This window comes from Triplophysa dalaica, chromosome 20 (genome assembly GCF_015846415.1).
Source record: "Triplophysa dalaica isolate WHDGS20190420 chromosome 20, ASM1584641v1, whole genome shotgun sequence".
In the NCBI taxonomy this organism is placed as follows: domain Eukaryota; kingdom Metazoa; phylum Chordata; class Actinopteri; order Cypriniformes; family Nemacheilidae; genus Triplophysa; species Triplophysa dalaica.
The window spans coordinates 9265745-9409923 of record NC_079561.1 but is presented as its reverse complement, the minus strand read 5'-3'; the positions used below and the strand labels follow the sequence as shown (position 1 = coordinate 9409923).

Here is a 144179-nt window from a genome sequence, read left to right as displayed (position 1 = left end):
CTGTCAGAAAAGATAGGTCAAAAAATTAACCCAAGCTGTCACTGGGGTGCGGTACCCTGTTATAAAGTACACCTTAAGAATGCATATTAGTACATATTGGTATAAAATGTCTACATCTCTCTGCCTAAATGATACAAGTACCTTTTTAAATGGAACCACCCCAGTATGGTCAAAAACTCTTCATGAAGATACGCACACTATGGGTAAAAAAAGGAACAAATATTCAAGTTTTAGATAAAAAGCATGCTTTACTGAAGAACAAAGGCAACCAAATGTTTCGGTCACACATGACCTTTTTCAATACCAGTCAAACCACTTAGATTATTTTGGGTTAACGCACCTATGAGGACTTTTACAAAGGCGAGGTGAGTCTTGACTTTTTACCACCTCAGTACCAGTATAGGTACATTTTATTGACCATTTTTATGGACCATAGGGGGTAAGCAGGGTTGCCAAGGCTGCGTTTTTCCCACGGAATTTGACTACTTTTAAATTGTTGCTGCTGGTTGTTTGTGTTCTAGTGGTTAAAGATGGATAGATTTCGTTCATCATTCGTAACTTATTGTAAGACTCGCATGTTTAGAGTTTTAGTCTTTTGTTGGGGTCATTAGTCAAGTTTGGGTGATCTGGCAACCCTGGGTTTTAAAGTGACAGTTTTCAGCACTGTTCGTAACAGATTTTTCGTTATTTTAACCAAAATTTGCTATATGTAACTTCAAAAGTATTGCAAAGCATACCACAGGTTTTCCACCTCAACCCATGGCGAGAAAAATCAATGAAGAAAAAGTGTGTTCTTCAGTCTTAAAAACCACCAAGCTTTTTTTCCGCGGAGTTAAATATGCTAACTGTGTATTTAGTGAGTGAACCTCTTTGACCCGTTTTAATTAGAACTTGTCTGTAGCGCAGTACATTTGATCATTTTAATATTACCTCTGAGAAGCTTTGACTGAGGAAGAGTGATCGTCTTAACACATTTCCTCCGGGGGGAATATACAAGGTCTCTTATTTTTTCCCGCTTCACTTTACACAGTTACACTGTGTTCATGTGAAGTAGCTGACTACAACTTTAGCGATCGCAGCTGCACGTGGGAGATACGTGGACATAAAGAAAGGAATTGTCAATAAATGCAATTATGAATCTACTGCAATCCAGATAATCGGATTTGAATGCCTCGCTCTCATCCTCATGCGTCGACCCCTCTGTCTTTCATACTAACCACTTTCTCTCCCTCAGACTGCTCATATGTCGTCTTCATTATTACTCAAACTCTTCTCCGCACCTCTCTCTTATTGTCAAACACATACACACTCAAACTAAGAACTGTCAGGAGTGTAACTGTAGCTCTGTCACCCTGTGCTTGTCCTCTCCGTATGGCAACTATTTTCTGCCTGGCCTTCAACAGTTGAGCCTGTCACATTTCATTGCCGCCACTATGCTGATCCTCTCTAGCAGAGTACACACACATCTCACCTACCCTATATGCCGTCTTGCTGGTCAACCTGCCATTGCAGCAGTGTTGTTTTGAACTAGGTATGGTTTATATTTCTACACAACTAATTTCACCCTTATTATAACATTTATTGTATTATTATAATATTTAAATGAGTAACATGGAATCAGTAACGTAAGTCCACAGCTTTTTGGCTTTACACAAGAGACCGCCGTTTGAACATTTTGTTCCAGGTCAAGTGTACTCATCTGTTCTAAGGCCACTTGCTCAGATGTGATATGGATGAGAAACGTTAGTTGACACTGAAAGAATCGCCAGAGGCTGATTATATAAGTACTATGATGACCTTTGACTCCATGACCTTAAGGGAGGTAAAAGAGTTTAATACACAGCAGTGAAAGCATAGGCCGTGATGTCTGGAGTGACGGTGTAAATCTGCCCATCCATAATGCTCCTCTTAATGACTGACTGAAGATTAAACTAAAAGTATGATAAAATATAAGGCTTAGGGAGAGGGAAGGTCAGTTTGAAGATATGCATGACATAGTTTGAACACTTGGGTCAATGATTCCTCTAAACAACCAGCAAACTTCACTTAAAGGGACAGTTTACTCAAAAATGAACATTTGTCTTCATTTACTCACCCTTGGTTTATATTAACATTTATTCATTTGGCAGACGCTTTTATCCAAAGCGACTTACAAGTAGGAGAGCATCTAAACATCTTGTCAACAAGCTAAACAGTATAGTTTTCAAAGGTTTAGTACTGTAGAGTTGTTCCAAATCTGTATAAATGTCTTTTTTTGATGAACACAGAGAAAGATATTTGGAAGAATGCTTATAACCAAACAGTTCTTGGCTACCATTGACTACCTTAATGGGAAAAACCACAATGTTAGTCAGAAGTGTCCCAGAACTAATTTCTTTCCCACATTCTTCAAAATATCTTCTTTTGTGTTTAACAAAACAAAGCAATTTACAAAGCAATTTTTCCCACTATGGTAGTCAATGGTGGCCAAAAACTGTTTGGTTACGAGCAGGCCTTAATTTGTGCTGGAACAAGCCGGAACCCTATCCAGCACCTCCGAAATCCGATACGGCATTTCATTTGGCAGATCCCGCTCCTCCAGCTTTAATGGAAAATGTTCGTTCTGACCTGTTGTATGCATATATTTCATTAAAAAGCATGTATAATCATTTTAAGTCAATATCTATTTTATTTTAATAATGAACAGGCTGTGAAGTTTGATATTCTGGAATAGTGTGTGTGCTCGTAAGACCTTAAATAAAAAACACGCACAGGATGCACTCTGTCATCTTTCCTTTAATGTTGTGGAGCCCTGCGCCTCACAAACTGAATCAAACTCGGCAGGATATTTTCACCGTTTTAACGGATGATTAAATGCTTAATGTGCCTAAACGTTATACACGACAGCCTCCACCTGCACCGGCAGGTGTAATTTAAGTTTAACGTTAAACTTTTGAATTCTACACAAATGTTGAGGGCTGTGTTTTATTTGTTTAGATGCACAAATAGTCACAACATCACCATTAGGACAAAAAACTGTTTCCATCACCTTAATGCGCATTTGAACTAAAGCATGCAACCGCAAGATAAAATCCCGTAAAATTTGTTTGATAATTCTGAGATTATCTTCGCATTTCCATTTAAGATTTTTTATGCGCATCTTCAAAACATCAGTATAGTTCAATAGAAAACTCCTCACAGATTGCACATTCTGTTACTCCTCCCCACCCCACTAACTTGCCGGATCCCCCACTCCCCCTTGTTCTGGGACCTCGGAATTGACCAATTAGGCACTGGTTACAAGCATTCTTCCAAATATCTTTCTCTCTGTTATTTATAACTAAGAAATTTATACTGATTTGAAACAACTCGAGGATGAAAAAATGATGATTTTTCATTTTTGGGTGAATTTAGCAAATATTTCATTCAGTTAATCAGAGCATAAACTACATTTTTACATCTAACTACATATTTTAAAGTTGTTTTTAGTGAATTTAGAATTTCATAAAGGACACTTTTTAAAAGGCTTTAGACAAAGCTAGTTCTGCTAGTTCTGAAGCGACTGTATTTAGTGTAATGCTTTTATTCCACGCCGTTAAACACATTCCTCTTTCAGTCCAAGACATTTATACTCTACAATATTACATACTTAATTACACTTAATCCCCTTTACTTCAGTGAGAAAGGAAAACGATTCCAATTCATTGCTCAGGATTAGACGTGTCTGAGAGGTGATCAGTGTGCATGTGTGCGAGTACTGGATGAGTACTGTCTTTGGATTTTATGCCTATTATTCCATCATTAAATGACTTTTATTTATATCTGAAATAATGGTGATGTTTCTGATCTCCGCTCTCTGAATGTCAGAGTTTGAAACGGAGAATAATCTAATGTTTATGAAGGGTTTTATAGTACCAACAATTTCAGCATATTGTCATTCCACTTTTAGTACAGGATTTTATACAAGGTCAGACCTTAACATGCCTTTTCGATCTTATTGTATGGGATTTTTTTATTGTTAAGGTGTTTGAGTGCTGTTGTGTGCTTAAAATCTTTTATCCCGCTCAATGTTTCACAGATGACAGGTCTAAAGTCTATAGAACTAGAATCTGTTACCAAAAATCTCAAATTATTCAATTGCTTTTGTTGGTTTAAAAGTACAGCTTCGAGCTGCCAGAGTTCTGGCTTGTGGTTCTTTCCCTCCATGTCATTTTCTATCCTCTCTGCACTGTAGACGGTTTCATCGGATGTTTGCCAATAATACAACAATTTCTTTTATATTTAGTTTATATACATTTTATTTTGTAGCAATATTCTATTGTATATTTATTGTATTAAATCAAATCTAAACTACTCAACAGTTATAGAGTTTTTTTGCAGAAGTCTATCGGAAGTTACGTTTGGGTCACATAAATTTTGTTTATGTTGTCATAGCTGAAACCGTTTGTTCCATAAAAACAAAAATATTTAAAATATATTTTTAATGAACAACATAAGTATAAAAGAATTAATACATTTAATTATATAGTTATTCAAAAGATAATTTCAATAAAACTAAAACTAATATCCATGTTTCAGAAACAGTGGAACAACAGTGAAGTGCATGTGGCTCAGGGGATTATATACAGTAGTTCTTAATAATCCAGTATGCACAGAGGTGGACAAATATCGTTACTTTTATTTTATTTTACTTCCAGAAATTGACAGGCATTAGTGCATGAATATTATTTAGTTTATCAGTATATGGCTTTATAACTTTTATTTTTTCATTGGCAGTCCCCTAAGTGACCAGTTTTTTCTTCTGCCATTGAGTCCATAATAATCCAACATTCCACCTTTTTTTAACATATATTCTAGCGATATGAAGAAAGGTTATTATCAGACGAATACTGAATTAGACGAAATGTATTAACTTGCATTCCTTAATATCTCTTTAAGAGTTTTAATCGTAAATATCTTGAGGATAGAAAATGGTTATCCTGTGCATTATGGCAGACACTATTAAACAACATTATGTTAAAAAGGATTTTTGTATACATTTCTGTAAGAATGACTGGATGTTGTATAATATGAAAGTTTTAGAGTGTCTTGATTGTGGAGGACAACAGAGCAGGGAAGGTGTTTTATAGATGGGGAGGGGGAGTCAACTCCATATCAGCCACTCTACATATCTGTCATCTCCATAATGGGATCAGGACTACTGGGCCCTTTTCTCTGGCCAGATAGAGAACATAAGATGAGGAGAATATCAATATCAGCAGAAAAAAATACTTTTTAAATGGAAGAGCCTCCAAATGTTTGAATGAGTGTATTGGATGACTTTGAAAGTCATATAAATGTATTGAAGGTATAAAAGATGAACTTTATGGAACAATATATACTCGTGCTTACTATCATCCATGTTTGTTTGCATTTTTTTATTTCGCCAAATAGGGATCTCACAATCTTATTTTTTTTCACACAGTACTGGAACATAAAGCTGTCCTTGCTACCCATTGTGAGAATGTGCTGAATATTTATGTCTCTTAATTACACAATATGGAAGGTAAAGCTGCAATATATTGTGAATGTAGTCACGGATAAGGGCATTGTTAGGTACATGCAGAAGAATACAGACTAGATTTTGTATGATATAAATATAATAAAATCCTTAAGAATGCTACTAAAAAACATAAAAAGATTCACAAAAATAACAAATGAATATCAATCAATCACCACACATCAATATGGTTAAACAGAAGTTTTTGTACATAGGTTAAAGTTTTTAGACTAATCCACATCCAGGAGAGAAGGAATATATGTGGATATAACTGTTTAATAACTAACTGAGTTTAACAAACAACTTACCAAATTAAAGACTTGATTCCATTTTTATTTACATTATTTGGACTTATATTACATCAATGTCCTTCCGAAACCCTGTATGCTGTTTTCAGGAAATGGAAAAAACAAGAAAAGGATTATCATTAAAAAGCAATTATTGCTGTTTAAATTGACAAGCGCTTTTTAATACTTTTTTATTAGTTAGATATTTGCAAAACACAGTGACAAACATAAAGGGTGAGTAATAATTATGATAAAAATCAGGACATATGGAGAAATACAAGGTTTCAGAAGGACAGCAGCCATTGTTAATATTTACATTCCGTGGAAAAAAATTGAGAGACCATTTCAAAATTATTTTAAGTTTTTCTGCATGTACTGTGTATAGTTATGTGTTTTGGTAAATTAATGTATTTTTTTTATTATTCTGTGAACTACTAACAGTATTTCTACTAAATGTCAAGTAATTATTTTTTTCTATTTGCATTTATTTGCAGAAAATGATAATTGGAGAAACTGGTCAGAATAAAAAAGATGCTCTGAATTTTTTCAGACCTTAAATGCTGTTTGAGTTTATATATACTTTTAAGAAATACAACAGTAATATTTCTACATATATTTAGGAAAATTTAAAGAAATATATATGTGATAACCTTGTGTCTTGTCATTCTGTCAGTCTTTCACATTACTGTTGGATTGACAAATATGTTACTCTTTTTCCTGCTATTATCAAAGTAAAAGATTACACGGACAAATAAAGAAAAATTGTTAAAACTTAAACTTGAAATTTATGCTGGGGCACAGCAGATTTATACTGGGGCACGTGCCCAAAAAGGGTCTAAAGACGCCCCTGAGTCCAGCCCATAGTTGCCTCTGTCTCACTAGTAATAGCATCAGCCTTTTTTCTCTCTCCCTCTCTTCATCCACTGCACCTCCTCATCTCCGTCCACAGAAACTCATCTTCTTATCACTACAAAAACGTATAAAAAAATGTTGAGAATCCTCTATCTGAAAGCACCTATTCCTTCTCTTGTGCTCAGCGTCTTTCTATCGCTCTGCCCTTGCTACCACCTCTTTCTATCTTTTCTTGCACTGCGCTGACTTCCCATTTTATCGTTTACCGCATATTTGGAGAGAGAAAGTGTCCTCTCTCTCTGTCGGAGAGCTGCGGTTTGATCTATCCTTTTGCCCTTTGCCCAAGCACTTGAATACTGTGATTTTTTTTTCTAAATCTCTCTCTTTCTCTCTTGATCTTTTTAAGGGATCTCCTTGACTTTTATGTGCAAGTGGGACCCTCTGAGCTTAGTCAGCAACGTGTCCCTCCTTCTCTCTCTCTTTCTCTCGCTCTGTTCCAAAACCTTGCGAGTTGTCTTAAGAGGCAGCATTTAAAGACAATGTAGGCACAGTTCCGACAAGAAGCTTGTTCAAAAGCTTAAAACTTATTTTGGTGCCTCTACAACTACTGCGTTTTGTCCTATTTTCAAAGTCTGTTTTGTGGAAAGCAAAATCCCAGAATTCACTGTGAATCCAAGATGGTGGACGATGTGGAATTTAGATAAACTATTTTCTTAAATAATTTATACTGTGCGATAATTTAGCATATATGATAAATGCCTGCATGCAACATCCTGTGTTGAGACATTAGATGAACATACTAGCACTCACGTGCATAAACTAAGTCACAATTAACTTAAATATAAACACAATATTTTTTTTTGGCTTCAGGAACTGTGTTAAATTACTGCAGGATCGTTTCCATTGATCTGTGATTAAATCTTCCTTCGACCTAAATGTTACCACGGGATTCTCACTTTGATACCTCACAGCAATGGGAACTTAGATGTGTGTTGATGTGGGAATGTTTCAACATTCTTTCGTAATTAAAATTATTTTCTGCGGTAAACATAAAAAAGTTCTTGTCTTTTTCATAAAATTAAATACAACACAGGATGACCTCTTACTGTAACTTTATAAATGAAAAAAAAAAAAAAAATAGCTACCATCTCATCTAGATTGACATTGCAGAGAAAATATTCCACTTCATTGAAAATGAATGAGGCCCTCCTTCATTTCAAAATCCATTTGGATATGATTCCCTGCATAACTCCATTGATTTTTTTAAATCTTTTAATACGGTAGGTTATTGTGCTCATGAAGCAGAGGAGCAGTGTTGCTCTTGTTTTGATTATTTCTGTAATGTGCATCGACAGCGAGAGTACATCGAGTTTGTGTGGATATCCTGCCCCACCTGCACGCTCTCCGTCCCTCCGCCCGTACGACACGGAGCGTGACGCTCCATTAAGGAAAGTGACAGGATGTCCCACTGTGTCACTTCTCATTTTCTCCATCCCTTTTATTCTCTCCATCATTTTCGAGCCCCTCCCTTAAGTTGCTCTCTTTCTAGCTCTCTTACTGTATATGCCAAAAACAACACTTTTAGGGTAACAAATGGACTCCAGATGCATTTGCCGCAGTTGAGGAGATGATGAACGATATGTTGACACTATCGAGGTATTACGACCTTGATGTTTTGTCCAAAATTAATACAAGTAATTGGCAAACTCTGCATATTGGTTATAATTCAAAGAGGGTGGAATCGGGGTGTTTGGGGGTTGATTGATATTTAGGTTGTCCTTGGTGATCTCATGCACCATTTCTAGAGACAAGGTGGTCTAATTTACCAGGAAAGATCTATTCATTAGTATTCCAAATCTCAGTGCTCAAGTTACTCGCAAGCTGCTCAGCAGACAAATGAAGTGAAAGGGTATGAGACTTTGATGATGGGCCCTTGAGAATACACACAGTCAAGCCCTTTACTAGAGATGCGGTATATTATGTTGCATTTATAGAATGATTCAAGTGACAAAATTCCAAGTTACTCTGAAAAAGTAATGAAATACTAGTTGCTAATTACATATTCAATAGTAATTAGATTACTGTACAAATGACTCTCTCCAAAAAGTATTTAATTACTCATTACTAATTACTTTCTATATTGATTCAATGATAGAAATGAAATGGCTTATTTAATTCATTCAAATAAATAACAACATAAATTAGTCTTATCAACTGCCCAAAGTATTCAAATATAAGAAGGATATACATTAAAGCATACATTTTAAAGTTAGACTTATAATTTTGATGTAATTTCCACTATTGAATATATTACACAGTATTCAGTTCAATTACTTCAGAAGTAACTTTAATTAAATTACAGAAAAAAATCCAGTAATCCCTTACTTTTATCATGGAACGGCCAACAGGAGAACAGACGAAAGAAGGATTTAACTCAAATGCAACAACATGGACATCAAGACCTGCATGTAAATGCAACTTTAGACTAGCAGAAACTATAATTATGATCTAAGGTCAAATGTATTAATAGAGTCAAAATACAAGGGTGTTTTCTGCCATGTTAAAGTAGTTATGGCATCTTAGAGCATCTAACATCGCTAACCATGACCCTCTAGATACAACACAATGAAGTGACAGCCATTGTGTGTCAGAACAAAAGCCATCTCTTATAATTTTTTAATGTTTTATAAGTAAATGAAATTTTGCTGCCATTATTCTAGTCGTTTCATAATTGTTATGGTCTACTGTGTGTCTGTGTGTGTGCTTGTGTAAATCTTCAATCAGCTGTTACTGTCTATTTAAAATGCACCTGCCAGACCCTTACACGCACACATTTTTGCATTCAGTGCTATTAAAATGTCAAAGCTTTTGCTGCTGAAATGAGAGCTCCTTGTCCCAAGGCATTTTAATTTTCTTTGATAAGTGGTTTTATTCCTATCTTCCACAGTCTAGATGGACACGAAATGCTCTTCAATCATTGTAACATGCCTGGTGTATTACAGTCAAATCTAAAACTATCTATAAAGGTAAGTACACTATAACGCATGTCAAGATGATAACAATTAGCTCAGCCATAAAGACTGGTTATATGATTGTTCATGACCAGCAGCGGCTCCACTAAGTTAAAATGCAAATCAAAGCTCCCTATAGGATCCCTTACGAGATACCAAGAGAAGTAACATTTGATATTCCTCTTTCTTTATGTGTCATGGATGAAGTGTTTTTGTGTAATTATTCACGTCTCCTTTGCTGTCAGTCTTATTTAGCTTTAGTTTAATTAAATTTGTCTATCATTTCAATGCACATGTTGCATACCCCAAGTGGGCAGAACATGTAATATTGTTTCTCACCAGAAGTCAAGAGAGATTCTTTTAAAGACTTTTCAAATAAGTAACATATACCTTTGTATTAATTTAATATATTTACTGACAAATACAACTGAAACCTCATTATTTCCCATTATATTTGTGTTTTTTAAGCCATCAAAATATTGCATATAATATGCAGATTTTTTCCGCTGTTTTTTAGTGGACAGACAAAAAAGTGTGCACCATCGACACAGACATAGAGTGATAACTAACCAGTTTAACAAACTTTTCAAAGCTTATTTTGCTATGTGTGGATACGTGTTGTGTACAACAATTAGAAGTAAAAAAAAAACACTGCCAGTGCATTTAAAAAATCTTGTAGACCAAGATTTTCTCTTCCACACTGAGGGAGAGAAACTTCTAGCAATTCAATGTTTTAATATTACATTATGAATGAACAAACGAACAGACATTTCCCATGTAATATACATGCATGCATAAATGCACATACACTTCGAGCAAATGGATGTGTGTGTTTGTGCGTCTAGCAATGGCTGTCCCCTCTTCTCTTTCCTTTTCTGGGCTGGTTACACAGGGGGCATCTATTAAAGGAAAGGCCCTGTCAGTCTATGATTTAGCTCTCTCTCCACACACTGCCACAGACCTACAGGATATGGGCCAGGGGGGGCAGCTGAGTTTACTAAACTTTCTTAGATGACTGAAATAGGCCCGCTGTGTGTGTGTGCGTGTGTGAGCGTGTGTGTGTGCATGTGTATGGCTGTGTGTATACAGTACCTACAGAAAGACATTTACGCATGTGTATATAAGTGTTCCCTTTTTCCTCTCAGAATAGTCCATTGCAGCGTCTGGGCTACTTGTGTTTGTCTCCGTCCCACAAGTAAAAGTCCCACAAGTATTCGTTTTTCCTTAGTGAATAGATTACCTATAAACCTTTTAAGACATATGCTCTGAGAGATGGTATAAGGTGCAGTGAGCGATTATGGAGAAATGTTGTTGATATCGACATCCAAACAAACACATCTCTACCTGAAAGAAATGTAGAGATACCTTCATTGTTCCACAGTCATCAACATAAAGAATGCTTGCTTACATTCTATCCTACCTTGTCATGATGAATGGGCAGTATGATTAGAGAGTATTATGGTGTTTTGTGGATCGTTTTTTTCTCATGTTTACACTGCATATCTCTACAAATCACTTAATCCACACTGAAGTTATGGAAAGTGAGTCAGAATGATTTCAACTTCATTTATTCATTTACATCAAGATTGTGCGCAAGATTCCCGGTGACTTGCAATACACAAGAAATCCACCAATCAGAGAACTGACTGTTATCATAAAAACTAGAATATACAATATAATACAATATTTATAAATAATTTACCTCATTTTCCCTTTATTTATTTAAATGCATTATATCAGTATCATAGGCACACATGGCAGTCATAAAAGTCATTACAATTAATGTCTTATTTTAATTGGTTAAGCCTGCAAGCCAAAGTTAAAAATCTATTATTAGTGATTATTACACAGCGTGCTGGAATACTTGATTCTGATTGGTCAATCGTGACATTCCAAGGTAAGCTTTTCCTAATAACAGCTCAAAACTAACAAAACATGGTCACCTGGATGTTGTTTTGAAAGGCACCGAAAGCACAAATGATGCGATCCAATGCGTCATAAGTAATGCACGAAAACTGAAAACAGCTTCACAGTTTTTATCACTTCTCCACTAAGCTAAGTCAGACTCATTTGCCTTGTAGTCTGCCTTTTAAAGCATTTCACAGCGCTCAGGAAAGGTGTTGAACGCACAGGACACTAGAGTCTCGAGACGCACTTTACATAAGAGACATTGTCATGTCAACTTGCTACTGTAAACAAGAGCATGTTTACATTTAAAGTGCAATGGGAAAAACGTTTTGTCGGTGAGTTGCCTTATGCAGTCTCTCTCACACGCATGTCCTGTCTCATTATTTCTCACTAATAACTTTAATGAAGCAGCCCAGGGCTAATTTAAAAGATATGACAACCCAACCTGTTCCCCTTGTCTCACCCTGGTCCCAAGGAACCATTTCCCCTAGGACCTCCCCGTCAAGGCCCCCGGACTCCACTCTTTCCTCCCTCTCGAGCACCCCCCGAACTAAGACTGTTTCACCTAGCCCCAACCCCTTTGGACTTCCTCCCTTGAACCCTTTAGTTCCACCACCCCCCCCTCCCTTGTTTGTTATTTTTATTGTCCTACCCCAAACCTTATTATTCTTATTGCCTGTTTGCCAGTGTTAATGCTCACCATGTTTTTGTCTGTTGTCCAATCGATCTTGTCTCTTTAGTGTTTTTTATCTAGGGATGTCACGAGGCGTCCTTTAAAGGGGGGTACTGTCATGATCCTGCCTCTTCATGTCTTGATTTTCTAGTCTTGTGGCAGAGTCATGACAGTCCCACGTGTTCTGTGTGGAAATGCATGGTCATTATTTGTTTATGATGGCCATGCTTAGTCCTGCCTCGTCTCTTGGCCCCGCCCCCTCGTTTCCTCATTTATCATCCCGCCAGTGTTTGATTCCCCACACCTGCCTAGTGTAATTATCCCTGGTTAGTTCCTCGTGTGCCCTCGTGTTTGCTGTCCTGTGCTGTTGCATTTTGCTGTTTACTACACCATGTTATGTTTCCTAGATTTTGCCTACTGCCTTGGCTTGTTCTTGTGTTATTATCCTGTTGCTCTGTTTCGCCCCCTCGTGGGAAGTCTTCGTTTTGAAGTTCTTTATCATGTTATCGTTTGCCATCTTGTGGGTTTTTATGTTTTGTTAGTAAAGAGTTTTTTTGTACCACTGCCTGCACTTGGGTTCTCTCTCCTTGACTTTGTGACACAACCGTGACAGATGCAGACAGCTAACAGAAATAATTTATTAAAACAGGATGGAAACAAGTCTGAACAGAAAAATCCCTTGAGAGGGGAAAAAAAACCCAGAACATAACATGATAAAACACCTTACTTTTAACTAAAGAACCTTTAGGGCTAGCAAGACGTGGTCGGGGATAACAAAACGGTCCAGCACAAGACAGAAAACACACAGGGATTAAATTGGGAAGAAACTAAGGTAAGGTAACGAGGTCAACAGTTGACGGGCATAAACTAATGATGGGATATTGAATAAGGAAACAAGTTGTCGGAGCTAAGGCGGAGGACGGGAGAGCACATGGCACGGTCAAAGGCTATGTGCTTCCAAAAGAAAACACAAGAAATGGGGCCGTCATGGTCCCGTCGGCCAGAACAAGAGAAAAAACTGCTAGGAAGGCTGGAACATGACATTGTGTGTGTGCATTTTTATATATAAATATACATGCCATGCACATATATAATCAAACATTTATTTTTATGCAGAAAATTTACATCACGCAATATTACACCATATACATTATTAAATAGAATTTTCTAGTGAAAATAATGTAAAAGAATGACCTCTACATTCCCTCTGATAAACGTTTTTTTAATCCTATAAATCGAATTATAGCTTCTAACAAATTTGCCATTTACATGCAGTTTATTCAGTGTAATGAAGTCTCTCCGATGTTGACAATTATTGAAAAATAAAGTTTAAAATGCCTCTGAGCTAAGATGTCTGAGCTAGATCATCTTTGAAACGGGTTTTCTTATGGCTCATGGCTCGGTTTATGGCTTGGAACTCCTTACAAGTGTATTTTTAAAATCATAAATGGGTGTGAGTAAAAATATATAAAAAAAGCAATAGGACCTCTGAAAAGCGGAAGGTCCCACTGCACTGTGCGCTCTGTTGGTCTATTACTGTGAAGAGGGAGGACTTTCAAAGCAAAAGAGAAACGAATGAGATAACGGGTGAGGGAGAAAGGATGATAAAATCATTGCAGAGGTGGCAGGTTACAGGCGGGCTGTGATCGAGGGGGATGATTGCTGTTAAATTGACTCTTCCTCTACTGTGGGTTGTGGCTGCATTGTAGGAATGCAGCGGGGCTGTTTGAGTGTCCCTCCTGATCTCCCGAGGGCCCTCCTTCACCACTGCAGGTCACTCGAGCATGAAAGGGACAGCTTGACTGATACCGGACCTTCAGAGACTCTCCCGCACGCCGGAATGTTAATGCTTCCGACTCCATTGACTGCATAAGACGTTCTTCAAGCAGCATACAGATTATGCAATTCCTATTTAAAAATGAATTTCTGTGAGAAGTTTTTAGTAGGGAGAGCATGCTTAGGTTTGGCACAAAATAAAATGTACTTTTTGTTTATTTAGATCCCAACCCTTCACACCCTTTCTTCTAATACTAAAAGTACACTTTAATACCTTACTCTTACCTACTATCATAACATATTACCCCAAAATATGTTCTAAATCATCTTTATTTGATGCACATCGCTGCATCCAGCCTTTGAAGCACCACCACAATGAAGATCTCTCACAATTCCAGCAGCAGTCCTGAGCATAGAGGACTTAAACCCCACCCAAATACTGGCACACAGTACTGCACCACAGCACACTCTCTGAATTTACCTCATTTCTTTTGTTAGTGCTATTATCGCTATTGTTATTGTATAAATAATTTGTCTTAAACTAATAAGCTGAAGTATTACAATTTTGAATTGATTTATTCTATACGGTCATTACTTTAAATTGTGCAGCTTGAAGATTTTGTGAATAAATCCAATTACAATCAAACCAAGTATTCAGACACCTTCAACATTTCTTACATCACAGTTTATTCGCGATAGTTTAGAAAATGGTACTTAAATATGACAAGAACTCAAGAGTTAAACTGTGTCAGAACAAATTATCTTGATAATATAAGATAACTTTGATAGAAAGGTATAATGGATTAAGTTGAATAGCTGCCAGATGTTAAAAGTACACAACTAGATAATACCAGTTTAGAGGAAATTATTACATTTTCTTCAATTGCATTGGCAATTAAAGAAAAAACCTTTACTTAAAGTCCACTGTATGAAATTCATAAAATGAGTTTAATTTATTTAGCTATCCTCACTTACATAAATCAACTACAGTGTCCTGCATTCACTGTTGTCTGAATAATGTTTGGTTTGACTGTACATCGAGGAAAGGACAAGAGCCATATGTGGGAGTAAAATAAGAAGCACTTGGAGGAGCTTTTCTGGCTTTGGCCAGTAAGCAACCACCAAGAAACCATCCAGAACAACCTAGCAATGCCATAGCAACCACTCAGAACATCTTAGCAACTGCACTGTAATGTAATAAAAACACTGAGCACCTTAGCAACTGCATAGCAAAGCCCTGGCAACCACCCAAGTGAAATGGTGTGTTAGTTTCTACATTTTAGAAACGGACAGAATATTTTGGTTAGGAATTTAGTTACTGATATGCAGTAAAGAGTGGGCGGAGTCATGAAAGAATTGAGCGACAGAGAAAGATAAGGACAGTAAAGTGTTTCAGTGCAGTCTGTGCAAGTCTCTTTGAAGGTTTTTATCAGGGAGTAGAGCTTGTAAATAACAGCTGAGAAAACAAACAGTGATGTTTCTCAGTCAGGAACTGACATAAAGGTCTCTGCGAGGAGAGATCTGATGCGCTTTCCATTGAGTTTACAGTCAAAGAGCAACTCCTGCATTGCAGTAAACAGACAGTGGAGAAGATACACACAACAGTGATAATACCCGCCCACCTACACACACACATTATGCTGTGCAGTATTCATACACTGAACTCTCTTGATTTTAGAATGAAACATTATGAAAAAAGGATACATTTGTAGTTTACTGTAATTACATTTTGTAGTTTACAATTTCATTTACAAAATGTATACGATTTTTATTACGTAGAATGCTGTTATATTATTTTAATAATTTGCCGTATTTTACTGTGCAATCATATTGTCCTTTTTGTGCGTAAAACCCACACTTTCTGTTAAGATATGATTTTCTTATAACATAACTGCCATATTTTACATTTGGTAAAGTGATGTGTGTGTGTTTGTGTAAGCACAGTGTGTATTTATCGTATGAGGGGGTTCCCCTTTAAAATGCATTTACTGCAGTAGTTAAAATATCAGGGGCTGTGCTGGCGTGGGGCTATTACTCATGTTCAAGGAGGCAGGGTTGGAAGTTTAGGGGAGCTGTCAGTAACTTCAACTGTCCTGAAATCGCTTCATTAATCCGGACGATTTTCATTCATCTCTTCAGTAGCAGTGCTCCTGGCTGAGGACGGGCCCTGGAATCCGCTACTGCACCAAAACGGTCCAGTGAGCAGACGCTGAATGAATACAACTATGCCAGAAGCTGTTTGCTAAAGAAAACATTATTAATGGTAAGAAACATTGAGGAATAGTCCAAACTATTGACTGATCGGAACCAACAGAAAATAAATATTGTAGTGATAAAGAGATCATATCTGGCATTGGAGTTGAAACAAAGCAGAATTCAGTCATCTTACCTTTTTCTGACTTTATAATTAGCTGGTTGTCCCTGAGGATTTGCCCCGTTGCATATTCACTAAGCCAGGTCTCACATATCCCACAATCCTCAGCTCCTTTGGCTCTCCTCTGGAGCTGTCTTTAGCTTTCTTTCTAGGGGTTGGCAAGCAGCTTTCCTTTCTTTGCCATTGTGATGCCGCAGTAAAGTGCCAGCTGTTTCTCTTTGTCGTCCTGTTACGCTGTGTTCTTTCTTCGCCTCTGTCCTCCAGATGCCGGTGATGAACTGCTACAACTGCCACCCTCCCACAATCTCTCTCTCTTTAAACCAATTCCTGTGGGTTTTCGTAAGGATTTCACTGCTACAGTCAGGGTTTCGGCATCAGAGACTTTTAGAAATAATACTTCATGCCCTTGACATCATACGATTATCTGACTGCTAATTGAATGAGGGGTCACTGTACGAGCTTGAACGCCCCCTGAGATTCAGTAGGTTTTTGGTGCATTTGAATCTACCGCCCAGGATTTAATGTGACAAAATCACTAATGATTTATAGAAAAAGAGTGAAACAAAAGTCCACAGGGACTTTCAGCTTGCAGGTAATTTAACTATTTGGACCATTCGGAGCACCGCAAAATTAGGGCAGCGATACATCATCAGACTCTATGAGAAGGTCAACAGATTTACAGAGATCAACCAAACATTAAAATGATGTCATTTTTTGTTTATCCTTTATTTAAAACGTCTTTCTTTCGTGCAACACAAACAATATTTTTGAGAAATGTTGTTTTGTGTCTATACAGTGGAAGTCAATGGGATCTGTTGTTTGGTTGCCAATATTCATCAAAATATTGTGTTTTGTGTTCTGCAGAAGAAAGTCACAATGGTCTGAAATGACATGAGAGTGAGTAAATGATAAAAGAAGTTTCATTTTTGGGTGAACTATCCCCTTAACACTCATTCCTATTCTTTTCTACATTGAACCTCTTACTTATTTGCTTTTTCACCATTCAAAACGGGTAAAATATGATCTTAACATTCCATCTGAAAAGGTTTTCTAAACAGACGTGTGGATGTGAGGGATGGATTTGAGGTGCCATCAAACAGTCCATTGTTGCCTTTTTAGTTATTTTGACCATCCCATCCTCCCACCAGTGTTTGTTCCTAGAGCATCAGATAGGAGATGTGCTAAAGAAAATGAGTTTGATGTAACTTACTGTTGAGCAGCGCCTCTGCTGATGTGAGTGTGTGTGTGTGTGTGTAACAGCGTCCCACTGGGAAGAATCAAAATGTCATGTTATCTTCATTTCCTGTTCAAGCAGGATGCAGAATACTAATAGATGCTTTTAATGTTGTCCACGAGGAGAGCCGTGACTCTATGCTGTAGACTCTGAATAATGAGGAGGAAACTCTGTTTAATAATGCACACAGAAGCAAACTCTATTAGCTGATAGTTTTATTTGTGTGGATACCCTGAGCATATGTTGCATATTTTTGCATAGTTTGTGTTGAACCATTACATCCGGTATATTCAAGACCATGTGGTTTGTTAAGTATTTGTATTCATGATTTCTGTGAAAAAATAAAAAAATCCAAGTTATATTATGTGAGGTAAAGATAAACATATTGTTACATATCTAAATAAATGTATCTTGTTTTATACATGTTTAGATATTTTCTATTGGAAAACGCATAATTTTTAATTGCCTTTTGAAATTGCTTTTATTTCCTCCTCATTTTTTGTTTCTTCTCATTCTCTCTCTCGCACGTTTGCAGTAAGTAAGTTGTGAAATTACATTTTTAAAATAGTTGGTTGGGGCAGAGTCTCAAGTCATTAAAGCCTCTTTCTTGTCTTTTATTCTCGCTGGGTTCATCTATATTGATACCATGCATGCCAAGTAAGTACGAAGAAGGGACGGCAAAAACATTTCCTACGCTTAGAAATGTCATATGGTCCAAATTTATGAGTCTGGCATATCAGCTCCTTTTTAAAGTTCACACGCTGCTGTTTTATACAGGGCTTTTACGCATATTCTTGAGAGCTTTAAAGCTGCTCTCTGCCACTCTGGAACTTAAAAAAATTCAATAGGGTTTGATGTAGCAGATATATAATGCATTACCTGATTGTTGCACTGAGCTGTGCGGTGATAACCCTTTTGACTGCAGCTGCCCTTCATTACAGTTCAGTGCATGAAAGGGATCGCTCGGCAGTGTTGTTTTATGTGAAATAGCTGAATCAGTTTGTTGGACATGAAAAGGTGACTGTTTACAATCTTTTTGAAAAATACCTGTTATATTTACAACCTCAGGCCCGTACCATTAGGTTTCATTTAAAGGTCCAGCGAGTAAAATCTAGCGGCAAGGTTGCGAAATTACATCCAACTGCTCACTCCATCCCTCCCGTTCAAAACACTGCGACAACACACCCGTGGTGTATGTAGACAGAAATCACTCATTCTTAGGTAATAAAAACATAACGCTTCATTGTGGAAGCTCTTTATACACCTTTGAAGACATAGTTATGAATATTATATTCAGGGGTGCACATACGTTTTTGCATCTGGTTCTCAAGAGAGCACCTGGAGATTCGGTTTGGTGCTCACATTGCACATAGTGAGACAAATTATACTGTATTTACCTATTAAAAATCAAAGTAAAAATGTATTACTTTTGAATGAACAATAAACAAAATATTAAAGTGGGATAATATTTATATTACTTTAAAGTACACTTAAAATACAATGATAATGTATTTCTTCTTGTTTTTCTTTCTACATGGTAAATAATAATTTTCAACACCACACATTTTAAAAACCTAAATCGCATTTTTAATTTTGGACGCACATGCACACCACTTTTGTGCGTCCCTGATTATATAGCGTTTCTGTCAGATCCTCCAAAACATTACACACTGGACCTTTAAAGCAATTTTCTGTGTTAACTGGATGCTCTATAGACAGCATATGTGGCAAAATGTAACAACAGAAAAGAGTGCTGTGTCACATTTTTTTGAAAGTTTTAACCATTGTGCCACCTTTTAAAAGGGTTAATTTGGATATTACTACTCAAATATTGAAAAATATTATTAGTGTTCAGGGAAATTGAAAAATAAAGATTTTAAATGAAAGATACATTTGCAAGCTCCACACCTGCAGTGTGTATAGTAAACTTTTGACCTACAAACAGAGGGAAAAATGTTTCTATATGAAATAATGTGTAAAATTACCCTTTTCTAGCATATTAGACTTGTTTTTGTATTTAATCATTTATGTTTTAGTTTTGTCAATGCTTTTTCGTGACTGTAAATGTTTGACTTTGTCATTTTACAACACTGAAGGTAAAGGCAATAAGAAATAGGCCTAGTGCCAAAACGTTAATACAGTTTGTTAATAAGAGTTTGTCTTTTTTCATTATTCAAGAAAACATCTGCCGTTTATATTTTTATTGTTTGATTTGCAATAAAGAACAAAACATTCATAATTCAACTAACGTAGACTGAAAGAAAAGGCAGTTAATGTATTTACAGCATTTTTTCCAATAAAAAACATAACTCCAAATAATGTTTTCTATCCATTATTCAACAGTTTTATGTGCCAACTTCTGGGCAACAAAATTGACCACCATTCAAAGAAAGACAATCGGAGAAACTTACAAGTTAAAAGAGAATGCAGCAAGATGTAAGATATTACACATTACAATGGAAATATTCGCTTGAACCAAGGCTTAAGAGTTATGACAAATTTTTTTTTTGTTAATTTAATTAAAATTTTGTTCTATTAAGCCAATCATTTCCTGCACTTGAGACGTTGTCGGTGTTATACATGTTCATTCTCTATTGCAAGCCCAACACAACCTTTGAAGTCAACAAAAAAATGAGTTTTCAATCTATATATTTTGCTAACCGCACAATTGTACTGTTGTATTAACACTTTTTTACAACTCCTGTCCTGAACAGACCCTCTGGTTGAGGACCATTTCTTTTTTATCACCTTAGTAACACATTAAATTAGAGAGGTTTTTATATTAAATGGAGTTTGGCAGTTTCCAATGAAACAGTAATGATGAGATTGACAATCAGTCAACTCAACTGCGTGCTACTCAACCCCTGATTTGTTACTCTTTTTTTTACTTCTATTATATCAGCTAATTTTCCCCGTTCTCTTTCTCCCTCTCTCGTTCTCTTTCCCTAATTTATGTTTAAGCACCTAAAAACTTCCACATTTTTTAAGAGCATGCTATCTGTAATTTGGCCTCCGTCCAATTTGTCTTTTTGGTGGTCTCATATTGATTTAAGTTCCAGCGTAACCGTGCGTTAATCAGAGGAGATCGCTGACACCCCAGTGTGTTCCCCTGCCAAATCTTTTCCTTTCCAAATGCTTGCTTTCATTTTTTTATCTCCCTCTCTTTTTTATACGCCCGGGGAGAGCGCTGAGGCTCGTAATGAATGTCAGACCTACAGCGTTAATAAATTAGCCATGCGTGTATTTCTGCTTATTAATGGCTGCAGTGGCAAACCCAAGCCACTTTAATGCGTTTCGCTTAGTGTTGCTTATGAGTGCGTTTCATAAAACATGGCAGACTCGTACATGCTTGTTCCTGTTCGAGATTTATCACCCCCGCCCCTTTTTTTTTAAACAGACACACACTCTTTTCCAAGATGCCTCAGTGAAAAACCCTAGAGAAGACCATATACTCTATAAGTTTTTATGTGATTTGATATGCAGAACACAAAAGAAGATATTTGGAAGAACGTTGGTAACCGAATAACAGCGGTACCCAGTGACTTCTATTCTACAGACACAAAACCAATGCAAATCAATGGGTACCCCATTATAGTTTTATTCATATTTTAAATTAGCTTACATTTTTTGAGTTTTAGTTTTTATGTTAATTTTAGTTAGTTTTGGCTTTTTTGGTGTATGCTTTTGTCATTTTTTCAATTATTTATTATAATTATATATTATTTATTTTATTTTATATGTTGCTATATAAGATTAATTTATTTAAGTTTTTGTTTATTAGTATAATTTTAGTGCTTTAAACGTATTTAAGTTTATTTTTAAGGCAACATGTCATGAACAGCAAGACAGAACCCAGGCTTAGACGGGATGGAGTAACAGAAAAATACTTTATTAATAAAAACAAAAACAAAAAACCCACGATGGGGAAAACTTCCGACTGGGGGGAATGGAGGCAAAACAAGTCCAAAACGTAAAAAAAATAGTCTAAAACTCTAGCTGGAACCCCGGCTGGACAAGGCTGGGATGCCGTCCCCCAGGACTCCCTCCGCTCTCTCTTGCCCTGGAAACTGGTAGGAGTGGCAGGATCAGCGGAGCTTGAGGTGGGAGGGGCTAAGTCCCCCAGGGTGACGTAGCCAGGACCCAATCCTCCGGGATGGTGGCCAGTGGGGGGATACCAAGGCTGGGACGGCTGGCCAGGGATTGTCCCGTTGATCACGTACCTGACCATATCGTCAAACCCCAGGGGACTCAGCAGCCGGGTCTCTGCCGGCTTGAGGGGTTCGGTGAGTCAGCCGTTAAAAATCACCTTGAGTTCCGCCTCACCGAACTCTGTTTCCCTTGCTGCAGCCGCGAAGTCCCGGACGAAGTCCCGGATTCCGCGATCCTCCTGACGGAACCCAAAGAGAAGGTGGGCCTGGCGCGACGGCCGGGTTCTCTATATTGCTGGGTTCTCTATATTGGTCGGTTCGTTCTGTCATGAACAGCAAGACAGACCCAGGGGCAGACGGGATAGAGTAACACAAAAATACTTTATTAATAACAAACAAAAACTTTTCTACACAAGAACAAACACTTCCCCCTGGGGAAAGGAGGCAAAACAAGAAAGTCCAAAACGATAAATAATAAGTCCAAAACGATAAATAACAAGGCCAAAAATGCCTTTTGTCTTGCGAGACAAGACATAAACATTGACGGAGGACCACAGGGGACCGAAAACACATGCACAAGATACAATTAATGAACCGACATTGGACAAAGGGAACCGGGGCTAGATAAAGGGGACACTAACAAGTGATAATTACAAAGGGACGTCGACGGGCAGGTGACGAGAATGAAACACTGATGGGATGCTAACGGAGGAACAAGGGGGCGGGTCCAAGGCACGCGACACCGGAGAGAATGTATGGCATGGCAAAACAAAACAATCCCATGCTCCTCTCCACATAAAACACGTGGGTCTATCATGATCCTTCCACAAGACTCAAAAATCATGACAAGAAGAGGCAGGATCATTTAGTTTAAGATCAATGTTTTATTTGATTTCGATGAAAACAAATCTTTTCAGTAAACTAAAACTGACTAGAGGGTAAGTACATAAAATGACAGTATGTACAATTTTGGGTGAACTATCTCTTTAACAAAATAATCGTTTTACCCTCCATTGCGGGACTACTCCTATTTTTGGCTCCTCTATGATAAATTGCTTGTACTTTCCCTCATTTGTAAGTCACTGTGGATAAAGGCATCCGCTAAATGATTAAATATAAATGTAAATGTAAATTGAAATAGATATCTGGGGAAGCCGGCGTATACATGTTTGTGTGTGCCTTCATTAGTTTAATGCCTTATTAATGTTAGTGTTCGTAATTAGTTACCCATGGGCAAAGTCCTAGGTAATATTTTATTTACAAATGAAGTCGCGGTTTGGTGCATTACCCCAGTTATCCATATGCTGAAAATCCCTTATGATACCAGCCCTGCCTTACAGACACATAAGAAGCACTTTATGTAGGAGCAAAATGTGATGTCCGGGTCAGTTGAATGCCTTTGTAAGGACAGACGTGACATCTGTATAGATTTTTCTATACATTTTTTTATCGTATTTTGTCTTTGGTTCATCCTTAGGTCATCTCTCTTACGTGGATGTCTTAAAGCTACACCAAAGGTTAAAGAGAAGAAATGAAAAAATGGGGAAAGGAAGAGGCAAGGGCAGCAGATCAAATAAGCCGTTGTTGATTCTCTGTGACCTGCGCCCTACCATTTGTGTAAAGCCGATTCTTGCAGCTGCCAATGGCCACCCTCTCTTCTCCTTCTCTTCCTGAAGCCCATAGTCTAGCCCCGCCTCCTTTTCTCACCCCTGAAGGTCAGTGACTGAATCGTTGCTTATGTTCTGCTGACTCTGCCAAACTCTGACCAAAGAGGGAGAGCACTTGAATTGGGTGCAGGGGGGGTTTAGGTGCCAGAAAAAAAACGGAGAAGCCCAGCGACCCAGCTGCCCACTGACGTATATATAACAAACACAAAATGACAGGTGTCACCCAATTTCCTCCCCTTCCATCACTCCTTTTCCTTCTTTGTGCCACACGCCTGGATGCCGTTTTATAGTTTATTGTTCCATGTCACATTTCAAGGTCGCTCTTAACACGGCCAAACTAGGCTCATGAGGAATGTAGCTTGGCATGTCTGCCAGTGAGACTGACCGCTATTGGCAGCGCTGTCTTAACAGGGAACCTTACAGCTGGGGAAGAATCTAAATCCAGCCTGCGGCCTGGTGAGGCCTCTGTGGTCTACATACGACATAGCAATGACCTGATGCAGTGTTACTAATAAAGACAGAAATATTAACCAGGTAGAGACCAGACAGACTTTATAATGAAAGTTCTGCTATTTACAACTCAGCATTTTTTGTCATTTTTATTTATACAGCTAAGAGACCATTCCAAATTTTTTTAGCAGCAATGTGAAAGACTGACAAGACACATTAAGTCACAAAAATCGAAAATGAAAAATATGTTCATATGTTTTATATTACTGTTGTATTGCTTAAAAGTGAATAATAAGGTGTTATCTTTGCAGTATTTGAGGCCCTTAAGAATTAAAGAGCATCTTTTTGATTATTTTGACCTGGTTTTCAAGTTTTCCTTTTATGCAAATAAATGTTAATAGAAACAATATTTAATTTCAATTATTGTGAGTACTTCACAGAATTAAACAAGCACGATCGTTTAACCAAAACACATACCTATAAATAGTAAATTCAGAAAAACTGCAAATCATTTTGAAATGATCTCATATTTATTTCCGTGGCAGTATGTGCAACGTGAGAGCGGAGGATCAACATGCAGTCAGATTTTTATAAACAAAAACACAAAGTACGAAATAATAAAAGAAACTATAAAGGAACTAATATAATCCAAAGGGCACTGAGTAAAGATACTGAACAGGACCAAACATATATTCAACGACTGACACAGACAAAGGAAACACTGGAAACAATTTAAATACACTGGCAATTAATAAGGTTGGAACAAGATAACTAGACACACCTGGGGAAAACAATTAGCAAGAACCAAAGAATAAAAAACTGCACCGGAATTAAGAAAGCAAACAACCAAAACTACAAACTAAAAGTCCAAAAGACAAGGGAACACAGACTAAATCTAACAGTATGTTAGAAAAGGTCAAAGTAAGAAAGAAAAAAGACTCCAAGTCGTATTTCCTGCATGTGTGCTGTAGTTTAAAAATGTATATGATTTATTTGTCATTCTTTATGGTACATCTGAATCTCATTCACTTCCATTAATTAAGCTTATGAGACCATTGAGGTGGTTGTTGTTATGATTCCCATTATCATTCATCAATGTCAGATGAACATGTCTTGCTGATAAATGTTATAGGAAGGGGTTAAATTGTAGATTACATGACCATCAAATCTTTGGCGGACAACTGAAAGGATTTCATTAAGTAAGTGTTACTTTTGATCTGGATTTTATCCAGCTTGATTTTATGAGAATTACTGCTGTATTTCACAAAGTGTCTATTAGAATGCATACAAAGTAAATCATACAAAAACATACCTTAATAGAATAAAAATTACAACGAAGCCCTACACCAACCCTAGCTGTCAGATTGTACCAAAATTTACTAAAGAGATGATAGAATTTAGTCAACTCCTAAAGTAGTTATGAATTGCCATGAGACTTTGTTTTAGCATTATATGTAGATTTGGATTTTTATGAATGCTTGTATGGTAAGTATAATGCTTATATAAATATAATTTATCATTTGTTTTGGTGCTTTACACGCCGTTTGACTGATTCAGTGTAAAGGAACTAGATTTTAATAACAAAAGTTAAGTGCTTTGGAATCACTCTTGTGGCGTCAAACACCAATCAATCCGTACTGTTATATGCACGGTCTGGAACGGTATGTTTCCACATGAGCCTTGTTCGACACGGTACGATAACAAACGGTTCCCACCTCTAAATTATCAAATAGAATGGTTCTAATAGTATGTATACAGAGACGTATTGTCTTGCATTACCAAGGCAGCGCTTGACGCATGTGTTTACATTCTAAAGATTTCCTTTATCAGCACTGCGGTGGAAAATGAAACCATTTACGATCGGCACGAAGTGGAACGAATAGGCAACGAGAATGATTCGGCGCAATGGTGGAAAATCGCTTCATGTTTAAGGCTTGCACTGTAGAAAAATCTCATTTTCCAATGCATCTACATTTTTCAGTTGGCACAGTTAAATGTTTGTAAATTTAATGAACAGTCTGTGATAATTAATAATTGTGACCGTTTTTGTCAACTGACACCAGTGAGTATCATAAACGAGAAAGAGAATTTCATACGGTCATTAGCAAGAATAATGAAAGTGTGAATTAAGAAACAAATTGGGTGACAGATTTCACAAAAATATATAATGTGCTGCATTTCCTTAAAGATTACTTAGTTTTATATACAACCCATGGCATTTCCTTGTATTCCATAATAAAAATTATAATATTACCAGCAATGATAATTACATTTTTGTAACAAAGACTTCAATGATTCGACTTTTTTTAAATATATTTTTATGTCAAGGCAAAAATGACAGAGACCGTATAGACTGTAGTCAGAGTGGAAAGGATCCATCAACACATCCCATCAAACTAGACGACAGGTTAATACACATAACCTGAACAGAAGCTATCATGGATTTCTATGATGTTGCACAGGAATATGTGGAGGGGGAGACACTTTCATTTCCTCTCTCTTTTTCTCATTAGCTTGCAGTTTAGCTTTATTTATGTCTCCTTGTTTCAATTTAAAAGACATGTGGGTGTGCATTTAGTGTGTATCAGTGAGGAATTTAGAAACAACAGCGTCCTTTAAAACAATAGCTCATCCAGATATGAAAATGCTCCCTCATGTCATTCCAAACATGTTCGATTTTTTTGTAGAACACAAAAGATATTTTCAAGAACACTGGTTGCAAAATAACCCTCCTTTGACTTCCATATGAATGCAAAACCACAGAGACATTTCTCAAAATGTCATATTTTGTCTCATATACAGATAAAAAAACATAAAGGTGAATAAATTGTGACAGAATTTTTACTTTTGGGTGAACTATCTATCACTTTATAAGAGTGAGCTAAATCTGACGAACACTTTATATTGGGGATGTCCTCATAGAGATGCTATAGCAAACATTTTAGTTGCCAAAGATCCTTTTCGTTAGAGCTCTGTCTTTTTTCAATCTTATTTCCCTGCTCTTCTCTATTAATAAATGCCCTTAGTCTTATTGTTTCTGCAAACAGAAGGGACACATTTCAACATTGGAATTCCTAATAGATCTGAGAATCCATATGTTTACTGCGCTGTGATGCCAGTACTCTGTGTGCTGCCTGTACTCATTTAGCACAAACAAACAAGAATGTTGCGTCGGGTTCTCCTTTTAGTCTCTTATCTTCCTTTCTCCTAACTGCTGTCCCCCTCCCATCGGCTAAAATTTGCGTGTGAGTCTGCGGTCTTACCTGCAAGTCCTGTTTGACTTTTCCAGGTCACTCAGTCCCTGAAGATAACATGTGCTCTCCCCTTCTGCTCTCTCTCCTGTCCCTGCGTACTTTACATTTTCTGTCCACTGTTTTACACGGTTGCATAAACATTTTATCCCATGTTCGCCATATATTGTGCTGATAAAATGTATTATCCCTCAACCATAAGCATTGTGCTTAATGCTTTCATGTCTAGTTGTTGGACATGTTGATAAAATGCAACTGATCAAAGACAACAACCTCTTATGTTTTACAATTTTCTGACTGATTTGAAAGTAATTTCTTCCACACAGTTGAACTGTTCAGAGCGTACACACCTCAGAGACCCTGTAACCTTCACCTGCAGTCGCCGCGGAACCAAGGCATCGCGCGTGATGTAGGAGGACCCATAGCCCAGGGTTTATTTAGGGGACATTCTAAATTTATGCCTGTTTGATGGAGCATGTCAGGCCCTCTCTGCATGCAAAGCGGAGAGATTATAGGAGCAGCGCGGGAGGGACTGGAGGGCAACCCAAATGTCAGGGGCAGCCCAATCGAATGCTAAAGCAGCCTGTAAGATGAACTCATTGGAGCGTGAGTTATTGACTTTTTGTACAGCGCTTTGTTTTACAGACAAATGTCAAGCGATTGTTTTAGTTCGGCATGTGTTTTAGCTGTTTCAGCTGCGTTACTGAACAGTCTTGTAATCTTATTTAGATTTAGAAATTTTGGTTTGCAGACAAAATAAACCCAGTATAATTAAGTCAGCGGGTTTGTTTTGTGCGGCCACATTTGCGTTTGGCCCTCCAGGTATTGATGGAGCCTTTAGAAATCCGCCGAGAGTAGCAATAGGGTGTTCGATGTATAATCATTCAGGTGGCTATTGAACAGGTCAGGGGTCAAAGCGTCAAACCTGATCCTCTGCCCAAAGGGACCATCTAATGAATGACTTTACACAGCGCTCCCTCAAATTCCCCTAAGTAAACAGAGAATAAGCTTTATTTATCCCAGCGAGCCTTTAATAAATTATTTCCCAACTGTTTCTGCCTCGGAAAGAATCAATCGTCGATCAGAGAATGGACAAACTCTCTTGAATGTGTATCTCTTTTGATATTTACTGTTATTGAATTAGCACAGTAAATTTGGTTATAGAGAACACCAATATTTAATTGCTTGTCTACTAAACCTAATTAGGTTTCTTGTTGATATGTATTGATTGTAATTGTTTAATGTTGCACGCGGCGGGTTTATTTATGCTGTAAATCCGCAGGACATTAACCTACAGAAATGATAAGCCTTCCCCAATATCGTTGGACAGACAGAAACACACATTCTGATCGAGACAGCGGGTTGCGTCGGGCAAATACCATTTATACGCCCACCGACCAACATGGATCCACCACTTCTCGCTCTCTCTCCCGAAGCTCTTCAGCCTTGAGCTTAAGCAATCAATGCAGTAATTAAGAAAGGAGGAGAGGTATATGTGTGTGTGTTAAAGATAGAGATTGAGAGAGAGAGATAAAGAACGGGAAGGCCTCCACTTGGCTTGAGTCAGCACTCTATTTCTCATTCCTCCACAGCGTCACCCTCTTTCCTGCTGGACTCTCTGTACCTCGTCCCTCTTTCTTATATTTTGGTTACTTTTTCCATTTCATCCATTCCTTCGAATACACTTCTCCGAGTTAATTACACGTCTTTTGAATCTCCCCTCTTTTTCTCACTTTATGCGGTTGTAATTGAATGCACGGTGGCATTTGCATTCACTGAAAGGGTTTTCAAGTGCAGAATTTTCTACAGTTAAAGTCATCTGTTTGAAATGTGTTCAATTGTGTGGAAAGCCAATAGACATGTAAGACATCATGACTAATAATTACAATGGATTGTATCTGGGTGAATCCGCACCGCCGTATCCCCTTTAAAAGAGGTTTGAGGGGATGCTGGTCTCCCTCTGCTGGCCACAAATTGACATTGAAAGTTTAACATTTTGCATAATTGGAAGACACTCATTAGATGTCAGAGATCTTGAGGTCTGCCAGAGGTATATCTGGTGATATCCTATATCTATGAAAAGATGCACACGGAAAATAAGATGAATTACTTAGTATGGTAGGCATTTATAAAAAATTCATATCCTGTAAAGTGCATAGATCTTCAGTTTGCATGTTAGGTTGTGTCCTTGTGCGTGCATCTAAGTGTGTCAGTGTGCATGTGGATCTCATTTACCAGCACTGTGCACTGGATTAAGGGTTTTATATTAAATAGAAACGATATATACATCACAGGAGGGTGTATCTTGCTGTATCTTGCTGCATTGGGAGTGAAACGTCTGCATTAAAGACTTTTTACAACAGTATGGAGAACACTGCAGTGAAACTCCTTTAGACTGGAGCTCCGCAATACACCACACCACATGATGATGTCACTCAGGCATTTGTGAATGCTGCTAACCTGCTTACATGGACAAAATGCCCTTGCATTGGTCACAATCAAATGAAATGTGCATTTATTTATTTTTAATCTAAAGAAATTTTATCAAAAAGTTTAGAAATTTTACATATAGAAATGTAATACAAATGAATATTTTGAATATTACAATTTAAGTAATCATGTTTTCTTTTTATCATTACAAGTTTATTGGTTCCTTATGTAATCCGTTGTACATCTCTTTGATTATCACGATTACGTAGCACAAAATCTCTCTGAAAATTTTCACTATATAAACATACTTTATTAAAAGTTTCAAATTGGAAGAGAAAAAATGTGAAAGTGAATAATAATTACAAAAAGCTGTCGTATATCATTCAGTTATCGATATCAAACCTACACCAAGTTTATGATGCACATCCCATGGCATAAAAGTATTTATTTGTACTTCTATCAGGTTTTTTCATCAGGTTTTTCGTCTTGCGTCGTTGTTATAGGTTTCTCGTCTTTTATTATGTGCATTGTCACGGCATCCAAACTCACAAGGAAAAATCATCATCTTAGTGTTATAGCAAACGACACTCACGTCCCACCGCATTGATCTTGTAATACAAACCATTCCCCCCAGAGCGTCCACTATAGAGCTATAGGCATTTTGTCCATCTGGTCAATTTAAACCAGTGCTAAACAGCTTCCACCATGTTGTATGTAAGGCTTGTTATTTCTCTTGTTCATATTTTATATTGATTATATGGCACTATTTATATTACACATTTCTACTTTTTGCTTTATAGACCCATTCGCAAAATGTAAACAACACTAGTCCAGGAGCACAATTTTTACATTTGTTTCTGCAGTTAAAATTTTCTGCAAATAAATGCAAGAAATACAAGACATTTAAAAAATATATATTGTTAGTAGTTATAACAAATTTAAACAAAAATTATCGTTATATTGTAAACACATTTAAAAAGAGAAATTTTGGAATCAGAAAAAAATAATTTGAAATGGTCTCTTTATTTTTTACCGCGGCTGTATGTAAAATAAAAAAAACATCTGACTAACTAAAAAATGTTGTGTTTAAAGGACAGTATTGTTGTTCTGTCGATTTTTTTTCCTGACACTGTTAAAAAGGTTTGAGTGAAGTCAGTCTAGATATTGTCTCACCTTTAATTCTATTGCTTGTTTTAATGCAAATTATGTCGATTGGACACTGTATTTGAACAACAATAGAATAAAAAAGAATAAAAAGGAATATTTATCTAACAGTATCTTTTGCGGGCTTTATATTCACTTCTGGGATGGTTTCTTGCTAAATATGATTTGACATTGTCTGTATATAAAACAGTAAAGTCTATGCACTTCTAAAGCACGTTTTGAAAATGCCAGTAAAAAAAAACTAAGACACTTGAGATTCACAATTGAATCTAATAGCTTAAAAACTGGATAGAAAGTGTTATCTTCTCTCTTTGTGATATCAGTTGAAGCTTTGACTGAATGGAAACGTAAAGCTGCACTGACCTATACCAGGTTAAACTGAGCTCTCACAGCATTAGAGACCTGAGACCTCAGCAGTCGAGGTGTGTCTTGCTGAAGCAGGGCTACTTACAGCAGAGAAAGACCAGAAGAGGACTGAAAATAGAAATGAGACCACAGCAGAGATGTGAAATCAAGAGCAAAGGAAGCCAGAGAGGCTGTGTATAGAGAGCATGGGGCATAAAGTAAAGTGACTACACAAATGTTTTTTTAGGTGAACCTGGTGAAAGGTTTAAGGGTTTCATTGACAGTGACTTTGATATCAACTCCCTGTTTTTATATGAGCTGAATTGACCACTAATGGACATTAAGAGGACTTCATAGGTATTCAATAAGAATGACATCAGTCCCTGGTCTCAAGTGCCGAGCATGCTGTTTTTTTTGGCTGGCATTGACCATGGTTTGACTGAAGGACAACAGGCGCTGTGTTTGGAATGCTAAGGGTGCTGATAGCAGCTTATGATCTCATCACTGTGATATACACATTCAAGTCTATACCCGCATCATTATTCGCTTTTAAAATCGTTGCAACCAGCACAACAGTAGCATCACACAAGTTTTAAAGGCATAGTTGACCCCAAAAAATTGTCCCCTTTGACTTTCCATAGTAGGAATAAAAATCAAAATAAAAAAGTCAAGTCAAGAGGACCATTTTTGGGGGAACTATACCAAAGATGAAGTCATTTGCTGAGTTAAAAGACTTTATTTTGATCCAGCTGAATTTAACGAGACTTTAGGATCTATTAATAAGGTATTTTCAAGTTGATTTAGGAGGCTTTCACACTTGAATGGGACACGGATCACGTGAAAATCACTCATGTGAAAGCTATCAAGTTGACTCTGGTGCGCACTGATGTACCGAACCCGAGACTACCTAAAGGAGGTGGTCTGATGCCCCGTTCAGACCGCCAGCGACAAAGCGAGACAATGTCATTCATTTCAATGGAGAACCGGTGACACAGTTACCATTTGTGACAGGAAGTGGCCGTGTGTAGCAACGGGACAAAGTTGATTTGCTCAACTTTATGTAAACGATGAGTAACTTTCGGGAGCCTATAGTCGCCAACAGTTGCTGGTGGTTTGAATGCAGTTTGAGTCCGTTTGCACTTGAACTGTGGCATGGTTCGAGTGAATGTGAAAGCAACACTTACCGAGTGTACACTTGTTAAGGAAGTAAAGAAAAAAGATAAAATGTGTTTTAGCTGATTATGATGTATTTACTTCAATAAAACATATGTAAGAGATAATTGATACAGCAGCAAATGCCATGATGCAGTTTTGAAAAAGAAATATAGACCATTCATGTTTAAAAGTTTATAAATAATTGATTTGCACTTATTAATAAGTCTTGGGTTAGAAACTGACATTACTTACTCATCCTCAGAATATTCCAAACCTGTATAAATGTTTTTTTTTTCTGTTGAACACATATCAAACCAGATCTCATCCCCCATTTACTGCCATAGTCGGGAAAATAAATAGTATGGGAGTCAATGGGGGATAAGGGATGAGGGTACGTAAATGATGATTTAATTTTTTTTGGGGTGAACTGTCCCTTTAAGGATTCCTCTTTGTTTTACAGAACAACAGCTGTTATAGTAAACCTTGTAGGACATGGTCACTGTTCAAAATAAACGTGTCCACTGTATCATGACATATTGTATTGTAAGATTGTAGGCAATAAACATTGTGGGCTGACATAATTCACAAGGAGTAGCTGATGTGGACTGGGCTGCTGGGGATGTTGCTGCTGCAGTTGCTTTCTTTACTTGTCAAATTAAAAATGTAATTATTTTCTAACCCTCTTCTGAATTTATTCATTTTTTTAAATAATAATGATGATAAGAAAAACAACATTGATAACTATAATTCCTGATTAACCAGTGCTTTGATTACTGCATTGAATCCACTCCGTAAATACTGTACTAATAATACATCCAAATTATTAACACCCTCAACGCCCTTGAAACTTTTCTTCCCCCCAAACAGCAAAGATCGATTGAAGAAGTGAACATGCACCTTTGCTTATATTGCTGTGTGTAGATGTCAGTGTGTCAGTTCAGGGCAGACTATACACACGAAAGGAGTGCATGCCCTCTTCTCTGCATTCTTGTAAATACTACTAATGCTTATAATAATACAAATAATAAGTAAACAAGCACACCGCTCTGCTGAAAGCAACAGCCTCAAACTGTATGTATCCTGGAAAATGCACTAAACTACTGAAGTCGTCTCAACGTGAGGGGTCGATCCAGATTAGGTAGTCCGGTGAAAGATCATCACGTGGATCATATTTTGTAGGGTTAAATTATTAATAATAATTAAACCTACATAAACCAAAGGTTGTCTGGAATACAGAGTGACATCCGAACGCACAGCTTTCTATCCGCCTGAGATAGAAAGAGAGGGCCTGTGACTGCAGGGAAACTAAACTGCAGAGCAGCATTTTTTTACCCTTGGATTGCCCTAATTATACAGTGCATTGATTTTACAATGCATCCATGGATTGATTAGCAATGCCTCTGTCTCTCAGTACACCCCTCCACCTCCTACAGGAAGTACTGTGCATGCTGGTACTTTCTGATCTCGTGCAATCTCTCCCAGGGGTGAGAACGCTGTGCCTGCTTTCTGACTGACCTCTCTTGTTTCGTTGCCTCTTTTCTCCCTCGTTCCCTCTCGGCTGACGGTCTCAAGGTTTGTCCTATCGGTGGCGGCGAATAGGATAGAGAGCGTAAGGAGAAGAGAGGGGGATAATGAAAAGGAGAACAAAATTGCTCTCTATCAGACTCCTATTCTTTATGAAGTGGAGGGTGGGGAGGCGAACAGGAGCGGAGAGATCAATTGCTCAGGGTGGGGAAACAGGAAAGGCGAACGAGATGAAGAATGCATTTAAAAATCAATTACACAGTAAATATGACACAAGTCAGCCATGACGGCCTCAGGGGAGGATGGGAAAATAAGGTTCTTGCCTGTACTCTGGTAAATTCATTCTCAATGAATAAATTATTCTTTTGATGTGGAGGGCATTAAAAAGAGTATACACAGGGTGCCTGTGTTAACACAATGTTATTCCCTGATGACAGCGGGTTATTAATTTCTTCTATATGTTTTTGCTTACAATCCTCTTTTAAAAGGCTTAAATGCAAGGTAGTACCTGAGAGAGCCTTGCGCGCGCGCCCACACTCACGCATATCCTGACCACGCGCTCTAAAATGAAATTGTTTCTTTTTCCCACCACAATTCAGGTGGTCTTTTCAAGAAGAAAAGTTATAGTTTAAACTCCTCAACTAATTTTTAAAGACTAATGCGCTGTCACATTTGCGTTACGCCGCACTGACAAAACGAGCCAATCATAAAAATGAATGAATGACTCTGCATTCCTCGATATCTTTTTAAAAAGCCATTAAACCGCAAACAGCTTTGGGCTATGCTGTATTTTAAGCATTTATTTAGAGAGGAGCGGCACACAAGGTAATGAAGGGCATCGATCCCGGTTGCTTTATTAACGGGACAGACCTCCGAAGCTCTAATAGGACCAAAGCCGCTTATTCTGTGGAGGTTTAATTAGCCTCGCGCAGAAAATGTGCTTACGGCGCGCGCTGCCACTCTGCCGTCACCTCGCGCCCCGCTCACGGGCTCATTTCACGGGCCGCTGGGACCGAGATGAACACAGCGAGCCCCTTCTTCATTCGGCGTTCATTAAAGAGACGCTTAGTTTGTTCCTGTGTGTGGGCTGTAGCGCGTCCTTCTGTCCATCTGTTCGTCCGCGCACTGACACTGGATGCTGATTCTTCGTTATTGATAACAACTGTCGCGAGAATTGGCTTGCATTTAATTGAGTGGCCAAAGGCGATGTCCAACGTTGACGAATTCATTTATAGGGGGAGACCGGGTGCGGTAGTAAAATGTTTTTCCTTTTTCTTTCATAACTCACACTTGAAATAAACTAGTCATCCTTTGATAAATAAAGAAATACAGGTGCTATGGTTAATAAAACAAATGTATATTTTCAGTAATATGGACAAGACTATAATATTAAACGAAATGCAAGAAATCAGAGCGTTAGAATGCCCCCTTGGTGGGGGCGATTGTAACAGTGTTTGGGGGCAATTGAAATATAAGTCAAATTAACCCAATGTATTTCAAATAAAAGCCTACCTCAAAGTACTCACTTTACTGCTGCAGTATTTAATAACATCAATAAAGATTTTCTTGTATTTTGATAGAGAAAGTTCTGCCATGAAACTCTAGATGGCGCAGTCCTAGTCTAACCCAATCTGACACAATAACTTTAACACAAGGCACAGTTAATTGGTTCCTTCTGCATCGGCAGCCAATAAGCTTGCTGCTCAATGTCTAAATCTTGGTTGGGGATTGTGCAGCGCAATTCTGAAACCCTCCTCCTTCCCCAGCTCCACCTGTGCTACAAGGTGATCATGTGTGCGGGGGTTATTCATATATGTGCAGAAGCAGCATTCCTTACATGCAAAAAGCAGCATGTTGTGGATGTATTGGTGGTAGCAAATGTCTGTACTTGCTCCGCCGCAGTACCGTAGCAGATATATTCTGCCCAAGACCAAATACATTTATATGTCATGTACACAATGCTAAGCCATCCGAGATAATATTGCTACAAGAGAGGATTAACAAATATTTGTTAAATTGTAATCAATGTAGCCTATGTTTCCTGTCAGCTTTTTTCTTAAATCATTTACTAAAAAGACACTTTTTTATGCTGTTTGACAAATAATTTTGTTTAATAAATACGCTTAAAATGTAATGTTTTGTGAGTGTTTTGTCCATTTTGTACCATACACCACATAGTTTAATAGTTTAGATTCACCTAGGGATATAGGGCTGCGTGCAGTTAATCGAATATAAGGCGTAATCGTCCATGTTGGCCTCCAACTAAATCGATTATCTGTTTTAAATCCAGAACCGCGGTTTTGCTGTGCTATTTCGTTACATTACATCGTTAGATGAATTTACGGTTTAATGTTTATAACAGAGTTTTAAAGTGTTTTCGGAGCTCTACATTGTTTTGATAGTATATATTTTAATAGATTAATAATGTTAAATATTTATGATTACAATATTGGCGTGGATAAGCGTAAATAATTATTTTGTCATTGTCGTGCAGCCCTAAGAGGCCATTAAAATCATCACTCTATGTTATAAATTGGGTTTATTGCACATTTTTGTTTTATGAAAAAGAAGACAATAGCAATCATTACTAACGTTTTAACGGATTTATGGTTGTAATGAAAATAGCACTGGTTCAATGGAAACTATTTTCACTGTGGATCTCTAATGATGATGTGTTGGATGTTAACAAGTCGATAGGAACCAACAAAACACTAATAAATCCTATATTGAAATCAAACCCAAACACTTTAAATAAAGTTGTTGTTGTTAGGGATGGTTCACCCAAGAACGAAAATTCTGTCATTATTTACTCATCATCATGTTATTTCAAACCTATATGACTGTCTTCTGAAGGAACCAAATTACGTTATTTTAAAGAATGTTTTGGTAACTGAACAACGGTGATACCCATCGATTTGCACTTGTATAGTGTCCGTACAATAGAAGTCAATGGGAACCATCTTTTTTTCACTGACATGTCTCCTAAGTGTTGAGGACTAGTGCTGCTTTGAGCCTACATTCAGTATGAGTAAAATATTCAAGTACTTTTCAAATCAGAAGTCGTTTTGAAATTTGTGACTTGCAACTTGTAATGGAGTTATTTTCACTGCAAGGTATCTGTTCTTTTACTGAAGTATGGTTATCAGGTACTCTTTACACCATTTTTGGGTGAAATAGTGTATATCCCTCACGCTTTTGGTCCAGTTAGCTGCTGTTAGATCATGTCAATATCCTTTAAGGTAATGGAATTATTTGACAGTTAACTAAGCATCCTTATTTAAAAACACAATTTTCTACTTTTATATTACACATGAACATGTAGCTACACTCCCGTGGTACTCCAAACACTGTTCTCTTCATTACTCAGAGCAAAAAGGGTCCTTCTCACGTATTGATTATTTGATGACTTCTTCCAGGAAATGGCCCGTCTTCTGCTTTTGACTTTAAGTGATTTCTGAAGCAGCTGATTGGATTGTGTCATTAATCAAGAAGAATTTAAGTAACAGGTATATTTAATGTGAGGTTAATGCGTGTAGGAGTGAGTGATTCATGTTCTGTCTCAGTCAGGCCAGTTGTCACATTCATTTCTTCTCGTGTCCATCAATCAACGATGGAACAGGAGTCATCAGATTCCTGTTGTGAATATTCTTCTCTGAGTGAGGTTATGTACAGCTGACCCCTTGCTGACCTAAGACATCAGGTCTGCAGCAGTACCGTTTTCGATCTGAGACTGCTGCGTGTGTTTCTCTTCCACACTTTCTCAAAGAAAACCATTGTTTATTACCATGGAAACAACAGAAACTCCTACTTAAAATAGTTTGTACTCCAAGACTGGCATGTTTCTACAGTCCAAGTGTAGAGATTCAGTTCTTACTAAGTTAGAAGATGTGTGTCTGTGTGTGAGAAGGACAGTTTGTATTTGTGTGAGGTGTCTCTGCAGCCTCGGATGTGCTTACTAAGGTGCTGTCCCAAAATAGATAGACAGAGAGAACTCCCTCAACACACACACACCACTGATCAAGACCATCAGGATCTCTGACAAACTGCAAACATCTACACTCGTCCAGCTTGGACATATAGCTGACTTATAATCCGCATTTCAAATATGCATTTTAAAATGTCACCATGGCAACAGGGATATGTTATGGAATGTGTGTTATTGTATTGTTTGTTTAGCAAAACCGTATGCTCAGTCCCAATAGGAATCTCAACTTCAAGATAAAAAAATCAATTTTTAACTTAGTATTTTAGTTTTGACTTTCAATTACCGAAAACCTGAGACTATAATTAAAAATATGTACTGTATTTGTCCTGTGAAAGTTATGTTGCACAGTCACATACGCCAGAAGACATTAAAGGGTTATCGGGTCTACATAACTTTACTTTACTTTCTGGAGTACCATGACTGCTTGCAGCTGTTTCTGATAGTGTCCGGTTCACTGGTTTGTCCTGGGTAGTGCCTGCTGTTCTTGAGAGGAGACCTGCAATGCACTTTGAAGGCACTGCAACTCTGCATTTGTGTGTGTGTGTGTGTGTAGTTGGCTTAAAGGTATGTGTAGTAGGACGATGGAAATCAATTAAACTCTTATACATCTTTTCCACCCTCCCTGTTTGATGAGGTTTCTGAGGTCCATTATGTGTTGGTGGTGATTTGCCCGCTCTACGTTATCTGGTGAAGTGCTGGCTAATATGATTACAGAGCATTTGCTAAGCACCCTGTTCGCCTGTCTCAGCTCTTCACATGCACAACCATTTAATCAGTCTCCTGTGACCAGAGAGATAGAGAGAGAGAGAGAGAGAAAGAAAGAGAGAAAGAAAGAAAGGATAGATGGTGACACTAAAGGCTTATGACTTTCTCACATCTTAGCACTTGCTTTGCTTTTGCTTTTTTCTGCCAATAGACCAAGGAGGAGAGAGCAATGATGAAATTAAAATAACTTTCTTTTACTCTCATTGTTGACAGATGGTCCATCTAAACTAAACCTTTTGCAGCCACATCACCAATGTTAAAATTATAAAATGAATGATAAGGAAATTATAATGAATAGTTATAAAAATATAATTTTGCTTTAGATATTTTTAATTGAAGCTGCTTAATTGAATCGTTTTTTAAATCTTATTTAGTTTCTGTTTTAAATCTAAGCTGTTACCGTCAACCTTATCACACCTACAGTTCGAATTTCTTGCTTAAGCAAAAAAATACACATTCATTGTTGTCTACAATGACAGCTATTCAGTGTAGTGTAATGTGATTATGTCATTCCTGTAGTGCAGAGTGAACGGAGTGTGGTGCGGAGCCCTAGACTGCATCATCATTTTTGCGGTTAATACTGTGAAAGCGCGTCACCTGCTGGTAAGGAAAGAACATTATCTGCTTCATAACGTTAAAATGACGAGACAACTAGACCACTAAATACCTATTGCTATTTCAAATATAGATATTCAAATAAACTATTCAACCAAACCATTTTTTTAATAATGTCACATTAATATGTTGTTTTTGATCAGTTGCTAGTTACAAAATAGCCCAATAGGCACTCTTGCTAAAAGTAGTCAATATTTACGATTTTATTATTAAACATTTTAAGAAGTAAATTGAATGGGAAAAGTAAACTTGTGGTTAAGCGACTGTTTGAAGAAGGATGAAGAAGTGATGCGCTGCGTCGTTAAGCGCACGTGACCGAAGAATAACCTGAGCAAGGACACGGAGAGACCATAAATGAAACACATAATGTATATTTACATACTCACATTGTTTTAATGAATCCGTAAATTGATAATGTAATTAGGCTAAATAAGATTATTTTTATTCATAAAATATGACATTGTCCGCCTTAAAGTAATAGCTCTAAATATTTAAAAAGAAAAACATTTTAAACTTTGTGGGCCTATGACATTAAATGGTAATTCTTAGTAATCGTAAAAGAATTGTTACTAATTAGTTAATAGGCCTATACTGTATATAATCGATCATGCACTTATTAACATCCTAGACACACCAGTGACAAAGTATATATTTAATACAAATATTACATCTAATCTATGTATATTTTCAAATTATAATAAATATTTTAAATAATGTTTATAGTGTAAATTCAGATAAAACGTTTTGGGAGCAGTCTCTTGAATGGCAAAGGTGTGCATGGACCAAATCTCAGAAAATATACATATCACTTGAGCATAAACTTCCAAGAACATGTATTATGTGTGTGTGTGTGTGAGGACATAGATTTATAGGTTTAGGATTAGGGTTAAGAGATAGAATATATCATAAGCCTGATATAAGTCTATGTAATGTCCCTGCTAGTATAGCAATACAAACATTTGTGTGTGTGTGTGTGTGTGTGTGGACTTGGTTTTATATATGTTAGTGGGGACCTAAACCTGAATGCACACCAACTCATGGGGACCCGTGTCACTGTTGGGAACCAAAATTTAGGTCCCCATGGGCATAAAAGCTTATAAATTATTTAGAACGATACCTTTTGAAAATCGAAAAATACAAAACGTTGTCAGTGTGTGCCATATAAAGAATGTAAATCCTCAGCAGAATACTGCAGTATAGTCACAATAAATGGGTTGTGACGCTTGCATAACTCCTCCTGCTTCTCATTGGATTGATTTACAGTAACAAATCAAGTAAACTCCTCCTCTGCCTCACTCATACCCTCTGTGAGAAGACAATAAGAACACACAAGTTACATGGGGTTCTTTATAGTGTGAAACGTAACTAGCAATTATACATAAACCTCTTTATTTCAGTCAAACATGACCTCTCGTTTTCTCTGTCTCTCTCTTTCTCTTTCTAAGGGGGCATGGATGGGAAAGTAAACAGACGTGGGGAAATTTAAAGCAGCGGTGGGGAAGGACATCATTCAACCTCCATTCAATGCAAATTCACTTCTCTCTCTATATCAATGAGTTACTATTGTCACTTTAATTAAGCAGAAGGACTAGCAAAGCCTGAGAACTGTGAACTTTAACATTTTGTCTTCTGTAGTGAGATGTTTACACACAGTTTATTTTCTTAATGAAAGGTTACCTCTTGGACCCTTTCATATAATTAAGACGATAGATAATATATCCTTTGACCTTAAAGGGATTTCACCCAAAAATGAAAATTTAACTCACCTCATTGTTCCAAACCTGTATACATTTCATTGTTCTGCTCAATACAAAGGAAGATATTTGGAAGAATGTCAGTAACCAAACAGATGTCATCCCCCATTGACTCCCATAGTATTTATTTTTCCCTACTATGGCAGTATAAATGGGGCTTGGCTTAATTGAAATTAATAAAAAATAAAAAATCTCTTCATTTCATCGTTTATTGAAATTACTCTACATTTGTATTGACACAAGCACATGTTTTATACCCGATCTACATAATAAAATTCCTGATCTTATTTTATGTTGTTTATATATTTACATATCTTTCTGTCTTTTTTAAGTCTTGTTTTCTTACTGTATGCACCAGCCTACCAAGGCAAATTCCTTGTGAGAACTCATTGTACTTTGCAATAAACGATTCTGACAAAGAAATGTCCACCAATACCAGAGCAAAACAAAATAAAATAAGGACAATGTATATTTGACAGGTAAGGTAAAAGAACAGGCATAAATCATTTTTGTAGGTTTTAATGTAATCTGACTATATACTTTATATCAAGGTGGCTATTTTTTTAATTCTATGAATAGCATATTATAACTTCAGCAAGGTTAACAACTGATGGATATATAAACTTGTGAGAATTGCAATGTCAGTATGAGTTGAAGTGTATTGACAGCACTCACTCAGGGGGGGCAGTAGAGAGTACAGATGATGCTAAACCTGTTGGGATTGGAACAGATCTGGGCATTTCATTTCTGATTAGAATGTGACTCTAAATTTTAGGTAGTGCTTAGAGCTGTCCAGTATAGATATTTAATGCAATGATTGTTTGTTATGTGGATTGGTCACTATGTACTCTCTGCTTGCATTCTTCTATAACTGATCTGGTAAAGATCCTGTTTGCATAGTTTCATATAGAAGTGCTGATATCATACAGACTTCCTCTATGTGATCTGTCTGTCTGTTTTCTTCCTTACAATAATGAACACATATTGTGCATCGCTCTCTTTCAATTTCTGTCCTACAGATGTACACAGAAATGTGAATACATTAATGTGGAAAAAACCTGGAAACGGTTTATAGCAGCAACATATAAAAACATCAAAGGCCATTTAATGATCATGTACAACTCCTAAAATGTCATTTTATCAAAGTTATAAATTATGTTTAAATATCTGAGCAGTATTGTCTGAGCTTTTAAAGGGGTTTCACCAGTAGGGTGTCTACAGGTCACACAAGTTCATGGAATTTCTTTTATCAAGTAAAATGTTTGTGCGTTATTAAAATAAAATTGTGAATACGGATTATAACCCCAAAATCATTGTACCATTCTCCAGAAAATCACTCAAGTAATGCTAACTATTTTTATTGCATTCGATTTCAGTTCTGTATGGACCTTGCTAGCGCACATGACCATTGCTAATCTGAGACTACTTCTTTGGATACATATAACGTGACCTCAAATCATCTCACAGGTACACTCTTTTAAATAAAGCGAAGAACCTTTTAAGCACCTTTATTTTTAAGAGTGTAGTGTTGTCCTGGCATCTGTAAAAACTAGATTCATCCATCAGGCTGCCAGATGGTGAACCGAACATGTTCATTGGTATGGACGATTCTGCCAGTTTTGTCATAAGAGAGTATGCATCTTTTAGCAAAAAACGCTTGAACCGGTAGATTTTCTGTGTATTGTTATACATTAAGTTGTTGGCCTTTCGACAGCTGGTCTTGTAGGCCATTGTGTGTGCTGATGGTTAGGTTAAATGGTGTGTATAAGTTGTTTTTTATGGTACCACAGGGGGAGATATTTCACACCCTATTTAACCGTTCATTACAGCCGGTCACTTTACTAGAGAAAAAGCTTCATCTTTGGACAATTATGCAGTCAAGTAATAATGACAAAGAGCTTTTATACTGCAGAGCATAAAAATGAACAAAGTAGGTTCTTTAACTGATTACTGGGTAAATGAGCTTATCAGTTATAGACTGCTCAACTTAATACATTTCTGCCCCATTATGAGACACATCTTATGTGCAACAACCTTGCAAGAATGTTTGTTTACAGCTCCCTCTCTGTGGTGTGTTTTACTAGTTTAGCTCTTCGGTTCTAGAGAGGGACACTTCTGACCTCAAAGTCAAACGCTATTATTAGTGACCTCATTGTTAAAAGTCCTCTTACCTCATTGCTGAAGTACACTCCATCTTTCTTTCTGTGTGCTGGGTCTGTTTTCCTTCTTGTCATTGAGTTGCGTAAGATAACTCGAGTTATCTAGTGTACGCTCAGAGAACGGAAACCTCAAAAGGTTCTCACAGCGTTTAAGCAATGTTTAACACTTTCTCTGTTGCTGAATGTCTCATCTAACATGTCGTTTTGCTGTCACAGTTTTACTCACAAATAATTTTGGTAAGGGACATTTTTTTTAATCACAACGCTAAGATTTTTACACTCGTTTATAAAAACGTCCCAAACAGACATTATTGAAAACATGGACAAATGTGTTTATAGGAGTTGAATATATATATATAATATAAAAAGTATTTTTTTTTAATATTTACATTAACTGCATTTGCCAGATGCTCATATTTATAGGTTTGCAGAACTTACAGAAAGTTCCTTTTTTTGGCTGAAAATCCTATTAATCGTTTATATTTAAATGAATAGGCTTGTAAAACTTATATAATGTACGTGATAAATCATTATATATACACATTGTCTTATTTGCTTTTATGCAATGTGCTATAGGCCTATAGACCGTTTCATCGGATGCGCACGCCTGGAGTTGACTTCCGGTCTGTGTTTGGCTTGTGTCTAACAGTAAAACCATTTACATGTTATTTATTAATATTATTATTTTATTGTATATTGGTCTTATAAAATAAACAATTTTTGAATTTTCTTGTATGTTTATTTTATTAAATAAACAATTTGTTGATGGGTCCTGCAGTTATGTCGCCTTTAAAGAAACTGTATGGGACATTGATTGACATCTAGATGCTGAGCTTGGTATCCCAGAGAGACAAGTTTAGCGTAAGGGTTTCTTTCGGTTTCTTTTGCCTGTTATCAAAATTAATCTACAGATACTATCAATGGTGAATGTGTACCGGAATTTACGGGCATACGAAGTAATGTTTGTTTATGTGTTGCTTTGAAACCGTCTATGATAACCTCCAATAAAGGGACTACCTAGAGTATGTTTTATACTGTAGGTATTGTTTGTATTCCTTAGTCATAAACAACAGCTTTGTTTTGTACAGTAAGGAATGGTTGATCAATTATGCCTTGTTATGTAGACTTTAGGAGCTCAGTTGTATTGAAGAGAGACCAGATATTTCATACTTCTTCATAAGTATATCTATTCAGTTCAATGTCTAACACACATCAGGTGTTTCAGAAAGAATGAATGAGTCAATGAAAGAAGGAGCGTTTGTGTTCCTCCAGACAAGCAGACCAGGTGAAACAAGAAGTAATGTTAAATTCCTGTCGATTGAATGCTTGACTCTTTTGTCTCGATACTGCAAATACTATCTATTTAAAGTCACGCACAGATACTTACAAGTGACATTCTTTGGATGGGAAATGCCTGCTCAGCTCACCTATATCCCAGTGACCCTCGTGGTACCTGAGCTCTGACTCACCCAATCACAAGCTCCATACCTGTCTCACCCAGTGCTGACCTTGTTTCTGAATGGCCCGACAAACAGCACATTCACGACACTTCTTCTTCCCTCACACCCAGAGGAGTGGCCTCAGTCATTGTGGCTGTCAGTTACACACATTTCTAATTGTTTAGAAAGGGAGAGGAACTTCCTCTACACATAGACCACTCTGCAATTCTTAATCCTATTGAGCCGCTGAAACAATCTGCCTTGATGTTGTGCCAATACGCTATTGCAAAAACTGCCCATTAACACATGTTCGCTTGATCTGAAATTAAAAAAACTGTATGGCATTTGTTGATGAACCTTTCTCCCTTATTGGAGTAAGTATTAAAAATCTCAGTTCGTGCAGCATTTTCTCTTGTCTTGTGTTGTTGCATTTGTTTTTGGAGTTGATGACTGTCTATCCATCATGGCTGTATGGCTTTAAAATTTGTTTCCTGGTCTCTAAGGTGTACAGATTTTACATTAACTTGTGGTAACTTTGACCCGTGGAGTCTACAGATAGTGACAGGTACTGTCCCCAACACCTTCCGTAATCGTTTGCTAAATATATTGAGGGTCCAAAAGTCCACATTGGAAATCAGTGTGTTTTTATTTCATTTAAACCTGAACAGAAATATTTAGCAATTTAAAACTTTTGAACAAAAAGGTGATTCAGCGCTGTTTTTTTAATTGTTCTGGGTAATTATTAATTGTAAACAAATTTGTTACTTTCTGATCTCACTGAAACACAAAATGCCCTTTGGAAGACAATGTGAATGAGATTTTTTAGAAAACAAATGCTTAGAAATGATCATATCTCTGCTGTCTCTTGAAACCTCATCTCCATATTTTGTGATTTTAATTTTGATATTAATATTTGTCACTTAATCACATTAATCACTTGGTTTTGCAAATATCTAACAAATAAAAAGTATTAAAAAGTGCTTGTCAACTATGACAATACAGTATTAATCATTCTAAAAGTGTTTTTTTTCCTGGAAAAAATGGACATCCAAGGATTGGAAGGAAAGCGACGATATGTATGATTTTGAATTAAACACTTTACCGCCATGTGTCATTTAATGCATAAAAATGTAATTTCACAAAACTCTAGTGATCCTCAATTAACTCCAATCTGATCCTGCTTTTAGACAGACTCATTGAATTTTCAATAGCTGTGAAAGGTGTTGTTTTCAACACATTAATAGCAGTGCATAAAATACCCTGTCTCTGTGTGATTATATACACATTGTGTTGCCTTCTACTGCTTGCGTATTGGGTATTTTAATGAGGATCAGCTCTTCAATCCACATGTACAACATACAAATGTTGGGCAGCATTGTGATATAAAGTTCCTAACAGCCAAACTGGTTTATACCATGTTTGTATATGTATTTATCTCTGTGTATATGAAGACTTTGTTTCCAAAATGAGAAAACTCCTTTTTTTTGCATTCCAATTCATATCAATCAAAACTGCTGTTAGTTTGTTTTGATTTAAGCCATAAATATAAAAAATACAGTCAACTAACGCAATAAAACACAATTAAAACATGAGAACATAATGAAAAACATGATTTTTTTTAGTTATCTCATAACTCTTCATATGTTTCTCTGGAAGTCTGTGAGTCTACTCATATAGCATGATCTGAATTAGTTTGAGTATGTGCACACACTGAAGTCCCTAGCTCTGCGTAGGCCAGTTAGAATCTCATGCTGTGCCCCAGCACTGCAGTAGAGATAGGGAGTGAGGGTGTGAACTGAGACGCACAGATAGGGCCATAGCAGACAGGCAGACAGGAGCCAGCCTCTCTGCTCTCACAGATTAGCCTGACTCCAGCTACATTCCCCAGTTCGCCTGCATCGTACCAAACCGCACACCAGCAACGCCAATACATCAGCCATACACACTCACAGGCCCTGGCTGCTTATATTCTATAGCATTAAAACACAGCAATGTTAAGAAAGAAAGCCCAGTAACAAATATAAAAATGACAGAAAACATTTATATATCAGTTCCCAAACCAGAACATTTAAGTTCATTATTTCAACTGTTTGGTCTAATTCTATGTCACACAATATCTTTGATTTTTGTCAAGGTAAAACACATTAACCCAGCATAGGCAAACAATCTTAGAGACACACAAGCGTCAAATTAAAATCTGTGGGATCTTCCAATCTCAAATAAAACTAAAACATAGCCCTCACAATCTTTGTGGCACAACCACGCTGTCACAACACAAGCCATAACAGTCCCACACTGTTTCATAAACTTTGATTAATGGCTGTATTGCATTAATGTGATATGCATTATTATCTAAAAACCACAATAAAGATGAATTTACATCATTTTGATCAAGGCCAGTATTTCATATAATCCACATATTGCTTGATAAAAGAAACAACACCAAAACATGGAGAACTTTATTTACGTCACACATCAGATAAAAGGAATTGTTTAGCACACATGTAATGGTTAAAGTTAAAAATCAGATTAAGAATTAAAGTAATACCAAATATTTAATTTAATGTTATCAACTACTAGCAAATATAAAAACAAGCAAGTTTATTTTTAAAACAATACGCCACATATAAAATTGTATGATAGGAGAGTGACGTAAGGCTTTAAAACTTTTTTATTGAAAGATGATGTAATCCTTTATCTGTAATTTAAAAGAAGAAAATAATTTAGAACAACCAGAAGCACACATTATATAAATTCCTAACATAAATAAATTCCTATGCAAACATACGATTTAAAGTGCCATATATGCAGAAAATACTTCAAGGCATTCTTGAGTTATCTCTCACACTGTTTAGACGCATAAATTCCGTTTGCCTCGAAATGATGTTCTCTGTATACCAAAAAAGTTTTGGGTTATTAATCTACGAAAATACATTTGCTGAAATTTGCATTATTCATGTAAATGTTTTTTTTTTAAACCGAGAACACCTGGTTGTATCCTTACAAAAATGCACAATTCATAATGAATGGAAAATAAATAACATAACATGATCTAACCATAAACTACTGCTATCATCAAAATTAAAATTATAGAAAATGTCCAAGATAAATCACTAAATGAACATTGTTTAAATGGGATCCTTTGCTAATTTTTTTATCGTAAGTGCTAACTTCAAACCAATGGTAACATCTATAATTTTATATATTTACATAACCAGAGACTGACCGGGGGAAGCGCGCTCTGGCATGATGGACAGGTAATGAGGCTCGCGCGAAGAGGCCCTCACTAGACACCTCATTCATAAGCGCGCGGTATCAGTCGTCCCCTCCTGAGAGACAAGCATTAAATCGAGCCTTAAACCCCAGAGTTTGGTAGCCGCTAAAACGCTGAGGTTAGGACAAGGCACTCACAATAAACCTGTTACAAATCATGAATAGCTCAACATGATATTAATAATGCTTAAAGCATATTTATGACGATGCTTATAGACACATGGTTCAATGGTCCCTTTTATGGATACCTTTATTATTACACACATCTCACTTTAGGATTAACAGTAAATATTTGTATTATATAAGTTTGGAATAGGCCTAAGTGTACAGGTTTCGATAATTATATAGGGATATAATTACAAAATAATTATTAAAATGTAAAAAATATGTAAAATTGCAAATGAAATGTAACAAAATTAAAAGTACAATAAATCAGATAAAGGTTAATCTGAACATTTGTTAATGTTATTTACCAAAATAACAAGTCTTTAAGACAGATCAAAATGACGCAATAAAGGTAAAACTGGGCTTGGTGTCGTGAAAGATATAAAATGCAAAATCAATTAGGCTAGTATAGCCATTCGGCTGTTAATAAAAGTAATTAGTCTGTGGTCGATTCATAACTTGAGTTCCTCCTCCTTCTGAAGTTGAACTGAAATCACCATAAGCTCCAACGTTTGACGTTGTTCTGAGAATTTCTGACAGTTCGACTTAACTTTATTGCAGTATATTAACAAAATATTATTGACTTTATTTTTGTAAAAATGCATTCGTTATATATAGGCCTATACATTTTGTCTATGTGTAGTTTTCATCACTTTTAAATTGGGCTGGTCATCTGTTTAATTTAATTACAGGCAAATTAATACCATTCATTCTGAGTAATATAATAAAAACATGAATTAATTAGTTACTTCGATGGCGGGGGCACCGAATCAAAATATACTTATTTTATAAAACAAGTATCTGTTTGCAATTGCCTATTAAGCCCCCCCACGTACCACTCCTACCACCAATAAAACAAACAAACAAACAACACCTGAAACAGTCGACATTGCCTGTGGTCGTTCATGCAGAACAGAATTTACAGTTCTCTGCGTCATTAAGTCGTTGCATTGCATGTCTGACACTGTGGTTCTGTGCGGCATAGTGATGTTTTTCTTTCAGAATCCCGTTGAGTGTAAAGTAAATTCCATTCAGAAGCATAAATCTACCTCTTATTTAATTCCCTTGTATTTTCTAATAATACATGCTGTAAAGTGGGTTGGATTTAGCCACACATTTATGTTTGACCATTTTATTTAGTATCCACATGCCAGACGTTGAAGCAAAGAAAGACTTTGATTAAAAGAAACGTCTGAGAATGTCTTACAGGTTCTGCAGTGATCAAACAGTATTTGCTTTGCTCGATTCAGACAGGGTGTGCGTTCAATTGTCCTTTCCACGCGCTTGTGGCGCGAGAAATGAGTTCACAGGTCTCAACATCACTTATTAATCTCATTATCGGCGGCCTGTCGAGGAGACGGATTGGCGACCACCTTTCTGAAAAATAAGAGAATCGGACTGAAAATAAATTTGAGCTAGAACTATTTACCCTTAATGATCAGAAGGGTAAAAAGTATATTTAAGATCCTTGCGTCGTGTAGAGAAATATTTCGTTAAAGTTCTCATTTAATCCCATGATTAGGCAAAATGAAAATTCATATGATGCTACCTATTCCCCTACAATTAATTTTTGCCATTATTACGTTTTTTTATTTATTGCGTCCTAACGATAATCGATTTATTTACATGTTTATAAAGTTAACATAAATTTTGATCCGAAAAAAGGGAGGGGTGATAACTCAAACAATACCGCTAAGATAACAATATTTCCAACTGAGTATAATGAGTGTGATTATTGTTGTATCATCATACTAAGCTGTCGCTCGTATCTCTTATCTCTCGTCAGCTTTTATAGAGAACACATCCAGATTTATCGGGCCATAAAATTTTGCTTTACATTCTAGCACAGACCCGAGAATATTTTACTGCAACATTTATATTTTTCAAGAAAGTACAATCCCAAATAAAGCCACTACTGCTGAACACATCCAATGTAGACGGTATAGATGGAATAGACGGACATATATGACGTTGGCTTCTGACGTTAATGCACTGGTTTTATATACGGGGATCCTTACGTTTTACAGCTACTTAAACATGTACAGGCTTTCTCAATTGTCTATATACATTTCTCCTAAATATTTGCCCTGGTCACAGAGATTTTCCAAATCGTTAAAGTGTCTCTTAAAAGTTACCTTTTATTGACCAAAAACAATCATTTAAAATACAGCGCACTCAGCAAATATAGATCTTACAGGTTGAAGCACACCCCCTCCTCCGCAACACACACACACACACACGACGTAGCTTATCCCTCTCATTCTTCTCCTCCTCCATGGGTCCTACCTTTGGAGCGCGTCACGTGGTCCTGCTCTTACAAATAACTCGCACTAAAGTAGAGAACAAATCAGAGAACAGTTATATTAGGCATTATCTGGCGCAGCAGCTATCTTCTGATACAGACAAGGCACGGTGACAAGTCGCAACGCAGAGAGGACAACTGCAACTTTTTGCGTTTTACACAGAAGTGTGGAAGTTTGAATACTAGCAGATTGAGTTCGTTGGGATAAAATCAGGAAGAAAGAAGAGAGGGACCATCAGCAGCGATATTCAAACAGCTCGCTTGGAAAAGAGGGTTCCAGACTTTATCGCTTACCGTCCTTATCTGGTGAGATAATACAACGAGAGCTCTTGGATGAAAATGTATAAGCCCCTTGCTTACAGCTATCAACGTTTTTATGTGATCTGTGTTTTCGATGATAAAATATTGATGTTACGGAGATTACAGTGCGGCTATCTGTTGTGTTGCTTGATTTGATCGTCACAGCTATGATTTAATAGTTATGGTTGAAAGATATCTCAGACTGCTGCTGATAATAATTTATATCTCCAGGCAAAGATACGAAACGTCATTAATGTCATTTTAGTCTTTTCACTTACAATCCGAAGATCTTGGCAGTTTTAGCAATTTGTCTGAAAATGACTGTGGCTACTCTTTGCGCTTTAAATTACAAAAATGTGCGTTTAAAAAGCCTCGACTGTTATTTCGAGTATTCTTTCTATTGTTTTTTATTCAAACTACGTCAGTTAAATCAATTGTATGAAATAACTGTATTTAGAGCTATGGATTTTTGCTGAAATAGCATCGAAAGTACTGATTTTATTATGATATAGTATGATATAAACCTAACAGTTAATAAATATATTTGTCTGTCTGTTTATTAATCAGATTTATTTTTTCGTCTGTCATCAGGAGTGCGTTACCTTTTTTTGCGGCCGCTGCTCAAGAATACTTTGGATTGGAAATTTTGGACGTTATCGAGACTTTTGCTCCAAGCAGCTCAAACACTGGGTTTTTTGTTATTAGGTTATTTTTTTATTTTTTTTAGATCTAAGAGGAAAGCGTAGTCGTTGGATACAGCATGTATTCGAGTCTGGCTTTATCTTCCAACCCGTCCCCCTACGCACACGACTCCGGGAACTACATCCATCCGTCCGCCAGCTCACCTGTTTATGTGCCCACCACCCGCGTACCTGGCATGCTGCAGACCTTGCCCTACCTACAGACGTGTGAGTCCACCCATCAATCCCACGGGCTTGCCAATCACCATGCCTGGCCACAGACTGGCACGGAAAACGGCACTTTTAACCCCGGTAGCCCTCACCCTCCTCCCGGTTTCTCCTATTCGCACAGCCCGCCGGTGAGCAGCAGCACGGGTAGAGATGCATCGTACCAGAATCCGTTAGTACTGAGTAATGGTGGTCGGGTAGATCAGTATGGAAGTGCCCTGGTGCGTTCTGTGGGTGGCTCCTACTCCAGCCCGTACGCGGCCTACATGAGCCCAGAGATGGCATCCTCATGGACGCCAGGGCCATTCGATGGCGGCATGATCGGTCTTCAGGGACGGCATGGAACTCTAACTGGAAGGAGGTCTAGTTTAGGTAAGCATTGATGAACCTGTTTATCTCACATTTTAGGATACTAATAAAATAAATAAATACAATTTTAATTTATGATTATTTATAGAATTAATTATTAATGCGGACGTTCTTTGGTGGCACATAAGTGTGCGGTTCGGTAACCCTGATAGCAAATATCATATATTTAATGTCGAATAATTGTTCAAAATACTTATATAGTTTAAAAATAGTTTTTTTTAATTAAATACATTATCTTTGCTATCTGAGGAAATACAAACATTGGAAAATTGTATTAAATTGATAAATATTTGTATATTCAATATGTAGCACATATATCAAATTATTTATTTTGTAAAGACAAAAACCTTTAGTTTGAATTTGAGTTGATTCATATAGACTGTAAGTTATGTAATGTTTAAAGTTTAAAGTACTATATTTCATTTGAGTCGTTAGTTTGGCAATAGTTTAAAATTCATCTTTCAAGTCAACAGGCAAAAATGGTTGGAATGGAGGGGGTTTCGTTTGATGCTGTGATCTCACAATTTATAGCAGGGGTGTGAGGGTTATTAAATGGTGCCTTGGTGTTTATGTAAGACACGTATCGTTGTTAAAAGGCACCAGTCAGTTTGTGCGAGTCTATACACGCTTCAGCAACTTAGCAAAACGTAACAAAACAAAAACAGCTGATCTTATTCTACTAATACACATCCTTTAATGGGGAATGCTCTTAATTCACTTTAATTTAAATGTTAATTGAATTCCCAACTATTGTCTGTGCACATGTGGATTGATGAAAGGGTTCTAGGCACACCCCATAATTGTGAGAACTGTCACCTTGATCAAACTTTTCTAAACAGACCATTACTGTCTGATACACATTTAGTGCCTCTTTGAGGGGCTTTAGTTTTTACTATACCAGTCGTCAGATCTCGTTCAAGAAAATGTGGACCTTTCTACTTTTGTTTGTTCAGGCATCTATAAAGTACTTTGATATTGCGCATCTGCGAATTTTTATGTCATAATAAACCCGCATTTGCAGTGCATGCATCAGAGAAACACGACCATTTGAGTCTTAATAAACGGGCAACATCATGATCAAATTAATAACACTCACGGCGTATTTTAAGTGAATTGTTGGAGGCCGTCGCATGTCAGAATCGTGATTAATTGATGACCCCTGGATCTTTAACACTGATAAGAGACCCATTGACATTCCGCGCGCCTAAGGCCCTCGTGCTTCGCCAGTCGCCCTATAGACACCCCAGTGACCCTGAATATGCTCGCATCAATTCATTCTTCAATCTGTCTAGAGTTGTGTCACATTCCGTACCGATGATGCCCGGTGAAATCAAGGCCTTAGTCTTTATGCATTAAACTATAATATGATCAAAACTTGCAAACGCGTTTACCTGTTATAATTTTTGATTCAGTTAGAGGGTCAGAAAAACATTTGAGTTATTCTTGAGTTGCTAAATTGATTTTCTTCAGGTTCAAGCTGAACTGAAAATCCTGAAAAGCCTAACCCTAACCTTAAAATATTAAATGACACGGCTCGCTCTTAATTTGTACCTTACGTTCATTCTTGCAGGCGTTGGTTTCATTGTAAGGAGCATTTTTTGTTTTATTTTATTTGATGCATTGTGCTGTCATAAATCACCTTGAACCCCAGGAAAATGAAATGAAAGTAATATATTTGTCTGTGCTTTCAGACATGCTGGAGGATCTGCCGTGTGAAGGGCGGGAGTGTGTTAACTGCGGCTCTATCTCAACCCCGCTGTGGAGGAGAGACGGTACGGGCCATTACCTGTGCAATGCGTGCGGCCTATATCACAAGATTAACGGGATCAATCGACCTCTCATCAAACCCCAGAAACGTCTGGTAATTGCCCTTTTGTTAATCAATTGAAATTATTTTTAAATGCTTTAGGTGATGGCTTTCAAGTGGCTTTTCAAACAGTGAAACCTGCAGTTGATCTTTATTATTTTCTACCTGACTTGACCATTAAAATGTGTCTAATAGGTGCAAAATCTTGTGGATTTCACTCGGTCATGTTAAATAACATCTTTGGCTCATTTTCAGTGATTTTTAGAGTAAATCATAATAATAATGTTTAATCTAACAAGTACTTGTTAGGATAATTACTTGAACACTGTTTGTTTTGTTGAAAAAAAGCTTAAAAGCTCACTTTTAATGCTCAAGTTTGATTCAAGTTAGAAAAGATCACAAGAAAATGAGAAAGCTCAAGTGAGCTTTATCGTCATTCTGATGACACTTTTTAAAAGACACAAAAAGAAAAAATATAACCAGCTGAATCCGTAAATTTGCATAGGCCTTAATAATTTATATATACATAGCCCAAAACATATTATTTATCTGCTGCAAACTCAATTAGGGATTTTTAATACATTAATCAGTTTTCAATCAAATTCTTTTATATTTTATAATATTTATACTTTGTTCTTGTAAGAGGTAGGTATGATCTCAGGGCTAATACTGAAGGTCATTGCAAGGCAGAAACTGCATAAAGCCTTCACTGCTGTCTTGTTTCCCAGGCATTAGTTATCTCTGTCACACATAGTCTCTCTCTTTTTCTCTCTCACATACACAAACTCTTGCTCTCTCGCTCTTCTCTACCTCTCTGTTTTCATTTGTGTCTTGGTTGACCTTGTCCTTGGGTTCGTCTGTTTTTAGCGCAAGCAGATCAAAACTCAAAACAACGCCAAACTGTGAGTTTGGGCTGAGAAGTTTCACTCTTACTCTAGTAGATTATTTATGACGCCTTTGTTGTAAAATCCCTCTCTAAATTCATAAAACAATGACTGGGTTGCAGAGGCCTACCTTTTTCCGTAGTCATAGTTCATTCACTCAAGCCTAAAATAATATACAGTTTATTATGTTTTTAAGCGTGTCACATTTATTCAAATAAGTAAAACATTTCCATACACAAATAAATATCAAAAGAGACAAAAATATCACCACCGTAGTGGACCTCCATTCCCAACACGCACCCTCATCATGGAAAAACCTTCCCATCGTTTTAGCATAGACCTCCTTTCCATCTTATCTTCCCAGGCTCTTTTCTAGCAGGTCAGGGGCTGCAATCCCCACCTTTCCTCACGTTTAGTATATTGAATGTCTCCGTTTCTCTCATTCCCTCTCTCATAACCGTGCCTTTGGCTCCATTTACACCCGTACAGTCAACAGTTTTGTCACTCAGATTAATGATTATGACAGCGTTAAGAGTGCCAGATGAATCACCTCTCCATATTTCTCTCTCTTTTTGTTTGTCTATGCAGCAGAGCACGTCTCGGCGAGCAGGTCTGTGTTGCACCAACTGTCATACCAGTACCACCACGTTGTGGAGGAGAAACGCAGAGGGCGAGCCTGTCTGCAATGCCTGCGGCCTGTACATGAAACTGCACGGGGTGAGTGCGTGATTCGGTGCATATCTCATCCTGAGGATTTTTGTGTGTATGTGTAAATGTGTATAAATGTGCTAGTTTGCATAATCACAGGTCATATCTATGTTTTATCAGAATTTATTCTGTATATTCAAAAAACAAAGATCGGCACATTGTAGGCATTACTTGTTATTACTTATTTTACAAATGATATGCCCTTATCTTACTTCAATCAGCATCATTCATTTTTTATCACAAATAAATTGTTAATCAAATTGAATATCTAACTTCTCTAAAACAACTGCCCCAAGTGTAACTTTGCTGTCTGCTTTGTCTTGGATTTAGGTAGCAAGGCCATTAGCAATGAAGAAAGAAAGCATTCAAACAAGGAAACGCAAACCAAAGATGCCCAAGACAAAGGCATCCTCAGGTAAGAGTGGAGAAAAGAATTTTAAAACCGATCTTAAAAAAAATATTTCTGTAAGAAAGTGGAGATGAGTGATTTTATGAAAGTGTGGGAGTGGGCGAGTCAGAGAATGTGTGGAGAGAAATATGGGGTGAGTGAGAGAGGAAAGAGGAGGGGAGGGGAGTGAAAGAGAACAGTGACATCATTTTCTCTTCTTTCAGTAGACTCGAGGCACCAACAAAAATATGAACAAATGTCTCACACTATTATTTATTTGCAATGAGTGTATTCAATTTTAGCAGTCAATCCCAATTTGTCAACTAATATTCTCATTGTCTTTAGGGTCGATAGTGTCTGGTGCTAGATCTCCCCCTTCCTTGCCTGTGTCAGAGAACGCCTCTACAATAAAAAGTGAACCCAACATCGCAGCTTCTCCATATGCTGGTCAAACAGTTGTCTCAATCACACAGGTATACACTTCTGAACCCGCGATATGATTGGTGGACGAGCTTATCAACCAATCAGCGCCTTCCTGGTGCTTAGAAGAACGGCTCACCCTATCCTAAAAGCGTAATTATTAGCGAATAAATCATAGTTCAAAATTGGAAAATAGTGTGTCATTAGTAAACAAAGCAATCTTCATGTTGTCTAAGTGTTTTTTCTTTTATATAGCTAAAAAGATTTTTTAGATGGCTTAAATCTGGCCTTTGACTTAATAAAATGTAGCACGTATTAATACTGTAAACATTACAACATGAAATGCAATGCATTTGGTGATATTCTTGATTTAGGGATGATAATAACAAATGTCTCTGGTTTTTATATTTTAAGGCATCAACACAGCTAGACAGCGCCAGCGCAGGGCACGTGGACATCAAATACGAGGACTACACGTACACACCTACATCAATCACCCCACAGAACTCCTGGTGCACTCTGTCTCAAGCATGATGTGATCTGAGACATGAGACCTCCACTGTGCGTGGGAGAAAAGACTTTTAACAAGATCTACCTAATTGAACTCAACTCTACATATAGACGGACAGAGCTTAGGAATGCAAGAGATCGACTGTATTTGTGCTACTTCGCCCCGTTCTTTTATCAAGGCATATGTGACATCACGGCCAGTTCATGTTGTTTCGCCGAAACACGGTGGCCGAGAAGCAAAGACCCAGCAAGCAGATTTCAAGTTCTATAAGCGCCGTTTGGAAGGACAAAAAAACATGTTTTTATGGCTTTTGAACATGTTTCATGGCTTAGATGTTAATGATTCACTTTTAAGATACATTATTTATGCTAAGATAAGAATGGTTGAGGCACAAGTGTCTCCCATAATCTTCCTTATCCTTCAGGGAATTTTTGTCTTTATGGTCATTATGACTTTGGATCACATACTTTCCCTGGATGAGGTTTTAAAAGTTTCCTTGTTGTCTTTGCTGATTCCAGACAATGTTAATGCTGTTTTCTATTCATGCAATGATCTGAAGTGCAATGACCCCTCACTTTTCAGCAATTTTTGAAAAGGGATACGTTTATTTTAATTGTTGAAAATTTTGTGTTTTGTTTTGTCAGAATATGTTAACCTAAATTTATTTGCTGTATTTTGTTGATATATATTGGAATTATATCTTTGTTTTATTGCATATAAAATTGCCTAAAAATTGTATTGTCTCCGAACTTGTTTGTGGATATACAATTTACTATAACATTTGTATTAAAAAACTAAAAATTGTACGTATTAGACAGTAATATTTAAAGAAATGTCACACATTGATAAACAAAAAACAAAACAAAAAAACAAAAGACAGATTTCTTTTAGACAAAACAAAAATATATTTTGTATTATTTCCAAACATATCTTACATCTATCATAATTTGCTATGCAGGTCACACATTTTCTCTTATAATTGGATGGGCTGGTTTGCATTCTGCATTTTCTGATTATTTGCATCCACAAATAGCTCAGAAGTCACTACATTTGAATCATTAAAAAAATATATGTATTTTCTTCATGTGCTCTGACAATATTTTGTGTGATTGTTCTTCACACAATTTAAACAAAAAGCTTAAATCTTTCTGCCCAACTTCTTTATTTTTAAAAAACATTTGTAATGCCCTGACTTTACAATGCGAGACCATTTAGGCCATATGAAGTTTTTATGAATGCTTTGATGTTTATGGCATTATGTAATTGTTTTTTGTAACCTGTATCTTCGAAGGTGTAGCTGAGTGTTGAATGAATGACTCTCGGTGTCTGTGCGTACCTCTCTCCGAACGCTGTTGGCGATCAAAGGTTACACTCCAGCTTGGCTTTATGGTGCTGAGGTTTTGGGTTGGGCTTGCACATGTTGGCTCTGGGCGGGCGCGTCAGCAGGCAGCCCACCCGCTTTACAGCCCCATGGCGACAGAGAGGCACCGCCATCCACCTTTATTGCTATTGGCCAAATTAGCTTGTTATCTGTTGTGTCATAGTTTTTGTCGCCCAGGTGATGGATGCCTGTTCAAGAAACATGAAGTTCATAACCTCAGCCTCACAGGTAATGCTTTACCAGCAGTATTTCATTCACTTTGGCTGTAATGTACAATCATGTTTTATATCGTGAAACAATATTAAAAGTAAAGAAAATGATTATTTTTAAAATGATGCTTTTACACAGTGCATCTCTTCCTCAGGGTATCTATTTAAAAGCGACACAATTATTATTATAGTGTTTTTGTTATTATGTTGCCTAGTTTAATTTTTTTGTAATCCTGTCACTCATGATGAATATTTTTACCCCTTTCCCTATTTTCCGTTTGAGTTTTAAGACAAAAATGCATTTTTCCCAAGGTCATCACCCTCCTTCATTCACGCAAAACAGGATATTGCAGTGCAAAAGTTCTGACCATGATGGAGTAATGATGGAGCTTGCAATTTATCTTTCTGAGAGACAGCTGAAGGGTTGTTGTTGTGTGACTTTGCAGACATGTGTGTTAGTAAGTTTTACCTTGCATTTGTAGCTGTAACCACTTAAGATATACTGCTGAAACAGCCAGAACCCCAGCTGAGGAATTCTAGGATTCACAGGGAGGAGAAAGACCAAACACGGTAGATAAACTCAGGCTTTATCACAAACTCCTTATTACAACCGCTCAGCCAAACCCAGTCCTACCAGAATGAGAATCCACGTGTACGCACACACACCCAGAACTACTGTATGCAAGATAATATTCATTTTGCTACTATGTTACTGTTACATGATTACAATTACAACTGTAGATTATTTCAAGGGATGCAAGAACATATTTCAGGACTTTAAGTGTCGCATACAAACAAAGACTAAGGATGCCTTTCTTGAACACGAAGCAGTGCATTCATTTTTTATTTACTTTGTGCGTGTGAGTTTGGTGTGTGCGCGTTTTCAGGCCAGATCATGTCGGGGATTTCCTCAGAAGTAATCAGATAATGAAATGCTGCCAGTGCTTGTACGCTGTAGTAAACTGTGGTGTGTTCTTATATAACCCCACTATTAGGCCCCGGCTAGAGAGCAAGCCAAGCGTGGGGGAGTCTGACAGACTACAGCTGGAGAAAAGAACTGACAATACTGCAACAAGAATAATGAGTCTTGCTTTAAGGAATATGCAGGTAAATGTCCTCATTCAAATATGCTCAAGTTGAGAAACGTTATGCAGGATCATAGAAACGAATGAGATAATTAAAGCAACCTTATTCTCCTTTCTTACTTTTTGGCTGTGTCAACATCTCTGCCAGTCTGCAGTTCTTAGAGAACACAAGGCCACTGGCTTTCAGAACACACTATCAGTGAAATGACCTCCGAGTTGCCCTATGTAAGCAACTGCATTTGTGAAGTGTTAAATCTTTCCAAGTCTCAAAGAGGCACAGACATAATAATGCATATATGCACAGCCTCTGTTTAGCCAAGATAACACGCTACAATTAAAAGTCTCTTGCACTTGTGAGTTACTTCGATACAAATCCGAATAGGACAATGCTGATTTGTGTGACATATTTAATGATGAGAAATTTATTGACCTTTGTAAAAAGGACTTAAAATATTCAATCTCTCTCTCTATCTCTCTCTCTTCGCAGTACTACACCGGCTGACTGTCTTATTGACCCCCTGCTACTAAAAAAACAGCCCCACATTCTCTTAAGACGCACTCTTACTGGCACTAGTGTGTTTGTGTTAGTAGCTCTTGGGGGTTCACCACAGGTCTCCTATTATATTGTAATTAAGTACTCTGTTCTTGAATATGACCCCCACCTTTCACATTCTGAGGTTAGAACGAAGAGAGTAACTGCGACAAATGGTGCAATTTAGAAAGGTCAACTGAATCTATTCTTCACGAGGCAACATCGTTTTTAATGGCATGTTAATTTGATGTTTAACGATTTATGATTTAGTATTTATCATCCCAAATTTTAGATTCCTTTTAATAAAGTAATATTTACGTTTTTACTTGATATAATAATAAAGTGCTGTCTAGTCAATTTCAATCGTCAGTTTTGGTGTGCTTTATTTTATGCAGTTGTAATGTAGAAGAATAGCGACATAGATCTGTATGTTGGGAAAAAAATATGCAATTTCAATTTTAGTAGTGCAAAAAAATTAAAATAAAGCAACATAAAAGTGCATTGCAATTTCTGAAGAAGCAATTTTTCAATTTTCCAATGAATAATCATCAAGACAAAGAAACTAAAGACAAAGAATCACACTAAATGTCCAGTCCCTTTGTATGTGTCCTAAATTATGGTGATTTAAAGCATGTGTGTTCTTCTCCCCTTGTGCACTCGCAAAAACAAAAACAAAGAGCGTGAACCTGCCTATCCAAAGGTCAAGGTGCGCACGGGCCAAAGGTTGTGTTACAGCAAAAGCCCCATAAAACAAAGTGCATCTCTGCACATAATTATCACTGAATGGCACACGCAAAAGACAAATCCAGTGCAAATGCAAGCAAACAGACTTACATGTACTGCAACACACACACACGTACATTGTAGGGCAGGTGTTCTGTGCCGGTGTTTGCAGACACACCTGTACAACACTCTGCTTCATTAGACACATATATCACAAACCCACTGTGTGTTACACTAACACAGTCAACAGTGAGTTACACATTAACATGTTTAAAATCATAAAACCACAGTATTTATGAGTTATTATGAGTTACAATGAGTTCAGAAATTAATTGTTTTGAGTTAAGAAAATGTGATGTTGCATGCAACATGATGATGCATTTCTTTTAAACATAAACTAAACTCCCCCCGCAAATTGTATGGTGAAGGACACATCTGTGTTCATTTTTCCATTCATATCCCCTTGTTCTGCAATGCTCTGACCATTTAGCACTTATGTCCACAAGCACGAGTAAATGTTTCACTAACTTCGACGACCTCGTCTTGAATCGAAGACAATTGTGCATGTGCGTTTGTGTGTGCGTTTTTCCTGCCGGGACCCGCATGGGTAGCCTATAATTAGAGGTAGCCATTACTATACTTAGCTGAATTATTCATTCTTTAAGTTCTCTAAAAAAGAAACGGCAACAAATAATCAGACCGACGGAGAACATGTCAAAATAAGACATTTATTTTGACATAAGAAAGAAAATAGCATTGTAAACGACGAAACGGAGACGTTTGAGAGCGATGGCTTCCGTGGCCGGGAGCGAGATTGTTTCCTTGCTTTGGAAAAAGAGCCGGAAAGGAAAATAAAGAGTTTAAGGGTAGGTGTGCGGGAAAAAGGGGAAAATCTCGATCTATGTCTAGAATCAATGCAGGCCCCTCCATCTCTCTGAATGTAATTTACGACCACGCTGAATAAAAGCCGCGTTAAACAACTTCGCAGCGCGTGCGAATATCGGCAGCAGCTCGTTTTGAGCAGGTATCACCTATCTGTCTCACGTAAGTCCTATTTATTGTGTACTTGCACGGAATGCTGGCGTTGTAGATAACATAAATAAATAAATATAGTAAATAACATAGTAGAGCGCTTGGGAGATATGTTATTATAGTGTAATAACAATGGCTTTTTGCCATATTGATTACCGTTAATGTTTAATATTATGGTTAGTGGGGAAGTAACGCATAGTATTTCTAGGTATGGTTTTACCTCAAATAAAAAAAATAGCCACTATATTATAGTAAAAGCATGGGTAATAAATTCTTTAATATATTTAATGTAATGGACATCTTTTTTATATATATCTTTTTTTGAGTTTTTTACAGATCTTCATATGCATCACCTCCACTTCAACTTTGAACCCTAAAAAAAGGTATTGGCTGAGCTTCTGCACCACACGCCAAAAGAGACGTGTCTCCTACAGCAAGACAGTAAGAGAAACATAAAAAAATGCACATTTATGAACATCTTCAGAGCTGCAGAATTGTGTGTGTTTGTGAGCCTTGTGTACGCATACGTTATGTGTGTGTGTGTGTGGTTGTCTATTCATCTGTCATCAGGGAGGCTTGGTGAGGAGACTCGGTGGAGCCCAGAACTCAGGGGTCAAGTCCAGGTTTTCCCAGCCCCCAGCAAGCCGCCCGCTCTCCTCCGCTCTGGTGAGATGGACAGAATCAGGGAGAGGCGCGAAGGGATGGGGAGGAGAGGACATGAGCCCGGGGTGATAGATTGACGCTGAGGACGAGGAACAGTGGGAACGGATATTATGGACGAAAAACAGTTTACTTTTTCATCTAGCAGCCAATGTGTTTGGCTTCTACACGGGTTAGTTGAATGATTATGTTTTTGCAAGTCTTGATTTACCATGTCACCGCTTAAGTAAAAGTCTGTGAATTTGAAGTGTATCTTCACGTTTCCACTCGCCAATCATTTGGATTTTTATGTGTTTAGTAAATTAATTGATGTAAGTTGAGACCCTATGCCACCCTGTGACCTTATAGTATGACCCTATTGTCCCCCATGCCACTCTATCTGTCTCTCTCCCTCTCTTTCTTTCTGTCTCTCACTCTGGGTGAAGTGTGGAGTGATGGAACCAGGGCGGCTCTTTCTCTCACCCTCACGTCTCCAGAGCACCCTGCGGTTCAGCGACACCGCTGAGCTGTGTGTTATTCTTTATGTCGACCTCCTGCGAGGAGCGGCAGTCAGCACAGCTAGTTACATACACAGCACCTTCGGCCTGTCAATCAATTCATGTCAGATAATCACAAGCCCTTTGGTTTCAAACGCATGCTCACACACACTTCTATATATTCCTAGAATGAATAGGAATGTAACTTTATTTAAAAAAAAATAAGCTCACCTTTCAAGCATTACATTTCACAAAACAAGTTTAGTTTGGTTTTAAATGTTGCCTTAAAAACAGCTGATTTCATTGTATATTCACCCCGGGTATGCACTTATATGAATAAACTACAGCTATTGCATTCCAGTCTTTATTTTTAGCAGCAATAATACATGTGTAGATAACAGTTATTAGGGCAATCAATGACTAAGGAGACACACTTAAAAATAAGGGTGCTTCACACACTGTAAACATTTTTAAGCCAGCACAACAAAAAAATCTTAGTCCTAAGAACCAGCAAGAACTAAAACAGTAATCTTTAAATGAAAAACAAATAAGTAACACCGAATTGAACATGCTGCAGTGCAGTGCATCTTGGGAACTTTTAAACTCTTGCTTTATTGTTTGTGCATTGTACATTGGCGTAACTCAATTTACATTTACAGAGGTCTTTTTGAGTGAACTTGCAAATCATTTTTCACATAAGTCATATTTTTATGTTAATGAGGAAAATGTTTGGTTACAATGAATTAACCTATTAAAAGAAGTTCTATAAATATTTTCATGGACTTTTGCTCAACCAACACAACAAAATTAGTTGTTTGAACTTTTTTTGAGTTGGGTTTTTACAGTGCATTAATTCCCTAGAAGAACTATTTTTGTCTCAATGGTTCCATATAAAACCTTTAACGTCTGAAGAGTGCTTTGTTATAATTTGAAGAACCTTTTTCGCCACAAAGGAGGAGATGATTCTTTAAAGGGGTAGTTCACTTTCAAAATGAAAATTCTGCTCACCGTCTTTGCATTTCAAAGATGTATGACGTTCTTCCTACCGGAGAACACAAATGAAGATATTTTGAAGAATGCCGTTTACAGCCCCCCATTCACTTGCATTGGTTACAATATAAGTAAATGGGGGGCTGTGCTGTGTTGTAAAAATGTTACAAACATTTTTCAAAATATCTTCTTTTGTGTTCTGCGGAAGAAAGAAAGTCATACAGGTTTGAAATGACAAGCGGGCATGTAAATGATGACAGAATTTTAATTTTGAAGGTAAACTACTAGGCTTTGACTGAATGGTTCTTTGTGGAACCAAAAATGGTTATTCTACGGCGTCGCTGTGAATTACCTTTTAACCACCTTTATTTTTATTTATTTATTTTTGTTCTTTAAAGAACCATCTCTTGCTATCCTTGTTATAATCGGAAGAACCTTTTTCGCCACAAAGAACCTTTTGTGAACCTTTATGGAACCATTTAGACGAAAAAGGTTCTTCTATGGCATCGTGAAACATTTATTTTTAAGAGTGGACTGCGTGCTTTAGGGATGCTGTGTTTCAGAACAAAACACACTGGTTCCCTCCAGCAACAAAAAAACTTTAATCTAAAAAATTTGCTTGTACGTTTGTGTGACTCTGACATCAAAACCACCACCAACCAGCTTTCGACGGCTCTTTAAAACTTTATTAAACACATGTTCCCTGATAAGTCACTACTGCATGGATGAATCTCGATCCATGCTCTTTTGAGGCTTGTACCCATGGTGCATTATCTTTGAGATTTTGTTTTGATTGATGATGTCCTTGACAACGTCTGTTAGTAGCTTGTTAGTGACACGTAAATGCTTTTAAAAATCAGAAGTGGGGCATCATTGGTATGTTTTATGTCATAGAATAATACTTAAAACTATATAGAGCTTTTCTTAACCACAAACTTCAGACATTTGACCAAAAACCATTACAAAGAAACCCACTGACTTTAAAACTACAAAAATCTATTATCCCTTCTGCACTCTATCCCCAATATTTGGGTAATTGTGAAATATATGGAAGTTTTGTTTCTGCCAAGGCTGATTTTTGCTTGGTAACATTCCATTACAAACTTCTTCGTGAGTGGAATGAACTTTGACCCTGCCCCGGTCAGCTGAACTCTAGCCCACTCATTAATTTATAGACTCTGTGCCATCTGATTGGTGGTGCACTGATGATGTCAGCCCCGAAACAGCAGCACTAAATTATAATCATAGCCGTCGTAAAGACAAGGGCCTGCTGCACATGTGGAATTCTTTTCTCTCTCTCTCTCTCTCTCTCTCTCTCTCTCTCTCTCTCTCTCTCTCTTGCCTTCTCCTTCATTATCTCCCCCCTCTCCCCACTCCATCGTCTCCTTGCAGGATTTCCTCATTTTCCTGTCTGTCTATCTATTCCTTTTTCTTTTGGTCTGTCTGTGTCTCATGTTCCTACGTTCAGTTAATCTCTCATCTCATTGTGTTGTTCTCTCTCTCTTTTTCTCTTTGCTTCTGAACATGCACTTTGGATAACCCTGGTTGAAGACCCTTCGCTGCACTTTGCAGATAGATGCAGTCTATTTGTTTTACTGTAAGAATATGGAAGACGTAGAGAGCCAGAGAGGAAGAGAGAAAGACATACGTTCTGGTGGGTGAAATCCAAAAGAAGCGGTCTGAGAGTGTGTGTGCGTGTGTGATTGTCTGCCGACTGCATTTTCAAGAGAGCCTTCTAGATTTATAGAAGTGGCTCAAGACCTTGAAATATTTTTAATCATGATTTGTTTGATTATGTGGGGGAGTCAAGAGAACTGGAAGTACTTTAATACAACATTCTCTCTTTCTGTCTCACACTATGCCCCCCTCCTTACCCCTAACACACAGACACCAAATCACTCTCTTTCCTACATATTCAAGCTCCAGCAGTTCTCTGAATTCTCTGAATCATCATTTTCTCTGAGTTAATCACAGACATTGATTACTGTGGTCTTTAAAGGGACAGTGCGTTATTCGGTTACCGCCATTCTTCAAAATATCTACTTTTGTGATCTGCAGAAGAAAAGAAAGTCAAACATGTTTGAAGGGAAAAGAGGATGAGTAAATGGCTGGAAAATTTACATCATTTCTGGGTGAACTATCTCTTTAAATCCTCCTGGGATGTTTGTAGTTACAAGCTAAGATAATTGTAATCACAATTTGATGTACTTGCATAAAATAAACGGCAATATTTCTTGCTCCTCTTTACTCATTCTTTTTGCAAGCCATTTTCTATCAACAGCACATTAAATGTGCTTTGAATGGAAATCATATTAAATTACATTTTGCTTTGTTCAATTGGCACACCTCTGTCAGGGGTCGTGACTCCGTTTGACACACCGCAAGGAGAAAAATATTTCACTGCCTAAAAAATGGTCTCCCTCACTCTCTCACTGTAAGGGGTTTGATAAGCGCCTCTCTGATGGCCTCCTGGCCTGATGATGTGGACACAGAGACAAAGGCCGGCAGCAGCATTCTTCTGAAACAGGAGTTTAACACACGCTCAGATAACAGAGAGGTATTTACAGCACACTTCACTGTTACCTTCTCCTCTCCGTTACCTCAGAGCACATAAACGAATGCTGCATAGCGCAACACAAGAGCACTTTCAAAGACTATTGTGTGGAAAATATTTCAGATGCTAGTATAGATTGGATGAGGCGGTACCATCTGCCCTTTACTGTTCTTGAGTAAGAAGAGGAGATGAGATGAAAGGAGACGAAATGAGAGAGGATGAGAGTTGGGAAAGTTGGGTTTAGACAGCGTGAGGCTGGTGAGCTGGAGTTATTGCTGTAATGTGATTTGAATGTGTGGAGATTAGGCTGCAGTCAGTTTGACTGTGTGTATCAGTGACAGGCCTGTCCATCTGAAGTCCCGCTGGGATTCCTCTAGCTGTGTCTCATTGTGCTGGGTCCTGTAAGACAAAGGGTTAAGTAAATGTTTGGGGAAGATAAGGCACTCACACTGACAGCATGCAGACTTCACTGACCGGGCTCCACTACGGCCAAATTACGCATTCACACACTCCTCCTCCTCCTCACTGTTAAATCTTTCTCAGTTTTCTCTCTTCTGCTTCCGTCTGTTTCAGGTTGAATTAGACTTTTGTGGGTCGCTTTGTGTGTCTCTGTGATGTGAATGCAGGCAATGTGTTTAGACGAACATGTTCAGAATTTTACTTGTTTGATTTTGCGAATTTGATCCAAATGAATTACCTCATAATCATGTGTGATTCTCTTCTGTCATATATTTATTTTTATAGTGGATGAAGTATAGAAAAGAAAGATTATTGATAAATTATGTTTGTCATTTATTGCAAAATAAAAACTGAATGGTTATGAACCATTTTTCAAACAAAATTTCTTCAATTCATTATCAATTTTTCTAAGTTCTAAATATCACCTTTTATTCTGTGAATATTTGCGTGACATCTGTTTAGAAATGTCTTAATGTTGTTTTTTTATCAAACTTTTTGTCCTGTTATTTTACAAGGCATTTCCGTACATTATTCTGGTTATATTAAAACTTTACATTACATTACATTTACAGTTATGCATTTGGCAGACGCTTTTATCCAAAGCGACTTACATTGCATTAACCTATACATTTATACTTAGGTATGTGTACTTTAAAAGAGATTAAAGGGAAAGTTCATCATAAAAAAACTTTTATTATTCAATCTCATGTCCTTGGGAATTTTTCCTCTGTGGAACACAAAAGAAGATATTTTTAGAAAGGTTTGTGTTTTTTTGTGTCCATACAGTGTTACCATGTTGTGCTGTTAGCAACATTCATAAAATATTTAACGTTCTGTAGAACAAGAAAGTCATACCGGTTCGCAATGACATGAGGGCAAGTAATTGATGAAATTCTAATTTTGGGGTGAACTATATCTTTAAAGCCCAAATATTACTATACAATGGGTAACTTCGGCTTTTAAGGTTCTTGACCTCCAACGCAGGAATTACTAATTTATAGTGAACAATTTGTTATGCTTCTTTGTGTGTGTACCTGTTAAACCCTACAGTATGGGGACAACATTTGTTGCTTATAAATCACACAGAATTAACTTTTTTGACAATCTAAAAGAGCAGAAAGTTGTGTGTGATAGTAAGGTTTAGGGGTGGGATATTGGTAGGGAATATGATATACAGTTTGTACAGTATAAATACCATTGCGTCTACGGAATGTCCCCAGAAAACATGGAAACCCAACATGTGTGTGTGTGTGTGACAGGGACTATGTATTACGTGCAGCAGTATTATGCTGTCAGGTATTATAAAAACATAAGTAGTACAGAGCAGTGGGAGGAAAACAGTGGAGACTTGCTTAGCATGATTCCAGCTGCTATCTCCAGCGACAAGACGAAAAGTCTGGCCAGGAAAACTGGCTCGCACACACCCGCTCCTATTTTCTTTAATGTGCTCTGCTCAGTTTTTCCTACTCGCAAAACAAGCAATGTCCCATGACTGATAAGAGAGAGGAGAGACTGTGTACCTGTACTTGTGTGAACGTACCGTCTGTGTTCCTTCTTTTTTTGGAGGGTGTGTAGCGTTAGTCACTTGAGCAATGACATTGGTCCTTTATGTATAATGCTTCTGGGCGCGTTACATGTAGCAAGGTTTAGTGGGTGAAACTGCATGTAAAACTGTATTGGCATCCGGTCAAATAGTAATGAAACACTTTGTCATGTTGGAAAGCATTGTCGATGTCATATTATGCCAGGTTGTGAAATAAAGGTGGGTCTACATTTTCATTTACGCATTTGGCAGACGCTTTAATCCTAAGTGACTTACATTGCATTGTCCTATACATTTATACATAGGTTTGTTTAATCCCCTGGTGTTGAACCTAAAACCTTGCGTTGTTAACGCAATGCTCTTACCACTGAGCTAAAGGAAAACTGTATGTCTACAAATAAGTATATTGATTTTTGGCATGTTTACATATGATGGCGACAAAATGTGAAATAAGATAAAATCTAAAATAAAATAAAAAACTAGTACTAAATAAAATAAAATACTAAAATTATCCTACAATAGTATACAGATCACACATAAATCGCATTTTCCTGTCCTCTTTTGATTGAATAATAATGGGCAATAGCCATAAATGTGAATATTTGCTTTTATGCAATTATTGGAAGATATATTGATGCATCTCTAAAAAAAATTATATAAAATTTGGAAAAAATGAAGAGATCATTTTAAAGACCATTTTCAGTTATCTGAATTTACTATTTATACAGAGAATCATCTCTGTTTAGATAAAATTATCTTTTTCTTTCATTCTGTGAACTAACAATATTTCTCCCAAATTTCATATTAAAATATTGTTTCTTTTTGGATTTATTTGCATAAAATGAACACTGCAGTTCGAAACCGGTCAAAGTAACAGAAAGACGCTCTGTATTTTTCAGACCTCAAATACTGCAATGAAAACAAGTTTATATTTACTTTGAATCTTGAATCTTTTAAGCAATACAACATTTGTAAATATAGGGATTTTTTTACTTGATAACCTGGATTTTTAATACAGTTTTCAAGTGTCTTGTCATGCTGTCAGTCTTTCACATTGCTGTTGGATGACTTGATGTCACTCCTGAGGTTTGATTTTGCTGAAAATTAACAGACACTGGACTGGAATAACCCCCACCTGAATAAATTAACATTTGGAATAGTTTCTTAATTTTTCCGCAGTTGTATGGTGCCATTGTAATGCTGTGATTTTTCCAAAATGCACCATGGTAATACCATGTTTAATACTGTACATGAACATGGCAACCTTTCAGAAACAGTGTATTATACAATCACCAGACGCATCTCAAAATGCTTTTGCAAGTGGTCATCCCATCACAGGCTCACTAAACCAGTTTCAAAACTAAAAATCGGCCCTGAAAACACATAAACCACCCTCTTTCCGTTTACCCCTTACTTTCACACATATTAAAATTATGGCTCACTCTTTACACAAATATGAGCACATAAATTATACCACAGATGTCAAACTACACAAAGATGAGTTGCCATTGATGTGTCATTGCCATACACAAACAGTGAGCGCTCACTGTACACGGTTAGACGTTTTGTTTTTCTCCAGAATTGCCCTCTGGAATAAACACAGAGGTTAGGTTATGGTGCAAAGATGTCAGTTAGTTTATGTAGAGTTCCTTCATGTACGGTCAACCGTGATTCAGCCAACAGCTAATAAGTACGACAAAAATCCAGTCACATTGTTAAATTGTCGTCGACTGTGGCTCGGATAACCATAAACAGTCTGTGATTTGTGCGAACAGTAATGACAGATACTTTTTAGCATGTATATCAAATGATGCATCACCTGCTGTCTCAGTTACAAAGTGGCAAAAATGGGAGAAAAGAGTAAAGTTTGTTTGAAAGTTTTCTTGGATCAATATGAATCATAACACATCTGGGGGGTTATGGGGGTTAAAGTGGGCATCGTCTCTCAGCCAGTGAAGATTTAGTTGGACATCTGTTTGAATCAGGGGAATGGATTCATGAACCTGGAAATGAGCTGGTGCTCTTTGGATAATCTACACCTTCGGGAGGACTGGGAATCTACAAACACTCTCCCATCCTTCCCTCACTCCCTCTTTCTCTCTCCATCACACACGCACTTACACAAACACATTCAGATTTTCTTTATATTTCTTTTTCCATTCTCTGTACCCACTGCCCCCCCTTGCCCATTACCATGACCCTTGTGTCTTCTCTCTTACTTTCTCTCCATTCTTTCCCTCTGTCTCTCGCCCTCCCTCCTGCTGGTTTTATCAGTGGTCCTGCTCAGTGTCCTACTGTCATGTCTTGATGTGATTTATGTCATGGGCTGTGAAGTTTACTTATCTCCTCCCCCTACACACACACAAACATAAGATCTGGCTCCCTCTTTCCAGGGCTCAGCCAGCCTGGCTCCTCAGCTGACCAGCACCCGGATCGGGCCAAAGTTAGCGGGCTGGATGGGGTGTGTGTATTCGTATTTGTGTCAGCAATGAGTGTAAGGTTTTGAAATGTGTTTCGATTGATGCCATCCTTGTAAAGACGCTTTTACAACGATAAAAACTGATACTGATAGTTTTAAGTATCTTATCCTGTCTTGCACCGTCCTGTCCCGTTGCATCCCTATCTCATCCTGCCCTGTCGTATCCTCTTTTCCAAATTTCCTTCTCATCTGTTCATTCCAGGCCACGAGTCAGATTTTTCACCCCCGGCTTTCTGTTTACAGTGACCAGAATCATCCGGCACCATACTATTTGTCATTCCCTCCATCTAGTGACTTATAGCGACTCCGGCTCCATTTATATGTCACCATTCCGTCCGTAATTTTGAAATACCTTCATCCATGTGTCTACTACGTATGCGTGTGATATTTGTGAGGTGCATATGTGATTTGTGTATGTGCGTGTGCGCATTGGAGAGGTCGTCCACATCTCTCGTCTGCATGGCTCTTAGCGCGGAGCCTTTGATGTGCTTTTAGAATGGCCGTACAGCTCTCTGCTTTACCTCTCGCTTGACAATTGTTTATTAGTTTTGAAACGGCTTTAGTGGACATCAGGCTCTCTGGGATGGCGAGTTTTAGAAGAGGACAACTCAACAATTCACCACGACTCCTCCTCTGGTGCAGGAACCTGGACGGAGGCTCGTGGAGACCATTGGAGGGCCAAGGGAGACTCTGGGACGGATGAGGTAGGGGTTTTATAGTGCTGGGTTAGGCATCATTCAGAATTTAAAACAGGATTCCTTTTGCTTTATGAATTTGAATTTGAATTGGCAATTCCACAGGATGCTGAAGTGATTAGGAATGACATGAAGTGAAATTTAATCAATTGAAATCGGAAGGAATAGAAGATATGCAATATCAAAATAAAATAATTTATTTAGTTAAATTTATTTATTAAAATCATATTATTTTTTATAAATAATTAAAATGATAAAATAACAAACGTTGAATGTATAAATAATTATTCTTAATTAAATGTAAATTATTTTATTCTTTTATAAAAAAAAATATTTTAAATTTTATTTTAAAAATAAAATTTAAATGAAACAGTTTTTTATAATTAAAATTCTCCAACTTCAGCAATTAGAATAAAATTTTGCTTTCTAATTTTGGATTCTTTTTTTGTATAAAATAAACAAACACATTAAGTGGTATTTTATTAAAATCAACTAAAGTTTCTGAAAATACCATATGTTTTTTTGATATGCTTTCTTGAATTAAATTTCGCATCCTGTTTACCACCTCATTTATAATTGAAAAGCACACATCTCAGGGGGAGTGAGTGAACATTTGAGATGGTCACAGAAGTGAGTGTACGAGAGGACAGAGAAAAGAGAGAGGACCACCCCTGTGCTTAAGAGCTCATTGTGTGTGAGATTTATAGCAATGGTTACTGGTTGTGAGAGGTCTTTGAGAGTCCTGTGGAAGTGCTGAGAGAGCTCTGTATAAACGCCTCAAGAGCATTATTTAAGGGTCGTAAATGAATAGGGACGGCGCGACAAAGTGTAGTGAGAGGATTGGTTAACTTGTTATGAGTATAGTGTGCAAAGCATAGACCAAGTCATATTTATTTTACATGAATCAAAATGAGTCTCTTTGGGATCGATGTTATCGTAATGCCTAATTTTTACAACATACAGTATAATGATTGCATGATCTTCATGCTATCTGAGGCTGAACCATGAGTGGTTCAGCCTTGCAATCCATGATTGGACAGGTACATCAAAAGCCCCTTTAAATTTGTGTTTGAAAATTATAATTTTATGATCGTTGTTCTTAACATATGAGATGCTTATTTTTGTCCACTTGTCATGTGATTTTTGTCATGTGGTTCTGTAAAGTTGTTTTAAAAGCACAAGTAGTTTTGTAGTTTCATGTCACGTCATTTTTAGTGGTAAGTAAAAGTAGTTTTTTTATTTAATTATTTATTGTGTGTCTCTGTGTGTGTGTGTGTGTGTGTGTGTGTGTACTGGTTTAGCTATATTTGTGAGGGCCAAATGTCCTCAGTACCACAGTGAACTACTTGTGAGCCCACTTGTCGTTTTACTGGTCCTCGCTAAATAAAAAGGCTCATAATTCGGCCAAATGCCATTTTTCTTTCAATCTAATGTCTTGCACATGTTTGTGTGATTATTAGGTTTAGTAATAGGGGATGGAGTATATCATAAGCCTGATATAAAATCAATGGAAGTCTATGTAATGTCCCCACTAGCATAGCAATACAAACATTTGTGTGTGTGTGTTTGTGAGAGAGATGGAGAGAGAGAGAGAGAGAGAGAGAGAGTGAAAGAGAGAGGGAGAGCCTTCTGTGCGTGCATGTGTGTGTGCACCTGTTTGTGACAAAGGAGTATAACTGTAAGAAAATGTCAATTTTTATTTATTTTCGTTTGTTACCCCAATGCAAATTTCCTGAGACCAACATATTCCAAGTTTTCTCCATGAATTTCTTTATATGTAAAAAAATACAACATTGTTCAATATTGACTATATATAATCATTACATTTTTTCTGGTTAAATCTGTCCGAATACAAGAAAAAACAATCATTATTTTGGTTGAAAGTGCTGTTTTCCAGCTTCCATAGAGAATTAATTCTATTTATATGTCTGTAACATGATACACCAATTATTTCTTTCTGGTTTTCCAATCTTATTGGCTGAGAGCCATGCCATATTCCACCAGTATCATCACAGAAACTACTTTAACGTTTGCATCACACCACCACTGAACTAAGTTGAACTGATTAAACTAAAGAATAACCTTTATACAGTCTATACAGCACATTTTGGCATGTTTACATTAAAAAACAATGGAAAGTGCCACAATGCAATGAAAAATAATGCATTCTCAGTGAGTTGCCTTTAACTGTCTCTGACAGTCCTGCCTCATTATTTCTCATTAATAACTTCACTGAATCAGCACTGCTAATTAAAAAGACGTGACAGTTTGGAATTAGTAACGTAGGTTTGTTCAACTGTTATGGTGGGCTCGAATTTCGTTGTGGAACAAAGTAGTTCCCCATTTCCATTAAAAACAGGAGGGTTTCAAAGACACTCTGGTGTTGTTTCTGATAAATCAACACACTTGTGCTGTCGTAATGTTATATAAATGCAATATTGCTCGCACTTCTACTCGAGCGATATTGCATTAATAATACTGAATAAGCACTTTACGTAGTTGACCATGTTATTGCTATATTTTATTAAAGCTCAGGTTTCCTTGTTTCCAGTGAAGCGCACAAGACCCAACAAGGAACAACATCAATCATCAGCTTTCTGTCTATGAAAAAAATCACATTTTGTTAAGACATTTTGTGTGTTTTAAGCATTTGAATGGCATTCTGTGAACTGATGTAAGGGATCAGTCTGTCTCAAGATAAACAGTGTTCTATATTGGTTTTAGATTAATAATCCAGATACACCAATTCTCCAGAGCCAGTTTTCACTTAATTTTTCACATCTTGGTCCCAAGAGTCCAAGAGTTACTGAGAGTTCAATTCATTCGTCTTCTCTCAAATAAAGAGAGACTCCTTACAAACAAGTCTAATCTGCTCTTCTCATAACTATCACTTTTCCCTCACTGCTTGCGACGTGATACAGTCTCTCTGTCAACCCGTGTCTTATCGCTGTATATAAAAGCTAGGAAAACACTGTGATGTTTGGTTTCTAATAGGTCTGTGCGGTGTAATTGGCTAATTGCTTTATTTTTCTCTCAAGGGTTCTGTGTTTTGTCATACAGGCAGGAGACCATAAACACACATGAGCATCTCTCTCACTGTCAAGGCATCCTGGGCTGTGATTGGCTGAGGGCTGCACTGGCACCGGCGTCTATTGGCTGGGCTGAGGATGAATGGCTGTGCTGACAGCCAATGGGGCCAAACGAGGGTGAGCTGAGTGAGATATGGACGTCCACATTCTTGAGCACTAATCAAATCTTATGAGCTTTCACTGATGCTTGTGTGTTATGTTTGTTGATTTCCCATCATTAGTCTCACGATGTGCCCAGGATCACGCATAAGTGTGTGTGTGTGTGTGTGTGTGTGTGTGTGTGTTTACGTGCATGTGTGTGACTGACTGAGAGGGAGAGATGAATCATATTCATAGACAGTGTATAAATCCTCATTGTGTAAGTACAGAGAGGGGGATTTTAGCCTGAGAGTAAATCACCCTGTTTCTGGAGTTCAAATGCAGGAGGAACCCAGACATGCCTCAGCGAAACACTTTAAACACAAACGCATAGACAATTCTTAAAGCTATATTAGGAAGGATCTCTCATTTTTTCATTGTTGAAAATGTGCTCCTCACAAGTCAGGCTAAACCTGTATGTATAGACGCACACACATTTTGTTGCAAGCTAATAATGTTGATATTGAAGAGGTTCCGGGGTCAAAGGTCACACACTGCCCTCTGCTCAGCCTCCCCTAACCACTCCATCTACTGCTCCAACAGGAGTGCCGAAAAATCCTGTGATGGATGCGGATCTGAGCCTTGCCCTCATTCCCTCCCCCTCTCCCTCTCTCTCTCTCTCTCTCTCTCTCTCTCTCTCTCTCTGTCTCCATCTCGCTTTCTCTGCTCATCAGACTGTCTCTCGTCATCCTTATTAGTCCAGATGAAGATGGATATGAGCAGTCAGTTATTTATGGATGATGGCGGAGCTCTGGACCTCTCTTTCAATTCTTTAATGTTCTAACTGAGACCTGAGCATGTTTCACATTACCTGTTTAAGTATTATTCATGTCCACAATGGAAATTGCTATTTTTCCACAGCTCTTTTATCTTTGTCTTTTATATTAAGGTTCAGGATTTACAGTGAAATATACATTTCATTACTCATTTAAATGGCAATATGTTTCAGTAAAAACAGATTGTGTAAAATGCGAAGCCCTTTTCCACAATAATGTCTAAAGTTCACTCAAAGCTACGTAGAACAAAGAGAATATATTTCAAAAGCTACATGAACCACTTTTATGTCGTTTTTGATTTGTTGTCTAATGGATCATGCTTGTTATGTTATTTTTTATGAAAAAGCAGCATTGAGCAAATAGTCCTTTAGCAAATTTTATAGCAAAAAGCTGTGAAAAATGTTTACACTCAAATCTTGCATCTTCATAGCTCAGGTTGTGTTTCATTCAAGTATCAACTTATTCTCAGAGGTGTCTCCTAAAATTGTTGAAAAATAAAAACTGAAACAAATGGGACAATTGTTAGAATTCATGAAGAGTGTAGAGGTGTTTCATTGAATATACAGCTTAAATAAATTGGTCAATTGAACAAGAATAATTGAGATCTTCAATATCATTAATTTTCTGAAACGTTTCCCTTCACTTTCCATTTAATCTTATTAAGTCTGGAAACTAATTGAGATAGTAAAGATATGTTTATGATCTCTGATTTCTCTTCGTCTGGAAGACTTTTTATAGTGTCATATCCAACATTAAAAGGATCAAAACATGCCCATAGCTCACTCAAAAATGTCCTTATTTACTTCATGTTGTCATCATTTCCTTCTTTTGTAAAACATAACATTTGCTCTAAGAGAGCTCGAAAAAATACTTTGGATTATAATATTTCTTCAGATAAGCATGCAAACATTTGAATGCCTTCACGTTCTGTAAGATACTCGTTCAGACACACGTGCTTACAGAAAGACGACGTGTCTGGAGGTCTGTTGGGAGGAGGTGGACAGATACGTCTGTCGTGTGTAAGGCAGACACACAGCGTGGGACACAGGAATCAAGAGGGGGGCTTGTGTGCTCTGTATGCGTCAACTTCCTCTCTGTGCCACAGAACTTCCTGTTCTGTTAAATAGAGACCTGCCAGCTTCCCACCACCGCCCCTGAGCCGGAACAAATGTGTATGTGTGCACATGCGCACAGGTGCCCATCTAACATGTCTTATGGCCTCCATACTCTTACTTTACACCATGTGCCATGTCAGTGTTTGTCTAGGGGGTGTAACTCTTATTAATGTGGCCACTTGAATGTGTTAGACTCTCAAACTAGAGACAGAGGTTAGGGTACCAATACATTGCAAGCTGCAACATTTATCACACATACACGCATTCATACAGCCACCCACGCTTAACACTTAAGAAAAGCTTTTGCCACTTAGACTGAAGGGCAAACAGAGACTGTCTGGAACAGTGAGGTCACCTGACCCGACTTGTGCCAAAGCTTGTGACAGATTAAAAGATTTTAAATCTATTGCAGGTCCAAACAAACTCTCTTATGAGTTAGAATATGGGCTTACATTTGAAATACACACATAATGAAATATATCTATTTATGCTGTGGTCATTCTCCATCATTAGACTTGAATCTCTGTGTTGAGATTACAATATTCTTTGGGGAATGCAAACCAAAGCTCCATGTTTCCAGACCCTAGTTCTGTATCTCTCTTTCTCATTTGATGTCGCTGTAACTGGAATCTTTGGGTGGGCTTGGACAGTATCAGGTCCTCCACTGACCAACTGCTCCATCATGATTTCTGGCACCACTACAGACGAATGATGAGCATTCTTTTTCTCCATAGCGGAACACAGAGCGATCTGGCGATCCTGTTCAACAGAAAGGACCCTGGTTTCCATCCCAGCAGCAACAGGGTTGAGGACACATTGAGCTCATCAAAAGTAGTTTTATTTGAAATAATTTATGGCTGCCTATGATGAATACATGTGTGTGGGCCTGGTTAACTAAACACAACGAAGATTTGACCGGAATGTGAGGAAGGAAGCCTGATTCTTGACAGGTGAACTACTATGGAATTCAACTCTATAGTGCCCTCTATTGACGGAGTTTAAAACTGCAGAGCACCTTACCTAAAGTGAGCTTTGTTTTGTGCATGTGTGTTTTGCTTTTTGACATTCTTAGATCAGATGGTAAGAAAAAAACATTTTAAGTATCAAAGCTTCCATGTTCCTATAGTCGTGCAGTGAATGAACTACACATTTTGAATGATTTACAAACTCTATTTTATAACCAAAATAACATTCTATTTTCGGGAAAAGCACTGGTGAACCCACATGTCCTTCATGTGAGTTACAGTTTTATGGGGCCAGGCTTGTTACTACAGTGTTAGACATCTTTTAAATTATATAAACATTTATGCAGCAGTATTTTGTAAAGGGGGATTCTCTGTGTCTTGTAAATCTGTTTTATACTTTGAAGTCTTATCTCTTTCCTGACATTGATCGTGATACTTAGTGATCCAATGGAATCCCAGTCCTCTAAAAGGGTGCGTGCGTGCGTGCCAGTGTTCCCGCACAATTACACTCTTATTATTACTGTAATAATAAACTGTCTAGCCATGCAATATATTTCGCGCATCAGTCACTGTAAATTAATTTATATACATTTATAATTTGACCTCGACTTTCTAAATGTTTTTAATTAATAGAATATTTACAGAAAAAAACACTAAACTGAAACAAAGAAAGATTGCGGCAACAACATGAACAAACATTATGCCAAACTTAACAGACCTTTGCGAAGAATCTGTAACTGTTGAGTAGTTTTAATTTAATTGTATATACATTTTTTAATCAATATTAACATGTGAAATATAAAATAAAATATATTATAACCAAACACAGACCGGAAAGTAACTTCGGGTCTGCGTCCGAAAAAACTGTCTAGGCCTAGTTCAACGAATTATGCCAGGGTTAAATATTTATGTAAGCAAACTATTGTAAAATAACTCTTTTCCCCTTTTGTTTGTGCTCTTTACTCATGTCACATTTTACACATAATTATCAAAAAAAAATGTTTAGTTTTTTTTTACAATCCTGTAAATTTGAGGAAATGATAAGAGATGTAGGCTACTGGAATTACTTTTTACATGTTTGCAACTTCCATTTTTCCAACGACTACAATATACAATATGTTTAATAGATGTGAGTTAATAACAAATTGTGCAACACACTGTACCGCGACAGAAACAACCTATCCAAGTTCAACTTTTATTCCATTAATGCAGGTAAACATCTGGACTGTGCAATCTCGTTTTAAGATGAATGAAAGATAATTACACATTTAGTACATTCCTACTTAAACAAAGGAAAAAAACAAACAAGTCAAGACAGCTTCATTGCAATTCACACCCTATGATTTATGCTACAACTGCTAGTGGATCGCTTAAATTATTAAATAAATAATTATGTTATTTATTATTTTAACTTAAGTCTATTAATAATTTTAAACCTTTTTTCACAATTCGTAGTCTTGTTGTGGTTCCCTCTAGTGGTTTTATTTGTTTTATTACATACGTAGTCTTCATTATTCAATGTCATGTAACAAGTGGTAAAGCAGGCGATTACTGCCCCCAGTGGGTCAGAAGTGACCCTCATCACTAAACTTTCAAATTAAATACAGGATTTTTTGCGTAGCTTCATGAACCCAGAGAAACGAGTTTGCACAGATCTGTCATTATTTATGCTCTAAAAAGTGTTGTTTACTCTTTTAGACATCAGGCCCTTATATGGTCCAATATGGCTTTATCTATAACATAAAGACATGTTTGCACAATTGTTATTATCATTAGTTTATAATAATCTTCAAAATGATATGTGTTTATTTCATTTCAATTTGACACAATTTGATTTATTTTGTGCTTTTTACTTTTTTAATTGTTGCAGTGCAGCTTTACATGCATTGGGAGCCTTAGTTTATATTCAATAGCCAGTAAATGACGAATACTGTAAAATACAGAACAGTCTGAACCTCTTCTGTCTATCCACAGTGGGGTGGAGACACACCGCTGTTTAATCTGGTCTATCTAGTTCTGCAGAATCAGGAACTTAATCGACTGACACATTTAATCATGATCTATTACATGTTTTATATGGCTCTGACAAAAGCTTTTGCCGGAGCTCTGCCCTGTCTGAACATAAACATGGCCTTCCTATCATATATGAGTCATAGTGGATACACGATGATGAGGTTTTTGTGACCTTTTACTTGATGGAAGGTAGCAATTGGTTGATGGAAATAACTATTTTATGTCCAGAAAAGAAAATCTTAAAAGCACATATAAGGCTGTGTATATAAAGATGGTTTCAAATCTAATAAAAATGACATACCTAAAACTGTAATGACAGACACTTTGAAAAGCACGCTAAAATATAACATCCTAAAAGAGTTCAATGAACAAAATCATGCTGATGTAATCATGAAAGAAAACAACATATCTAAAAGGCACCTCACAGTGTTATTCACACGGCTGTGAATTTCCATGTCAATCCAAAAAAATGATCAATTTGTTTCCTTTAGATTAAACGAGAAAATCAAAGCCAAATAAAGCGGCTTTGTGTGTCTAAAGGTTCTCTATTTCCTACTGAATTTTTTTTACTTGTGGCTGGGCAGGTTCAGTGGGATTTCAGCAGGACCGGTTTATCCAGGGGAGAACTGGTGTTTGTGAGTTACAGCGAGAAACCGCTCAAACCTGTTCTCCTTGTAGGGAGGAGAAGGAGGGGGCGCTGGGCCAGGAGGAGGAGGAGAGGAGCACAGGGCGTACAAACACTCTTTCGTTCCCTATCTTTTCCCATCCGATGTGCCTCTTTGAGGAACTCAGAAGGAAATCTTTTTGACATAGAGAAAGAGTGAGTGGCAGGTGGTGTGATTGACATCTCTCGGCCGGGGGTGTCCGCTGTCCAGGAGTTGGCACGGGTAAGTGAGGCAATAGTTTGGACCGTGAGAGTTAATTGACGTTCGTGTCAGCAGAACTGTTGATCTGGTGTGGCTGTCCCATCATTCTTACATGGGATTGTATGGTGGGATGTATTGAACTTTCGGTCATCATGGTTTAATGCTTGATCTTCTGTTCATGTGCAGATGAGACACCATAGATCTTTATTCGAGCTATTTCAGGTCAAGGGTGTGGTGGCATATTTGTTTCTGTATATTATTTTATGCTCTGATCTACCTTTACAGTCTATGGTTTTTTATATGTCACAACAGCAGCAATCTGTGCCGTTTTAAATGTGCATTGTTTCCCTATTGTGTTGTTTCTTGATTATGGAAATATGGAGAATGATAATTTCATAATTTCCAATGTTTTAATGCCGACTATTTTTCAGCCACTTTAGGTGCATCCTGAAATAATGCATGTTTGCTTGCAACTTCCTCTTCTATCTCCCTCTCTTTCTCCCTTGTTGGCTTTTTGTCCATCTCCAATTTTACTTGATTTCCATGCCCGTGGTAAGACCCTGTAGACATCGATCGCGATTTTAATACATAATACAGCTCTCATAAAGCATTCAAAACAAGGATCAACTGCCTCAAAACAGAAACCTAACAAAATCATTGAAAGGAATTGCGCAACAGCAAATGCATACTTTCTCATGTATTTTACTTATTCCCAAAGCCCGCCTGAAGACTATGTCTGTCTGTCCAGCAGTTTGCAAATATTGTGTTTTACTAACTGAAGTCAAGCAGGTCTGCAGCATGAGACCTCAATGAACCTATGAGAACACAACGTTTGAACTCTGACCCCATGTCAAGGTCAAAGATCAGAGCCACATGCTCGTATCCTAAATCTATGAAGTGCGTTAATGAACAATGTTTATGAATGAAACGTTTGATTGTTAAGTGCATATGCAAAGTCAGCACAACCGTACGGGATTACATCAAGTGTGCGTGTGATGTGTGAAAGTGTATTTTGCTGTTCTGGCAGACAGGTTCCCTCTTGCTCTCGTCGCTGCAACGTTAGCTAACATATCCCGACATGCACAGAGAGTTCGGCAGCAGGCAAAAATCACACAGATCACAATGCAAAAAAAGATTGCATGGGGGGGAAGATAGACCGCACCCTCAGCAGCACGCTATATCTCTTCTTGCAAACGGCCTTGATCTTCAAATATCTGATCTGTTAATTATAATGAAGTGTAACGAACAGATATTCCTTCATTACCACTTTAAGACACGTAAACATTCTTCCTGGAAATTGTGTTAATTGTATTGGCAGGTAAAAGTTAAAATTTAAACAGTTGTACATGGAAGCGTTGTTCAACATTTTAATCAGAACGTTGGTTTGCCAAAAACGACTAAGTCTTCATTATGTCTTATAAGCAGCGGCAAATATACAGTTCCAGGACTATACGCTCACGTATAAGGAAAAAGTTAGACTCTAAAACACAGGTCACTTAACTTGTTTCATTATATTCAGAAATTGACCCGTGTGAGATTTTCTATCCTGACATTACTTCCTGACATTGAGATCATATTGCAATGGTCAGGAATGAACTTCCTGATCCTGTTTTAAGTGCTTGCACACAAACCCATGTTGTCTCTCCTTATTTTATACTCTCTGTCTTTCACGCGCGCACACAATCACGTGCAATACACAAATAAAGTTATGCCTGCGGTGCTAACCTCGCAGAACCAGTAAGGCAAGGCATGGTTTTGATAGCTTTGTTGTATATGAGCGCAGAAATTCAGGCTCATATTGTAGCAGGTTAAACATGGGCAACAGCAGAATGAAAGCTGCTGTAGGCCTACCATAACATTGGTTGAACATGTATCGTATATGTCTTTTCATTTTTCCTTCCATTCTCTCTCTCCCGCTGTGCTAAGGTTAGGAAGAAGACGAATCAAGTGGCAGGTATAGAAGAATAGCAGCATGGCTGTGGAAAGCTTCTCTGAGCTTTTGCAGAAACTGCGGGACGTCCATGAACACGAGTTAGAAGGTAAGAAGCCTGCCAGAAGTCATTGAGGTTTCTTTTGAGCACTTACACAAGAGTTGTAATGTTATGTGCATCTACACTACAGTTGAAATCTGTGAGAGGGAATGTCTTGTTACTATCCGCAAGGTATTTTTAAATGGGGTTAACTCCGCCCACAAGATTTGTGTGGTAACGGGTATCCGGAAGTTTATGAGCTTAGCACAGCAGTTCTTATTATTTAGAAATGTAAGACTTTATGTCTTCACTGTAAAAAATGGTTGGTTCAACTTAAAAAATAAGTTACCTGGTCGCCTTAAAATTAAGAGAAGGAATAGTTCACCTTCAAAATGAAAATGCTGTCATTATTTACACGCTCTCTTGTCATTTCAAACTTGTATGACTTTCTTCAGCAGAACACGACAGACGATATTTTGAAAAATGTTGGTAACAGATAACCGTTGGTCCCCATTGACTTGAATTGGTTTTGTGTCCATAAAAATCAAGTCAATGGGGACCAACTGTTTTTGGTTACCAACATTTTTCAAAATGACTTCTTTTGTGTCTTGCAGAACAAAGAAAATCACACAGATTAAAAATGAAAACAGGGTGTGTGAACCTGGGAAATGTTTTCTTTTGAAGTGGAGCTATTTCTTTAATTCAACTTGATTCAATATTAGTTAACTTAATGAGATCGTATCAAATTCAACGAGTTAACTAATATTTAAGTTGAATTATGTTGAATTATCTCAACATTTTAAGGCAACCAGGTAACTTATTTTTATGTCGAACCCATAAATCATTTTGTACAGTATTGCATAACACATTGCCATAAGGAGGATTTACGTCATGCTATGCAACCAAAATTCAACTATCGAATCCCTTTAGAGCTCCTTTTTGACATCTGTTGTTATGTGTCTCTGAAAATGTGGGTATTGTCTTCAAAAGCTGAAGGACGGGTCAATATTTTTTGTGTGAGAAGGCATGATGTTCTTGATAGAGCTCAAGTTTTTTTAACGTTCCATCAGTGTTACTGAACCATTTTGCTTGCTACTGAACCTTAAATAAAAAAGCTCTCTCTCTCTCTCTCTCTCTCTCACTCCATCAAGGATGTCAGGAAAGATTGGTAGAAATCACAAATAAAAAGAATATGTAAGTTTTGAAGATCAGATTTTGCTGCATACAATAATAATAATAACAGCAAATGATTTTTAAGCTTAGTTGCGTTGTTTGCAAACCTGTTATTAATCTTATCTGTGTGTAGTGATACAAAGCGCATGGAGGAACTTTACAACAGGAACCAGCATCTTAGAGAACAGCAACGGATGCTGACTGAGAACATCAAACAGCTGGAAAACAGGTGTGTGTGTGCGTCCCTGTGTATCTTAAATCTCATCTACCGTAGACCAAACTTGATGTGTCTTTGGATTGTCAGGTTGCGAGCCGGGTTGTGTGACAGGTGTACAGTCACTCAGGACGTGGCTAAAAAAAGATTGCAGGAGTATGAAAACTGTCAACTGCAGAGTTTACAGCATATCTCTATCCTGGGTGAGCTATAAATAGAGTGTAAAAAACATATTGATACCATTAATATATCTATATTTGAAATGTTCCAGTCAGTCACCTTGTGCAAGATTACTCTCACGTCACTTAACAGTTATATAACTATTAATGACATTTCCTGTTAACTCACTGCTGCAGCGAGTGAGATGAATTCTCTAAAGAAAGAAAATGACAGACTGAAAGAAGAGGTCAAGAGCATGAGGGATCGCACAAAGTAAGTTTTTATTAAGTAAATATGTACCGTCCTTTGATTTTCCCCAAAGTGAAAAAGTGAAAAAGTGTTTTCACCTTGGCAGAGAATGAATATTTCTTGTGTTAACAGTCGGCAGAATGGTCTTTCAGAGGACATGATCGCTCCAGAAGTCAAGATGTCACCTGACACAGCAGTGGCTGCAGTTAGTCAACTGACCTCAGGGTTAAAGTCTAGCCAGCCACCACCAGGGGACACCACTTTACCTGCAGCCACTGTCAAGCGTGAAAACAGTCCAACTGACAGTCTGGGTAAATTAAAAAAACTGAAAATACCAGGAATGTTAATAATTTTTATATAAAAAGTGCCAGTTAACAAGTTGGACTTTGAATAATATTTGAACAATGTTGTGGAATAATATTAGTAGTAACAGAAGTGTGTAACTCTGAATATAACTATAAGCTTCAAATGATTTAATTTGTAAAAATATGCAAACGTTTTGCTATTTTTCTTTGTGAGTTTGGAAAATACATTCATAGTTTTTATTATTTATTTATTTTTATTTATTAATTTTACATTAATGTTTCAAAAAGGCAACATACTTTTTTTCTCAGTTTTAAGTAAGTTTTTTACACACAGTTTTTTCTTTCTTTTTTGTGTCAAGTTTTTGCACACAGTTGTTTTCAGCAAAATATACTTAAAAAACTGTGTGCAAAAACTTGCACAAATAACACTTACTAGTTTGATTTAAACCAATAATTTCACTATGATTTACATTTTTGACATGGCCTGATTCAAAATATCAGAGTTATATTTTCACAGAATGTTCTTTACATTATGTGGGATGACTTTATGTTGAAAACAATTAATCACTCAAAAATAACCCCAAAAAATAAATGTGTTTTCACCGACTGGGTCACATATAGTTAAATATTTAATTAATCTTATTTAATTTTACTGATGAAACCATTTTTTATCATGTTTTTATCTTGACAGATAAATCGTCTGAACTTAAAGTTATGCAAAGCTGGGCCAAGGCATTTTCATTCGTAAGCAATACTTACATTCTTTTTAAAATAATAGTTGCTGTAAAAAATAGTTTCTTGCAAAGTCCATCCATCCATCCATTTTCTACCGCTTATCCGAACTACCTCGGGTCACAGGGAGCCTGCGCCTATCTCAGGAGTCATCGGGCATCAAGGCAGGATACACCCTGGATGGAGTGCCAACCCATCGCAGGGCACACACACTCACTCATTCACTCATGCACTCACACCCTACGGACAATTTTTCCTCTTGCAAAGTCATGGTTGTAAATATTTTGTGTTTTCTCTATCAGGAGCCCAACAAGCCGTATGGATCGGAAAGAAGGTGAGACAGCCTGATAAATATAAATCGAAATAGAACCACTTGACACTTACAACTTACATTTTCTTGTCATATTCTCATAGAGCTGCCAATGTGGAGTCGTTGGAGCAGAGACATTCCCCTTTATCTCTTTCACTTACATCTGCTCTTGGTCTCCTAAAGAACAATTGTGTTTTTTCATCTACTGCCCCCGAGGAACGGAGCACCCGGCAACAAATCCATACCCCTGTCCCTTTCCGGCCGCTTCCAATGCAGACCGGTCACCTCCCCTGGTCACTCTCAGATTCCACGGATTGGGTAACAGTAACATCAGCCGCCTCTGGTGTTTCTAGCGGTATGGCAATGCACCCAAGCCAGACCCAAATTGCAGGCTCGCCTATCCTGCGTGTCCCCAAACTGATCCCTCCTATCAACGGCCTCCTGTCTCGCTCTCATGCCCCGAGCCCCAGCGGCCTGCGGTCTTGGGTAGATCGGCCTCCGCGCAAAAGCCTCACAGAGCATTTTGACAGTAGAGAAAAGAGAGTTGCAGGAGGAGAAGCTGTTCCAGCATCCCCCCAGTGGAGGGCTCCGATGGAGCAGCCGGGAAGGATATTCGGCGAGAACCTCAGAAAGGAGCAGGAGGAAGCACCGCTGGACTTGTCTGAGTCAGGACGCTCCAAAAGCAAAGAGCAAGAGAAAACACAGAGCGAAACATCTTCTTCATCTTCATCCTACTCACCACCAGCTCCACTTTCATCATCATCTCATTACCTGTCAAGTCCTCAAAGTGACCTACAAACAACAGACGGTAATACACAGGTAAATAGCATTTTATATTTATAAACCTACACCTTTCAAACAGGTTTCATTGCATCTAAGTATCAGTTATGTTGTGCGCTTGTGTTTTAAAAGAATGCTTTGGATAGGTTGTCTCATCTTGCTCAATAGCATAGTCTGTCCCATCTTACACAGGAAGAAGCAACAGAGGACAAATGTAAAGATCAGGAGGAGGTATACAAAGATGAAAATTCTCCAGCAGCTGAGACATCTATGAACTCAGACAACAGGAAAATCCCATCAATCCACATTTCCCTCCAACCAGGTGAAGTCTTGCCTTATTTACACTTTTGTCATTGGGCTATGCTGTACTATTTGTGGCAAATGCGCTAAAAGTCTATTTTGCCTTCCAGTTGTGCTTATGGAGTCGCATAAATCTGGAGGACAGGTAAAAGATCCTGTACGGTCTAAATAACTAATCCCAGATGTTGGGAGATCAGTTGTAACTTGTTTCGTTGTGTTATCCAAATGCTAGATTGGTAAAATCACTGATCCTGGGAGCAAACCGGTAGAGCAGGAGGAGAAGGAGAACAACGACCATGAAACAAGCAGGAAAAGACCAGGGCAGGATACTAATGGTGAGAGAGCCTTATTTATTCAACACTATACCTTGTAAACTGCTCTGAAATTAACGTGTTTAAGTCTTTTGTTGCACTGGCATAGCTCTTTCCCAGCGGCCACTAAAGGAGAAGAAATTACGATTGAGGCGAGGAACCTCAGGAAACCATGCAGAACTGGAGCAAACATGAAGGTCTGAGTATTTATATATATAATAAATGTGTGTGTGTGTTTGTGTGCGTACATGCGTGCGTGTGTGTGTGTGTGTGTGTGTGTGTGTGTGTGTGTGTGTGTGCTTCTATATGTTGTTTGTGTGTGTGCTTCTATATAATATACTTACGTGTAATATTTTTATTTTTTGCAGGCAGTATACCAAGGTCAAGTTACTAGTTTTCCAGCCAGCCATTTTGTCCAATGGCTGTCAAGTTCAACCTCCAAAATCTCTGAAAAACATCTCTTCAGTCTTTCCAAAACACCAACAGTACACTATTAAAAATGAAGGTGCTTCAGTTCATGATGCTATAGAACGACCTTTTTGGTCTGAATGGTTCCATAAAGAACCTTTAACATCTGAAGAACCTTTCTGTTTCACAAAAGGGTCTTTGTTGCAAAAAAAAGATTATAAAAGTAAAAAAAAGAGAAGCTTCTTTAAAGAACCTTTGACTGTTCTTTGGAACCAAAAATGGATGATATATATGGCGTTGCTGTGAACAACCTTTAAGCGCCTTATTTTCAAGAGTGTAGACACCACAACTTTGTCACTTAAAGCTCATTTATCACACAGAATTCATACTGCATGGGGTAAGATGTACCACTGAGAAGAAAAGAAAGATACATTCGGTATCTGCCATGTAGAACAAAAAGTGTTATTAAACTGCTTGAGCATCTGTCAATTACAAACAGCTGTGTATGACATAATGTAACATGCAAACTATGCTAAATTAAGAGAGCTGGCAGGCAGCTCACCTCGCTCAAGCCAAAATGAAATTAGATCTTGTGTTAGATCAAGTAGGCCTAACCAAACTTCCTTTTCTGTAAATAGTGATGTTTCAGAAAGCTCTTTCAGCTCTGAAGCAAATTTGTATTTGACTCTTCATTGGATATCTTTGGCTGGACCAAAACAGGAAGCCAGGAACTGCTATTTTCACTTTACTCCTCTTTACGAGGCTGTCAATGAATTATCAACAATATATTAAGTTTCGGTTTATACCATGAATAATTGGAATTGTACATACTTAGCTCAATTGTACCTGTTTGTATACTTCAGTTGTACTGTTTTGTTAATTGTTCTCTCTATTATTTTTATCATTTTAAAACTTGCTTTATTTCTTTTCATTCGTTCATCTGTGTAAAACTGGCATCTATTTTTGTCACCGTTTAAGCATGTCCTGCTGCTTGTAGATGTGAAAAAACCCTCTGCTTCCCCTTTTGCCTTTTTTTCAAGCTGGCGAGCATATATTTTGTAATAGCGAATTTTCCACTTGCAGCGGTATATGCTCTGAGAGTGCAAAAGGCGGAAGGATAAAACTGTGAAAAGATACCGTAGGCCTACTAATAGTACTTTCTGTTGTTACACCACTTGGGGTCACGCTGTTTTAAATGCATAAATTCACAGTGTTAACCTGAACGCGTAGATTCCTACAACTTTTTAATATGTAAAACTGACGTAATTTAGGTATTTTTTATAGTTTGCCAAGCTTCCCAACGCAATATTAAAACAAGATTAAAAAAACATGTTTTAAAATTTGAAAGCAAATATTTGTAATGTAATTACTATTGCAATAAACACACATATAAATGAACCATCATTCTTGACCGCTGTTTAAAAGTGACGCAGGTCACATCAAGACAGACAGAGAAGTATGTTTCTGTAATTAGGATGTGGGAAAAGTGGGGTGTGAGAGTTACTGGAAGAAAACCTTACAGTGTTACAGAAAGAATGTAAATCATTTCACCATGAGAACTTGTCATTTCATCACCACAAAACACTCATTCATTGCTTCCATCCTCAAACTAATTTTGTTTGATTAGATCACAGATTATATACATTTTAATAAAAATCACCTCATTCTATTCTCTAAAGAAACGGTGAAAATGAATGTTGTACATATGTTGATGTAGAAACTAAATAAATGGTCCACAGACTTCCGCTTGTGTGCTAACTGTTGCGTGAATTTGCAAATGTGAGGCACATATTCGCTTGTTTCATTATGAATTATAATGTGTCCAGTTTCCCCTGCAAACTCATGGGAATGTAATAAATATGGATGTTCAACCTGTAGTGACATGCAGGGGATGGGGTAGGTTTATCTATTCATCTTTTTCATGTGATTCATCTCTTTCAAAAGAAGAGGGGGTTTAATCTGATAAGGGATTAGAGGTTTTTCAAAGTTCTTACGTAAGGTTCAGATAGACCAAACAGTGTGTGTGTGTATTTCTAATACGGGACTGCCTCTATTTGCGCACACAGATGTATGTATTTTCGTTTCAAACCGGAATTATATGAAGAATGCTGATGGTTATTATACACGGAGTTGTTCTCAGAAGTGAAGTTGCACAAACAACTTTTTGCAATAATTGCGCACACACAAAAAGCCCCAGTTTAATAGTTTTGTATGAAGACTCACTAGTTGAGTTATTCGGTGAAATCTTCATAACTGGCGTTTGTTTTTGGTTGTGTTCTAATACTTAATGAGCTGTCATGACAGGTGCATGCGTGGACGTCACAGGCATTTGTAACATTGTTTGGCCACAGTATGTTCCGTGTGTGTGTTTGAGAGAGAGAGAGAGAGAGAGAGAGAGAGAGAGAGAGAAAGACCGCTATGAAAAAAAATTGTTGTCTAAGTAGGGAGTTCATATGTTTTTTTAAACACAGCCTTCAACTTCCTCTTGGGCAGTAAGAGCGCTTCAGTAGTATAACAGCCAAGCTAACCGAGACGCAAAGCCGTCACTGTGATGGAGGAACCGGTGTGAAGCGGCTCAAAATATTTTCTCCATCTTTGAACTTTGCCAGGAATTGTAAATACAGACATATACTTTTATAGTGGATTAAAATCGAAGTGGTAAGTTCGCTTTTAACACATAGGCCTACTTATTTTATTTGTCATTTAGACTTATATAGACATTTCTGAATACAATTCTGAATTAATTTCTGTGATGATAAATGGCAGTTTTCGACTGAACTTAATATGAAAAATGTCCTAGTTTGGTTATAAAGGTTTACTTCACTAATATTGCTATTAAACATTGTTTCAATATTTGTCTTTTTTTTATGGTTTGAAGTTCGTTTGGTGATTCTCTATTTATTCGTTTCTATTTCATTTGCACTTGTCATGTTAAAATTTTAAGATGTTGAGAGTTCCGTCATGAAATGAGTTTCTGTTCTTTACTTGCCTTTTTCATGACGCAGTTACTGTGGCAGATTTTATGCTATTTTTGTCACCTGTGTTTGAGGAACCCACATCACTTTGAAATGTAAGAAGGTTTTAGGTTATATACACTGATGGGTACTTCCGCAGATAGTTTAACAGAACATGACAATAACGGGATTACATTTTAATATTTGCTTCCCCCTTTAAGTGCTCTTCTCCTCATGTGAAATGACACTAGATACAGAACACTATAAGTTACCTCATAGTTCTCTATCTGTTTGTATAGGGGCAATATAGGATCATACTGTCAATTTTAGTCTCATAAAGAATACATTATTTTCACATTATTACAAAACAGACTACAGACTTCATATGTGCATCAGTTTGGAGAAATGGAAGGTGCCATGTTTCTCCCTTTCTGTACACCTGGAAAAGGTGATGGTGGTTTGTCTGTGGTCTATGGAACAAAACAGACTATGGTTGGGATTGGCGACACTGTCAAAAGGCAAATTTGAGGCATCTCCTCAGGGTAAAATCTGTTATCTACTCCTGAGTCGGAAGAAGAAAATGTACTAGAGATTTAACAGGAATCTAGTTGAAAGGTTGAAACTGCCAAAATCCTGAAGAAACTGAACTTATAATTATATCAGAGACGCTTAAGGCATTATGTCTTTAAAGGCAAAAGCAACTTGAAGAAACACATGAAATTGCATGAGTTATTCGCTCATTTATTCTATTTATTTGTCATATATGTCTTAAAGCTTATTGCTTCTATTGAAGCAGTTCTTCAATTATATATGGTGCTCATTGAAATCAACGTTAAATTGAATTGAAGAATGTTAGACAGAAACAGCATATCCACGTTATCGTCAGGACTGTAATTGTATAATGGTTTGGGATTTGGGTGGGGATGCGTATACCCAGTCTGAGAGTGCATGAGTTAATAATCAACACCATAAGAGATCTGTAGATCTAGGCAACAGCAATACACAACATGTAGAGTAGTTTCGGCTCACATGAATTTGACTTGAGGTCAAATAAGAAGTGGACTTCCTAAAGCCGAGAGTTACTGTTAATAACCACATTGAATTATTTTTGTAAAAACTGTTCATTTTGTACTAATGGTTTAAGTAGTTAAAGGTAGTTCTGTGCATTTTGGCATGTGAAATGGGCATGTTGCATGTTTGGAGGTGTTAGGGCCAGCTCATTTGAATCAGCTTTGAACATTAGGCCTCCACCAACCACAGTTTCCATTGAGCAGTTCCGCATATGCATGTGTGAGCAAGTTAATGCCAAAACCACAGGCGAGTGAGAAACTAAGAGCTAAAGCCTACAAATGTGGAAGTCAAGCAAGAAACCATTTATCTCTTTTTTCATTACATTTATCGGTCCTCTTCATTTAAGCATGCCTTGTAAGATTGGGTGTGTTTGGTATCTTGAAAAAGTTTCTGTAGAATTCTGATCTGTCTTACATCCTACTTTGACGATTATCTTATAATAATAGTAATAAATACTGTATGCAAACACCTCATTTACCGAAACACATTTCCACATTCGTCTGTACATGCTGTAGTATTTTAAGCAACAGACCTAGGCATTGTTTAAGGGTAGTCAGAGCAACTTTTGCTTTGCATATTATTTTCTGTTTTGAAAGAGGTGCGCTGTTTCTAAATGCAACAAAAAGGAAATTGAAAAAGCGTGACCTTTGCGGATATTTATGCTAGCAGGGTTCACCATGGGCTGTGTGGGGTCCAAGCCAGATCAGGATCCCATTGGCAAGACAGTAGGCAATGAAGACGGTCACAACCCATCAACACATTATGTCCCCGACCCCACAACAGGCTCCAAATCAGTGAGTAGAAACCATGAGATTTTCAAGAACAAGTTGAGATTAACCAGGTCATCAATATGTCTACCTTGTTTCAGCAGATTTTGTGACCTAATATTGTTCTGCTTTTCGAAGAGACTGTGTTGAAACAGCATTTTTAAACCTGCACAACATTTTAAGGTCCAATGTATGAAATTTAGCAGCATAGCCGTTAAATTGTGAATTGCAACCAACGGCTCACTCGACCCCTCCCTTTAAAAGCCCTACAGTGGCTGAAACGTATGTATATTAAATTGAAATTCTGTCAATGGATCCTCCAAAAAATTACACATTGGACCTTTAAAAGACACAATCGATTTAAATAGTATTGCCACAAAGTTACTATTAATGTTCTGTGTGATTTCTTATCTTCTACGTGTGATTGCACGCACAATACATTTTCTTTGGTGGTGAATGCGTCCAGTGCAAAAAATCCAATGAATAACTTCACGGCAAATTACAGTAAACTTAATGACTTATGATAGAAATTTCAATGTTTTTGTCTCACCATGACTCAGCATTCCCTTTACATAGTAAATACAAATCATTTTTGTTTCTGGTTTATAATGGCCCAATTTACAAAATAATTAACCACACAAAAAGTGATATGTAAATGAACATCTTCTACTTAGTTTCTTGGCTGGCTCAGTGTTTTTCCACTCAGAAAAGAGAACTGAGAAGTCTGGCCCGCTGTCTGGTCAATTTAAAATAAAAGCTCAATATTAAACTTTGCACCTCTTTCGCTTTTTTTTTGCAGAACAGAACTAACACGGGTACAGACGGTAAGTGACATTAAAACATACAAATTGACCTTGGCATACACAGCGCGGTCTTTCCAAATAACAATCTCAATTTAGTTAAAGAATATGGATCTTCTTTCCATTTATAACAATATCTGAAACACGTGTTCTCAATATCCCAATATCTAAGATAGTTCACGCATAAAAAATTATTCTCTCATTATTTACTCACCCACAAGTTATTCCAAGCCTGTATGAAATCTGTTGTTCTGCTGAACATACACAAAAAACAATATTTGGAAGAATGTTTGTAACACCAAACTGATCTGGGGCACTATGGACTAATAGGAAAGAAATGGTAGTCGATGGTGGCCCATAATTTCCAACATTCCCTAAAATATCTTTTGGGTAACATAACAAAGAAATTCATGCAGGTTTGGAACAATTTCTAGGAAACCTATGAGTTGATCAAATTTATAGGAATTTTAATGCACTTTTCAAGTCCCTTAAATGTAAATATTTTCATCTAAATCCATATTGCACTCTAGGAGACACGTGAGCCCCACTTCTAGCTTGTTTGTAAGTTAGTATTAGCAAAATAAGTGTTTAATATTAATATCACGAGGCGTGACACAAATTTCCATTTCATGCGCAGAGGGTTTTATAAATGTGTGATCGCACCTCTGTTCAATTTCAACTTTTTTATGACAGCCTCTCTGTTGCCCTTAGGTCCAGAGAACATTTCCATTGCCCTGTATGACTATGAAGCTATGCATGAAGGCGATTTGGGCTTCAAGAAGGGTGACAGACTCAAAATCTTGACGGAGTAAGTATGGGGCTCTTGTTTTATTTGAAGATATACAATACACACTCCTGACTAATCGATGGATCTATAGGTCTGGTGAATGGTGGAAAGCAGCTTCTCTCAGCACTGGTCAGGAGGGTTTTATCCCCAGTAACTATGTTGCAAAGGATACCCTTGAAGCCGAAGAGTAAGTCAATATTATTGTGTTATCATGCTTTCAATATAAGGTTTTCACAACCACAGCCATTACTGATTTATGAAATTAAACCATTCGAATGTTTACAAATGTGTCTTCAGATGGTTTTTTAAAGGAGTCAGTAGAAAGGATGCAGAGAGACAGCTGCTGGCCTCCGGTAATAAAATCGGATCCTTCATGATCAGAGACAGCGAGACCACCCAGGGTACGTCCCGTTCAGTCAATGTTTCAATGTTTTATATACTCAGAATTCAATCTAGTGGCATTTACTGTTCTTATATCAGCAATCACATTTATTTGCTTTAGCTGCAGACCTACTTGATCTTTATCTGCATCTAATGATGTCGTCTCTAACCCCTCCCATCAGGAAGCTACTCGCTGTCTGTCAGGGACTGCGACGTCCAATCCGGAGACACAGTGAAGCATTATAAGATCCGCACGCTAGATAATGGCGGTTTCTACATCTCACCACGCATCACCTTCAATACCCTTCAGGATCTTGTCAGCCATTACAAGAGTAAGGTCAAATTCTAGCGTTAATTCTAAAAAAGTATGCTCAACTCAAACAGACTCTATTACAGTCGTGTTCATTTGTCCTATACGTACTATAAAACCAAAAGAAATGGATATTCAGTAGATACATTTAATTATTTGTCTGTGTCTACAGAACAGAACGATGGGTTATGTCAGAGTCTCACCAGTCCCTGTCTGAGTCCCAAACCTCAGAAACCTTGGGAGAAAGATGCCTGGGAGATCCCACGTGAGTCTCTCAAACTAGATAAACGTTTGGGAGCCGGTCAGTTTGGAGAGGTTTGGCTTGGTAAGACTTTTATGACGTTTGAGAAAATGAAAAGTTTTACACAAGGTTTCAAAGACTGTCAAGAGTGAAATACATTTCTGAATACTAAAACACAATTGAACCCTACCCAAAACACAATAGATGTAATGGTTATAATGGGAATTGTATTGGTTTTATTGGAATCTATGATGGTGTCACTGGTATGTGATGGATTCTATTGGTGAAATCTAGTAGAATAATCCTATTGGAATAATCATTAAAACATACTACAAAAAATATTTTATAATGAAAAATACTAATGGTATTTTAATGGAACCATTAGAATTTCTGTGATGGTTTGTATTGTGTTTCAATTGTTTTCACAAGATTTTGCAAGATCAATACAATAAAAAGTAAAGTAAAAAATAAGGAATACTAAAAATTATCTTCATTGTCTTCATTATCTTTTAGCCACATACAACAAGCACACAAAAGTAGCCGTGAAGACTATGAAACCTGGGAGTATGTCCGTGGAAGCTTTTCTTATGGAAGCTCATTTAATGAAAAGCCTCCAGCACGACAAACTGGTCCGTCTCAATGCCGTGGTGACCAAAGAGGAGCCCATATACATCATCACAGAGTTCATGGAGAAGGGTGCGTTTGACTCTTATATGCACACAAGCAATATGGTTATAGAAATATATATTCACAATCTGTACTCTACCAGGTAGTTTACTGGACTTCCTTAAAAGCGACGAGGGAAATCGAATCCGGTTGCCGAAGCTGATCGACTTCTCAGCACAGGTGAGACAGACCCGTTTGTTCCGTTAACAGAGGACTGTCACACCCTCATATAGAGTCATATTTTCCCTTGATGTGGAAGACAAGTTTGTCCTTGTAAATGCTGAATTTTAATATGCAAATGTGATAACTGACAGGCAGCAATATGTGTCTATAAGTGTGTGTGGAGTTTAGCATTAACATGGTAATCTATAGTTTTGTTGTTTGCTGTGGGTTTATCGAAGATGATAATATCAGTTTGTACTTTTATATTGCACAACAAGACGATAAAACACCTTAAGCGGTTGGTTCGGAACCACATGTTGCCTTTCAAGATCAAACAGGTTCTTGAAATGAAAGTTATGTTAAATAAGCAAAAACGTTTCTTGAATTGTTAAACGATGTGGCTGAAATAATGTAACATGATTGTCATTGGTGTTTGTTTCAAATAGACGTTTTTTTCTAAAGAGGTGGCGTTGCAAGAATATGTGTGACACTGAATTTAAAAGAGGAAGTGAATTTAATAAGAAGAGTGAACTGACTGATAAGGGGATCCACACACACAGACTCATTATGTTTTATCATTCAACCGCTGGTTATCAACCTAATGTTCTTTTGCACTCAGTGACACAAAACTCTTATATGTACATCATTAAACATCTGAAGAGAGTTCAGAACGCAGACGCGATTCTTTTACTCCCTCTGAACTGTTTGCAAAACAGAACAATTTGAATCTACTTCTCTCTCCTCCCCCACACCACAGATAGCAGAAGGGATGGCTTACATCGAGCAGAGGAACTATATTCACAGAGACCTTCGTGCTGCCAACATCCTGGTCAATAAGAGTTTAGTGTGTAAGATTGCCGACTTTGGTCTCGCCCGTATCATAGAAGACAACGAATACACTGCCAGAGAAGGTTAGATTGTGAAAAAGCACACAACATTAATTCATTTACGAATGTAGTATTGTCAGCGAAACGTGTGTTCAAAATAATATGTTTTTTTTGTGACCAAAGGTGCAAAGTTCCCTATTAAGTGGACTGCTCCAGAGGCTATCAACTATGGGTCCTTTACCATCAAATCAGACGTGTGGTCTTTGGGCATTCTGTTGAATGAAATCATCAGCTATGGTCGCACTCCATATCCAGGTGAGTGGACTGTGCAGTGTGAATAATCTATGAAGTTTATTTTTATCAAGTGATTTTTTTGTCCTCGTGATTTTCAGCTGAGATTAGATCATGTCACTTGATTCTAAGGCTTGGTGTGCAATGAGAAAGAAACTGTAAAATACAACATTTATATGTCAATCTGTGTTTCATCCGAATATCACCTTATCTTCATCATCTGTACTACATATTATTTGGTCAATTAAAATACTATTTTACTTTTTTTAACATATTTTTGCTATTAACTGAGTTTGTAAACTGAGAAACTTACTTATTTTAACATTTATGTTTAGGTATGACGAACCCAGAGGTGATCAGAGCTCTAGAGAGAGGTTATCGAATGCAGCGTCTGGAGTCCTGCCCTCAAGAGCTCTATGACATCATGCTGGAATGCTGGAAGAACAAGCCAGAAGACAGACCCACCTTTGAGTACCTGCAGAGCGTACTGGAGGACTTTTATACTGCCACTGAGAGCCAATATCAGCAACAGCCTTAATACACACACACCTAAAGATGTGTATGCCTAGTACCAGAAGCTTGCAGATATATCTATGCCATCACAATGACTTTATATATGTAGTGATTTCTACTGATTGTGTTATTTAAATGATCATTAAAGTAACTGTTTAGTACATCTATTAACAGCAGTTTTACTCCTATCAGGTAGAATATTTTGCCTTACAGTGAGTGTTGCACAGCGTATGCTACGTTTCTATTGTTTTTTACATAAAATTTATAGTGATATTGTCGTCTTAAAAACTTTTATGATTTGTGAAGGCTGATGTTGTGTGTGTGAATAACATGGATGGATTTGAAAACTTCAACCTACATTAGGTTTCCCATTAATTGGGAATGAAGTCACAATTTCATTAAAATGTAAATCAATGTTTTAGGTCAGTGAAATGATCAACATTCTCCAACTGCTCCAGATAACTATTTTCTTTAAGAAAAGAAAGAAAATAATTATGTGTCCAGAAGGTTTATTTGGAAGGCCTTTAATATTGTAATTTTTGGTTTTTGTAAGTGTGAACTTGCTTGCTTTTTAAGATTTTCAACTATATTTGGTATTGCTGTAAGCCTACATGATACTTGCATTTACATATTCTTATTGACTTGTTGATATTTGATTGGATTTTGTGCAATAACAATAAAAAGTTTTGTAACTTACTGCAATCAAATTTTGATGTATTCCTGTCTCTCAACCATGCTATGATTTCTTCCAGTTAATTTTCAAACGCATTTCCAACACATGTGATAAAGTTTAAACCCGCCCACTTCCCAGTAACCATACATCTTACAATTTATTGGAAAAACTGGTCGATTACAGCTAATTAACTAAAGAAACACCATTAACTCATCTACTGCACTGTAACTGTATTAACTGCATCTACTGCACTGTAACTGTATTAACTGCATCTAATCATCTACTACACTATAACTTCAATAACTGCATTAACTCATCTACTGCACTGTAACCTTAATAACTGCATTAACTCATATACTGCACTGTAACCTTAATAACTGCATTAACTCATCTACTGCACTGTAACTGTATTAACTGCATCTACTCATCTACTGCACTATAACTTCAATAACTGCATTAACTCATCTACTGCACTGTAACTGTATTAACTGCATCTACTCATCTACTGCACTGTAACTTCAATAACTGCATTAACTCATCTACTGCACTGTAACTGTATTAACTGCATCTAATCATCTACTACACTATAACTTAAATAACTGCACTAACTCATCTACTGCACTGTAACCTTAATAACTGCATAAACTCATATACTGCACTGTAACCTTAATAACTGCATAAACTCATATACTGCACTGTAACCTTAATAACTGCATAAACTCATATACTGCACTGCAACTTCAATAACTGCACTAACTCATCTACTGCACTGTAACCTTAATAACTGCATAAACTCATCTACAGCACTGTAACCTTAATAACTGCATAAACTCATATACTGCACTGTAACCTTAATAACTGCATAAACTCATATACTGCACTGTAACCTTAATAACTGCACTAGCTCATATACTGCACTGTAACCTTAATAACTGCATTAACTCATATACTGCACTGCAACTTTAATAACTGCACTAACTCATATACTGCACTGTAACCTTGATAACTGCATTAACTCATATACTGCACTGTAACCTTAATAACTGCATTAACTCATATACTGCACTGTAACCTTAATAACTGCACTAACTCATCTACTGCACTGTAACCTTAATAACTGCATTAACTCATATACTGCACTGTAACCTTAATAACTGCACTAACTCATCTACTGCACTGTAACCTTAATAACTGCATTAACTCATATACTGCACTGTAACCTTAATAACTGCATTAACTCATATACTGCACCTTTAATAACCGTATTGACTCATCTATTGCACTGCAACTTTAAAAGCTAATGTCTATAATTAATGCACACTTAAGTCACTTGCACTATAGTAGTATATAGCCTTCTGTATATATTGTTCATAGTACATACCGACTGTCATTTTTTTCATAGAACATTCCTTCTGTAAAGTATTTTCATAGTACATGCCTATTGTATAGTACTTTTACTAATATTGTATTCTGTATTTATTCACACTCTATATCCTTCACTTGCAAATTGCACTTCTGGTTAGACCTAAACTACATTTCGTTACACTGTAGCCTACTTGTATATGTGTAATGACAATAAAGTTGAATCTATTCTAATGAATTTGACTTATAAATTCATGTTCGCATTTTGTTAGAGCTCGTGAGCAATGATGTATAAATCTTAAATATATATTTTTAATAGATCAGTATATGAATAATACAACATCAAGCACAAAATTCTCTAAAAATCCCATGAGCATTGAAAGTGAGACGACGGTTCCGCGTTGACACCTTGAGAGTCTTCCTGTGACGTCTACAATGACACGTGTATTCAAGATGGCGGCGGTGATGGTGAGTGCCAATGCTAAACCCTCTTTTGTTTCTCTATTTCGCATAAAGTTTTAGTCTACACCGGTAACGGTGGTTTTATTTCTTCCACAGTATTTAACTGTGTTCTACGTGAATGTGCCATTTGATATGTTTACTTTCTTCAGAACATTGAGTGGTAGTTAAAAACAACCGGTTAGCCTAAACAGGGAGCAGACAGCTAATCATCGATTGTTTGCTACGTGTTTATGTTCCGATGTAGCAGTAAATGTACTACCGGAGGTTGACAGTTCCCGTTACATTAGCATCCACGACCGTGTTGCGCGGTAAACCACACATATCGATGGTTAGGCACTGTTGAGAGACCGTGTCGGTGTATGCTAATCTGTTTGTGCTGTTAAAGCAGTTAACGTCACTCGTTATCCAAGCAGAGACGAAGTGATTAATTTGTCTTTACTATCACTAATATATTATCGATTTGTTAATATGTGTGTATTTCACCGGTTGGGAAAGTTGTGCTTGTTGGCATTGACACTAGGAGAGGTGAATGAAGTTCGGCTAAATATGAAACGTCAGTGTGCTGCCCACGTCATTATGGGTAATCAAAGTTACTGCTTTTATGCGTATCTTTTAAATTTAGTTTCACATGTCTTGTTCTGCCTACAGAAGTGGTTTATGGGTTAATCATTTCCTGATTCATTGATTTACGTTTTGTAATCGAGAAAGTTATTTTCAATAGCCAGAATTTCATTGGCTTAGATTTTCAGTTGCAAATCATTGGTTTTAAGTTATTAATGTGTAGGTGATGGGTCCAAAAGCTGGCCCACAACTCAGACTGCCCATATGGTCGAGTCCTGCACATTGAGTATTCTTTGTGTAATGTAATCTTGTTGGTTGTTGATGTCAAACATAAGTTTGATAACTAAGGTCATGTTGCATTTCTTTTCTGTAGGAGCTGTGGACACTTCTACTGGTGTCCATGCTGCCTTCAGCAACTCCATTTTATGTACCAGGGGTTGCGCCCATGAATTTCCACCAGGACAGCCCTGTTGAAATAAAGGTGAGGCTTTATAAAAGTAAGTGTTGAAATAGGGTTAGCTTTTTCTTAAAGGCATTCAAGCTGTTAATCTTTCTGTCATGTTACTCAGTCAGTGTTTGCAGATCTTGCGGTATTTTCAAATCAATGTAGTCATTAAAATGTACGTAAATTAATTGTTGAGATGTTTACTTTATGGCAATCATAAAAGAGACCGCATTTATGGGTAATATTTGTCATATACCTCTCACACAATTATAAAAAAGGCGATGCTTATGTTGTTGTTAAAATATACATTACATTTAGGCATTTGGCAGACGCTTTTATCCAAAGCGACTTACATTGCTTTATCCTATACATTTTACATAGGTATTTGCAATCCCCTGGGATCGAACCCACAACCTTGCGCTCTTACCACTGAGCTACAGGAAAGCTATATATATATATATATATATATATATATATATATATATATGAGCTATATATATACAGGAAAGCTATATACGAAAAATTAATATTTATATGGGTGAAAATGTTTCTAGAATATACATAAATGTATGACTCTGAGGTTTATAAAAACAACGAAAATTTTGTATGTATCGAATATCTCTTATAAACTGTAACAACTGCTTTCACATTTAAGCTTCTCATGTATTGAGCAGTTGTTTTCCATAGACACTTAGTTAGTTACAAATCATTCTTTCCACAATTTTTCCTCTAATCTTTAGAGGAATTTCTAGATTTCTTTGTTTCTTATATTTATCTCATTTGCCTATTTTAAACGACTAGGCTGTGAAACTGACCAGCTCTAGAACCCAGCTGCCCTATGAATACTATTCACTTCCCTTCTGTAAGCCTGATAATGTCGTCTACAAAGCAGAAAATCTTGGTAAGTTCCAGGACTGTTTAATGTATATTGTAAAGTGTGTAATTGTAAGGATACTACAAGCTAGCTGCATGAAAATTGACCTTAAATGGCACGCTTCTCACTCTTATGATGACCAGGCGAGGTTTTGCGTGGGGATCGTATCGTCAACACGCTGTACACGGTTCTCATGAACCAGAACAAGAAGTGCGAGGTGTTGTGTAAAAAGCCAGAAGATCCCGTCAAACTCAGCGTGGAGGAGAGCAAGCTCCTAGCCGAGCGCATCCAAGAAGAATATTACATTCACCTGTGAGTCCCTGTCTGAGTTTTTACAATAATTTTTTGAATGATCATTTACTAAAGCAACCATCACATATGTATAAATTGTTGAAGTTTTGAGTCGGCCAGCTGTCAGAAGTGTTTTAACAAGCGCATGCATTTACACACAGCATTGCAGATAATCTCCCGGTGGCCACTCGCCTGGAGCTTTACACAAACAAAGATGAAGGAACAGATGAGGAACAGAGGAAGGACGTTCAGTTCGAGCACGGCTACAGGCTCGGCTTCACTGAAAACAACAAGGTGCTGAAATCAGTGTATTTTTATGCCTGTTTACTGTGTTAGACAAAGTTTAAATATTCTGATTCTGGAGTAGGTTTTGGGTAGTTTGGTGTCCGTATCAATTAAATATAGTATTTGTTGATTTTGAATTTATGTGTTTTCCCCGCAGTTCTATCTACACAACCACCTGTCATTCATCCTGTACTACCACAAAGAGAAGGTGGAGGAAAACGAGGAGCACAATTTCCGGGTTGTACGGTTTGAAGTGATGCCGAAGAGTGTCAAATTAGATGGTAAGTCTCTGCAATAACACAGTTTTCAAATCTTTTGTGGGAATATGCAAATTCTATTAAACGAATAGTTTACCCAACACAACAATAAAAACTGAGAGCATTTTCTTTTTGGGGTGAACTGTTCCTTTAAGTGATCACATTGGAAGTTTCCATAATATTGAATGGATAAATTAAAAACAAGAATTACTCAAATTTCAAAGCAAAATATTCGTTCTCTAAAAGTCACTCATGGCCTTGAATTCCGTTTATTTTAAATCCCAGTCGGATTTTTTCTTCTGTCACTCTCACATACTTTGTTTTGCTTATATCACACAACCTTGACATCATTCTGTCTGTTTCAATCCATTTTCCTTTCTAGATATAAAAGCCGACGAACAACGTGCATGCACATTACCAGAAACCATAGCCCCCGTCCCTCAGGAGATCGACCCAACCAAAGAGAACAGCATCCTCTTTACATACTCTGTGCGCTGGGAGGTGAGACACACACCGGTCTTCATAACATCTGTTTGTGATTCATGTGTTTGTGTTTGGCTTTATAAATAACTGCACTCTTCCATTGCGCAGGAAAGTGAGGTGAAATGGGCATCTCGCTGGGACACGTATCTTACCATGAGCGACGTGCAGATTCATTGGTTCTCCATCGTCAACTCTGTAGTCGTGGTGTTCTTTCTATCAGGTGTGACTAATTTTCCTTCTATGTGATCTGAAGGTTATTTACATGCGTTGGTGTTTCGAGAGTACTAAGAATGGGTTTTTCTGCAGGTATCTTGAGTATGATCATCATCAGAACTCTGAGGAAAGATATTGCCAATTACAATAGAGAAGACGACATTGTAAGATCCTGCAGGTTGATCTCTTCTGAGATTCTGATATTGCCTGTATGATTGTTATCTTAGAGCGCTCTCTCTCTTTTATAGGAGGACACAATGGAGGAATCTGGCTGGAAGAACGTTCATGGTGATGTGTTCCGACCTCCTCAGTATCCCATGATTCTCAGCTCTTTGCTGGGATCTGGTATCCAGCTCTTCTGCATGATTCTCATTGTGATCTGTGAGTATTGCACCAGACCTTCAGGATAGCAAGTTCAGAACAGACTTAGGATTTTGCGTTATTGTGAAGCATATTTAGCCTTCATGCTCATCTTCTACACGTGTGATTTGTAGTTGTGGCTATGCTGGGTATGTTGTCTCCATCCAGTCGAGGAGCTCTGATGACGACATCATGCTTCCTTTTCATGTTCATGGGGTAAATACACAATAAAATCAGCTTACAGAATATCAGCTTTTGCATTTTAGAACACAGCCATTTTCAAACTTTCTTTTGTTGTGCAGTGTATTCGGAGGATACTTTGCGGGTCGACTGTACCGCACTCTTAAAGGCCACAGATGGAAGAAAGGAGCTTTCTGTGTGAGTAAAAACTTAAAAACAGGTGTTATAACCTGGTGATCATAATATTTTTGTTACATTTTGCTTAGGCTTAAAGTGTCTGCTTAAAAACTGTGTTTTGTATGATCCCTGTAGACTGCGATGCTGTACCCGGCTGCCGTCATCAGCATCTGTTTTGTGTTGAACTGTTTTATCTGGGGAGAACACTCTTCTGGTGCTGTAAGTATTTTTTCAGACAGGAAGTCACATGAACAACCCCGTAGCTTTTACATACATGTAAAAAAAGAATTCTGTGTACGTTTTAGCATGTACTGACTGCTGTACTGTTTCGACTTACAGGTTCCCTTTACTACAATGCTGGCACTGTTGTGCATGTGGTTTGGTATTTCTATGCCTCTTGTTTATCTGGGCTACTATTTCGGTTTCCGGAAACAGCCATATGACAATCCGGTTCGCACCAATCAGATCCCCCGGCAGGTCCCTGAACAGCGCTGGTACATGAACAAGTTTGTCGGGTATGTGACACTTCATGTTGTCTGTGACGTGACATCATCAGACTTTGATATCAATGCTAATGAGATTTTATCTGTTCTCTCTTCCTTTAGCATCCTAATGGCTGGAATTCTGCCTTTTGGTGCCATGTTTATCGAGTTGTTTTTCATTTTTAGTGTAAGTCAAACCTGAAACTGCTTTGCAGCAATACAGTCACGTAATGCTGAAGTATTTGGTGCATATTATTCCAGGGGTGTGTTTCCCGAACAATGACATTACTCATTTGTTAACCACCATAGTAAGATGTATCTTTGGGTATATTAATAGTGTAGTGACGACTGTTTCCCGAAACCATAATAACTCTGTTGGAGATCAATTGTTCAAACCAAGTTGATTCAGCAATCTTGTTGATGACGCCACAGAGGTGAAGGAATAATGAAGTATAGTAATAAATACCTTAAGATCGAATTAATGTCAAATACTTGCTGTAAATAACATAATTTTTTTGTTATCTGTTGTTTTATTTCATGATATTTAATTAATTTAAAAGTGTCCTCCTATGTCATTCCGCCCAGAGATTCCCCAGGGTCCTAGCACACGCAGATCATCTTTTATAAAAACAACGCTTCTAATTCTTTGACATACTTAAAGATGCCAAATTAAATTATATATATTTCCAGTAATGGATATGGAATGCACTGCATGTTGCTCGCTTACTTTGATCAAAAGCTTGTGCATGTAAGTCTAGATGTCATAATAATAAGGAACGATGCTTCTAACCACAGACCTGTAATTCCAACCACGCAACTTTGCGACGCTGCTTGCGATTGGTCGTTGGAACGATGGTTTTGGGAAACACTTAAATCGTTGAACTATGCTGGAATGACGGAACTTGCGACCATAGTTGGCTAATGATGCTTTTGGGAAACGCACCCCTGATCAAGCGTGCTTGGTAGCTCCACCCACTTTAAAATCTCGTTTGTACACAATATACATATTCAAATTGCCCCTTTTATTTTGACCGATTGTTTTCTGCTGCTGTACTGTGAATAAATGGATATTTAAGCTCATTGTTGCATGTTATTTTCTGTTTCAGGCTATTTGGGAAAACCAGTTTTATTACCTCTTTGGCTTTCTCTTCCTGGTCTTCATCATTCTTGTGGTTTCCTGTTCTCAGATCAGCATCGTCATGGTGTATTTCCAATTATGTGCAGAGGTAGGGACATCCATGGTGGTGGAACCCCAGTCATTTTGTACTTGTGCACAAAATGGCGATAAATAACATACACACAATTTTAAAGTTACCACAAGTCAGCTTAATATTGTGTAAGTTTAGTGCTGCTGTGTTTAATTAGTTTGTTTTGTCATACGCATTGATCCATTCAAGGGTCCTATAACCTCTGACACACTGTCCAAACAAATACTCCCTCACAGGAAGATTAAAAGGCAAATATTAGTATAATAGCAAAAGCAAAGGTCAATCAATGTAAATGATGCAAGCACTAAACGTGTAGAGCTATCTATACAATGATGAAATTCCACCTCCTAACAGAATGTTTGTATTTAGGAGTTGTGTAAACAAATGTCAATCATTCTGTCTCCTTCCCTTGCAGGATTACCGGTGGTGGTGGAGGACGTTTCTCGTGTCTGGAGGCTCTGCCTTTTATGTCCTAGTCTATGCTGTTTTCTATTTTGCCAATAAGGTAACTCTCTTTATCTTTTATTACTTTAACTTCTTGAAAAAAATAACACTACCGTGGGTAAAAATAAAATAAGTTCAATGGATAGCCTAGTCTAGAAAGAACTACAAAGAAATATTTACATAGATGTTTTTCTCTTCCTCAGCTGGACATTGTGGAGTTTATTCCTTCTCTGCTGTATTTCGGCTACACTGCTTTGATGGTCTTGTCTTTCTGGCTGCTCACAGGGACGATCGGCTTCTACGCCGCTTACGTGTTCATACGAAAAATATATGCGGCGGTCAAAATCGACTGAGCTATCTCCCTTAGGTTTTTTGTTTCCTACTTTTTTCTGTTTTGTGAAGCAAGCACTGATGTGTGTGTGTTTGAATTGCTGACATGTGAGGCGCAGCAGCGCCCCTCTGTGGAATGGAGGAAGGAACAGCGATGTGTTTTGTACACAGTAGTCAACACCTTTTCTGTCCTGCCGTCTCTGTAGAGATGCAAGGAAACATCATGAACAGTTCAACTTTTAATGTCTGTATATCTTTTTGCACACACAACATGGGCCAAAGTGTCTATTGACTTTTTTCTGGTTTTTGTGTGGGGATGTTGGATTTTTTGGGCTGGGTCTCATGCCTTTGAAGAGATTGATGGTTAGTTGCATATAATATCATTTTACAGTTTAACTGTGTGTCCTCTTTTAATATAGCATTTAATTCAAATTTATTCTCATGTCTTTGAATCAGTTTGCGTGCGTGTGTGTGACAAGCCTGCTGGAGATGTGGTCACTCTGTGGTCATTGTGTGTTGGCATGAAACAAAATATTCATATGTATAACATTACAAGGCAAGAACATTGTACATATAAACAAGTACATTTCCATGATTCCTAATGATTGTATGGTCTGTACATGCCCGTTAGTCTCTCTTGCCATTTGAGAGAAATCTTATTTTATTGTCACACAATTAAATTTGATAATTGACTTGAAGCTGGCCCAATTCACTCTTTAATTAAAAACTACAAATCAGATACTTTAATAGGCATTATCCCACTTTACAAATGGTCAATTGTATTCTGGGGAAAGTCTCACTCATGCAAGGTCAAGGAGAACTGTTAGACTTATACAAGCTGTAGATTTAACTCCAAGGGTTCGAGGCGTCAACCGGTAGCAATGTATTTGCCTTGGGTTATGGTGGGGGCAAAGAATTGTTTTTAAAGATACTGCTTTTTAGATTTAAGTTAAAATCTTTGTAGTTTTTATTTATAAAGGTTTTTATCTAACATATTTTAAGAGACAGGTGCTTACACATAAAACATCAGTGTTTGAGATGGCTCTAAATCGAAGATTATAATGCAAACGTATTTATTTGAACATTTTTCTGAAATCCATTTTTGTGTCTGTTAAAATAAGAATCATTGGCTAAACACATCGTCTGATTTATAGAAGGGATCAGGGAAATGATATTGGTCACATTGTAAGTTGCTCATAAACAAACATCATACTTGGATCTCTAATAGCTGGCTGTTAAGTGGGGCAGCTCCAGTGTTTAGATTGTTAAAACTGTTAAAAAGATTTCTGAGCTATTACACACAGTGAGTTTTGTTCTTTCATCTTTAGTAGGCCTTGGTATTGTATGTTTCTTGGTTCAGTAGGTTCTGTACAGGTGACTATGAATAAATGCAAGGACAACAGAATATATTTTCTACAGATATACTTTATTCTTATTGTTGTATAGGTTTGGTTGGCAGGTTTATGTATGTTTATGGTGTAAATACAGTGCTTTATATTGTCGCATTTTAGGTTATTATGAGGCTCTGTATGTCCTGATTCTATCTTTGATTTTAGGCAAAAGCATGTTTTTTCTTTATAATATTTAATTTCTCTATCTCTCCCTTTATAATGTATAACAATAAAAGTGCCAATTATGTCAAGATTTGAAACATTGTGCAGAAACACTGTTTGTTAAAAAAATTCTGGAGCGAATTATGTATCGGCACATTACGTATGGCCATTTTCTCTCATTTGGCTGTTCTGTGCTTTCTCATAGACGTCGGAGCCTTAACAGTTCTTGGAATACAAGACATGACTGTAAAACCACAAATTCCTTCAGATTTAAGTCATTCATACTCAAGAAATTATGGTACATTATGTATTTGTTGGTTTGGTAGCTGTGGGTGTTTTGGGCCTAAAACAACTCTTTAAGATGTGAAAGTATAGGTTTGTGATACGATGGTATAATTAAGACTGTCTGTTGCTCAGTTTTTATTACTTGGAATTGTGCCTTTCTTGTCTTTTCATTTGTGCACTGTGGTGCGGTTTCCTGTTCTGCCTGAATGGTGTGTGTGAATGGCAGTTTTCAGACATTACTCGCACCATCGCTGTGAGCGTCAGGAAATCAAACTAAAAGGACACCAGGAAATATGAAACCGTGGGTTTGTCTTTTAATCATTTTAACATTACACATAAGTCAAATGGTACAATGTACTGTACAATAAGTAAATAGGTTTATTGTAATGTCATCTCTTTGGATCAACCAATATACAAATCTGCCAACTTTACATTGCTGTAACTGACTGCAGGTGAACTGGGTAAGCGCACTGGTTGTGTCTGTTATACATTATTTGTACAATTCATCCTGTCAATGATCTTTATGTTTTAGAAACTAGTGTAAGAATGAATATTCCATTTTTTCACCTTTTTCCCGTAAGTCATGGTAATAAGCACGTACTAAAAGTAAAACTATGATGCTAAACAAGTTACATAGAAAGCTTGGAATGCAGAACTTACATTAAGCTAAAATATATAAAACTACATGTGGATTTTGTCCTATGTGAACAGTACCCATTTTCTCACTATTAAGCCGTAGCCATTGTTTAAAAGTATTTTTTTTGTCAAATCAGATGGTTTTGTTTAACATTATGTTGGTTACCCTTTAAAATTTCCCCTCAATGTTTTTGTTAGGAACCAACTACTATTCGGGTAATAAAGGACAAGTGCATCCCAGGTACAAGAGGAAAATATCATTTTAGCTTGGTTAATCTGTCCTCAGCATGTAAATATAATGCTGCATGTAAAAATACCCTGATCACTTGCCAAAGAAAAAAACAACATATATGAGATTCTGAGCTCCACCTATCAAGGCAGTTATTATGCAAAACTTCATTTAAACCAAAAGTGCTTTTTGGGGGCAGGGAGTGATTTCTAGTAAACCAGTTTAACCTGCCTGTTTATTATTACTGTTGATCAAATCACCTCAAGTCGTAGTTGTAAATGGAAAAGCCGTTTTTCTTTTGTGGCAATGATGGTGGCTTTCTGTCAAGTTTCATACTCAGGAGAACTATTATTTATAAGCATGTGTTACTCTACATGGTCTTTTTTAAAGATGAAATGACTTCCTCAAATGTATGACAAGTGGGGCAAGGGCCAAGGCTGCTAATATTAGTGAAAATCTATCAAAAATACTGTTACTCTTTTGGAAAAGGAGGAAAAAACAAATACATAAAGATGAATAAATTCTACACATCAAGCTAATGGCACGTACAAGATCAAATACAAAATTAAAAACATACAAACATACAAGTCTGAAAAATACTCATTTTTTTTAAAGGTTTAAAAGTGCTAGAATTCAGATCAGCTCACAGAAAACCCGGGGAGGACAAACTCATAAATTGCCAACAGCCTTATTTTCTGTTGAACATCTGTTTATTAAGAATAAATTAAAAATAAATGCTTTAATAGCTTCTAAATGAATTCAAGCCAAATGCAGTCAAAAATATGTTATATTTTAAAATGTTTTTAAAAGATCTTTATTTAGCCTGAATCCATTAAGTTAAATTTCCACATTTTATTCAATAACTGTTTTCTGGACATGTGAAATATATCAATAAACATTCCAAATGCCTAATAACTTAAAATATTAGGATGGGATGTACACTGTGAAAAAAAAACTATTACGATTGACCTAATTTTTGTTATTTGTGCAAGTTTTTGCAGACAGTTTTCCAAGAAATTTTACTTGGAAAAAAAGTATGCAAAAATTCTACAAAAAAACGTTGACTTGAAAAACTGTGTGCGAAACTTGCGCAAACTAACACAAAAGTAATAAATTAATCGTATTGTTGTTTTTTTACAGATACAAGTCAATTAAAATGTTTTTGGTTTTCTTCTGAAACCATTATTATTTATTGATCATCCTCAAATAACGATTATTCCTTAGCTTGCAATTGTGCAAAAAGAAGTTTCTTCTCCCCAGGGTTTTGGTATGAAAAACAAATAAATGAGGTGATGCGTTGTGTTGTCTTGAGGTCCTGTTTCAACAAACAGAAAATAATATAATGACAAAACGACTAGGCAATATCCCAATCAAACGTCCAATGCTTTGAATGTCAAAGAGCAGGCTGGTGACGTCTTTGTTCTGGAAACTGTCTCTTTTCAGACCCTTTTCATAAAATGTTTGTTCGAATCAAAGCAGCTGAAGAACAGAGAGAAAACGGACAAAACGGTTCACGTGTACTACTGCTAAAAGATCATTTGCAGTTTCCAAAGTGGTCTACAGTTGCTGGCAACCATAGCACAAAAGCAGCATAATATTGTTTTGTCTTTCCTTATAGTTTTGCGATGTGGCCTCATGTTTGTTTGCGAAGGTTTTACCTTTCTTTTGTCTTTCACATTCACTTTACACACTGAGGTGGACAAAACCTTATGTCATGAGATTCACCGTAAGGGATGATTTGGAGAAAAATACGAATCTGTTTGTTTCAGGCACGGCTTTAACTGCATTGATCAGCTTTCCCCTACAATTCATCTTCGCATGGCCATTGGTTACAAATGAGTATTTGGTAAACACTTGTGCAGTCCACTTGCTGGAAAATGGCAACTTGTTATGATATGAAAAAACCTCAATAGATTTGTTTCTGTGTTAACCACTACACCTGAAGCTAAAGCAATTGGAATCATGATGTCTGGGTTTCAGTGACAAACACTGATGGAGCAAATGATCGTGGAGAAACTATACCACCAAACAGCAATAAATCTGATCCAATACTGTAATAAAACAATACAAACCGAAACCTGGATCACATTATGTTCTAAGGATTAATATCTAGTCCTTTCTACTGGATTATGCCACTATTAGTCCTATTATATTTCGGTAAAATTCCACATAAATCATTATTTTTGACTCACACGGAAATACAAGGTAGAGAGAAAGCTATAGGGAAAAGCTAATACTTCATCCATTTTTTATCAATTTTACGCAAGGTACATGATCATGTAAACCTGCTAGACATAGACAATTTTGATACGACTATCTAAATTACAAAATGTACTGACAAAAAGCACTCATGATATATATTTTTGATGTGGTACTTCGTACACTGCAAAAAATAAAAAAAATCTTGTTTTTGTTTTGTCTTTTTTCATTCACATATACCAGGGCTATCATTACAATGTATGTCTCTCACTAAAATAAAAACCTGCCTAAAATACAATATATATACTTTTTGTTTTTAAAATATATGTTGTGATCTGGTGGGCGGGATGTGGAAGTGAGATGGTTTCCAGGGTGACTAAAAAATTAGTGCTGGAAGGAGTAAAACGCACCTTGACTTGGTAAAGTATCTTGTTTGAGTTAGTTGTTGGAACTTGTGCCTGTGTGTGTCTAATGTCTCTTTTCAGGAAGCGTGAAGCTAGAGTGGGTAAAGGGAGGGGATCTCAGCGGGTCACCATAGTAACCCAAAAATGTCAAGTGCCTTCTGCTGTAAACAAAGTGCTTATTTAGAGGAAAAATTGTAAACCTGTAAAATTGTTTAAGTTGTGTCAGTGGTAACATTGTACCAAATGATCAAATTGTGCAGTGTTCTGCCTGTTCTAGTCTCTCTGTTTCTCTCTCAGATACTGTAATTGTTTCTATAAAAAAATGAACACAAAGAGCTGGAAAAAAAACTTTTCCAGTTCACCTATTGAGGCGCAATCTACTATTTGATAAGTAACTGCTTTTAAGTTTTACAAATATTAAATCCTTTGAGATGATGATTTTACTTGCTTAAAAAAACTGCTTAAACTAGCCTTGCAGACCTTGTGGTCTGTTTAAACTGGTTTAAGATGGTCTCCAATCGAGGTTTTTTAGTCTTTTAACTGATTTGAATTGTTGTGCCTTTTAGCCAGAACAAATTAAATTTCAGACTCATTTCACTCCGTAATTCCTTCACTAATTCTTCCACACCTGACAATGAAGACGGTTTTAGTTAAGGGCAAACAACTATTACCTGTTTTACACTAAGTAGAATAGAGACAATATAGCAAGAAAAAGAAATTCTTATATCACTTCAAACTAATCTTTCAGAGTCTCAAAGACAGATCATCTTTTCTACAATAATCTTTTCCAACTTCTACTAGTATTATTACTTTATAAAGTATGCAGTACCATGCCACAAGGCCTACTGATGCTGCCACCTAACTACTAAATTGTAGGAGAGGGGATGGTGGGAGAGGTTCACAACTGAGTATTTTTAAAAAGTCATAGCTAAAATTCAGACAGCCTAAATAAAAGCTCTGTAATATTTCCTATCTTTATTTCATTAAAAAGCTCTTGTGCGCTTTTGTTAAGGCTTCTACGTGTTCAAGTGTTCTACCTTCCCACCCCTAGGGGGAGCACTAAAGGCACCTCAGCCCTCGGCAGGCCAGGCTGGGGTGAGGAACCTCATTGAAAAGCCTGGTGAAAGCGAGGCAGAGTGGTCGTATTGAGGCTAGAGCTGAATACTGGTGGGAGCGGGTGCAGAGGCCCAAGACCAAGACCCCCACCGGAGCCTGGCTGCTCCTGAGGTTGAGGTTGCAACGAGGTAAGAGGCACCGCAGCTGTGATCGTGGCAGCATGTGGTTCGGCAGCATGCGAAGAAGCCGACGATGATGAGGAAGACGAAGAAGAAACAGTTGAGGAGGTGGAGTAACCCATGACCAGTCCCCCTGAACTCATGGGGGCGCTGTAGGGCGGCAGATTGAGTGGAAGAAAGCCCAGCAGATGGGAGAAGTCCATGTTAGCAGCACAAAAAGACTCAGCAATGACCGCGGGGCTCTTGGACATGAGGGAGTCCCCGCAGAGGTCATCCGACAATCCCGGCGGAGGTTCCAAACCCTCCTTGTTGGGCGAAGCTGCGGAGTGGGGGTCAGCTGAGGAAGGTGGGGGAACAGGGAGCCCACATTGTAGATCCATCAGGAAACTCTCCATCTCCACCTTCAGGGGCTTATCCAGCAGGTATGAGGTAGATCCGAGCTGGTACTTGGGCGGCGGGTGCTGTTGTTGCTGGTTTTGTAGGGAAGGCTGCTGCTGGTGTGACGGTGAAGAGTGGTGATGATGGTGAGGGTGGTGATGGTGGTGATGGTGTGGGTGATGGTGGTGCAGTGATGAAGGAGGTTCCATGTGGCAGCCCATCCCCATGGCAGTGGATAAAGAGGCGGGAACCAGTGAATGATGGTGACCCATGGTTGGATTGGACATGGCTTGGAGATGATGCGGGTTGTACATTCCCATCGGAAAAGGGGTGGCGCCGGGAAAAGGCTTCACCATCATCGAGTCCTTGGTAGGTCCCATACTACACATCATAGGACTTATTTCTTCTTTCACAGCACAAGTCGGCGAACCGGACCCAAGGAAACCCAACATATCCGGCGGTTCCGTCTTGATCTTCAGCAGCTCCTGTGAGTGGCTTTTCTTGACGTGCCGCGTCAAATGGTCCTTCCGCCCAAAGCGCTGGGCGCAGTACTGGCACAGGAAGTCTTTGCGGCCCGTGTGTACCACCATGTGTCGACGAACGTCCTTTCGCGTATAGAAGCATCGATCGCAGTGGTCGCAGGGGTGTTTTTTTTCCTTGGTGCCGCCTGAAGACTTGCCCGAGTGGCTCTTCAGGTGCTCCAGGAGTGCGGGTGTGCTCTCGTAGCCTTGCAAGCAAACCTTACAGGTAAGATCGCCGGCGGTGGCTGAGTGCATGGCCATATGCCGCTTGTATCCTAGCTTTGTGTTATAGTGTTTGCCACACTCTTCACACTTAAAGGCCTCTTTGTTGGGGTCGTGAGTCTGCAGGTGGTTTTTAAGGTGATCTTTACGGTGAAACATCTTCTCGCAAAATGAACACTGGTGAGTCTTCTGCGGGGAGTGTGTGGCCATATGCCTACAAGAGAGACAATGACAGCATTTAAACTTACACAAGTGACACTAGAGATTCATTTTGCATATAACATCATTTAAAAGGAAAACCTAAAATTTCTTTCAATTTCAATTCTTGACAATTTGACAACAATTATCTTAATACCCCCAAATTATCCACATTCATTTGTATCTTTATGGGGCAGTTTACTAGTCAGGGATTAGGACTAGTCCTAAACTAAACTAAATGTTATGTTAAAATACATCAGTGCCATTGTTTGATCTTAAAATGCACACAAGTAATGTTTTTTGTTAAAACCTGTTTAAATGTCTTAATTTAACTAAGGCATAGTCCTGTTCTAAAATAATCCCTGTCCAGGAAATCACACCTATATGTTTAATGCATCAACAAATTACAAATTATTCTTAATATCCAAAGGGGAACATTTAGGGAGAAAGACATTAAAGCTTCAATCTGTAACATTTTTAATAAAAAAAGTGTTGCAATTTTGCAAGAAATTTAAGTTATTTTTAAACACACAAGCACAACCTGTAACCTGTAAAATTATTCTCAAACAGAGATGGCGATAAAGAGTCTAAAGTTACTGATTGCTGCTTTAATGAACAACCTGTAAAAGTGTTTCTCTGGGATGTGATAGGGGACCTTAGTAGAATTAGTATGAAATGGTTCATTACTTAATTTACAGCTGATGTATACAGCCATTATACGTAAGAAGTGCTTTTACGTGTGGAGAAGCAGCAGCTGGTACGTGTGACCTACCTAAAGAGCTTATATTTGGAGCTGAAAGCCTTGAGACAGTGAGGCTGCGAACAGTGGAAAGGTTTCTCTCCTGTGTGACAGAAAGAGTGAAGTCGAAGCTTATCCTTCGAAGTGAAGAGGGTACCGCACACCAAACACTCGTTCCCACTGCCTCTCCCTTCCCTCTCTCTCTCAGTCTCTAACTCTCTGTCCGTCCTCCCTGCAGTGGGACCTCCAAACACTTTGGTGGCGGTTCGTCGATCCTTGTCCTCCAGCGTCAGTGAGGCAATGTGGTGTGGGGCATCGGCTGCGGCTGCTGCCATGGCAGCCCTAGGGAGGCGTTGCCATTGAAACGCGGCCGTGGCTGCCCTGCCTTCTAGGCTCCCGTTCGATATCGCGGCGGAGTTTAAGGGGGTGAAGGCTCGTAGGTCATCCGCAATCTGTGACATGAAAATTAAGATTATTATAACAACGTATATTACACACTTATTAAAGGTTGTGATAAGCTTGAGGTTTTGTTGTGGTTCACACAGGGAAACAGCCGAACACAATGCTTACCCTCTTACGTGCTGAAAACGTGTCTCCCAAATGAAATGTAAGTGCTTGTCTGTCTTTTTCCTTTACCTTTATGCTCTTATCCTGTCCCACCTGCCATAATTGCGGCCCAGTAGGAGGCAAAAGTGCTCATCATTGTCTTCATCCTTCAGAACAAAACAGACAGACTTTTTATTTAAAGTAGTCAAAAATATGAGAAACTTATATATTTATACATTATTATGTATTATATTATATACAGTTAAATATTCATATTTAACTTGACCAATTTTTAGATGGCTTGTAAAAGTTGTCTGTTTGAAAAGCTTTGGTTTTTAAGTTTTATATGAGACAGACAGATATATAAACCATTGAGTGAGCTCGCAGAAAGATACATGAAAGTTAAATAAAGAGCATGTTGTTATTGCAAAATAAACCCTGAAACAAAGCACCGCTATACTTGCCATATGAGTAAATTTGACACAGAATTAGAAACGAAATATTGGACATTGATTACATTTTTTTTATTTAATCTCATATATGTTATTAATTAGACACATGCGTAAATCATTTTTGACGTTTTAAATAAAATAAGTTGGTTAGATGTGCTGAGCTACTAGTTTCAGGCGGTGGCTATCTGGAAATATCAGACCTTGAAATGTCGCAACTGGCCAATCACAATCGAGAATTCCAGAGGGCCATGTAACATCGAACAATAGTATTTTTATTAAAATATAAAATGAACATAATAAATCAATGTAAAAACACTTATTATTTTTTCATTTAATTGTATTCAATTATTCATTGATTTATTACTTATCACTTCAGTTATTATAATACTTAATTACATAAATCTGGATTGTTCTTGTTTTTGTTCCTTCGAAAGGTACATTTGATAACTTAAAGTAATAATAACTTTGCCAGACTTAACAATGAAGCATTATGTGATTGGGAACTCACTTCAACAGTCTATAATTACCTCTGGGTATATCCTATAACTGCTCTAACACGTTTACTTTGTCGCTAGCTAGAGGGCAGTAACGTACAAAACTGTTGACAAACTGAGTATTGACAGTAGTTGGCATTTCCCATGTGTGAGAATATTTAAGAAAATTATGCATTTCTGATTATATCACAGTAAGAAAGTTCCTTCTTTCATTTTCCTTATTGTTGTAATGCATCATGAGGCGCATTATGTGTCCCTGCATGTTCTGTCATGCATTTGTGTACATACACTTCAGTGTTGGGAAACACTTTAATGCTCTTGTAACCCTAAAACAAACAGAAGACACAAAGCTGCCTCTGGTTATGGCAAATAATTAAATGTTAAATTTGAAAAAAAGTATCACATTACTTCACTCTAAGGCAAAATAAATGAGATGAGTCAATATTGACAGTTGCCTTTACGTTTTTTAATCAGGGTTTATAATTTCTCTATTGTCTCTTTATTTGCATCATCTCATATAGTTTGGGAAAGTTCACACCTAGATACCATGCTTGGTTAATCTTGTGATACGTGGCCATTTGCCATTTTGCACACACTTTCCTGTCAGAAAAGTGCATTGTGTTTTTAAGACTGTGGTGAACAGCATTTGTTTCAAAGCGTGAAAAGTCCACAGATTGCACTGTGTCTACTTGTTATTCAATGCAAGAATGCATCCTGTGTGAACAGCCCCTTAAAATAAAAAAAAATGTCTATAGCCCCCTGCATTCTGTTTCATTCTCCTGTGCTCTTTACAGCTGTTCCTAAACACAAGAACATGTCCAATGTAAACGCCCCCTACTAATTGGTGTTTAGTAAAGTCTTATTATACAGGGCTAAATTAAGAGTGACTAGTTGTTCAGTAAACCCACTTTGTTTTGCAGTTTTGCATCACCTTATGCATCATCCACTAAATACGTTTCTTAATTGATACTCCGCTTTAGAACTAAGCATAAAATGCACGATACTGACTTCAAAATTCTGTAGTAGAATCACAATATTTTAAACAAAATTAAAAAAACTGAACTGATTTATAAATTACAGATGGATTTCTAAAAAGTTTTTTTTTTATTACGTATTATAATACTTAATTATATAAATATTGTTTGTTATCATGATAACGATTTAAAGTATATATATATATAATATAATAATTTATATATAATATAAATGTATATTTTAAAATGTAAAAATTAACTCTTAAATTTTAAACTCTATTATTTTATTTTTATACAACTGACAATGATCAAGTGAGCCTTCTTGTATATAAACAATAAATGTAATTTAAATTACATAAGTTTAATAATAATTATATTTAATTTTTTTTTTTTTTTTAAGGCTGTTAGGTATTTTAGTACAATAGATACTCCGATCACAAAACTATTAAGACCCTGTTCACAACAGTATTTTGTGATCAAATCATTCAATTCTGAGCTTAACACCAGGTGTTAATGGGCTCTAAGTATGCGTGGTCTATTCTGCGTGGTATAATTGTGTGTGTGCGTGATTATCCATATGTATGTGAATAAGAGGAAGTGACAGCTGTGCGGTACTACCGCAGTCGTCACGCAGCAGGGTGGGTGCAGGGGGGTGACAATACACCATTCAGCTACTCCAGGGAGCCCTGCTCCATTGTGATGTTTGTTCACTGCACACATTCCACATGAGCACATACATCCCATCCGTCACGCCGGCGACCACCGCGTTTAACGTGCTGTATCCATACGAACGCTCCGAAAACAACTCTACTTCCCCTCTACACATTTACCACATTTACTCCATTCTGAATAACTTTCAAAGTAAATAGATAATAATATCCTATAATGTTAACATTTATTTATGCCATGTAGTTCTAAACCTCTGAAACTGAGGATTTGAAAGCATCTTTATGCTATTCTAATCCATGTGACTGTAACAGGAACCAAGGGTCTTATGTATACAATTCTGCATAGATTTCATTCTTAAAGTGTGCAAAGAAGAGCAACAAAAAGTGGCCATTGTTTTTTATATGTAAATCTGCAACAATTCACCTATGCTGCACTTTCATATCAGTGTAGGGCAGCCTGACGGATCGGTTGATGGAGCTGGTGGGTTTATACACGCCTTCAGAAGGCCACAAAAAGTATCCTGCTAAATGCTGCACAGGAGGAGGAACTGGCCATGCATATTGCCTGTGCGACTGTGTCTGATGTTTTGTTTTGAGATTAAAGGGTTTTCACATTCCTCTGGCCCGGAGGTCAAAGGTCACAGTGTACACCATGATTCCTCCTGTGTGCAGGTTTAACCCCTTCTGTCCTAAAGTAGGAAGTGAGAGAAGAGCTAATTCAAGGCCACAGACACATGAAAATATAGACAATGTGCCTGATTCTAATCCTTATATGTCACATTCACAGCACATTTACTATAAACCCATCCATACAAAACATTTTTAAAATGGTTTGTATTTGCATATTTGATTTAAATTTTTATTTAAAAAAATTAAAAATAGCATTTGTGCAAAACATAATTACTATTATTAACCTTTTTATATTTTTGACTCTTGTTGTCTGCTAAACAGCTGCTAAATGGTCTTTTGTTGTTTTTTTAACAATAATGATTTATTTTTTATTTTATTATTTTATTTGAACATATTTAATTTGATTTTATTTTATATTTTATCATATGTTTTATTTTATTATTTTATATTCCATTTTATTTTATATACCATCTTATTTTATTTTATCCTGTGTTATATTTTATATTCTATTCTTTATTAATATTTATTTATTTATTATAAAAAATTTGCCTTAGCAGATTCTGGCCATAGACACCACTATTTTAGATTTATTCAGTAATACTTAATTTTAAAAGTCCACTTTCAAATATTTAACAAACTATAGGTAATTTGTTAAATTCTTGTACATTACCAGTCAGTAAAGTATTAGTAGACTGTGTCTCTAACACTTCACTATGATTGTCCCTCAAAAAACTTTGCAACTTCATGTCAACTTATTCTCCTAACCCTTCCCTTATAGACGGTTTCACCAGAAACAACTTAAACAAACATTATGTGGACCAAACTTAACTTCCGATAGACCTCCGCAATGAATCTACTGTTGAGTAGTTTTAATGTAATTTAATACAATTAACATACAATAAAATATTTATATAAATTAATATTAATTCAATACGAAATAAATTGTTATATTATAAGCAAACACAGATCGATAGATAACTTCGGGCCAGCTCGTACATCCGATTAACCGTCTATACCTTACGCTAATCTTAACCTAACCATCTACTAACACTCTAATAACAGTTAGTTGTCATGTAGATGAAAATTATCAAGAAATAGTATTGCAACTTATACTCAAGCAATATTAAAAAAAAGTCGATTACTCAAGCGGACAAAATCACATCTCTTTAAAGTAAAGCTGCAACAAGAATGAACATCAGAACTCACTATGATATTATACACAGTTGAAGTTATGACTGCCTTGTCATTGAATTCAATATAAAGATGAAAATGTTGTAAAAAAACAACTATCCAATCAGAGAGCTCATCAAAAGGTTAAGAAGTGCATCTATGTTCAACTTCCACCAGGTAGGAGGGATTTACAAACAAATCTGCTCAACTAACCTCTCTTGGCTTTCCAACATAAACCAGAATTTATTCACTTTCATCATCGCATAACAAGACTTGTGCAACTCATGAAAAACATATTTGAAACACAAACCATGTCAGTTTATATTATGAATAAAACTAAACACGCACACGCACAGCTTAAACGTTACCCTTGTTTGTTACGTGCCTGACATTTAAACCACCAGGCTAATTAGCAAACACACATTAAACTCATTAAAAAAACTCACTGTAACTTTACTAGAACGTTTGAGTAAACAGCAAATGCACTTGCAGAACCCAGTGTCCAGATTATCATAGCATGTGTCATGTGAGGGTTTTATAAACAGAGAAGCACACCACTGGCAACCTGTTCCGGAAAAGAAGTTCAGTTACCAAAAATAGCCCCTGAGTTCACCGCACTGAGCTAAAGTGACAACAGCCGGGCTGGAGCGAGGAGAGAGATGATAGAACGTGAGAGGAGATGAGCGAGATTACAAATGCGTGTTGGTTAAGCAAAGCAACAGATGGCACGAGGAGTTGGAGACGGAAATGAATTAGAAGGAGGAAGGAGAAAAATGAAAGCGAGGGAGAAGCTTCTGGTCAGTGATGGTTACACAGGCTCCACAGTGTGACTAGTCATGCTTTACTGGCCACATTGACCAGGGATGACAGGCAGGGGAAGGGGGGCAAGTGCAACAGGAGATTCCAGATATGAGACCTGCAGGGGATCAAGAGAGTGTGTATGTGTGTATCTTATCTTTGCGTTCAGGAGCTTAAACACAAACAAAGACGACTTTTAACCTGAGGGCTACCTGGAACCACAATGCAACGCCTTGTAAGAGTTATTTCGGACCCAACAGTAGCCTATTTCAAGTGCACTGTTTGTAGGCCTATGTTCTCAGCCATTCAACTTTCAGATTTGCAATCTTTTGACCCCCCCGATCGTGTTTGGAGTGACGGGCGGGTTTCACTTCCTCTCACAGTGTCCGTTTGCAGCGTACAGAGTGTAAGCCTCCCACGCCTCAACCACCTTGAAGCCTACCACTATCACACCTCTCCACTGACACAGAGAGCCATGCCAAACCCTCAAATCCATGACAGTTACACAGGCCTGGCTCCGGCTAACAACACGGGATGTGGCCGCAATCTGCACCTACCCCGCCCCCCTCCACATTATACACATCCACCAGCCCAGGCGAAAAGACAGGGAACGGAGCTAAACTTAGTCGGCTGTGGTTGACCGTTAGAGCAGGGCAGCTCACCTCATCACAGATTCGATTGGTGCGTGGGTTTGACTATATTCAATCGCTCAGGGTTCAATCGCTTTCTTACTGTCTCTATATTTTATTCATTGAATAAAATAATTATAATCAATCGGAATAAATGTCAAAGCCTTTAAACAGACAATTTATCGCTATTTTTTATTAGACAATGAATCATCAGCCAAATTTCATCATAGTGACAGCCCTACAGAAGGAACCTATAATTCCAAGGGGATGCAATTCAGTATAATTGTTTTTCATCAGTTGGAAGGAAAGTAGAAAATGGTAATGTTTGTACTGGTTTGTAGTGGTGCGTAGCACAAACACACAGTTCTGTAAGCCACCATTGTTGTTCTGGTTGCACTAAGGCATCCCAATAGACTGAGCATGTTACGAACATGTATATTATGTCATAAAGATTTTTGTGTGGTTAACACAAACACATTGTAAACAAAGAAAGTGACCTGAGATATGTAATAATGGTTTATAAAGAAAGTGTAAAAAAATTTGGGGGGGGCAAAAAATCTGCAAATGATTTAAAGGCAAGGTGGGTGATCTTGTCTAGAGACATTTTCATTGTCATGTTGGTTGGAAATCTCTTTAGATCTTGATAGCAAACAAGAAATATTGTGGTCAAATCATATTTTTATAACTATATATCGTCTGCGAAAGGCGTAGGACCAAAAAACCTTCAGCCAATCAAAACGTTCTGGCCGAACGCTGTGAATGGTCATGAGTACATTTTCAGCCAATGTATTTTGCATACCACTGTGCACCCTGTTCACGTAGAAATCGTACGTCATCAGCACGCTCATGTACAATCAGCAACAATCAAACACTTCTGCCGAAAATAAAAAAAAAAATCTATAAAACGAATGTCCGTTTTTTGAAAGAGCAGTGAGGAAAAAACGTCTGGATCGGGAAAGAGTGAAAACTGGAATTAACATGGGTTCAGCTTTTACACAATGGAGACAGCTCTGGCAGGCAAAGGGTGTGAAAGACAACACCATGGTTGCTCTCTTTCTTTCGGACAGGTATGTACATGCTTCGAGAAGAATTTAATGGATTTAGTTTGTAATTTGTCACGTGGCTTTACGAAATACATTCATGTGTTTGGAAGAGGCGTGGCTTTGGACGGCGAATCGCATATAGGGTGGGATTATAATTTCAGTGCTAGCAGGCGAAAGTTAGCACCTTTCCAAACCAACCACGCCACTTTAAAGATAAATAAACTACTTAGTTTAACCTGATTCTATTTTATTTTTCTTCTTTTTTTATTTCAAATAACGAATCTAAATATGTTAGGTCACTTTCCTTGTCACCTAAATATAATAGATTGTGGAAATGATGAGAGACCAAAGGGGGAAAAAGCAGAGAGTGATTTGTTTACCGAAACCATTCAGAGTTAAAAAATGACTGGTGCTTAGTTTGCCTATGACTAACTAGCCAACCAAAATAAACCATTATTTTCTCTCTAACAGTCTTACAGTTATTGTATTTTAAAGTCAGAAAACTTTCAATAGAAGATTAATTCCATGACACAAAACAGCACTATTGTTACCTTTAGCCTCTATATGGGTGTAGGGATGTTCAAAGTCATTTGGTAAACCAGGTGCTTTTCTTTATCGGTATTACAGTTACTATATTACATATCTTAGTATGACTGGGAATGTCTTATCATCATCCTCCACTCAAACTTTCCGTTTCATAATTAAGAACACAATAAAAGTAACACAAAAAAAACTAACACCAGTGAAATTATTCCAGTTGTTATAACTACTGACCATTTAGTGCACAGAAGTCTCAATCTTGCTGTCGCATTAACATTTCAATAATTCTTTCTAAAGAATCTTGCCAAAACACGGTCACCTCTTACCAACATAAAAAAAGACTTATTATAAAATTAACAAGCTTCTCAAACTAAACCCAACTGAAACTGGTTTCCTCTTTGCTTTAATTTGTGCCCAAACAATGAGAAAAGCTACAAGCGAAAAAACATGAAGGGGCATGTGTGTGGTACAAGACAACAGAGAGAGATAACAACCTGATTTTGGGGATTCTCCTTCTATGAATCAAACATAACTAAGACGTTGTTTCCATATAAATGCACATGAACAGGTTTTCAGACGTTTGTTGGACACAGATAAGAGGTTAAAGATAAAGCTCTATTCAGTGTGTAAAAAATATTTACAGCTGACCCAAATTGCTTTACATTGTAGGTTCCTGTTGATGCAAATGTAACTGTGAATGGTGTGTGTGTGTGTGTGTGTGTGCGTGCGTGCATGCGTGCGTGCGTGCGTGTGTGTGTGTGAAATGTTGAGGTGAGTCAGGGGAAACCCCTTCTGGCAGGGAGTCCTGCTGGTGACACGGAGCATGAGGCATCCTGCCAATCGGCACCATGCCAACTCACTCTCTCTTCCTCACTCTCTGTCTCTTTTTCCCTTTAACCTACTGCATCCTTTCTCTCATTTTTTCTTTTAGATCAACATTTAGTGTCAGTTTCACTTTACCATGTCAGTCTTTTAGTCTTTGACACTTCCAGAAATTTCTCAATACCATACAAACAAGCAGACACAATATGTCAAGGAGCAACAACAATGTCCTGCAGTGTGACAAGCTATAGTTAAATGAAATAAAATGAGGTTTCAATGTACAGTATTGTACTGATAATATCACCAAGATTATTTTGAAGGAAAACATTTGGAGGAAATGGTACTGATCAGCATTCAGATGAAGACAAAACGTACTGTAACATTAGATCACGACACGTTCGTTTTTTTGTTTTAAACACACTGAGCTGAAAAGATAGTTCTTCAAAGCCCTCCAGTCAAATGCAAGTAAAAAAGACAAAATATGAGAAATGAGAAACGGGTCACAACATAAAACATACAACAGTATCTTTGTATTGCCAGATCCTTGGTATCTAAAATTTGAACTTTAAACAACAAGCTTATTTATATAATTTTATTACAATAAATGCATTTTATGACCTCATTTTATTAATGGGTATGTTTATACAACAACGTTTTAACTAAGAATGGAAAACTTATTATGCATTTTGGATGTTCATTTATACGAAAACGGCATGAAAACTTTAGATTTTGGAAACAATACCATTCTTGTTTCTGTGTAAACCTCAAAAATGTGAATTGATGAAAACATGTATAGTCTACAGGTATGCTTGAATATCACCAAAACAACAATAGAAGACTACAGCACTGTGTATGTGCTACTTAAACTTAAAATGTATTACATTATTGTCATGTATATATGGTTAGACTAGTTAAAATCCACTTTTGCCACATTGCTGGGCTAATGTATAAATTAATATACATTTTGAATCAATAACCTGCTGCTAAATGAAAAAAAGACTAAAATAATTTTATTTACAATTCGAAATTTTTTAGCTGTGTCTAAAATGTCTAATTCTAAAGGCAATTTGAATATTGACTTTAACTTATAAATAGGTCATATGACACAGCTTAAACAAATATTATTGTTTGTTTTAATGCACGGTGTATACACTATTTAAGGTTAAAAAATGCTGTATTTTTCAAATACCGTCCAGGTTTGTATCTCCTCTTTGCCCCGCCCCTCTGAAACACGCAGATTTTTTACAAAGTTCATCGCTCTGAAAAGCGAGGTGTGCTATGATTGGCCAGTGAACTAGTGAGTAGTGGTTGGTCGAATACTGCAAGGCTGTGACGGAAATTTAATGCCTCTTACCATATTTGGAACATCGGGCTAAAGCAATTGTACTGACAGGTAGGCCCACCTTACTTGCGTATACATTTGGGCGGTCTTATTCAAATCATACGATGAACTGACTTAGTTTTGTGGGGGTGTGGTTGTACAAGTCGTTTCAAGCACGTCTGGGTGAGCATTCGCTTTTAGATAAAATGCATCTTTTGTTCCGACACTTAAAATTATGCAATTTTATGTGTCTAATATATTTATGGGCAACTTATAAGACACCAAAGACACATTAAAAACACGTATTCGTGCCATAGGACCCGTTTAAAACTAGTGCCTTTAATCATAAACTCTCTCCACTTAATTATGCATTTAACTTTATAAGTTAAACAATAAAACTGATTATTTCCAAAGAAACTCAAATTGTCAAATTACATTATAACTTGTCTGTAACAGTTTGTAAACACAAAACCCCTTTATAGTGCAAGTAAATATACTATCAAAAGGTTTCAAAATAATGAACATAAAATTACGTAGCAGCTTTAACTCTAATTCACTGAGAGATATCTCAAATATAAATTAACATAACAGGCTGCTTGCTTACTGAAAAGAAAACTAGTAATACAGCGCAACTTATTGCATTAACTGGACGAACATGACATTTCAGTTTTAGTAAAAACTGTGGCAAAAAAAGGCATTAACTGACACTGAATTATATGTTCTCACTCAAAAAAAAGATCGGGCAGCTTCTTTCTACTCTGAATGAGTATAATCAACAAAAAAATCTTTCATATTATAAAAACTATAGGACAATCAAGAAATTTGTTTTTCTCGTCTTCGTAAAATCGGAAGTGTGACCAAATGTCAGCTTCTAAAACGGCTAGTGCTGCTCACCCTCCGCCATGTCTCCTATGTGTATATACGCACACCTGACGTATGTGCCGTTTACTTCCGAAGGTCAAAGGCCATTTTTATTCATATTTTAAAGTACTTTAGGATTAACAGTAACAACAATGTGTGGTGTTATATTCTATTTACATTTTTAAGAATCAATTAATTCATTATATGCATCGATGCAGAATCGTTTTACTGCCGCATTGTGAAAACGATTATTTTCCACATCTCTAGTCCAAACCCATAAATCTCAAATCTAATAATGTTTTGATTTCCTTTCAATGACAAACAAACTATTCTCTCTCCCTCTATCTTCAACAACTTCATTCTTGTTCCCTTTCATACACAGTCAGCAACAAAGCAATCTCTAAGTTAGGCTTCGTCAGCAACCCTTAAAACAACAGTCATTGTCCTGTCTGCCCTTTTGTTTACAGATCACAGCCGCACTTTTCAATAGACCCCACTGTCTCATCCTGTCCGTCAACCAGATCCAAAGTTTGCTTATTTTTTGTTTACACCAGCTCTCGGTCCTCCGGCCCGTCTGTATTTAGAAGGATGTGCAGTAGAGGAGAGGAGGAGGGGAGAGCGAAAATTGTAAAAATAACATTCCTGCATAAACAGGGTCTGAAAATGGTCGCCGGGCAGAACGCATTCCTCGCATTTCTTTTGAAACGTGATCAGGTTCAGCATCTCACTGCCGGACGTTCCCTCAGAGAAATGACAGCCGCAGCAGGGGTGGTGGGAGACGTGTGTGTTAGCGTTAGCGACATTGAGAATCGAAAAAAATTATTTAGGCAAGAAAATGAACATATCTAACAAAGAGCAAAGGGAGATTTTATACAAATGCTTTCGAATCAATAGTATTAGTCTTCAACTCTATTCTGAAGGGACTAGTTTTCTGTGTTCGAGTTACAATTCTTATCACCCTACGTGTGTGATTTTAAACACAGATTAAGACGGGAAAAAGATCTTTATTACAGGCGGTGTTTGATTTGAACTACTGGGCATTACAGATCACATTTTCTGGAAACGTTTAAATTAAAAATTACTTAGCAAAACAATTTTACAAAGATTGTTTGAGAAAAAATCTACATCTGCAATCTACAATATCAAACTACATCTGTAAAACTGTTCCAGGAAAACAAGGCCCTTCCATATAGAGCGCAGAGGTGCAAACCCCGGAAGGGAGTTAACATTTTAAGACTTCTGGTTACATCGCATCGCAAGTTTTTTTAATGGGCTTTTGATAAATCGTCCGAAATAAGGTCTGTCGTAAACAAAACCTTGTAAAATGGACATAATAAACATCAATTATAACCCCTTTTATGATTTTTCAAAGCCTTATTGTGTCTTAAAAATGGTGGTTGCTAACAAGTTGCTAAAAGCGACTACTTCCTTTGGCGTTAGGTCGCACGTTATCGCACTTATAAAGCTCACAAATAATCCAATATATGGTCAAATCTCTTAATGAGTAAATATTCCTTGACTAGTCCTATTTTGGTTTATGTAGTATCCAACAACACGTTTACGCACATACAAGGTGTAAAGCACTATTATTTGATATAATAGGCAGTTTTCTTACCTTACTTACAACCTGGCATACTGCTTACATTCACACAGGGCAACATTACACACTGAATGAAATGTAATTTACATGATCTCATAATATGTACTCTTTAAAACGTGAAGCAGATTCATTCACGGTGTAATCAATTACAAGAGAACACATTTTTAATAAAGTTTGAAAGAGTTGTCGGAGGCTTGGTGGTGGTGACGTTGATATCTAGTGAACTTAAGTGTAGTCTGTTAAAAGCATCGTGTTAGTCTTTTACTTCTGCTGATTGTATTTCGGCTTCAAAAGTAACAAATGTTGTGTTCATTTGAAAATCTTGAAAGACAACGTCCTAAACCTTTGTTAATCACAGAACTTTGTTTTTTGCGATCTTCCAAAAGTCAATGGGAAAAATACATAGGCTTTCGGTCGAGGGAACCACTGCATCGCTTACAAAACCACGTCATCTCTTGGGCTCCCTATAGGGCTCTAGTTTTAGTATACAATTCTCTGCTTTTCCTCTCTTGCAAACCATCCATATCAGACGAACAATGATGTAGCTCATTAAGTAGCGCGTGGCGCTTGCAACACAGAGGTTAAGGGTTCAATCCCCAAGGAACAGACATAGGTATAAAATTAAATGTATATCTGCACTATAAGTTGCTTTGGATACGTGCGCGCGAAATTCGTAAACATTTCAAGAACACTAAATCTGTTCTCTAGTGAGTTTTAGAAAGTTTTGAAAATTACAAATGTGAACAGGTTACTGCAGGGGCAGAAGAAGCAAATTCGGACTCCACTGCGCAAATGAAATGTAAAAACAGCCTTCTAGGTGGCAAAACATCCAGGGTCAGAGGCTCACCAGAGGCATCTGCAGATATTTGATGACTTGTCAGAGAAGAACAAGCGTGAATTGTGATGCAGGGGGTGGAGCCTTCCGTGGTATTCTGGAATCTCACTTGCCATCAGCTTCTCTAATGACAGAGAGAGATTGACTGCGCATTGCATCTCCCCTCCTCGCTCACACACAAAGACGTGCGTATTGATGTAGGTAACAAAGCTCTGGTGCATGAGTTCGCTGTACCGATGTGTGATGAAAATCCTGCGTGTGGATAAAGAGAAAGAAAAAAGAGTTGTGTAGAGAAAGAGAGAGATGTGTGCATCGGGTGGGGGGGGACTCCCCGTAGGCCGCGAGGTGAAAGACGCTGCAGCAGAGCAGTTATTCATTAAGATGCCGCTCTCTCTTGCTCTATTCTCTCATTCCCCAGAGCTAAAAACACTTGTTCTCACTTCAATGGCTGTTCAACCTGGGGTGGTCTTCCAGCCCACTACCTACGCACACCAATCAACACCACAAATGCTGGATTTTGTGTTTGTGTGTATGCGCGCAGATAAATTAGTTTCCATGTATAAATAAGGAAAAAACTTAATAGAGTAATGGTAGACCAATAAAGTTTTAGCATAAGCATTGGTATACCAATAAATAGCATCGGGTCTATGAAGAACAAAACAATATAATTATACAACTGCGTGTTCGATAGGGAACCAATGTTTCACTGGTTAAGTAATTTATTCGGTTTAATGTAATTTGGTTATTCAAAGCTCAAACGAAACCTTTAAAACATTCATAGCTCTGCATTAAAAAAAACGTAAACAAAAGAAGAAAGAAATATAAAATTGGGTAAAAAATTTAAGAGAACATTCCAAATTTTCCTTTAATCCTTATTTCTAGATGTAATGTGGCCATTTCAGTCCAGTATCTGGTGAATTTCAACAAAATCAAATCTCAGGAGTGACAAAGTCTTCCAACAGCAATGTGAAGGTGTGACAGCATGACAAGACACATGAAAACTGTGATAACATTCGAGGTTATCACTTCAAACATTTTTTTTACTTTTCTGTATTAATATTATAACTTGTATTGCTTGAAAGTGAATATTAACTTGTTTTCTTTGCAATATTTGAGGTCTGAAAAAATACAGAGCATCTTCTTTGTTTTCTTGACACTTTTTCTCAAATTTCCATTTTCTGCAAATAAATAAAATAGAAAGATTTTTTGAAATTTGGGAGAACATTGTTAGTAGTTCATAGATTGAAACAAAAATAATAATTTTACCTAAACATGCCTATAAATAGGATATTCATAAAATCTGAAAATGGACTCAGAAATTGACTCTTTCAGCGGTTCTATAATCATTTTAATTACTTTGAAAATCTACACCGGACTCAACCGGCGTGACGCGACATGATAAAAGGCATTAGAAACGTATTAGTACCCATTAGCATTTTTAATTTTGTCCACACTGGATGTGGCGCAGCCAGTCGCATCCGGTGTAGACACACTGTTAAAGTCAAATACAAAATGTTTTTTTGCATGTTGGTTTTTAGATCATAAACAATCTGTACACTCAAAAAAGATATGGTGCTGTATAGCACTAAAAGTGGTTTTTGGCTCATTCTTAATCATAGGGAAACCACTTTAAGTTCTATTATATAAAACCATTTTTTAGTGCTTCAGTTACTCTTCAGAGGTTGTTCAGCGGTTCTTTGGGAAGATTGAGGTTCTATATAGAGCCACTGAAGAACCATACACCACCATATAAAGAATCTGTTAAGCCCCTGTATGGTTCTTCAGCGTTTCTTTATAGCACCTCAGTCATCCCAAAGAACCGCTGAAGCACCAAACATATGGTTCTATGCAGCACTTAAAGTGGTTCCCCTATGATTACGAGCCAAGACCACTTTTAGTGCTATACAGCATCAGTTTCTTTTTAGAGTGTTTGTTATAAAAACGATCTAAAGTAGAAAGAGACAGGCCAACAGGACTAACTTATTTATGCAAAAGTCAAGTGTGCATGTGCACAAGAGTGTAAGGGCACAGGGGAGTGACAGAATATCTTTCTGTTAGTCTCTGCGTGCATGTGTGTGTGTGTGTGTGTGTGTGTGTGTGTGTGTGTGGCTTGCTTGCTGTACAGAAGGGGTTTGGGTTTCAGATGAATGGTGAAATGGTGAAACTGCTGCCTCAGTCTGTCCTGCTCAACACAACATTAACCCATTCACACCCTAACACACAAACACATAACACACACTCTCATAACTGTGTGCATATACAAACATGGTAGTCTGCTAAACATTCTAGATCTGACATTTTCAGTGGTTAAACAACTTTAAATGTAAACAATAAAAAGCTTGCATACTCAAAACCTTGTTTTTTCACAGTAAAAGTGAAGTAACCACGTTTTTGTTGCGTTTACTACCATTTATATAACCATGGATTCACAAGAAAAAAACATGGCTTATCTATGTTTGCTGTACTCTATGGTCACTCCTACGTTTGAACTTAATATATATAGTTAATCGGGTTAATATATATAGTTCACTTAATTGGTACCTCAAATGAAGACCTGTGCTTTCACTTTTACTTTAAAATTTTCGACTAGTATTTTTCAGTGGCTTGATATTAAAGTAAACTATATTAAATAAAAATGCATTATACAATAATTTGTAATAACTTTTAAAACATATGTTTTAAAAAAATGACAATTATATAACATAATAACATTAAAACGTAATATCAACCCCCCAAAATGAACAGCCCTGTTTACTGCTGCAGTACATTAAAGCCATATCTGACAATGTTACGGCAAACCATTGTGATATGCACGTTTGCAAAACAGTATTCTGAGACTGTCCTCAAAAAAAAAAAAACCTATCAATTAACCTTTTTACAACCAACAGTTGCGTCTTAAGTATGAGCATCCTCTAGCACCACCAGCTTATTATGGCGTATGGTTACATGTATTGGGCTGCAGGAGTGTGTTAAGAATGTTGGCTATAAATGCATTTAATTCTTCGTATTTGTTAAAGTATCAATAGTTTCATGAATATTTATGTTTTTTTATTTTGGACCCCCTAACCCAACCCACACCCTACACCTAAACACTTTTAAATCATACAAAACGCAAAACATGAGTGAAAGCACAGTCACAAGTATTTATTGAATAAATTGACCAACAAACAGTTTATTACTAAACAACTCGCATTCAAAACCTTCTGAATTGAAGCCAGAAGATAACTTTAGACGAAGATTATCCGTATATGTAACGCATGTAGTCAAGAGCTCGTTCACACGTCATGAAACATCGAGAACCAATGGGACTTCACATTCAGTGCCGACGTAATAAGACAATCGGTAACAAGATACACAAGAACCAATGGTATCTCACAATCACAGCTAACGTATGACTTTGTCTGGCGGTAATTTGAAACATGTGTTAAACCCGGAAATTCACAGGATGTGAAGATTTACTGCAGATTTTACTGCTCACTTCCGCGTCTTTTCCTAGTAAAAATCTATCATTTGACCTCGATTGGCACACTTGGAATATTAACACTTTTTTTAAAAACAATTGTTAGTGTTTTATATTCTGTGTTTTATATTATATAATAAATGAATGTTACGCTGAAAATGTGTGAATTGTGTAATGTCAAAAATAATTATAGTTCATCCTTAAACTTTAAATTGAAAAAAATCACATCAATATATAATTTTATAATGACGGTAGACAAAAGCCTCTACTGCACACCAGTAGAGGTGCAAATTTATTGAACGGTCCAGCGCGTCCAATTACAGAAAAGCAAAAAACGACTTTTCAAAACTGAGACCGGTAAAAACCAATATGGTTAAAGGCTGTCTACGTTAATGAGGTTTTAGTCGTTGAGCCTGATTCTAAAACAAATAGCCTGTAGGTTACAAACAGTGACAACAGGTGCCAACATATTCTGGTGTAAACAACATGCACTGAACAAGCACAAGTGTATGCACAGAACTCCCAATGGAAAAACAAACCAGTAACAGCTGAAAAGTAGGTTTTCAAAAAGAAGTCCTGACACATGAAGCCTGACTTTAGTTAAGGTGTTATTTTTTTTTTCTTTATGTTATCAAACGTTCTCCACTTTGGCAGTGTGTGAACTTTCAGAAGTGAATCAATCAGACAATCAGAGATGTAGTTGCGTAAATAGGAGGAAAGTCCCTTACCACCTTAAATGGCTCACACATCTAAAATCTGCATAATACAGATAAAAAATGTTTTATAATATGTGTCTAGGACCTTGTAGAATGACATGCAGAACAGAGCAGCACGAATCCATAAACGTTTTAGTTTTTCCTGCCAACAACACATAACTCCAGGAATATGGAATTGCTTGTTTTGAGAATTCAGTGGAGTGAAAGAATGTATCTGTCCTATGAGACATGCCATAACTTCTGGACACTAGTCAGAAAGCATCTCGGCTGTGCGGTTTTGAGGAATGGAGTGGAGACAGGTCCTGAAAAGATTTACACTTTTCCTACCTGGACATAAGCCAGAAACATCAGATGGACCTTGAGTCCTTCCAAAGACCTGCAGGTTACAGCAGGATGTGTATGTAGGACCACTTTTATATTTATTCATAGCTGTTGCACATGGACGTAAGGCTGCATGGAGCTGGACCTGCACCAGGAACTGAACGGAAAGATGAAACTTCTTACAGCAGCTTTAAACTTTACAAGGGCAAACTAATACCTATTCTGACTTTTCAGACAATATTATTTGTGTCATTTAAGCAGCAGGGCTATAGTCATGGCAAGGACAAAGTAGCAAAGAAAACGTACATTAAATAAAAAAACTATAAAAGAGTTTCGACCACGTATGACCTTTACCACTCGGTGAGATGATTTCGAAAAACTAATTCGAGATTACAATTACGGGTGAAACAATTACAAAATCGCCAAAATCCTCCATTTGCGTTCATTTCTGTGCAGTGTGTGACGTGTCCTTTAGCTATTCGTTTTGGATTTTTAATTGACATCACAATTATTTCCATAATTATTTCCATATTTTGTTCCATAATTATTTGTTATCTGCATTCTATTATTTAGCTTTGGATGTTCATCACCAATAACAATCGCAATTGCAATTTCGAGCTGAATAATTAACAATTGTGATTTTTGTCATAATCGTGCAGCCCTTCCAAACACTAAACTATGCCAAACTGAATAAACAAATTCAGTATTGAAAGCTCTACTGTCAGAAGAAAAATTGCACTGCATGATAGAGAGAAGAAGGAATTAAAAAACAATCCAGAAGTAGCTGAAAGACTCTACTTAATTATCCAAAACAAAGTACTAAACCTTATTTTAGTGTCAGTGCTTAAGAAACAAAACCAACTTGAAACATTAGTGTACACATGAGCGTTTTATTCAAGACTTGAGAAAGCCTGCAAGAGCACTGAAAGAGGTTTATAGAAGCTCAAAGCATCTGTCTTACAGGCCAGGCGTTGAAAACTGAAGGCGAATTCAGACTACTGTGCTGGGTGATGAAGCTGAACAGACACAAATGTCTGAAAGCAATGGTGAGATCGACTAATGCTTCCCACATCCCACAACAGATCTTTAAACTTAAGTCGGTCAAGGTGGCCGAAAGCAGAATGAGATAAAGCTTGTGGGACTAAAAGAAGAAGGTCAGCCAGAGCGCAGTAAAGAAGCAGAATCAGGTCAAGAACTGACGATTTTATGACATTTTTGACGCGATTAAAGGTCCAATTTGTCCCAGCTAGAAGTCTCCTAATAACATCACCAAACAGACCCAGAGCAGGGCAGAAAAGTTACTGTAAGATTAATCTGGCAAACGTGTTCTGTGTAAATAAACAACCGTATAATACTACATTAATTTAACCGCTTGAAACTAAACGAAAACTAAAATTCTGGAAAATTCTGGAAAGATTCTTGAAGAAAGAATCTACGGAATAAAAACATTGATCGAGTCTCTCTATTTTATTTAGCCTCTATTTAAATATACTTATATTATATATAGTGTTTTATCTACTTTCCGAAATTTAAACAAATACTTTCAGATCAACAGGTTTGTAAAGTCAAGAGAAACGATTCACTTACCCAAAACTTTTTAACAGTATCACAATTATATATTATCGGTTGGAATATATTACAGTTTATAAAATTACAGGTTATATTCATGAATCATAAAGAAATTTTATCAATATCAATTATTTCCTCATTTAATCACTCTCGTGTTGATTAAAATCTGTATGACTCTTTCTTCTGTTATGCAAGAAACAAGATATTTTGAGAAATGTATTCGTGGTTTTGTGTCCATACAATGGAAGTCAATGGGGTCCAATGTTGTTTGGTTTCCAACATTTATCAAAATATTTTATTTTGTGTTCTTCAGAAGAGAGAAAGTCACACAGATTTGGAATGACCTGAGGAAGAGTTACTGATGAAATATGTTTACCCTTTAAACATTTACTTTACTTATTTTTTCCTTCTATTAAAATAACATAATACTGCCATGTTAAAGAAAACACTTGACGATATTACCCCAAACATTTTGCTCCCTGATGTTATAAGGGGTGAAACAAACATCTGACTTTCATTAAACAGACGAGAGTGTTTTGCTACATTGGAAGTGACCCCTTCTACGGTTACAGCTGTGCAGCCAAACCGGTCCACCGAAAGTGCATGGGCAGAAAATGTCCTCTCCCGCCAGTATCCGGCAGCCGAGATGAGTTGTGTAGGAGAGCAGGAGGATGTGCTTCGAGTCAGCTGTTCGCTAAATGAGGGCATCGGACCAAATGGTCAGTGAGAAATATCCCTGCCGTCATCTGATTGGTCAGTCTTAGGCAAGGGAGGGAAGGAACTGAGTGAGCAGGCGGAGAGGAGTCATGTGACCAAATCTAGTGGAGCGCTTGATAATAGGACCCCCACTCTCAGCGGGCGAGAGAGAGAGAGATAGCGAGAGAAAGGAAGAGAGAGAAAGTGTCCTGGACGAGTACCAAAAAAACCCTTTACCACACACAGGCTGTGCATTGTTGCCTATTCACTGGACTCCATCTCGGGCCACTTTATCATTCAATTAGGACAGCTTTCACACCACACAGCAGAGAAAAGCGGCCTTCAATCAAACTGAAAACCTCACGCTGCCACTGGAGGGCACACAGAAAGAGACACAGCTCTCTCTCCACTTTCATATCTCACCCTCACTCTCTCTCCTTCTGTTGTTGTTGTTCTGGACTGTGCGAGGACGAGCGAGGGAGGGAGGGAGAAAGAGAGGAAGAAAGCAAGCAACAGAGGTCATTTGTTAACAACAGAGCTTCTCTCTCTTCTTTTTATTTCTTTTCCTTTGTTCTCTCTTATTTCTCCTCTTCTCACTCGTCCTCTTTGAGGGGGATCCAGCAACTACAGTTTTGCACTGTTGCCGCTGGAGTGAGCTGTGGTTTGTAGAGAAAGAGAGAGATTTCAATTATATTCTAGACTAAATATGCTAGGTTATTTTTAACCTAGTGCTGGGTCAAAAAGAGACAACCCCAACCGTTGAGTTAAAGTTACCCAAAACAAATTATATTTGACATAACAATGCAAACAACCATGCTTTTTGGGTAGAAACAACCCAGCAGTGTTATTTACAACCCAAGAGTTGGGTTCATCTTTTGACCCAACACTGTGTTGAAAATACGCCAGCATTTCATAGAGTATATAAAGTCAAAATAAAAACCTACAAAAAAAAGTATCATCGACCCCCGAGACATACACACGCCTGTAGCTGAGGAAACACTGAAAACCTGTAATATAGCCAATATTCTAAATTCTCAAAAAGTTTTTTTAATTCATTTCTATACATTATTATTTGTTTGTTTGGGCAGACATGACAAACTGAAGTACTTTAAAATTGTATTATATTTGAGAGAGAGAGAGAGACGGAGCGGGGAGAGAGGGAGAGAGAGAGAGCGAGAGAGATAAGGAGAGAGAGAGAGAGAGAGAGAGAGATAAGGAGAGAGAGGAGAGAGAGAGAGAGAGAGAGAGAGAGAGAGAGAGAGACTCTAAATATCTACACTCAATCTTCTTCCTCCATAACAGCTAAGAGATGTAAGAAAGCAACAGCAGTAAGATGATCAGTTTCTAAAAAATCTGATGCTCACTTATCTAAAAATCATGCACGAGTGGAAGAAAAAAACATTTACAAAGGGTTGCAGTAATGCACAACCAACTGAACAAACACACAAACACACACACTTATGCATTAACAAACACAAACAAACACTTATCCACTTTAATCAAGAGGTGTGCTTGAAGTGGGCAGGGTTCTTGGACCATGCCGAGTTACTGAGCTGCACAAAGTGGAAAGAGTCCCATAGCACATAATGACAGACTGGACTTACAAAGACCAGCAGGGCATACATGATGCTTTAATATAAATCACAAGAATATGTGTGTGAACTATTTGAGCTTATCCAAGTGTGCTGGGATGCTTTACTGTTCTGTACCCAAAGTTACTGAAATCTACGGTGAAAAAAACACAGCAGATACTGGCAGCACAGGCTCAGTCAAAATTCTGTAATCTTAACCAAACAGATCCCCAAATATCTTCCTTTGTGTTTAGCAGAACAAAAAACAACCTGAGGGTGAGTAGATGACAGAATTTCCATTTTTGGGTGAACTACCCCTTTAACGGAGACATGTTATGTCATATTAAAGTAACTAAGGATTAAAATACTTGTATGAACAAGAAAACTTGATTTTCTTAAACTATATGTAAATAATGAAAAATATTGTATTTTGCTGTTCTGACAACTACATAAAGACAAATAAGATTCACTTCTCTTTGGGAATTTTTTTAATCTTTTGTCTTTTTTGTATAATTTAAGAATTACAAGAGCTTTTGATGTTTGTTGCATCTTGGAAATGCAACTGGAGCAACTGACTACACATAAATCACGAATCACTTGCTTTATCCCTCTTCTATAAACTCTGATTCTCACTCTCCTCATTCAGCTTTCTTTTTCCTTCCTGTGAGTCATCTCTGTAAATCTAAGAACTTCTGGATTCTCAGCACATGACTGTTTAGTACAGTTGTACCTGTCAGAGACACACTTATTTTCAAAACTTTATAATCTAAATTTACTTCTTACAAATTTACTTAGCTTTTTTCTATAATTTTCTTTTAACAATATTTTGCTCAAGCAAGCTCGTGTTAACCTATTTTTTCCTATTTTTGAGATCCCCTGATGCCAAAGTAAAATTACGCAGCAGTAAATACTGCAATAAGAATATTTATTTCAGTGAAATAAAATAAATCATTATGCAATTTTATATCATTTAATTATGGAAATCAAAACTGTCAATAAAGGCATGAGTACATCCACATTGATAAATTCGAGAAGTTCCTCTGTTATTTTTGGAAACCTTTAGTTTTAAATGAGATTTCCTTGTCAAATTCCAACAAACAACAGAATTGTTCGTCTCCATGTTAGTTTTTAAACAAGCCAAAAAACTACTCTACACAGCAGAGGAAAAGTGCATCAATAATGCAGTCAGAATCATCAGATAATGACTGCAGTAAAAAATGAGAAAAACCATTTTAAAAAGCTTGATATTTCCTCCATAAGGACTATAAATCCTCAACAAAGGTAGCAGTAAGACAGTAAGAGAGCGATAAGTCACTCAGATAGGAAGAAGAACCATCTTTGGGGTGGAAACATGGACGAGGGAGATCTGAAGGAAGAGAAGGAGGGCTTGCAGCATAAGTGCTGTTCAGTGATGGATAGACTCAAGGCTTGAAAAGCCACACCTGGCTGGCTGCTTTCAGGAGAAGAGCTTTACCCATGTACAGTGGCACTATGCGCTTCAAACATCTAGCGTCTTCTTACTATCTAAAGGCAGCACATACTGCATGTGCGGTCAGAATGTGTACCAGCCAAAACAACACTCTTTTCTTGTGCATGTGTGAGTTAAGCATGTGAAAGGTTCCTTGGTTAGTGTGGCATGTGAGCTGTCAGGACAACTTTAGTGTAGACATACATTTTTGCTTCATCTTTGTTACTTTTTAATTTGTTTAATAAACAAGGATCCTTTGGTTTTATAATAAGTATGGACCTTGGATTTTTAATCACAGGCTTGGTTTTTGAACATGATTTGCCACTCCCGTCGTTAAGTTTACATCTTGATCTTATTCTTAGAATTAGAAGCCTTTCTTTCCGCTTCTTTCTCAACTAAGCTGATGTTTATGCAAGAGTAATGTTTGGGGACAGAAGAGCTGAAAAATATACCAGAAATAATTATTCATGACAGCTATTTCTTCCCTAACAATTTCTATTAGATGCTAAAGGATCGCTGAGTAGGTGTTTGCTCTTTTTAAGTCTTTGCTTTAGAGTACAGTTTATTTAACATGTTACAATTGCTTTCATTTATATACATTTTTTGTTGTTTATGCATTCTTAAGATTATTAATAGGTAAACTTTTCTTGAAGTTTTCTCAATGTAAAAAATTGAGAAAACAAATTCCAAATCTGAATATCTTACAATAGAAAAAAAATCCTTACTTCAAATTTGAACAACCAACATCATTAGAAATACAAAAATGTATATTTTTTCTATTAACATTAAAATATCATGAAACATTTTGACATCACAAAAATTTGACAGTAATGTTAATAGTGACAACGATAATTTGAATAATGTATTAGTAAATGCTGAAATTAACATGAAATAACATTAATAAATGCTGTATTAGTATTACTTCATTTTACCTAATGTAATAACTAATTTTTAACAAATACACTCTTCACACATTCTTCAATGCCATACAGTAACCTTTTTTTGTCTAAATGGTTACATGAAGAACCTTTAAAACTCCAAAAAACTTTCTGTTTCAAAAAAGTTTTTTTTGGCGAAAAGAGGTTCCTCGGATTATGAAAAGGTAAGAAAGAGATGTTTCTTTAAAGAACCTTAGACTAAATGGTTATGTGTGAAACCAAAAATGGTTCTTCTATGGCATCACTGGGAAGAACCTTTTAAGCACCTTTATTTTTAAGAGTTTACCACTTGTGACACTTGCATTTACAGTGTATTTATATCGTCTTGGTGATTAATGAAATTATGAATTTCTTGATTGTAACGAAAAGCTCGACATGAGATATCTCCAAACTTAAAATGTTTCCAACTTGAAAACTGAATGGAAGATTTGACTGACACTAGCCATCATTGATAAGAATCCAACTTGGGTGTTTAGACGCTTGGAGGAGTTAAACTGCTAGTGAACTTGGTCTGATTTTTATCTCTCACTCCTCCCTTTTTTATGGGCTGACTGAGTGACCAGGGCAGCCCCTGCTCAACAGCTACTGTTCATGAAAGATTGAACTCCCCACACAACAATCCCCGGAGTATGTTTCACAAGTAGAAACACAAATACAAACATTAGCTCACGACTGGAAAAACAAACAAACATACATGTCCTGCAATAAACCCATAGGCTATTACTTAATAAATTAACGTAACCCATTTATCAGACTGAGCATCTTTCCTGTTCTCTCCACGCTATATAAATGGAGGATATAAGCACTCATATGAGAGCTGATCCCCATTCTACACTGGGTATTAAGTAGCGTTTGTGCTTTCCAAAGCCTGTCCTACCTATTAACCCCTCTGATGTGCTTTCTCATGATAATCAGCCTGTTACCCACCAAGGAGCATGGAATTGTGGGATGTTTTCAGAGGAGAAAACCCCCCTTGATGCACATGCTCTCTCTCTTTCGCTCGCTCGAAACGCACTGAATCAAGCATGTAAGCTGTTTTTAAGAGAACACATGAACAGTATTTCACCAAAACCGATGAATAAAAACTGATGTTTGTTTGAAATGTCCCACAAATGTTAAAGTGTTCCTATACCAGGCACAACTAAATAAACAACCCACATCTCACAGGAAAAAATAGACTTTTAAAATGCTCTCGAAAGTTGTAGGAGCAAATCATTTGTGTTTTGTTCTTTGCATTGCACAACAATCTCCGATAAATTAAAAACACATTTTCAAATGATAATAAGTGATCAAACAAGAACAATGGAAATGTTTTGAGTGGAACCCATAACATAATCACGCAAGAACCACGCAAGAACACTTTATGAAGATACAACAGTTGCTTTCCTCAACCAAACTGTTCTGAAGATCCCATTCCTAACATGGAAAAGCTCCATACCACTTCTAATGCAGAAAACGAAACGCTCTTACACACGACAATATGCGTTTCGACATGCAAGAGACGGTAATGACAATAACAAAAGCACTGTCTCTTAACAATCTCACTTCCATTTCCTTATTATGTAGCTCGAGGCAGTGGAAGTGAAGGGCCCTGATGGACCACAACCTCCAAACATTAAGAACTCGTTCCAACGTGTTCTTTATCGGCTATAAAGCTCATTTCACTTATTTATCCAATGAATCCGTTCAGAGTCGAAGTTTTCCATTAATATGTTATCAGTGATAAACCGTGAAATTATTGGAGAGCAAAAAGTGCAAAGTTAATAAAATATATAGTCATAAGTTTCACGAAAGCATTTATTCTAGATTATTTGTTTACTATTACAGCACATATTTGAGGAAAGATCTGGATGGCTACAGGTGTTCGAGCATGCGGCTACAGTGTAGCAATGACGTTTAATGGTGGCTGAATTGAGAACGGATATGCTTGTATATAGTTTCCAAATGAATTAAAACGCGCATTAAATGACGATTTTACAAAGTAAAAAAATCGGCAAGCTCACTGATCTAGAAATTCATCTTTTTTATGGACGATATTACCACTCATAAAGTACGCTGATGACTCAATGACCTGAACAAAACCATGTTTATTTCTTATCAGACTTATTTTTCATCAATGTGACATGCGTGATTTACAATTAAATATGTTGTTTCTAACAAATAAAGGTGATAAAATAAGGTACGCCCCTGCCATAGAAGAATAGGCTAACCCACACCTCTACTGCTTGACACTCTTGCTTAAGTACCTCTTCACAGGGCCATACACACAAGCAGTTTTCAGAGAAGATGGCAAAAGACACAAAAGTCACAATCCGCCCAGGAACATCCGATCAGTAGCAAACAAATGACGATCGAGCCATTGCAGCATGAAGCTAGCTAACGTTAAAGCATGAAACAGCAGATAAAGTCTGGACGAAAATAGTGAAGCTGTTTAGAGTTCCGGATTATCTCATATCAAACACTGAATTATATATACATACACAAATGAGAGAGGTAAACAGAAAAAAACGAACCACAGCAATAAACTAGTGTTTCAAAGTTAACGGGGACGTTTCTATAACTTTTGTCCCTGACACAGCACAGGCATACGCTCCCTGCGAACCATAAATATTCAGAAATTACTTAAAATTCAACCATTCGCACCAAAACCACAATGAACATCAATCGGCACAGTAGAGTCCGCGATCGATCAAATGCATTTTGTTTACAAACTGAAAGTTCTGCATCCGCAGCGTATTTATCGATTAAGTTTCCGAGCGAACGCGTAATTAAAAATTAAATACTCGGAGCCTCAACATTGTTTTACAAAATAGCCTATGGCACAAATAAAAGACGTCGGCTCGAGAGAAAACATCAACACTATTTTTACAACATAACAGTCGTAATGTTCCTCATGGATCGCCGGGGTGTACGGACGTACTAATTATCGGTAACTCATTAAAAAAACATGCACACATCAGAACGTGCAGCTACATTATGAGCAGTTGCCCACCAAAAAACTTTCCAGCACCGCATTAGTCAATTTCACAAGGAACCCTCGTAACATTCCAGCACCGACTAAGCGCAAACCTACCGTGGGAGACCCACGCCACCGTTCCCGGTCTTTCTCCTCTTGATCTGTTGGTTTATTATTTTTTCACAATTTTTTCTCTAATTTTTCTTTTTTCGGGGCCTGAGTGTCTCGCGCTCCTCAGGCTGCAGCGGCAGAGTTATGGGGCGCGCGAGCATTGTGGGAGTGTGACGTCAGGCCACTTTCACAAACTCTTTACAGGGGCTGGTAAACTGTTGTGTGCGTTGTTTTTAGGGGTCGTGTTGTACTCAGCGTTATGATTAATGATGGATAGTGGCGGGACTGATGAGCATCGCAACTGAATGATAATCGAAAGCAAAAGGGAATTAGAAAGCCGATAGCGTTTTTAAATAATTGAATGCAGCATGTTTAATGCAAGGTGACTAAGTTAAGATGCACTCTCTGTTTCCTGCGCTCACGCGATACTACGCTGTTTCGTGATTAAATGCCAAATATGATCTCACATTTTTTTAATCCAGTCATCTATTATTATTATTATAACCTACTCACTGTGAAATTATTAAGATATTGTTTAATTTATTTATTAAATAGGTTAAGAAAGTATAGAGAGACACTCAAATGTTGACATGAACAATGTATAGGAATTTTTCTACATTTAGATTGGCTTATCGATGATCAATTCAATTAATACTAGCTTATTGTTTGTTATTTAACATGTATGCGTGGGGTTTAGCAAATGTACAAATGAATCAATAACAAGCTGTTTATTTACACGTTTCAATCTTGAAATGAAAAAAATAGTTAAAATAGACAATCGATCAAACAATAATGGCAAGGACTTATCTAGTCTTGATTTCTGTCCTCACACTAAAGCAGGTGATATTATTAGTACTTGTATATTTATGTGTATTTTTTATTGTTATTAAGGTTGGCTGGTTGTGTCCCTGCAGAGACTGCTTGACCTTCGAAAGATGAAGAAGTGAAGAGCGGGTTCCACGTGTAGTTTCCCGATGGTCCCATTTCACCTTGTGTTTTTTTTAGGTTGGGGGATTACTTCCAGGGCATACCAACCCGTTTCCTCACCACCCCAACCCCCTCCTCCGACCAGCGGATGGATGTGTGTGTATGTGTGTGCGTGACACAGCGTGTAGGGGGTGGGGGAGCAAGGGTCTTCAAAAAGCTACTCAGCGTGTTCAGTGCTAAAGGGCGAAACGTTTCCAAGTTTTTGTATAGGCTACTGATTTTTAACCTTAAAAACATCAAGAGAGCTCTCCTGCCACCTGAGTGAAATTAAACGTTTCAATAAGTGTAAGGTATATTTTTGTAGAAAGAAATTGTTACATGCATAACTCAAAAATATGGTAAAGACACACAGTCATCATTTGGAGTGATAATATCAGGTAGTTTTAAAACGGAATTGTTGCGGCTTTCTCGATCAGAGTGGAAGTTCACGTGAGAGGGTCTGAATGCCTGAACGCCCGGAAGAGATCTTTAACTTAACGAACTTCAAAAACTCAAAACTATATCTTGGTCAATTTTTCTTAGGATGTACATTAAACTTTGCCAATCACGTACATTATAATTATTGCGTTATTCTATTTTCCGATTGGAAAGAAATCCTTTAAAATCCGAAAACATTATTTCTATGTTGTTTATTACGGAAATAAATATATCTTTATTTTTGTCTATAAAACAAAGCAATTAGGCGCTTAAATATTTTTTTAAGAACAAATACAAATGTTTTCGTTAGAAATCAAATAAAAAGAGATCATAATATTTTAGAGGCTTATGATAAGTAACAGATTTCTTAATTGTAATAAGTAACTCCAGTCTTTGTTATACAAAATCATTTACAAACAGAACATAGCAGATTCAAGTGGAATAGTTTCTACATTAAATTAAGACAGCTAAATGTGAAATAAAGGGTGCAGTCAAAAAGAAAAGATCTAAGTAAAAGACTAAAAACTAATAAAAGACTATTGGTATAAAACATATAATAAAAGACATTATGTGGTATAAGATGATTAAAGGTTAGGAATGGAGGTTTTGTACAAATACAAAATAAAAAGGATTTATGAGCAAATCCCAAACAGATTATATAGAAAAGTATTATTTCCCTACATGGCTTAAAGAATTACATGTATGATAAACTTGTGTTGAAAATGGGCATTAATTATTATTTTTAATTATATAAACAATTTAACAAGACATAGGCTAAATAGTTAGCTATTCATTATCAGAAAAAATGAATGTATGATTGTCATACTGTATAACCTAATGAACTATTTAATTTTTATTCACTCCATGTAAAAGCAACTAAAAGCAATCTGTAAAAATCATAGATGTGCTTGGTTCATTTT

At 37.2% G+C, this 144179-nt stretch overlaps 5 protein-coding genes and 2 long non-coding RNA genes across 10 annotated transcripts; 6 read left to right on the top strand and 1 right to left on the bottom strand.

The window, feature by feature from the left end:
* Nucleotides 1-50251: 50251 nt before the first annotated feature.
* On the top strand, nucleotides 50252-57255 carry gata5 (GATA binding protein 5). Its single transcript, XM_056734005.1, has 7 exons — nucleotides 50252-50530; nucleotides 51116-51804; nucleotides 53493-53662; nucleotides 55081-55209; nucleotides 55531-55615; nucleotides 55934-56061; nucleotides 56423-57255. The coding sequence occupies exons 2-7, from the start codon at nucleotides 51285-51287 to the stop codon at nucleotides 56540-56542; spliced, it is 1152 nt and encodes a 383-aa protein (XP_056589983.1). The 5' UTR covers nucleotides 50252-50530; nucleotides 51116-51284; the 3' UTR covers nucleotides 56543-57255.
* A 3990-nt stretch (nucleotides 57256-61245) lies between these two features.
* LOC130409722 (uncharacterized) lies at nucleotides 61246-63090 on the top strand. Its single transcript, XR_008904890.1, has 3 exons — nucleotides 61246-61493; nucleotides 61818-61922; nucleotides 62052-63090. It is a non-coding gene; the product is annotated as an uncharacterized LOC130409722 (long non-coding RNA).
* A 7842-nt stretch (nucleotides 63091-70932) lies between these two features.
* LOC130409619 (uncharacterized) lies at nucleotides 70933-75850 on the top strand. Its single transcript, XR_008904870.1, has 3 exons — nucleotides 70933-71346; nucleotides 74398-74543; nucleotides 75108-75850. It is a non-coding gene; the product is annotated as an uncharacterized LOC130409619 (long non-coding RNA).
* A 4294-nt stretch (nucleotides 75851-80144) lies between these two features.
* rbbp8l (retinoblastoma binding protein 8-like) lies at nucleotides 80145-88608 on the top strand. Of its 2 annotated transcripts, none has more exons than XM_056732303.1 (15): nucleotides 80145-80320; nucleotides 82231-82338; nucleotides 83421-83463; nucleotides 83576-83671; nucleotides 83747-83859; nucleotides 84013-84088; nucleotides 84197-84375; nucleotides 85061-85113; nucleotides 85404-85435; nucleotides 85516-86230; nucleotides 86384-86513; nucleotides 86602-86636; nucleotides 86724-86826; nucleotides 86912-86999; nucleotides 87171-88608. In XM_056732303.1, the coding sequence occupies exons 2-14, from the start codon at nucleotides 82272-82274 to the stop codon at nucleotides 86995-86997; spliced, it is 1728 nt and encodes a 575-aa protein (XP_056588281.1). In that variant the 5' UTR covers nucleotides 80145-80320; nucleotides 82231-82271; the 3' UTR covers nucleotides 86998-86999; nucleotides 87171-88608. The 2 variants fall into 2 exon arrangements, with proteins under 2 accessions (XP_056588281.1, XP_056588282.1); XM_056732304.1 differs by having other exon boundaries at nucleotides 82226-82338.
* Nucleotides 88609-89661: 1053 nt separating this feature from the next.
* Nucleotides 89662-97697, top strand: hck (HCK proto-oncogene, Src family tyrosine kinase). 2 transcript variants are annotated; one of them, XM_056733110.1, is made up of 13 exons: nucleotides 89662-89868; nucleotides 91905-92029; nucleotides 92802-92826; nucleotides 93514-93610; nucleotides 93681-93776; nucleotides 93887-93990; nucleotides 94153-94302; nucleotides 94453-94605; nucleotides 95035-95217; nucleotides 95291-95367; nucleotides 96107-96260; nucleotides 96360-96491; nucleotides 96803-97697. In XM_056733110.1, the coding sequence occupies exons 2-13, from the start codon at nucleotides 91913-91915 to the stop codon at nucleotides 97003-97005; spliced, it is 1491 nt and encodes a 496-aa protein (XP_056589088.1). In that variant the 5' UTR covers nucleotides 89662-89868; nucleotides 91905-91912; the 3' UTR covers nucleotides 97006-97697. The 2 variants fall into 2 exon arrangements, with proteins under 2 accessions (XP_056589088.1, XP_056589089.1); XM_056733111.1 differs by having other exon boundaries at nucleotides 91902-92029.
* Nucleotides 97698-99444: 1747 nt separating this feature from the next.
* Nucleotides 99445-106765, top strand: tm9sf4 (transmembrane 9 superfamily protein member 4). Its single transcript, XM_056732704.1, has 18 exons — nucleotides 99445-99483; nucleotides 100412-100519; nucleotides 101285-101384; nucleotides 101501-101669; nucleotides 101810-101942; nucleotides 102091-102214; nucleotides 102573-102691; nucleotides 102782-102893; nucleotides 102980-103050; nucleotides 103135-103267; nucleotides 103381-103462; nucleotides 103549-103624; nucleotides 103739-103822; nucleotides 103943-104118; nucleotides 104209-104272; nucleotides 105192-105311; nucleotides 105709-105798; nucleotides 105941-106765. The coding sequence occupies exons 1-18, from the start codon at nucleotides 99451-99453 to the stop codon at nucleotides 106088-106090; spliced, it is 1944 nt and encodes a 647-aa protein (XP_056588682.1). The 5' UTR covers nucleotides 99445-99450; the 3' UTR covers nucleotides 106091-106765.
* A 152-nt stretch (nucleotides 106766-106917) lies between these two features.
* On the bottom strand, nucleotides 106918-142221 carry plagl2 (pleiomorphic adenoma gene-like 2). 2 transcript variants are annotated; one of them, XM_056732705.1, is made up of 4 exons: nucleotides 141862-142221; nucleotides 115237-115379; nucleotides 114700-115118; nucleotides 106918-113943 (listed from the first exon to the last, which is right to left on the bottom strand). In XM_056732705.1, the coding sequence occupies exons 3-4, from the start codon at nucleotides 114999-115001 to the stop codon at nucleotides 112479-112481; spliced, it is 1767 nt and encodes a 588-aa protein (XP_056588683.1). In that variant the 5' UTR covers nucleotides 115002-115118; nucleotides 115237-115379; nucleotides 141862-142221; the 3' UTR covers nucleotides 106918-112478. The 2 variants fall into 2 exon arrangements, with proteins under 2 accessions (XP_056588683.1, XP_056588684.1); XM_056732706.1 differs by having other exon boundaries at nucleotides 115303-115379.
* Nucleotides 142222-144179: the final 1958 nt, after the last annotated feature.

What these genes read in the sequence shown, in the direction of transcription:
- gata5 (XM_056734005.1), top strand. Translation starts at nt 51,285, where the DNA reads ATGTATTCGAGTCTGGCTTTATCTTCCAACCCGTCCCCCTACGCACAC. An exon ending in CAAGACAAAGGCATCCTCAG is followed by an intron (nt 55,616 to 55,933) that starts GTAAGAGTGGAG and finishes CATTGTCTTTAG; the next exon opens with GGTCGATAGTGTCTGGTGCT. An exon ending in CAGTTGTCTCAATCACACAG is followed by an intron (nt 56,062 to 56,422) that starts GTATACACTTCT and finishes TTATATTTTAAG; the next exon opens with GCATCAACACAGCTAGACAG.
- rbbp8l (XM_056732303.1), top strand. Translation starts at nt 82,272, where the DNA reads ATGGCTGTGGAAAGCTTCTCTGAGCTTTTGCAGAAACTGCGGGACGTC. An exon ending in ATCACAAATAAAAAGAATAT is followed by an intron (nt 83,464 to 83,575) that starts GTAAGTTTTGAA and finishes ATCTGTGTGTAG; the next exon opens with TGATACAAAGCGCATGGAGG. An exon ending in CCACATTTCCCTCCAACCAG is followed by an intron (nt 86,514 to 86,601) that starts GTGAAGTCTTGC and finishes TTTGCCTTCCAG; the next exon opens with TTGTGCTTATGGAGTCGCAT.
- hck (XM_056733110.1), top strand. Translation starts at nt 91,913, where the DNA reads ATGGGCTGTGTGGGGTCCAAGCCAGATCAGGATCCCATTGGCAAGACA. An exon ending in CCACAACAGGCTCCAAATCA is followed by an intron (nt 92,030 to 92,801) that starts GTGAGTAGAAAC and finishes TTTTTTTTGCAG; the next exon opens with AACAGAACTAACACGGGTAC. An exon ending in GTTTGGAGAGGTTTGGCTTG is followed by an intron (nt 94,606 to 95,034) that starts GTAAGACTTTTA and finishes ATTATCTTTTAG; the next exon opens with CCACATACAACAAGCACACA.
- tm9sf4 (XM_056732704.1), top strand. Translation starts at nt 99,451, where the DNA reads ATGACACGTGTATTCAAGATGGCGGCGGTGATG. An exon ending in ACAGCCCTGTTGAAATAAAG is followed by an intron (nt 100,520 to 101,284) that starts GTGAGGCTTTAT and finishes TTAAACGACTAG; the next exon opens with GCTGTGAAACTGACCAGCTC. An exon ending in TTCCTTTTCATGTTCATGGG is followed by an intron (nt 103,463 to 103,548) that starts GTAAATACACAA and finishes TTTGTTGTGCAG; the next exon opens with TGTATTCGGAGGATACTTTG.
- plagl2 (XM_056732705.1), bottom strand. Translation starts at nt 115,001, where the DNA reads ATGGCAGCAGCCGCAGCCGATGCCCCACACCACATTGCCTCACTGACG. An exon ending in TCCAAATATAAGCTCTTTAG is followed by an intron (nt 113,944 to 114,699) that starts GTAGGTCACACG and finishes TCTCTCTTGTAG; the next exon opens with GCATATGGCCACACACTCCC.